The sequence below is a fragment of the Balaenoptera ricei genome, chromosome 14 (genome assembly GCF_028023285.1).
Source record: "Balaenoptera ricei isolate mBalRic1 chromosome 14, mBalRic1.hap2, whole genome shotgun sequence".
In the NCBI taxonomy this organism is placed as follows: Eukaryota; Metazoa; Chordata; class Mammalia; order Artiodactyla; family Balaenopteridae; genus Balaenoptera; species Balaenoptera ricei.
In genome coordinates, this window is record NC_082652.1 from 89842555 (window position 1) to 89986733 (window position 144179).

Below are 144179 nucleotides of genomic sequence, written 5' to 3' on the forward strand. Positions count from 1 at the left end.
GTGGGGCTCGAGAGTCTGCATTTAACAGACTCACTGCTGCTGCTGCTGCTGCTGGTCTACAGAACACACGTTCAGGAGCCAGGGTGCAGGCCTTGCTAATTTCCCTTAAAAATTAATACATGTATATTTTACCACAATAAAAACAATAATAGTACATAATGGATCACATTCAATAACGAGGAAGCCAAAAAAGTGACTAGAAGAAAAACAGAAGACAAAAGAAAAAATAATAATAATAATGAGGAAGCCTTTTGCTTTTTGATACGGACCGAGTTCTGCAATTTACTGTTGAGTGAAAAATATCTTTCCACTGTGATTCCACTTATCTATAGGAATGTGAGAAATAATTCTGGAAGAATATATATATTGAAATGGTAATCACAGGTATGTTTAGCTGGCCATCAATTAAAATTTTCTTTTTATAGATTTCTGATTTATATGTCATTTCATTTTTCTATTAATATATATAAAAGTAATACTATAATTTTAAAATTCCCATTTTGAAAAATTTAAATACATAGAAATGTATTCATAAATACATGTATTTATTCCTAGGCTTAGGCACCTGCTCTTGGCCACCCATATAATCTCCAGATGGATCCCTCTAAACGTAAATCAGATCATGTGTGTTGAAGCCAGGCTGGCCTCCTCGTTCTTATTCAAATGTCAGGCACCCTGCTGCCTCAGGGCCTTTGCACTTGCTATCCCTGATCTTGGGGATGCTTTTCGTGAGAAATTTGCATGGCTCATTCCCTCACTTCTTTCAGGTCTCCACCCAGATGTCTCCGATTCACAGAGGATTTCCTAATCACCTAATTAAAATCACACTCCTCTTCCCTTTAGAGGGCCTGCTTTACTCTTTTCATAATACTTTTCACTGACTGATGTTCCACGCATGTCTCTTTATTTACCCGTTATTTGCACACCTCCCACCAGAATGCAGCTTCCCAAGGGCGGGGACTGCGGCATCCTGGTCAGGGCTGGGTCCCCAGGCCCAGATGGTTCTGGCTCATAGCAAGAGCCCAATGCATAGTTGGGGGATGGATTTTAGGCAACAGTTGTGAAGTGAAGAGGAACACTTTTTCCTTCATTCTTACACTTATGTAACGAGTGGCTCTTGATCTTTGGGGAATAACAGACCCCTTAAGAATTTAAGAAAACTTACTAGTACCCTTCTCAGAAAAACATGCACATGAACAGGACATTTCATGTAATTTCTGGGACTTTAACAACCACTGGAGCTGCTTTTTAAAGTTGAAATCAGCTGCTCCAAACTTCAAGTGCCACTCATTTAAGCCTAATTGCTATTCAGCTGGGCCAGAAGTTACTAGAAAGCTCTTTCCTTTGGTTTTCTCCCACTAACAGATAACTACTGCTGTCACAGGATGGCAGTTGATTATGAGAATGCACATAACACCAACACACATTATAAATGAAAATTTACAATTTGAGCTTGAGATGGGTGAGAATAGGCTAGATTCAGCAGTATAAATTATAGTAGGAGCTCTATCAACCTATCTCCACTGAATCTAGTCACCAGATTGTCTCTTTCCTCATCCTTTGAAATACTTAACCAACGCCCATGACACACTGATACGCTCAACTGAGTCTGCCTTCCTGAGTGCCTGCACATCCCAATTCTAACTAGTTAAATGTAGGTTTATCAGTTGCGTTAGTTCCCAGTCTGCTTATCGTAGCTGTATCTATAATTGCAATTACAATATTTAATTGAATGTAATGGACCTGTTCTCAAAAAAAACACTGGACAAAAGAATGAACATTTGAATGAACTTAAAAAAAACATGATGATGACGTTCCACTTTACCCGACTTTGAGTAATCAACCATCTAACCATACAGTTAAAGGGGCTTCGACTACATTCTAAAAATAGGAAGAGGAGACAAGCGACCCAAAATCAAAAAGGAAAGAAAGGAAATCCTATGAGCATTATGGAATTAATTTTTATAAAGATGTAATGCATCAGAGCTGTTTTGGTTTTCCCCTGGCATGACTCAGCAAACTGAGGAAGAATAGGTCTTCTGTAATCCCTCAGCGGGGGAGAGCTTTAAACAGAAGAGGGGCACAGGTGAAAAGGGCCACACATTGGCTCTGGAGGGAACAGGTTCATGAGAAGAGAAATGAAAGGGTTATGGAATCCAGTTTGAACTTGAAAAATAGAGAACCAACCAAGAAGGGGCATAATGCCCTGGAGAGATGATTCTGAAAAATAACAAGCAATGAAGAGCACTGGAGATAAAGGCAATGGTCAACCCCATGATTTCCCTAAAAGGATCTTGTTCTAATATATGAAAACTTTAGCCAAAAACATTGAGAGATGCTCCTAGTTGTATCTGCTGGGAATTCTCCTACGAGTTAGTCAGTGTTTCAGTGTCTAGGGGTAAATCAGTGACCAAGTTCACACCAAGAGGAAAGAGAAATATGCTTTCTCTAGTTATTGTTGGCCTCAGTGGTAAGTCTTGAATGCTGAAATAATCACTGTGTTCCCAGGAGGAGAGTGTCACTTGGGGCCCCTAAAGCCTACAGGTTTTAGTTAAAAGGAAGGCTTTTAGGGACTGGGCTTACTGCCAAGTAAACTTTACCAGCTTGGAAGAGTCTACAGGCTCAGGTCTGGGGCAGGTTTGCTGAAGTCATGAGATACTGCAGCTCAGCAGAGATAAAGAGTAACTAGCAGAAGTTAATCAGACTCAGCTCCAAGAGCATAGAACTTTCCTGACCTCTGGGTGTGTAACCAGCCTTGCCCTCCTTCCTGTTTGCAACTGATAACCTTCCACCCTCCCTCGCCCGCCCTCCATTTTTGGACAGGCTCCAAGGTCAGGTACTAACCTAGCCTCACCAGCTAACAGGATCCGACATGCTAAGAATATCAGGGGCTTGTCAGATAACGTCTTTCTCCGCCTCTTGCCACTGCTGAGAAACTACTAGAGTCTAAATGCACCTGTACTCCATCCAATATACGAAACTGGGAGCCAGGCTTCTGGCCGCAGTTCTTAAAGCTCAATATCCTTACAGGCTGAGGAACAGTCTGCCAAGTGCCTTCAGCACCACCTTGGACTTGGTGTTATCGCCAAGGCTTTTGGCCAAGAGTGATATCAAAGTGGTGTCTTAGTAAAAATAATCCGATAATGGGAATAAGATATTAGAAATAGAGATGTGAGATGGGAGACCAGCTAAGGGACTTCAGTTTAGTTAGTTATTAGTTTAGTTATTCGGTTAACAAATAGACACCTCCTATGTCCCAGGAACTGGACAAGCCTTAAAAGATACACCATGGAACAGAAATAACAGCATGGACAGATCCAGATGGGAAAAGCCAGGGAGGATTTGCAGCAAAAATTTAGAAGAGCTGAAGGCCTGAACTAAGGCAGTGACACTGGAGGTGCAGAAGGGAGATGGATTTGGGTAGAGAGTAGACAGACCATTAGAGCTATTTCTTATTTTTAATTGCAAAAGTCATACACTTTCATTCAAATAATATATGAGGACAAAATATAAAGTAAAAAAGCAAGAGTCCCTTCTCTAGCTCCACATCCCACATCTTACAGGAGGCCACTTGTAACAGAGTGCTGATTTCAGGAAGTGATGTTGTGGGTGGGTGGGATGTGAGGAACTCCCGCTGCTGGCATGAACTGGGCGGACGCTTCTAAGACAATGAACACGGGAGAAGACCGATTTCTTGGGGGGAGGGGATGTTTACTTTGTGCTGAATTTTTAAAATAACTGCTTTATTGAACTATAGTATAATCCCACACCATACAGGTCGCCCATTTTAAATTATACAGTTCAATGTTTTTTAGTACATTCACGGATATGGGCAACCATCACCATAATCAATTTTAGAACATTTTCATCACCACCAAAAGAAACCCCGTACACATTAGCAGTCACTCCCCATTTCTCCCCAACCCTAGGCAACCACGGCCTATTCTGAGCATTTTATATAAATGGAATCATACGGTATGTGGCCTTTTGGGACTACTTTCGAAACAGAGCGGGACCCTATGGTCCTTGTCCCCCCCACCATGTCCTCAGCCTGCCTTTTGTCTGTGGAAAAACTTTAGCCAAAGAATAAGTTTAATCAGAGAAGTGAGAAAGTGCAGAAACAAAGGAAAACAGTCAAAGGAGACCAAATGATAATAGTTTAGTCATTAAGCATAGTCAAGAACCTTTAGCTCCTCCTTAAGGGCTATAGATAATATTCTGAGCCATATCCTGTGAGCTGTTTTGCAGATACCGAAGCCCCCACCAGGGCGAGGAGGATGACCACATGATGACCAAACTGAAGCCATGACAGAAGCTGCCACAATTCCGAGAACTGGCCTCAAAGAAATGGGGACAAACCCTGGAACTAAAGATTAACCGTACTTAAAACAACCAAGGTGACGCTGATCAGACCACCACATTACTGGTTTCAAGATGACTGTCAGAACAGACTGTGCTGTTCTGCTCCCTCCCTCCCCCTGAAACTCCCCTTTAAAAGCCCCTGTCTCCTGAGCAGCCATCAGGAGTTGGTTCTCCGACAGTGGTCCACCCTCTCCCTGGGCTGCCGGCCTCCGAAATAAAGCAACCTTTCCTTTCCTATCAACACTTGTCTCTCAAGAATTGGCTTTCGAGCCTTGAGCAACCGGACCTGGGTTCGGTAACACTTTCACTTTGCATACGTTTCCAAGATTCATCCATGTTGTAACACGCACGGTACTTTTTGTTCTCAAATAATTCAACATTGCATGAATATAACACATCTTTTATCCATTCATCTGTTGATGAACAAATACTTGGGTTGTTTCCACTTTTTGGCTACTATGAATAATGCTGCTGTGAACATTCATGCACAGGTTTTTGTATCAGTACCTGTTTTCAATTTTCTTGAGCATATCGAATTTTGGGGTCATAGGTAACTCTATGTTTAACTTTTTTTTAATTGAAGTATAGTTGATTAACAATGGTGTGTTAATTTCTGCTGTACAGCAAAGTGATTCAGTTATACATATATATACATTTTAAAAATACTTTTTTCCATTATGGTTTATCATAGGAATGTTTTTTTAAGGAACTGCCATGTTTTCCACAGTGGCTGTACCATTTTACATTCCCACCAGCAATGCACAAGGGTTCCAATCTCTCCACATCTTTGTCAACCCTTGCTATCATCAGATTTTTGTATTATGGCCTTCTCAGTGGGTGTGAAGTGCTATGTCATTGTGGTTTTGACTTTCATTTCCTAATGACTAATGCTGTTGAACATCAATTCATTTACGTGCTCATTGGCTTTGAACATCTTCTTTGGAGAAGTGTATAATCAGATCTTTTGCCAATTTTTCAAATGGGTTATTATTTTTTATAGAGTTGTAAGAGTTCTTCAAAATTTCCTCATTAAATATGATATGCAAATATTTTCTCCCACTCTGTGTGTTGTCTTTTCACTTGCTTGATGGGGTCCTTTAAAACACAGAAGTTGTTAATTCTGAAGAAGTTCAGTTTATCTATTTCTTCTTTTGTAGTTCGTGCTTTTGGTATCATTATCTAAGAAACCATTGCCTACTCCAAAATCGTAAAGAACTATGCCTATGTTTTCTTCCAAGATAATTATGAATCTTTTATTGTTCTTGAACTGGTTAACTGAGAAAACGAATGTGAAAGTAATGCAATTACTTATATATTAAATATTTCCATCTGACAATACTCAATGACTTCTTCCTGAAGAGCTATTGACGTGACAAGCATAATCATAAAGGTGAAATAAATTCAGTTTACCAATAAAATATTAGGACAATGAAACAAGAGTTTTCAAAGTTGTTGAATGTTCACCACAGGATAAATGTTACTTAAAAGTATCAGGTAAATTCTTTCTACCAGAACTTCTAATTGTTCAGTTATTTCTAGAATTCCCCCATGGCTCCAAGAATATTAAAACAAACAGAATTTTCTTATCTAAAAATGACAATATGTCATTTTAATGGTTTCTTAAATTAATTTGGATTGAAGGTGAATTTTTTGCAATTGCACCTTTTGCATCGTTTTTCTGGAGGACCTACGCTGCAGACACAAGCAAATTCGTTTCACTTGCTTCTTTCTTCTTTAAAGGGAATGATGAAGGTGGAGTCAACCCACAGCCCCACCCCTGGAAGTATAACTGTTTCAAGGCCAACCTGAAACCTTGAGTCAACTTCAGCTTGGTCCTTGAGATGCCAAATACCACCAGATGTGGAGAGACCACCCGTGGGATCAGAAAGACCTGCTGCCCACCCACCCTCCTTAAAACAACTAGCCTTTATTTAAGAAATTCTACTTCCAAACTTCACATGGGCTTTGTTTGGTTCATAGTGAATTTCATGACTTATGGGATTCTTTGCGTCACCTGCCTTAGTAGGAAAAAGGAGTGACTAGGTAGAGATACCTGGGCATGAGGCAACAGTAGAGAGAAGCAGGAATACAAGGGTTACCTATTTCTCCATTTTTTAGGACTTTTCCTGACAGGTGCATCATTCCCACCTACAACTGGGGCTTCATTTTCTATCTTGATGGAAATGTTCACATTTGACATTCAAAAAACATATAAGACTGTGATTTAGTTTTACAACTTACATAATGATTTCGTGATCGATGAACTTCTCAAACATCTGTTGATCTTTTACAAAATGTGCCTCCAGATGAACCCTCTGCCCATCCCCCACTCACTACGGGAATCCCTTGTTATCTTTTTCTACTGTTTCCGAGACTGACGCCAAGCTTCCTGCATAAACATCTTCCTCGCCTGTGGCCCCTCCCCCAGCCTGCCCAGCCTTTGTGCAGCTGGACGCAGCAGACATAGAAGTCCAGCCAGATCCCCACCATGATGTCTTCTCTTCCATGCCTGCTCCTCCCAGGAACTTGGTAAGGCTCGCTGAGAGCAGGGACAATATGAAAACTTGTCCTTGCTAAGGCCGACGGCACAGGAGTGGACCCTGATCCCTAAGAGCAATGCTGGACTATCTCAAGTACCAGAGCTCCCCACCCTGATACGGAGCCAAACCAAACTGGGCCTCCAGATAAGGTGACAGTGAACACACACGCAGTCAGAGAAAAGCAGAAAGGAGCCTGGAGGCTGGGTCGACCCAGCCTCACAGAGATTTCTGCACACGGACAGGACATGGCTTTTAACTGTAAATTCGCAATTGTTGTACGATTTGCTTTGTTCAAATTTCACACACCAAGTATCTCATCCAAATTTAAAGCAAGCTCTTCTCTAAGAGATCCAGACGGGGGGCATGCAAACATTCACTGCACGTGTGGGCCAGGGAGAGGAGTGCAAGCTTGGTGGTCATTTCATTCCAAGCTTCAGAGGAACCTGCAGAGCCCCTATCTATGGTGCGGTGGGGTGGGGGAGTGGGAGAGGGCAGATGCAGAAACACTCACCAGGGCACTAATTTCTTGCCTTAATCCCTTTGGTTATACTGTTTATTTCCAGACACACCCTTCATAATGATGCTGAAAACCACGCCCGGAGCAGTGAACCGACTGCTCTCCTATCTTAGAGGAAGAACTGTGGAACTCGACATGGATATCCTTGATACGGTAGCATCAAAAAGCAGAGTGAAGGTCCCACAGTCATTTTTATTTAGCTACTGACCTATCCATGATTACACAGTCATGACAGCACGTTACAGCAGAGCCTGCTGACTCATCTGTCGATGTATCAAAACGCAGAGGGATGTGTTGGGCACTTCAAGTCCATTACAAGAGGCATGATTTTGTTCCAGGCTTATGTTTATTAAAATCTAAACAAAGGATTCCTCTGCAAGGTATTTTCCCATGTGATAGAGACAGCTGCCCCACTGCCCTCCTACATTCGCTCTAACTTCCAGTGACAAAAAAGGCAGAGGGTGATACATGTCATTGATTATAAAAATCTATGCTCTGTAATTTAAACAAATTCCTTTCCAATGTGTTTAGTTATTTCTGAAGAACTCCATGGCTCGTCAGTCGGCTAGCAGGCCAATGGACAATCATCGCTAACTACAAAGTACTTCGAGTCTATAAATTCATCTCTCAAGTTTCGACATTTAAAGAAAAAAGCACTGGGCAGAGAATAATAAACAAAGACGGGATAACTGAATCAATCCACTGAATCAGTCCATACCAGAGTTCTTCATGGCCCATCACCAGAGCTAAATTTATTCAAAAATCAGATTCCAAATGTCCCACAATCTCTTTCAAATGTGTGTTTTTACAAATTAGGGAATCACCATTTCTTTACAGGAGCACGTAAACAGTTTTCACCTCTGAAGGAGGGGTCTGTAAAACCTGAGAACCCGTATAACTGAGAATCTCTTCGGAATGACATGTTTACGCTGAGAGAAGGGACAGTGGTAATGTTCTCTCATGGTTCACAGGCTTTTGTTGATGTTGCTGGTGTTTTCAATCAAAGAAAAGATGGAGTATCTTTTCTAGGTCTTGCAGGCCACTTTCTCTTTTTATCATCTATATGATTGTTCAAGTAGAACAATTATTAGAAATCTTTAAGCTATTATTTCTGGGCCTTCCTTAATTTCCTTGTTAAAAAAAAAACTACATTGGAAACATGCAATACCTGATTATTCAATTAGATGAAGCAGCACAAGAAGAGATCCAAGGACACCCCTACTCACATCAGACAGACAACTTGGATCTGAAAGATTAGCACATTAAATGACTGCCAAATAATCAGATTCCAAACATTAAAGACAATTACATATCAAACAGACAGCCAAACACAGTGGTATGTTTTAAAAGATTGTGCCCACAATAAGCAAATGACATAGTGATGGAACATCAGAACAAAGCTGATGAATAAAAAGGCATACTCTAAAAGTTCAGGACTAGAAAGAACAGTTCTTTTCGGTTTGTTTTGTGTCTAATGTAGGAGGAAAGGAAAACAGGTGTATTCAAATCATTTTCAGGTGAAGGGTTCTGTCAGTTGAAGCAGTTAACGGTGACTTCTTTCTCCCCAGACCAAAGCAGTCTTTTCTTCCATTGGCTTCTGAGAACGTGTTTAGTGTTCCGATGTGTAGAAGTGATACATCAGGGCTACAACCAGTGCTGAGATGGCTGGGATCACCCAATTGGTCCACCAGCTGGAAAGAAACAGCAGTGACGCTTGCATGGTGTTCGAAGGAGGGGACTCGAGACTGTGCTCCTTCTCTTTACCATGGAAGTCACCATGGCATGTTTTTATTACCTCTCTAACCTTTTTGGATGAAAAGGTAACTCTGAATTGCTGAAAGTGCAGTGAGTGCAACACATGTCCTGGTGTACTGGCAACTGGTCTGTCCTTCCAGCCTTATAAGAAAACTAATGTCCTCCCAGTTCCATTTAGATCTGTTTCTATGTACTTATACAAAGAGCTATGAATCACTCCCCCAACAGATGCCACCTAGAACTAGTGACTTATCGAAAAGACATCAACTCTGGGTTATACATCACAAGTTCACGAAAGTGAATATTCCTAGCAGGTTTTATTCTAGTTACACCCATAAGTGAAGAATTGAAAATGGCACTGAACTGAGAACCAGAAGACCAAGGTTCTCATTTCAAGAGAGCCATCAGCAAGCTCTATAGCCAAGGGCAAATCACGTCTCCTGAGCATAAAGTTAAGGAGTTTGAAGCATGGGATTACTACGGTTGCTACTAGCACCACAGCTCAACATTCTGTGATTTTGTTTTGAAAATCTACTCTTTACATGTGTGTAGTAGGTTTAACGTGTTAATAAACAACATGCCCAAATTATTTAACCTGTGGTCCATAGGTGTAAATTCACAAAAATCCCTAATTTACACACTGTTCAGTCCTGATGCATAGAATTTTTGATCTACTATAAATGACAGATGATATCAGGGGCAGGGTTAGGATGATCTTCAATACAGATTTGAACCTATAATTTCTTACAAAACAGAAATTAATGTATAGGTTTTAGAACCTGAATAAAGAGCTGGTAACAGCTACGTATGTATTTTCTGTCAAAGTTTCTACCCTTTAATATTCCTCACATATCAACCCATTCAAAGATCAAGTTCAAAATAAAGATTTAAACTGCAAAAGGATTACAGTGTAATTTGGTAGGTTTTCAGTTTCCATTTAGAAGGAGACTGACATTTCAGGGGAAAGCAAGAAGAAATAAGGAAATACTGCAGGGAATGTACCAGAACACCGACAGCCTGGGGGCAGCAAAATTTGACAGGGCGAAATTAATAAGCAGGACTGTGTAGCTTTGAGCTTGGGTCCACAAAAGATGTATATAATGGCAATTAAACAAGCCAGGATGGTAGAGCTGCCAAAAATGTCATTATGATCTTAAAGTATAATAAAGCAATCTAGTCCCTAGAACAAGTGATTCATGCTACACTTGGATTACTGGGTTCAATTTTAAGACCAACCTAGAAAAGGGACAAGGGAAAACTGAGCCATGCTTAGGGAGATATAATCATGACAATTTAAGAAACTGACCACATATCAAATGAGGAAGGAAATGAGGAATGTCTGCCTGGAGATTAAAAGATTGCCCGGGCCACAGGACTGCCACGGGGGAACAGGAGACTACATTTGTTCTGTTCCTTAAGGTGGATGCAGCTGGAGGGTGAGCTCCGGGGTCGCTCTGAAGTGCCCACGGTCGGAGCTGTCAGACAGTTGCGGACGGAAGGCCCTGGGTGGTCTGGGTGCTAAGTGGAGATGACCCCTGGCCTGTCCACTGAGAGGCACACGGTGGGAGCCGGAGCAACAGCGGCGCCTCGGATGAGGGGACAGGCCCCCAGTCCAACTCTGATTCTAGGAGCCTTCTGACCACAGTAATGCTTTTAAAGAAAACTACCACATACCTGGAATTAGAATCAATAGTAGTAATAAGAGTTTCCTGAAACACAAGAGAAAAAGTAAAGTAAGTTAAAGGGAACATCTAAACATTTATTCAATTGACTAAAACCTGTTTTAAAACAAGATCACAATAGTTTATTCAATTCATTCTTCTTATTCAGTGCATTCTTCAAAAAAAGTTGAAAGGGAAAATTATATCATAAACTTCTCACCTGAATACCTAATTTCACCATTTTTTCAGAAGAAAAAAATTAGATAATTTGAAAGAAAATGTTAAAAATAGGTTACCTAAAATATTCTGCACATCTAAATACTTTAACATAGAAACCGAACACAGGTATCATTTATACATACACAGAACCTATCACTGTCTTTAAGGTTTCATTATCTTTAAGTTTCATTCTTCAAAAGCATGAATGAAATGTTCGATAAAAACATCAGTTACTTCATCAAATCTCATATGAAGTAAAAGTGTACCCAGATTATATAAAAAGACATGCCAACCAAAAAGAAAAAATAAGAAGTATCATTTAAATTATAACAGTCTGGACCACCTTTCCTGGCCTTCTTTAACTCTGTCAAGAAGGCTCTAAAAAGACACTGGAGGCCTCACAGGCTGACTTCACACTGTCACCCACCAAGAAACCTTCAAATGCCACGGTCTTTCACAGCTACAGCCTGTATTACTTTCCAGCACTTTCTGAGAGGGGTCCTTCCTGTCAGTACCATGAAAATGAACTATGGATGGCTCTAGGAAGATGCATACTTCCCCAAACAGTGGGGTAACTAAGGCCTAGTGAAATGTAAGCTTTTTCAGGCTTAAAAACTTGTTAAGAAGCATTCTTTTGAAGCGCCACACCAGCAGAAGTATTAGTGCCTCAAAGAAAGGTAGCCAGAAATAAGGCAGCTTCACAGAGAGTTCTATCTCTGTAGTTTCCCAAAACACAAGATAAAAAACCGTTAGCAAAACAATCAGCGATTTGCAGTGAGGCAGAGCTACACACAGCAAGGCGAGTTAAAGACATTCCCGTGAAAAGGCAGAAACCTTCCAGGAAGAGCAAGCAAAGCAGTTATGAGACCCACCAACCTGGTAACATGGCCTTTAAGATTCCTGACACAGGAGGAGGGAAAAAAATAGTCATTTAAAAGAAAACTTCAGTTATTATCTTTTTAAGCAATATTAAATCTTAGAGACTACAAAAAGTATTCGTAACTACTGCAAGATTAGGTTTCAAATTTCGTATAGATGAATAAAATTAATAAGGATTACTAGAAGTAACTGGACAATGAGAAAATATTATTTAGCTATTAGAGACATATAAAGAAAGACATAATCAGTTCTGAAACAAATGCAACAGTTCATTTAAGGTAAAATGTTATTGTCACACTAGAAAGCTAAGCCTGAAATAGTAAACAGAAGGCAAACACGGATCTGTTATTTTGTTATACTGAGCACATGCATTTCACCAAACATGCTGACAACTCTGCATGGAAACTTGGCTGGCTTGCCTTCCACTACTAGTGCATCGTCACCACCAGCAACAACAATGATCCTCTAAAGAGCTGAACTGTAAAAGATAATATGCATGTTTGATTGCTTATGATCTGTTAGGCTCTTAACCCAGGGATGCTTAAGAGTTAAGGCAAGTTTGAATTACCACTTAGCACTTGGGCCACAGTTGGGTTTTGGTATGTAACTAACAAATTTGTCAGAACAGGGGAAAAAGACTCTGGTCTTTATTACAGGCTGTGCCTTCTGTTCACTCCGTGACCTTGAGGGGTTCAATTTCAAGTAGGAAAAGGTTAATAATGAAATCAGTACATGATAAGCTCTCAATAAAAGCATGCAAAGCCCATCGAGCTTTTGCAAATCAAAGACACCTCATTTATAACTTCATCTCACTTAGCCTATTTCTTCACTGGAAGGCTTTCCTAAAAATACTGCTGATGGAGTGATGCCTTTCATGCAAAGGCTAGAGCCTACAGAGGCATGAGAGACTTGCAACTGCCAAGCCTTAAGTGGGTGCTAGCAGTGGTTCTGCACTGTGTGACCTTGAACAAGGTCAAAGCTTGGAACAAGGTTGAGTTTCATTGCTTTCACCTTCCCTAGAAGGTCCAGGGATTCCCCCATGATATCATGAGAACCAAATCAATTCACTAACAGAGCAATGTTCTGAAAACTGCAACCACAAAAATCTATCAGTAGGTATTGCCACTAATGATATCATCCATGTCAAATTGATAGATATGGATTTCCTTACTTAAAAATGCGTCTCTGTGTCTACAGATATCTTAACTTGGCAACTTCACCTGTTTCCCTTTGGGCAGGTTCAAGCTAATAATCTTTGGTGCAGCTTATTGCACAATTCGAATATTTTCAGCAGGCAAAATTTCAAAAATTCAGACCACGGTGTACATTTATCAGACTGGAGATAGATGGAATGGTTATAAGACACACCCAAAAAGGAACACTCTCTTCTGATAAACGAGAAGCACAGAAAAGATAAATCTAGGAAAGTGGTCATGTATTTTCTTTCACTGTGTTTGCTTCTGGCCTCTAAGAAAAATAGCAAGTTCCTGTCCCATATTCCTCCAGTTCTGCTCTAAAGTCAGCAAAGTCACATATGTTCTAAAGGAAGAGTCTGACTCTCAGAAGTAAAACAGTTATGCAGGAGATCTTAGCTCTAACTGGTGCTTTCTGCTGGTAGGAATCGTGGTTCAGGACATGGTTGGACCTACATTAGTTCCAAGTTCAGGTAACAGGCCTTAGCAAATCCTTGTTTTACTACAGCTGAATGATATGCACCAAGCTTACTAACATACTGAACACCTAATGGGAAAAATTACACTTTTTCCCTGACAGACTTTGGAGAAAAAGCAAAAAACTTCATGTATCACAGAATTTCAACCGTCCAAAAAGGAGCCTCAAAAAAGGTACTAAGTCATCTAGTGAGGTGATCAGTTCAGAGAGAAGGGCTAGTGAACCAGGGCATAAAAGTAGCACTACTAGAATTATTTTCCTTTCTTAAGGAAAAATACATCAAAAAGTTCTTTAATTAGCATTAAATTCAACCAACAAATATTTACCGAACACCTACTATGTCCCAGAGACGTGGAGATGAAGAAGACATAGGTAGTGTCCTTAAAGGTTTAAGTATTAAGACCTCTGCTCAGATTTTAAGTTCTCTGAAAAGAAGGCTTATGTCAAATCTTTCAGATCAGAAGCACAATGCTACTTATAAAAAGTAGCTCTTCAAAAGGTATCTGTTGATAATTATGGTGAAAAAGTTATTTTAAGTATTGAGAGTCTTGTGAAGAGAATACACAAGCTATCCTAATGAAATATACTGACCGGCCTAAACAAACAAAAAATTTTGCTGAGACAACAGGGTACATATTCATCTAACCTAGAAAGACCTATGCTGGCCTCAGGTAAATAAATGCCTTCCAGTTTGACAGGTATGAAATACAGTGCAGATAACTAAAGCCATCGAGATACTGGAGATGGTCACACTTACCGAAGGCTTGGTTATCTTTGACCTGTCATCCTGCAATTAAAAAAAAAAAAGTAAGCTCCATTATGAAAGGAAAAACTACCATTTCCAAAGTAAAAAAAAATTATTATTCAGTAATTAGCATTTTAGGTTCCATCTAGGTTATCAAATACACAGTTTGATCCATCTGACTGCAAAAATTAATAGCAGGTTAAGTGCCTAGCTTTATTTCAATCTGGCATTCCAAAGTTTAAAATAGCATCCATGATAGTCATATTTATATGCTGATCTGTATATATATTTATGAGACCCGGATTCTGATCTGTAATTCAGGGAGCAGCTGAGACCTAATTAGATTCTTCCCTTCTATCCTCTGAAATTCACTTTGAGGTGGGGAGGTGGGGTGGGTGTGTGTGTGTGTGTGTAATTTCTGTGTGTGTAATTTCTGTGTGTGTAATTTGTGTGGTATCCTCAGTGAATTCCTGTAGTCTCCCAATTATAGGGTTATCATCTACTCTCTAAAGGGTGATCACAGGTGAGGCAGAAATGCTGCAGTCACAGCCTGAAATCCCACCTGCTCTACCCTCACAAGCTTTGGAATGGAAAGAATAAGGACAGGATGCAACATTTTAAGGGCAGGCCTTTCCAATTACCATACAACTATTTCGCTTTGGTGACACAGAAGATAAAGATGAAAATATGTGGATGAATAAACCTTCCTGACACATGAAGCTTCCTTTCTCAAAGTACCATCTCCCACCACCAAAAAACCCACGTCCCACTCAATGGAAACTGCTCTAAAACAGATTTCCTACCTTCAGGCATTCCCCAAAGAGCCTACTTCAACCCTTCCTTTATTCACAGTCACTACAAGAAGCATCAATCAGACGCAACAAAACTTTTTGCATGGCTGTTTTTCATATGGTTTCTAGGTGTGCTCACTGGGGTTGAGGCTATTTGCTATGTTTTTTTCTTGTTGGAGCCCGCTTCTAGGAGCACCTTCACCCCTTCAGGTTGGCCACTGGTAACGTGCCCAGAGCTGGGGGAGGAGAAAGGAAGGCACTGGCTCGGAGGAGAGGTCCAGGCTCTCTCTAGAGGTGAGAGGGATCTACCTGTCTGCTCCAGATTCCAAGTTTGCACATCTCCAAGTTTGCAGCTATATTCCGGATAACTTTGGTTGACAGACGAGTGGAGTTATAAATGTACATTTTGAAATGCTGCAGAAGGGCCTAAATTCCTATTACAGCCCTGGGTTTACATAAAAGCCAAAACAAGCCTACATTTTTGCAAAATCAGTCCATGGCTTGCCACCAAAGGTGATGTTCTCAAAGGTCTCAGGTAGAGTGAGAAGGATGAGGACCACGTGTGGGTTTTACAGAAGGCAGAGTTTATTCATTTAACATAGTTGATTTTTTTTAAATTTCTAAATCATTTTTTAGAATTTAAATATCCTCAAACTAATGAAAGTAGAAAGGAGCTTCTTAAGAAAAATATTTTGGTCAAAAAAGAAAAAAAGACAAAATAACACTACTCTGGGTCAATACCCCCACCTTCTAAAATCTGCTGCTCAGGGAAACTTCAGAGTCTGAGATGCACCGTCCCCAGGACATGACCCTGGAGTGAGAGGATTCTAAGTGCTGGTGAAAAGTGCAACCAAGGAAATACAAAGAAATTTCTGGTCAATTTATTTCTAAAGTCAGGAGCAATTGTTTTTTGCTTTTTTCCTTTTTAAATTTTGTAAAATGCAAGTCTACAGATTTGAGTAAGGTCAGCCCACAGCCTTAAAGAGAAACAAGGCCCCCAAAAGGTGCTTACTGGATGCAGCTCCCCAATGATAAACGTTTTGGACAATTCTCGAGCATCCGTAGAGTGTCCGACATCCTCAAAGTTTTCAGTAGCATCACCTCCAGCTTGTTCCCTCAAGACTTCTTCCCCACCGGGGTGCTGTTTGAAGGACAGACAGACAGAAAAATGAGTATGTTTTCCAGGCAAATGAATTAAAAGGAAGTGGCCAGTTTACTTAACCAAATAGGCTACTCCAGAAGTCACAGATGACAATGTAGCAAAATAAATCATTCATAACCTGGGTGAAAACAATTCCTTTGTATTCAGTTTCCTACTTGAAAGTGCAGACAAACTTTCTCCAATAGTAAGACATTTATTTCCCGGTTATTCACATGGCAATAAAACCATTAGGCACACATTTTTCATCCTTTGGGAATGTCCTCTTTGCTTTTCCATAAAGCTCTCAAAATCTCAAAAAGCTTTTCTCAGTCTTTATCCAACCTACATCTTGTACGCATTTCCACACTTATTTAAAAGCCTTCCACTGGGCCACAGAATATTAGAATCCACTTAAACATGGGAAGCCGCCCTGGAGGTACAGGCTGTTGACTGGCTCACTCTGAAAGCCAGCCTGAAGCTTCCTGATGCATCCCCAAGACCGTGGCAATGACAAATGTGGTTTGTTAATTCTCGAACAGTCTGTTTATTCTTAGGCACAGCCTGACAGGCACAGAAGCAACAACGTGGGAGACACAAAACGACTAACTTACGCAGCACCCACAAATTATGCAAATTCACAGATTGTTGTTTCTTCTGTGTGGGTGGCTTCATTCATGAGTTCCTTAACTTTTGGGTCCTGTTAAAGATATGTGACCATAGACAAGTCTCCCAAATGAAATCATTATTTTCCAATTACAGCCTATCTTCAAAGGAAAATTTCAAATGAGGTTAAAAACATAGATTGGCCTTTTGTAAACAATCATAAAATCATACAAGTTTTAAAAATACAGAATTTTGGGACTTCCCTGGTGGCGCAGTGGTTAAGAATCCGCCTGCCAGTGCAGGCGACATGGGTTTGAGCCCTTTTCCAGGAAGATCCCACATGCCGTGGAGTATCTAAGCCCGTGCGCCACAATTACTGAGCCTGCACTCTAGAGCCCATGAGCCACAACTACTGAGCCCACGCGCCACAACTACTGAAGCCTGCGCGCCTAGAGCCCGTGCTCTGCAACAAGAGAAGCCACCGCAATGAGAAGCCCCGCACACCGCAACGAAGAGTAGCCCCCGCTCGCTGCAACTAGAGAAAGCCCACGTGCAGCAACGAAGACCCAAAACAGCCAAAAGTAAGTAAATAAAATAAATTTATTAAAAAATATATATATATAGAATTTTATCTTTAAAGTGCTAAAATGAAGTAAACATTCTACTTCATAGACAGTAACACAATAGTCTTCACCTAAAACAAAAGGACAACTTCTCAACTGAATTTCTCGTCAAGCACAGGAAACAAAAAAGTACGTGTCTACATGTATGTATGCACACATGCATTGCATGTGCAAGTGTGCATGCATTATGCATATGTGTATGCATGTACACATGTAACCATTTATGATTTAGACGCTGCCTAAACCATTTATAAGGCAGTTTTCTAAGGAAAAAAAAGAGAATGAGAGAAACATCTTGGGTTATATTGGTTTGAATGACCACTGTTTAGGAAAAAATATAGAATAAATGAATTGATGCTAAAATACATTTGTTCTACTTTTTTAGATTTTTTTGGATTTTTTTAAACAATTAGTAAGGAAACAAAGCCTAAAAATTGATTTTTGGAAAAAAATAATTCAAGTCTTGAGAAGACAATAAATACGGGACTGGCTTGTTACGTGCAGGGAGAGACAAACAGAGAGAGACACATTGCCAAGGAAATCAAGTCTAAATCATGATGGTGTGGAACTCCACAATTCATCTTGTCACTGTCCTCACTCTTGTGACTAAGTTCATGCTGCCGTTTTAATAAGCACCCATCACATTTGAAGACTAAAAGAAACGCTCTTCCTTACCTGCTGGCGCCCGAAAGTCACAAAGAAAACTGGGAATGCTGGTGTTGGCGCCATCTTGGTTATTCCCAGAGACGGTCTATGTCTCCCATTTCTTTCCAGAAACTCTCAGAGAACATACTACTATCTTTGGGGCAGGTTATAGAATTTGGGGTAGCCCAAAGAAAAGGCAAGGCTTTGAAAAAGGAAAGTGACAGAAGAACAGGCATGCAAAGCAAAATTATCTGAGGATTTTCTAAAAGATTAAGGAAAAGACCAAAATGCCTAGTTACAGGCAGGCAAGATTAGAGGTAACAAAAAAGAGTCTGAGACAAACTCTGGTGAAGTCTGTATCAGAAATCTGTCCTGGTAAAGAGTCGCTCGCTAGGACCTCCATTCATCCCACCGTGTGCAGGCAGTCAGCCGCTGTAGAGCCCAGAGAGAGAGAAAGACAGGAGGGAACGTCAGGGGTGATGGTAGGAGGACCCAGGAAGGACAGAACCGGCAGCAGCCATGGCAAAACAAGCCATTCCCACTGGAATTGTCCTTCTAACAAAAAATATCCCATTTTTCCAGAGGAAGATTCCATTTTCCATGTGCATAATTCCCTGTCTGCTTCTGTGAAATCTCTACTTATTATAAGGTCCCCAAGTACCACCTTGCGCTGATAACATATGAGAATCTCCAGATACAAACTAGGGAACACCAGTAAAATAACTGGAAATAGCTTTCATTTTTTACATCTTTTTGTATATAAGGGTTATTTGCAAGCAAATAAACAGGAAATAGATTTTAAAAGATGAAACACTGGCATAGTCCATAATTCAGAAGACATCAACTGTCACAATCTCTACCCATTCCTAAGAACACTTTCAGAAAGACACGGTAAATTCTTGTGGTATAAAGAGAATGGTGGCTACCAGGTCCTGAAATTACAACTGTCTTTTCTACTGCTCACGGCATAAATGCTTTCAGCGATGCTGGCACAGTGGATCTGTTCTCCTTGAAATGCTTTCTTCAAGTGGCTTCCAGTACAACAGGCTCTCCTAGTTTCCCTTCAACTTTATTTCCTCTCCTGATCTTCTCCGAGTCTCAACCCCAGTGCTCAGTCCTTGGCGCTCTCCCATTCCACCTGTACTAGCTCTCCTGGTGATCTTACCAGGTCTCCGACCCAGAATATGACCTGTTCTCTAGTGAGTGCAGTTCATTAGGCTTCCTTTGAGCTCCAGACTTCTCCCACATGCAACAGCCTACTTACCTGTTCACTCAATGTCTAATGAGCATCCTGAACATAACATAACCAAAACCGAACGTTTTACTTTGCCCCCAGATACACTTCTTCCCAGTCTTTCTATTCTCAGTGAATGTTGCCACCACGCATACAGTTGCTGCAGCCAAACACTAGAAATCAAACTTCATTCCTCTTTCCTTCTCACTCCCATCCATCAGCAAATCCAGCTGGCTATCTTCAAAACATATTCAGAACCCAACCACCTCTCCCCACTTCCAATGCTACCACCTTAGACCAAACCAGCATCTCCTGAATGGACAACCACAACTGACCCCTAACGGGTCTCCTGCTTCTTCTCGATCCTTCCCACGATCGACTGTGCTTCCTCCATCATGCCGTAAGGATTTTCAGATGTCAGCTTAGTCCAGGGTAGCTGGTCATAGTGGAAGCGAGAGAGGTAACAGGTAAAATCGAAAAGCAAAACAGACACACTTCAGTGACAGGTCTTCTGACAGGCCCTCAGACTTGCCAAACTAGTTCCCCATCTCAGAACCCCTACGTTTGCCTCTGTGTGGAATGCTCTTCTCCCAAACCTTGATGAGATTTCATCTGTCCCCTCGTTTATCCCTGCTCACATGTCAGCTTTTCAGAGCCCTTCGCTGAGTTGCCCGTCCAGAAGGGCCTGCCCCGTCCTCACACCACGGTCTCTATCCCCTCCCTGCTCTTTCCTTCACAGCACCTAGTACTCCTGAAGCTCTATTTTGTCAATCGTTTGTAAGATTCATGAGGACAGAGGCCTTTGTCCGTCTTACTCATCCCTGCTGCCCAATACCTAGTTCAATGCCTGGCACATGGCAGATACAAAGAAATATTTGTAAGCAAGTTTGGATAAATAAAGGAGATGTGCACCACTGATTACACATTGGTCTTAGAACTAGTATATACAACTGGTTAAGTGACTGACAACAACTTTCCCATTCCAACTATTCTAGTTCACACCCCTTTCCTTCTCCTGAACTATAATAGTTCTTACCATTCAGAAACCATATAATTTCATATTCAACTGTTGTTTAATTCATTTAATCAAAATATTTATGAATACTATGTGCAAAGCATTGCATGGGACACACAAAAGTACATGAAAAATAGACATGATTTGATCCTGAAAAAGCATACATTTAATTTGAGGTCAAAGAAGAAAAACACAGGGCTTCCCTGGTCGCGCAGTGGTTGAGAATCTGCCTGCCAATGCAGGGGACACGGGTTCGAGCCCTGGTCCGGGAAGATCCCACATGCCGCGGAGCAACTAGGCCCGTGAGCCACAGCTACTGAGCCTGCGCGTCTGGAGCCTGTGCCCCGCAACGGGAGAGGCCACGACAGTGAAAGGCCCGCGCACCGCGATGAAGAGTGGCCCCCGCTTGCCGCAACTAGAGAAAGCCCTCGCACAGAAATGAAGACCCAACACAGCCATAAATAAATAAATAAATAAATAATTTTTTTTTAAAAAAAAAGAAGAAAAACACAGATATAGCCTCATAGTTTTGACTATTCATGTGTGACCCACGGCAGTGATTGCTACCATTCTGTCTTCCAGGTCACTTACCCGTTCTTCTGCCTCAGTTATTCTGCTACTGATTCCTTCTAGTGTATTTTTCATTTCACTTATTGTATTGTTCATCTCTGTTTGTTTGTTAATTCTTCTAGGTCTTTGTTAAACATTTCTTGCATCTTCTCGATTTTTGCCTCCATTCTTTTTCCAAGGTCCTGGATCATCTTCACTATCATTATTCTGCATTCTTTTTCTGGAAGGTTGCCTATCTCCACTTCATTTAGTTGTTTTTCTGGGGTTTTACCTTGTTCCTTCATCTGGGACATAATCCTCTGCCTTTTCATTTTGTCTATCTCTCTGTGATTGTGTCTGCCCTCTGGTGGATGAGGCTATCTAAGAGGCTTGTGCAAGCTTCCTGCAGGGAGGGCCTGGTGGTGGGTAGAGCTGGCTGTTGCTCTGGTGGGCAGAACTCAGTAAAACTTTAATCTGCTTGTCTGCTGATGGGTGGGGCTGGGTTCCCTCCCTGGTGGTTGTTTGGCCAGAGGCGCCCCAGCACTGGAGGCTACAGGCTCTTTGGTGGGACTAATGGTTGACTCCTGGAGGGCTCATGCCAATGAGTACTTCCCAGAACTTCTGCTGCCAGTGTCCTTGTCCCCGCGGTGAGCCACAGCCACCCCCCGCCTCTGCAGGAGACCCTCCAACACCAGCAGGTAGGTCTGGTTCAGTCTACTGTGGGCTCACTGCTCCTTCCCCCTGGGTCCTGGTACACACAAGACTTTGTGTGTGCCCTCCAAGAGTGCAGTCTCTGTTTCCCTCAGTCCTGTCGAAGTCCTGCAATCAAATCCCACCAGCCTTCAAAGTCCGATTCTCTGGGGATTCCTCCTCCCATTGCCAGACCCCCAGGTTGGGAAGCCTGATGTGGGGCTCAGAACCTTCACTCCAGTGGGTGGACTTCTGTGGTACTGTTCTCCAGTTTGTGAGCCGCCCACCCAGCGGTTATGGGATTTGATTTTATCGTGATCGTGCCCCTTGTACCGTTTCATTGTGGCTTCTCCTTTGTCTTTAGATGTGGGGTATCATTTTTGGTGAGTTCCAGTGTTTTCCTGTCAATGACTGTTCAGCAGTTAGTTGTGATTCCGGTGCTCTCGCAAGGAGTGCCAGACATTAGAAATTTGGTTTCCAATAAGATGTGAATTCAGAAATGGCTTGGAATAGTGATGTAAATGATTGCACCAAATACCCTATCTGTATGGAAACAAACAAACAAAAACGTGGTTCCTTCACAAAAGCTGCTTTAGTGAGAGCTCCAGATTTGTGCTTAGAATGTTTTGCAATGATAGAAATGCTCTATATCTAAACTGTCCAATATGGTGGCCACAAGTGGCTACTGAACATTTGAAATGGAGCTGAAAAATAATGTAAATTTTATTTAATTTATTTAAATTTAACTAGCGATTTTTGTCTATTAGCTACCATATTGGAAAGTGTAGCTATTGACAATGCAAACATTTTTCAAGAGATAGAGACAACCTAGGTGAAAACTGAAAAGGCATTTCATTTGCAGTGAAAGACATGAACATTTATTTATTGTGTGTGTGTGAATAAAGGTGAGCTCAGTACATTGAGAAGGGTGCTCCTTTGCATAATGTGATGATGATTAAAGAAGTGGTGGCATCAGCTTTAATCTGAAAAAACACTCAGTGCAGGTGGAGTTCAAGTGTTCCTGGGATTGCTTCCTTCAGGAGAGATACCAAGGTTATCAGGGTTAACCCCACATTTGCAGCACCTCCCATCAGGGACCACATGATAAGCTTCATTCATAACCAAAGTTCCAAGAATCTCACGCGGCCCACTGAAAACTGCGCAGCTCCATGGTGTATCCCCTAGGACATAACAAAACAGTACGTGACCCAAACCTGATATGCAATGCCCTCATGGCCCAGCAATGCTACACCGCACTGTTCAAGAGGCGAAGGCCAGTCCCTAGGAGGATTGCACCTCGTCCTCTAACCCCTGGACATTCTCCACTTCAGGGATAACTAGCACTGAGAGAGAGACCACATACAACATGTAACTTTTTTTCAAATAAAAGTAAGAGTCCAGTTTCCCACATACAGGGGAGAAAGAAAAAAAAAAGAGAATATCAAGAGTAAAAGAGCAGAAGGTGCTTTACCAGACCACAAAAGTACAAATATATAAGGGGTAAGGTACAGAATAAGTGTTACAATCAATGAAGGCAAGGTCTTGGATAACTTTTGTATGTTACGAGGCCAAGAATTCTAAAGTCAACGTAATGAGAGTTATGCCTCACGTCCTTTTTAGAATGAAGCCAAAGAGAAATGCTAAATAAAGCAATAAATGCATTATTAGAGATTCCACAAGATCAAGGATTATTTTATATTATAGGTAAATTCTACTTCATATTTAATAGTACAGTAAATAGCAATAATACATTAAAAATGGATCTAGAAAAGCTGGGAAGATAAAAAAGATAAACTTACATGCCACTCCTGATACAGATGCTTTCAATAAATACTTAATATGAAGGCAATAATCTTAATCAGAAAGAAAATGTTGTGGGTAAAATCAAAATGTTGAATCACTCTAGATTTGAACATGCAGTCTGTAACTACTATTAATTGGGAAACTGATTATCGAGTGAAAATACCTTCCAGGTCCATTCTGCATTCCTACTGTTTGCTTCTATGGCCATTTACAGTTCCTTAGATTCTCTACCCAGAAAATAAAAATGGGTCTATATTATCTCTTTGAAATTGTCTTTGCTAGTTATATTCCTCTTTAATACAAATAATTTCATAAATGAGATACTTTTAGGCTTGATACAGAAAAATATGTTTTACTTATTCTTTGAACTTAACTCCTAGAATTCCTACATTTTAGAGGCTTTGGAAAAACAAGTTATAAAATTTCGAAGTCAAAGGTTAGAAGGTCTTGTTAGTAAGACAGCAAAGCCCTACATTCTTGTAAATAAACCAGGGAAGTGCTTCTCATCAAACTCATGGCTCCAGCCACCAAACTAGTCTTCCCCTCTCTGATCCCTCAGCACATTCTTAACCACCTTATATATTGCTGCTAGAATATTCATCCCCAAATATTGTTTTGACCCTCCCCCTACCCACTTAAACTTTTAGCTGGGAAATGGCTACTTAGAAGATTTTCCCAGCCTCCCTTGCAGCTGGGTATGCCATGTGGTTAAATTCTGCCTAATGTGAGCAGAAGTGTCAGGAGAACCTTCAGAGTGATGTGCACCCTTTGCCCTTTCTCTTCATCCCTTCCTTCATCTTGCTGTCTGGAAGGGGAATGAATGCAGCCTTTGAGAATAACGATGAGGGCCTGACTCTGGGGATAGGTGAGAAGTGAGCCAGAAGGAGAGCCCCAGGGGACTTGATGGAACACAGCTAGCACACCAGACCTGGACTGCAAAGCTCATTTCTTTATGACAGATGAATAAACATCTACCTTGTTCAAGCACAAGGGGGTTCTTCTGAGCTTAATTCTAATTACTACATCAATCACTTTGTCAAAAAAATACCATGTGGCAGGCACTGTACTAAGTCCTGAACATATAAAAGACATAGATAAACATACTCTGTGTCAAGAAACTTAAAACCAAATTAGGACAATGATCTTTATGTACATTAAAAAATTAGAGAAATATTAAGGGATCATCTTAATGGTTGACTGAACAGAGTAGAAGTCTAGAAAGGTAGATGCTTTTAAAAAATAATCTAGGCTGCTTTAGGAGAGTTAGTATTTGGATAAATAGAGTAGATAAAGATGAATAAGCTCAAGAGGAATATGAACACGAATGAAGGCTTACTGGCTGAAATATGCATGGCATACTTGGGGCAAATGAAGAGATAAGTGTGAATAAAGTAAAATATGTGAGGCTGTGTGATGGCTTACTTTACATGTCAACTTGAGGTGACACTTGATTTCTGGGAGGTGTTTCTAGATGAGATTAGCATTTGGATCAGTGGACTCAGCGGAGGAGATGGCCCCGCCCAATGTGGGCGGGCACTATCCAATCCATTCAGAGCTTGAATAGAACAAAAGGTGGAGCAAGGAAGAATTCACCTGTTTTCCTGTATCATTATTTGAGTTGGGATCTCTCATCTCTCCTTCCCCTGCCCTCAGCCTCCCATTGACTCCTCTGGTTCTCAGGCCTTCAGACTCAGACAATCACTCCACCAGCTCTCCTGGGTCACCAGCTTGCAGATGGCAGATTGGGGGACTTCTCACCCTCCATAATTATGGGAGCCAATTCCTTACAATAAATCTCTTCATACATAAATATATATATGAAGTATGTATGAGTATCTCCTATTGGTTCTATTTTTCTGGAGAACCCTAACACAGGCTGGATGGTTAGAAGGACCAAACCATTAGGGCCTTGAGAGCCAGTGTGAAGTGGAAGACAATGAGGGCCACTGTGGGCTCCTGAAGAGCAGAGCGACCATGACAAAATGCCGGATGGACCTGTCATGGTTAGAACAGAGAGGCTCAAAGCCGAGACAGGGAGAGCACCACTGCAGACATGCAGCAATCTGGCCAGCATGAACAGCACAAACCCCTCACTCTCCCTCTACCAGCCCACAGGCACCAGTCTTAATAATAAGCCACTCTCGGCTTCCTGAAAGTCGGCTGTCCTCCACCTCACCTGTGAGCACAGCATCAAAAGCATAAAACTCAACTGGAGATCTTAACTCAGGCACTGTAAATACCCGGTTTCACATGGATAAAAAGGCACCGCTTGATCATTTTTTCATTTGTTTTTGTTTGGGGGAGGCAATGAGAAAAGAGAATCAAGCACATGTCACCTCCCAATTACTATTGATAACCCTTCCCCATATCACTCGACAAAATGTTAAAGCAGACCCCTCAGTAGTCACGTATTTGGCCATAAGCCCCTGCACCTTTGTTGCGGTTTGGTCTCCAGCTGTCTTGGCCTCCACGTCCAGGCAGTACTGTGTTACGGAAGAAGCCCAGGTTTGGAAGCAGAGGAAGCTGAATTCAAGATCCGGCTCTGCCACGTCTTAGCAGAGCAACCCAGGAAGGTAGCAGCTCTTCCTGAGCTTCCATTTCTCCATCATTAGATACCTCTCCCACTTACACTACAGAGATTAAGTGATATAACTAGTACAATACCTGGCATGTAATAGGTGTTCCATCAATATCAATTTCGTTCCCTTTCTTATCCAATACTGCCCATTCAATACTGCCAGAAAGAACCTTGAACAGAACCTCGCACAGTGCCTGGTCCCTGTAAACTGCTGAGGCCAAGTCCAGCACCAAACCCCAAACCCCAAGGGACCCCTTCTTTCCACCCTGCCCTTCATCTTCAAGAGATTTCTGTGGATTAAATCAACTGGCTTGATCCTACTAAGCCACAGACCCAATGACAAGAGTTAATAGAAACAACATACCATAAGGACAAAGAACATTCGCTACATGAAATAATTCTTAAAGGTCATTAGGATGAGAACAGATAAGCAATGCAGCTGTGAGCTGGTAACTATCCTGCAGAGTGCTGTTATAGTGTTCTCTCCTTGAAAAGAAAGAGAAGCAAAATCATTCATGGTTACTTTTAGAGTTGAGACAGTAAATGTTTGGCCCAAAATTTACCATGAAACAAAGATAATTTTGCATTTAGTCAGTGTGCCCTGACCAATATTTTTAATTCTACCATCACTAAACTTATCTCATTAGGTAAAATAAGTGAGTTCATTGGAGACGTAACAACTCTTGGGATCTCTGAAGGGAAGAGTAAGTCCCAGACTGAGAAGTAAGGACCCTGGGGTAGAGGAAGGGGCAGGGACAGGTCTGCCTCCGAGGGACAAGAGCAGGGGACAGCGAGGCCAGGAGAGTTAGAACACACACCGCTTGCCTTGTGACCCAGCTCAGCCCAACGCTCCTCATAAGAACAAGTAAAGCCACCAAAATTGAGGGCCCAGTGGAAGATGGGTTATGATCTAAGAGGGGCTATTCCTCTATCTACGCTAGGATCCATCTTGAGTTGGAATGGCCAAAAGATGAGAGGACAGGACAGGCTACAATTGAGACTGAAAAGGAGGATTGAGGGTGGAACCAGTCCTCCTCAATACCAAATTATTAGGCCTATTTTTCCTTTTATATCTAGTGTTAAGAATAAAAAAATTTGGCTAAAACAGGCAACTGGAGGCAAGGGAGAAATAAAACAAGCTGTCAGGAAATTATCCACGCTGGCCCAATAGCCATTCTGCATCGATTTTCTAATATTTTACACTTGTAAACTTTCGCTTATTCATTCAATAAATAACTATTTATTGAGTCTTTTCTATGTGCCAGCATTGTTCCAGTTGCTGGGATATACCGGGGAATAAAGCAGAAAAAAATTCCTGCATTCACAGAGTCTACATTCCAGTGGAGGGAGACAGATAAGCAGTAAGCATGAGAAATAGGTTACACGGTATGTTAGAAGGTGACATGTGCTATAGGAAAAAGAAAAACCAGAGCAGGGTGGTGGGGTCCAGAATGCAGGGGGCTGAATGCAGATGTCCAGCTGTAAATGGGGGGTCAGGAGAGGCCTCGTTGAGAAAGTGAAGGAGTGAGCATGCTGCTATCTGGGGGATAACCTTCCAGCGCAAAGGGTTATGGTGGAAGGGTTCCTGGCACGTTCTTAGAAGAGCAAGGGCATCAGCACGCATGACGCAGGATGTGCCAGAAGGCGGTGGGACCTTGTAGCTGCCTTACAGGCTTGGCTTTAACCACGAAAGAGAGGGAGCTGATGAACGTGTTTTTTGTTTTAACTCTTTATATTGAAAATAGCTGCAGAGAGGTGCCATGCGCCCATCACTCAGATTCCTTCAATGGGCAACATTTTCCATAACTGTAATGCATCGTCAGAACCAGCAAATATCTTAAATAGGAGCCCCTAGACTGACTTAGAGTTGTTGTGTGCACTTGTGTGTCTGTCTGGTGTATCTTTGGGTCCTGGTCTGTGGCACTTTCCCACATGCAGATTCACAGAACACAGGACCATTCTGTCACCACAAAGGCGGAGGCTCCCCCTCCTGCCCCTTTGCAGTCCCCCTCCCCCACCACCTATCATCTCTTCTTCACTTCTGTGACCTTGTCATTCTAAGAATGTCACAGAAATGGAAGCACACTGTGTGCAATCTTTTGAGACTGTCTTTTTTCACTTAGCGTAATACCCTTGACACCCAGTCAGGTTGCTTTATTCCCTTTTTACTGCTGAGTTGTCTTCCCTCTACGCATGTACCAGTCTAACCAGGGACCCACTGAGGAACATGTGAGTTGTTTCCAGTTCGGGGCTTTACAAATAAAGCTGCCAGCCCAACAGCCACTCTGTATCAATTGTCTGATATTGTTTACACTTACAAACTTTTATTCATTCAATCAACCAATATTGAGTCCTCTCTCTGTGCCAGCATTGTTCTAGTTGCTGGGATTTGCATACAGGCTTTTATGTGGACATAAATTTTCATTTCTCTAGGACAAATGTCAAGGAGTGCTACTGCTGGGTCATATAGTAAGTCTATGTTTAGCTTTTTCAATCAATCAATCAACAGGTAGATTGATTTCCAGAGTGTCTGTACCATTCTGCATTCTCACCAGCAACGCATGACCAATTCAGCATTTCTACATCCTCACTAGAACTTGGGTTACCAGTATTTTTTATTCTAACAAGTATGTTATAGTATCTCACTGTGGTTTTAATTTGCATTTCCTTAGCAGCTAATGATGTTGGACATCTTTTCATGTATTCATTTGCCATTCATATATCTTCTTGGAGGAAATGTCTATTCAAGTATTTTTCCCATTTTCTATTTGGATTATTTGTTTCCTTATTGTTGAGATTAGAAAATTCTTTATATATTCTGGATATAAGTCCCTTGTCAGATATGAGAAAAAGTTTTCTCCTAGTCAATGGCCCTGTCATTTCATTCTATTAACAGGATCTTTTAAAGAACAGCGTTTTTAATTTTTATGAAGTCCAATTTATCCACTTTTTCTTACATGGATCATGCTTTTGCTGTTGTGTCTAAGAACTTTGCCTAATCCTAAGTCTCTTCAAAATTTTAAAATTTTATATTTAGATCTATGATCTACTTGGGGTTAATTTTTATATAAAGTGTGAGGTTTGGGTCAAGATTTATATTTTTGACTACTGTTGTCCAATTGTTCCAGAACCATTTGTTGAAAAGGCTGTCCTTCCTCCATCAAATTGCTTTTGCATCTCTGTCAAAAGTCAGAAGTAAAGTATTTGCATGGGTCTATTTCTGGTTTCTCTACTCTGTTCCATTGATCTACGTATATGTCTCTTTGCCAGGACCACGCTTTCTTGATTACTGCAGCTATATCCGAAGTCTTAAATTGGGTGGTGTCATTAGCCACTGAAGGGTTTAAATAGGAAAGTGATAGAATCTGACATCTTAAAATAGCACTCTACTACCAAAAGTACACAGTCAGGGGTGAGGGCCACCAGGCTGGAGGTGATGGTGCTCAGAGCAGGGAGACGGCGTAGAGGGGGAAAGATTAGTCGGATTCTGACTCCTTTATAAAAGTTGAGCCCACAGAATGTTCTGGGGGATTCAGTGTGGGAGTGAGAGAGAGAGAAGGATCAGACATGACCCCAGGGTTTTCGACCTGAGCAAATGGGTGGAAGTGTCATCACTGAGATAGGGAAGGTGACAGCAAGATGTGTGAGGGAAGGTCAGTTCAGTCTTTAACACGTTGGGTCTGAGAGGCATGTTAGAGATCTGAGTGGAGATGCAAAATGAGTTGCGGATACAAGAATCCTGAGTGTAGGAGAGACATCTTTGTGACCTGGAGATAGAAATCCAGGAGCTGTCAGCACATTTAAAGTCGTGACACTGGATGAGACGGCTGAGGGAAAGTGGAAAACACTGGGCCCCGGGGCCTCCGACACTGCAGGATGAGACAGAACATCCCCCTTTCTGGTAAAAGACGTTGGGGGGGTGACCTGAAGAGGGTGGTGAAAGGAGGGCACACCAGGCAGAAGGGAAACTGCACAAAGGTCTTAAGTCAGAAACGAGCCCGACTTGTTAGGGACACAGAAAGGCGTGGAGGGCAAGGCGACAGTGTTACCAGCTGAGGTGGGAGAGGAAGGAAGGGGCCAGATCACGCAGAGTTTATTACACCAGGAGAGAGATGGCATTTTATTCTAAATGCATTGGGAAGCCATGGAAAGGGACTAAGCAGAGAAATGACAGTCTGTTTCTACAAAATGAAGTTTTTTATGTTCTTCTAGAAATTACATTCTTTAACATAATAACAACATACATTACCTGAACTGAAAACTCATAAATCAACAACCAATGTGATGGAACCACTGAAATCCTGAAGACTATGTCAGGACACGAGCTCTGAAGAGGAAGATAGTCTAACAACTAGAGCCACAAGAAAGGAAGGTGCAGACGGATGACAGTGTGAAGGAAGGAGGGAGAGACCCTTCCCGAGGCCCCCAGGAACCACGTGTAAGTGAGACGGGGAAGTTGGCGGACAAGGAAACACGGTACCACCCACAGCTCAGAGGGCAGGATGGAAATCAGCGAGGGGGTGGGAAGGGGAGGGCAGGGGATTAGCTAAATCCACAGAAGGATTTTCTCAGAGCAGTAACCTCATCAGATTTCCACTCAGAACAAGCCCTTCCAGGCCAGTTATTTAAGAGGCCTTTAGAAAACAACATTTAACCTCTGCCCGCATGCCCAACAATCTCTTTCTTGAATGAAATAATACAGATTCTTAAAATCATCCAGATGTCATCTGTGTTAGGAACAAATGGCATCCTTGAAGACTCCTCCAGAACTTTCTCTACTTAAAAACTCCCCATGGGCAACTGGAATGGCTGTTTTCTCCACCTTCTAGAAGGGAACACAGTAAAACGACAGCAGATGGAAAGAAAAGCACATTTTAGCCCTTTGACCTTCCAAAGGTTTTCTTTTTATTCTTTCACAACTCCCCTCTGCTTTCTCCCTGGTTCCTATGGAGAACCCTGGATATGGGGGTCGGGGGGAATCTCAAAGCAAATAACAGCAGCTGTGTACCAACTGGATGTCTGTTTTCTTTTAAAGCTGTACTAGTTATCTTAGGTCCCCTGCCCTAGTCATAGAGTTAGTGTTTTCCACTTTCCCTAGGCCATCTCATCCAGTGTCACGGCTTTAAATGTGCTCACAGCTCCTGGATTTCTTCAACATATAAATTCTCACATTCACCATTGTGAGATGAGGCTCTGATGCCTATTTACGCAAGATGCCTGAACCACCTTTACCACCAAGGATCCCTTTATATTTTCCTCCTATGGATTTCATATTTGCTGAGTTTTATTTACCAAACTATGTATGTTAAATAATAATAACTTTTCCATTTCACACTCATCAAAGACATACTTGTAACTGCAGTTTTTTAGTAGTATAAGATTCAGGATATTATCAAACTTCCTTGAAAAAAGCAAAGGCATTTGGGATTTTAGCACTAAATATGACAGTCCTACCAACAGTAAAGATGTAGGGTCCTCTGTGTTTTTCAAAATTAAGGACACTGAGTTTCAAGCACCCACACTCTCTTCCTGGCCCCCCAGGGTACTGAGGTCCCCCAGGCTTGGAACCAGTCGTCTCTGCAAAGCAGGCAGCCATGTTCAAGGAAAACAACAAAAAGTAAGTCCCTAAAACAAAACCTGCTATAGAGAATACTGCCTAAGACTCCGAAGGCAAAAGTGAGTCAGAAGCCAACAGCTTTGTAAGGCAGAATGCTGTTAAAGAACATCTAAGATGCAGATACAGAGCATCAGAATCCCAAGATCACCAGAAAAAGTTCTACAGAAACAAGTTTCCATTTTGATCATGTAAAGGAGGAGGACAACTTGACACAAAATATTATTCTTTATAATATTTTTCAGGAAGGTGTCTATTTCACAAATTAAACATGTAAAGACTTGAACTGAAAGCAAGTTAATATTACTGCCATCAATTATGTGATATTTTCTTCTCATATTCCACAGCACTCATAAAACCTGAATAAATGCTACTGCCCAAATCACAGAAAGGGAAAAGCAAACCATTTTTCTCCCTGGCCCCAAATGGCTGCATTTTCATTCAAAGTTCTACAATCATTAACCTTGCTAATAATATAATCAGAAATGACAAGACTCAAATTCACAAACATAAGTTCAAAAACTATAACTCAGAATTGAAAAACAAAACCCACCTACTTCAAAATACGTAGGCAGGGACTTCCCTGGTGGCACAGTGGTTAAGAATCTGCCTACCAATGCAGGGGAAACAGGTTCGATCCCTGGTCCGGGAAGATCCCACATGCCGCAGGGCAACTAAGCCCATGCACCACAATTAGTGAGTCTGCACTCTAGAGCCCATGAGCCACAACTACTGAGCCCACATGCCACAACTACTGAAGCCCGCGCGCCTAGAGCCCGTGCTTCGCAACAAGAGAAGCCACTGCAATGAGAAGCCCGCGCACCGCAACAAAAAGTAGCCCCCGCTCACCGCAACTAGAGAAAGCCCGCGCACAGCAACAAAGACCCAACGCAGCCAAAAATAAATAAATAAATAAATTTTCAAAAAATACGTAGGCAACAAGGCTCATAATCTCATAGATCAGTATCAGATAGTAACTGAACACCTGCTGCTATTGAGATTGCCAGCAATAAGGAGCCAATCTTCCCGCTCAGGTATCTACCCTTCTCTGGAAAACAAAACAGCTTTATAAGGCTATTATTTCAGGAGGTGGAGCTCACTGAACAACTTAGAAACTTCACTGTGTTCTTGAGCAGAGGGTACAATTTTTATAATGCTCTCCTGTTTCACACCTTCACCTAAAATCTCATGTTAGCACTCAGCTGCACATGATGCTACAGAAAGAAAGGCACACCACACGCTGACCTGTACAGGTATGGGAGTCTGCATTTACTGTGAAGACCATACACCTGCCATTGTGTTATATGTTTAACCAGCATTATTCTGTTTCTTATCGTAACCCCTCCAAGTTGGCACTATTGTCATCCTCCCATTTTACGTTAAATAAGGCATATGAGGCATAGAGAGCGTAGGCACAGATTAGGACCCCCTTCCACCCATCACAGTATATACTGTCTCAACATGAATACACACATGCATATACATCTATGATATATATGGAGATGTAGCCTATAATGAAAGTTCACTATTTAGAGGTAGGAAGGCAAAAAACAAAAAACAAACAAAAAACTTCTTTCATATTTGGGTAAGTTAGGGAAAGTAGAATATTCTTTAGTTACCACGCAAAAGCTTCATGAATTTCTGGAGCTTTTAAATGATGGAAGAAAGGGGGCAGGGCAAGGGAGGAGAAACAGATCTTCTGGGCTCCTTTCTCTGTTTCAAAAGAAGGGATGAGATAAATAGCACTGCCCTAATAAAGTAATGGAACAGGAGGAATCTAGGAAGAAGTGAAAATTCTGGCAGAGCGCCCTGCAGGTCTCTGAAGGAGATGTGTGTTGAAGATGCAGGAAGCCACTGGCAGGGAATCCTAGGATGGCTAAGCTGGGGCAGGAAGCCAAAGCCTAGGACACTGCATTAATCAGAGATGGTCACAAAAAGTGAAAACAGATAGTGAAAACAGTAAATAGAACATATGTCCCCTAAAAGTAGAATCAGATGTTCTGGGGAGGCTGGCACCGCCGATGACCAGCTAGAACAGGTTGCGTGAGCCTCCTCCTCGCTGCACACCTTCATCCTTCTGATCGGTCCCATTTCACAATGTCAGCCACTGTCCTGTTCTACCTTAATCCAGACCAGCTCTGGGAGCCGGTCTGTCACCGCTGATGTTAGGCCCTACTCACCAGAGTCGATGCCTGACGCCTCACACGGCCACTCCGGGTCCACTCCCCACCGCTGAACTAGACTCTGGCTGATACAGCACAGCTTTGTGTATAATAATCCCTGCCCATTGCATTGTTTTCTGTGTTATTCCGGCTTCCTCAAACGGAAACTTCTGAGAATAGAACTGATATCTCTTCCTCTCCAGTTCCACAGTCTCCACTATAAGAACTCAGCAGATACAGGATCACTGATCAAAAGGAAGGGCGTGAGTGAGTACCAGAGAGCAGTGGTGTCCCAAACTCAAGTCCAGATAGGCTATTCTGCGGAGTTTCTACCAAGAAGCAATTAAGAAAAGTTTAGTTTATAGGAACTGCTGTAAACTTGTTTTTATGTATCTCACTATAAACAGTAGTTTTGAGTTATCTTGCTATAAGTATTAGTTATCAAATATTAGTGATAAACTCGACTCATCGCATTTTTCTGGAGAGATGTTCTCCCCAAGCTACTTTTAAAGAAAGAGTATTGAAAACTGAGTGAAAAATAAAGGAATTTGCTGTCAGCTAATTCACCCACTGAGCAGCTGGTTTGCATCTCTTCCCGTTTCGCTTAGAAAACCTTGTGCAATTCCTTTTCTGCCTCATAAGAATGAAATGTAAATGGTTTATAGTAAAGCTTAATAATCTTCTCTTCCTTATTTCCTGACAAATGTACCCATAAAAGTTATGCAAAATATATCTTAGGGCAGTGATTCTTGACTAGCAGTGACTTTGTTGTCCCCAAGGGGACATTTGGCAATAGTTGGAGACATTTTTGGTTGTCACAACGAGGGGAGGGGGTGATACTGGCATCTGGATGGGGGGAGACCATGGAGGCCCCCTGTACAACACAATGAATAGAACCCCTCAGAAAAGAAAGAAAAAAGTGGCAAAGCTTCATAACATAAAATATCCTATTACTTTATAAATGCTATTCTTTTTTATAGACACAAATAAAGAAAGCACACAATGGATCTTAAAATCTACAATTACATATACCATGGGAAGGGGGAAGGAACAGTTTTAAGCAGACATCTGATATCAATTAGACCTGATGTTATGATGCAGGATTATTAGTTCAAGAATCTCTAACAGCAAATAAGCTCTGTAGCTCAGCAGAAGGAACAGGACAGATCAGATCTGACTCCCTACTATAAACCACTCTTAACCAGATCAGGACACTATTTTATCTTCTGGCACATCACCTGAGGACAATTTAACAGTAATATATCTTACTAATAACCATCAACTTCAACCTTTAAAAAAATTTTTTTTAAAACATTCTCTACAAAACCAATGTCCTTTGATATAAATTGTGATCCAGCTCAGACCAGGCCTCTATCTTCATTTTCCTCACAAACTATGTAGAAAATTCCCATTACTAAGCATTCCTGTCTATTGTCTGGGGAAATGAAGGAGAGTAAGTGTAAGATTTATGACTGAAACTCCCCCACAGTGATAAAACACAGCCAGAGGCAGCAAAGAAAAACTCCTTAGAATTTATTGCAAAAATTATAATCAACGCAAAGAATCTTATCAAAAGAATGTTTTCCTCAAAGTTAAGCAAAGTTACTTTACAATTCCCAAAGCTGCTTAAGGATGAAGTCGCACTGGCATTTTTCACTTCCCTGTCCCTCTCCCTTGCTTCTCATCAAAGCCACACACATACCCCCATGCTCACTCGCAGGAGTCCAGTACTGTACCTCACCGAAGTCGTCACTGGATACCTTAAATATCACTGGGCGCCTTCTAGGTGAACAGCGGGTGGGTGGGCGTGGATGGTGGGGTGGGCTTGTGAATGCCAGGGGGAGAGCCGGCGCAGACCACACCTGGACCTCCGAACTCAAGGTCCCCTCTCGTGGGGTCCCACAGCTCTCAAGGTGGGTGGTCTCCAACCGGCTCCAATTAGGAATCCACTCCAGGAATAATAAGTGGGACGACCCCTGTCCTAGATGAAGACCCGGTCTATGCACACTCAAGGATAAAAAGGATCTTCAAAAATCCTTCCGTAGTTGCGCTCTCTCGTAGGAAGACAGCTCCAGATGAGATTTTGTTTCCCACGAAGTGCGAAGTGGTGCTCTCCCACATGCCCGCGCAGGGTCTCGGGAGACAGTTTCTGCCCTTCAAGGGCTGCTAAACTGGTTCACCTCGACGCGGCACTGACTTATGCACCTCCAGGTGTGAACACGCGGGCACGCAGCCTCAGGTGTACAAACTTGGGGTCCGCTCCCAGGTGTACAGACTCAGGGGGTGCACACACAAGTATGCAGACGCGGGGAGCCGCTCCCAGGTGTGCAAAGCCGGGTGCGCACGCACTGGTGAACGCACTCAGGTGCGCACATAGAGCCGGGCAGGTCAATCCCACCACGCTGCGAACGACAGGTCTCGACAGGGAACCCCCAAACTCCGGTCGGCATCCTGCCTCCACCAACTCACCTCCTCCAAAAATTTGGTCAAATCGTACACCTTGTAATGCAGGATCAGCCAGGTGCTCTTGCTGTCATTGTGCTTCTGGATCTCTTCCAGGGTATAGTACTTAACGGCTTTGTCGGACTCCTCTGCCATTTCGGAACGCGTCGAGCCTCAGGCCCTAAAAGGAGCAGCGGAGCCGGGCGGAGTTCAGCGGGCGTCTCCGCGAACTCGCCCCGGGACATTCCCCAGGGCCCTGCTCAGCGCCTGGGCACGGAGGCAGGCACTGGGGTGGGGCGGGGGGGGGGGGGGGGTGGGGAAGGCCGAAGCAAGGCCTCCGATGATTGGCCAAAATTCGTGTCACTCAAGGGTCCCGCCCTCGACCGACACTCCACCAACTCCAACGGGCCGCGCCCAGTGCGCGAGTGTTGATTGGCTGCAGAAGGTGCCCTTCACAATCACAGCTGTAGGACCACGCGGAGGACGGGGCTCCTTTTGCGTCTGCGCAGAAGGTGGTGCCGCGGAGATCCAGCGCCAGGACCTGCGCCCTCGGGTGTGGGTGTTCCTGGCGGACTTGGCGAGGTGGCCGGAGAGGGAGGGTCCGACGGGGCGGGCGCAGAGTCCATCTTGTGCAGGGCAGCGACCCCACATCAAAATCGCCGCGATTTCCCAATCAGGTCAGATCACGCAGAGCTGGGCGTTAATTTGTAACAAAGTCGTTCCGCTGCGAGTGTCGGGGTGGATGGACTGTTAGTGTGAGAGGAGATGTAAACGAGCCTCGTGGACGTTAAAAGACGCAGTTACCTCATTTAGCCTCGACAAAACAAGTGTGCTGCCCAGAACAGTGCTCTGTAATTGCCCGACCCATCCCCAGAACTGCCCTATTCTCACAGGATAAACAAACACAGGGAAATTGTTCTATAAAAGCAAAAACGTCCTAATGTGCGTAGGACGTATGTCGCTCTGAAGTTATTTGCTATTGACCCTGACTAGGCGAGTACTTGTATTAGTGCCTCCTGTCTATTCTCAACAGTATATTGTTTAAGGTAAATCCTAAATAACTGATTGCTCTTGGAATAGAGTCTGGAACAGTTACCTCCCCAGCTGGGCACCCATAGGAAGATTTACAAATGTTCTATTTTAAAAAGGCGGGGGAGAGAATTCCAGCATATTAAAAAGTCGTCTGATATTTATTAAGGTCTTTTTCGGCAACGGTATTTAATTCCAAAAAGAACTACACAACAGGTTACACATGTAGGTCATCCTCCCAGAAACTAAGCACAGTTCTTCCACACTAGCTGCTGATGAATGTTAGCTTCCTGTACCCCTGCTTACCTCTTCCATAGGAATGCAAGGCCATGGAAAAGACATTTTCCCAAACATTCCAAATAGTCTTTAGCCTTTTCATATGATGGAATACACTGATTTTCAAATACTGCACTAGCTTTGCATCTCTGAAATAAACCCCACTTGCTTACGATGTATAATTCTTTTTTTTATTTGCTTTTAAAAAAAATTGAAGTATAGTTAATATACAATGTTGTATTAGTTTCTGATGTACAGCAAAGTGATTCAGTTATACATACATATATGTTTTTTCATATTCTTTTCCGTTATAGTGTATTACAAGATATTGAATATAGTTCCCTGTGTTATACAGTAGGACCTTGTTGTTTATCTATTTTATATATAATAGTTTGTATCTGCTAATCCCAAACTCCTAATTTATCCCACCCCCTTTCCCCTTTGGTAACCATAAATTTGTTTTCTATGTCTGTGAGTCTGCTTCTGTTTTGTAAATATGTTCATTTGTATCATATTTTAGAGTCCATGTATAGATATCATATGATATTTATTTTTCTCTGACTTCATTTAGTTGTTAATCTCTAGGTCCATCCATATTGCTGTGTCATAATTTCATTCTATTTTACAGTTGAGTAGTATTCCATTGTACATATATGTGTGTGCATATATATATATACACACACACACATATACGACTTCTTTATTCATTCATCTGTCAATGGACATTTAGGTTGCTTCCATGTCTTGGCTATTGTAAATAGTGCTGCTATGAATATTGATTGGGGTGTATGTCTCTTTTTGAATTAGAGTTTTCTCTGGATATATGCCCAGCAGGACTGCAAGATCATATGGTAACTCTAGTTTTTTTAAGGAACCTCCATACTGTTCTCCATAGTGGCTGCATCAATTTACATTCCCATGGTGTAGGAGGGTTCCATTTTCTCCACACCCTCTCCAGCATTTATTATTTGTAGACTTATTTGTATTGTTTCTGACCTGTGTGAGGTGATAGCTCATTGTAGTTTTGATTTGCATTTCTCTAATAATTAGAAATGTTAAGCATCTTTTCATGTGCTTATTATCCATCTCTATGTTGAAGAAATATCTATTTAGGTCTTCTGCCCATTTTTTGATTGGGTTGTTTGCTTTTTTGTTATTGAGTTGTATGAGCTGTTTGTATACTTTGGAAATTAATCCCTTGCTGGTCACATTGTTTGCGAATATTTTCTCCCATCCTGTGGGTTGTCTTTTCATTTTGTTTATGGTTTCCTTTGCTATGCAAAAGTTTATAAGTTTGATTAGGTCCCATTTGTTTATTTTTGCTTTTATTTCTGTTGCCTTGGGAGACTAACCTAAGAAAACATTGCTACGATTTATGTCAAGAATGTTTTGCCTATGTTCCCTTCTAGGAGTTTTATGATGTCATGGTTTATATTCAAGTCTTTAAGCCATTTTGAGTTCATTTTTGTGTATGGTGTGAGGGAGTATTCTAACTGCATTGCTTTACATGCGGCTGTCCAGCTTTCCCAACACCACCTAATGAAAAGATACGTAATTCTTTTTATGTATTGCTGAATTATATTTTGTTAAGAGATTTTCTGTCTATATTTATGAGAGATATTGGTGTGTAGTTTTCATTTTATGCATTGTATTTGTCTGGCTTGGCTATCAGAGTAATAATACTGGCTTCATAGAATGAGTTGTGAAGAATTCCCTTTTCCTCTGTTTTTCTGGAAAAGTATGTGTAGAATTGGTGTTACTCTTCTTTAAAAGCTTGGTAGAATTCTCCAGTGAAATCATATGGGCTGGCAGATGTATTTTTCAGGAAGTTTTAAACTATGAGTTTAATTTCCATAACAGTTATAAGACTATTCAGATCTGTTTCATACTGGCTGAGTTGTGGTAGTCTGTACTTTTCGAGGAATTGGTCCACTTCATCTCAATTGTCAAATCTGTGTATAGTGTTGTTCATAGTTGTCCCTTATTATCTTTTGATGTCTGCAACGTCTGCAGTGATATCCTCTGTTTAATTCCTGGTAGTAGTAATTTGACCACTCTTCTTGTTGTTATCGTTGTCAGCCTTGCCAGAGGTTTGTCAGTTTTATTGATTTTTTTCAAAGAGCTAGCTTTCTGTCTCTGATTTTCTCTATTGTTTTTCCTTTTTTTTTTTTTTAAATGTCACTGATTTCTGCTCTTTATTGAGTCCTTCTTTCTGCTTGCTTTGGGTTTCTTTTTTTTTTTTCCCTAGTCTCTTGGGGTAAGAGTTTAGATTATTGAATTGAGACTTTTCCTCTTTCCAAATGCATGCATTTAGTGTTATAACTTTCTTAAACGCTTTAAAAATAGTAAACCAGGGACTTCCCTGGTGGTCCAGTGGTAAAGAATCTGCCTTCCAATGCAGGGGATGCAGGTTCAATGCCTGGTCAGGGAACTAAGATCGCACATGCCACAGGGCAACTAAGCCCTTGCGCCACAACTAGGGAGAGAAAAACCCACATGCCACAACTAGAGAGAAGCCCTAGTGCCACAACAAAAGATCCTGCATGCCTCAATGAAGATCCCGCGTGCCGCAACTAAGGGCCAACGCAGCCAAATAAATAAATATTTTTAAAAAAATAGTAAACCAGATTATGTATACTATTTTCCTAACAGTTCCCTGGTCTGCTGAACCTCCCCGTGACTCTGGCAGAGCAATGAGTCTCTTGAGTGCATGGCTACCTCTATAATCCAACGTCAAGACTGTTTCAGATTTCAGTCCCAGTTCCAAATAACTCCATAAGTGGTTAAAACAAAACTTTGGTGCCAGTGACCTGGTCCTATCCCTGGATTAGTAACTTATCAAATGCATGACTATGACTTAATCAGTTAACTCATCTAAGCCACTGCTTATAAAATGCTTAGCACAGGGTCTGGCACATAGAAAGCAATCAATAGATTTTTGCAAGTGCTATTATCAATCAAGACTTCCTTATTCTAAAACACAGGTATAAGGAAACATCCTACGTGGAAGGTGCTCCAAGGTGAAGTAAATTTAGTCAAATTTAGAAACAAACAAACCTGAGAAATTTAAGGAACATAAGAATTTATAAACTCTTCCTGACCTCCCCTCCAGCAAAGAAATTTTAATAAACATTTAGAAAACCAACTCTACTCCTAAAGTTCCTCAGGTAAAATATACTGTAGAAAGCACTCAGTCTTCTAACATAAAGCACAAATAAGCAAACATTATTACACTTTTTATTCCTTTTCTAATTCTTTCTGCCACTAATGCACAAGAAACACTTCATCAGCTCTTTCCTTCCCATTGACAAATCATTATATTTGCCATAACCATAGAGAGCAGGTTCCCCCTTAACAAATGGGCACTCTAAAAAGATGCACTCCAAATCAAATTATCTACATGGACAATTGGTATCAAATCCATGTCTTTTAAATATGTTAGCATAGGTTAACTTTTCCCTTCTAAAAGTATCTGTATCTCTAGTATGTGTACCCTATTTAGTTGATTTCCAAACAATTCCCCATCTATTAGCAATAATATCCAAAATTTTCTAAATTTTTAAAATTTTCATTCATTTTAAATAAAGCATTTATGTCTTGAATTTTTCTTAATCCATGCATATTTATAACACACCAGAATGTCAGTTGATAATCTCTAATCAATTGAATAGCAAAGGCAGAAATGAGCAGAAAACAATAGATATCTGATCACAAAGGCAATACAAAGGTCTTAAGTTCATTGCTGAGGTAGGGCAACTTTCCTCAGTAACTTCAGACAAAAGTTAATTATATGTAGGACATTTTATTGTAAATACGTCTTAGGCACATTTTCCTTGTATGTCCATCTTTAAGTAGGAGCAGGTAAATAAAAAGATTAGATGTTTGATTGTACATGGTTGCAATATTAAACTTCTTTTTAAAAATCTTTTTGTCTCCAGCACAAGTAAACAGAACAAGAGTAAAATGGTATAGATAAGGAAAGTTCCAGATATCCTATTTAACTCTGTAAAGGCTTCAGGGTTCTAGACAGTTCTATGAAATACAGCTGATAGTGTTATCATCATCAGGTCACCCAAGTCAGAAGCTTGGGAATCAGTCAGGTCAGTCTCTCCTCTTTATCCCTACTACCACTGCCCCAGATTTGCCTTTCATGATTACCTGCCTATCTGCTTACAATAACTTCCTAACAGGCTCTTTTGCCTCTAGTCTTGAATTCCTCAGACCCATCTTCCATGAGTAATGGATCCAAAATTAAAATCTGATAATATCACTATTTGCCTAAGACATTCCAGTGTTTCCCAATAACTAAAGTTCAAATTCCTTACCAGAACATCCAAGATCATTCAAAATCTGTCTCTCTCTCTAGCTTCATCCTTTGTCATTTCCCCCTCAAGCCTTATAGCCTAGCAACAGTGAGCTATTTTTAGATCTCCAACACACTGCATTCTTTCCTCATTTCCATACCCTTGCTCAAGCCCTGTCCTTTGCCTCTTACCTTAAGTTTACCTCTTACCTCTTACTCTCCTTACCTCCTTTCTCCTACTTCCTTTATCCTGGCCAAGGACTCAGGATCCTTTTTTACTCAGCTTAGGAGTCAACTGTGGAGGAAGCATGTGCTGACCACACCCTTCCCCTCCAAGCAGCGCCCTCTCTGCTCCTTTATTCCCCCATCGTGGCTATCATGCACTCACTACATCATCGGTCAACATGTCTGTCTTTCTCACTGGACCAAGAGTCCCTAAAGGACAGGAATGGTTAGTCACATCTGTATCTTCAGAGCCTAGCACAGTGCCTGGCACTCAGCACGTGCTCCATAAATGTCTTTGAATGAATAATAGTATAAATGTGATATAGGAGATGGCATGTGAGTACTTGGAAAAATCATAATTACACTATAATCATACTGAGAAATGTGGATTCATTTATCTGACACTAGCAAGAGTATTAGCCAGGTTTTTAACTTTTCCCAGGACACCTACTGAAACGGGGTGGGGGGGGGTGCTGGTAATCATCAGTTAGATCCGTTACACCTGTAACTTGCCGTCACTGATCAAGCTTGCTTTAATTGTTTTTACAAAAACTTGCATGTACTCCAAGTGTCAGCCCAAATAATAAGAGATGTTTGCCCAAGTTGTTTATTAGGAACTTGGAGTCAGCTATGTCCAGTTCAAGCTCCAGACAGTTAAGACTGCTTAAGATGGCGAAAATGTCTCATGTCAGAAGGCCAAAAACTCCTGCCTCAGAACATGCTAATGCCACCATTTTCTGAGCACGTGTCCGAAGAAGACGCCTGTAGCTTAGTTGCACAACGATGATTATCTCACCTTTTTCTTGTCTCTAATTACTTTTCCTCACACTCCCCGTGCTCCTGACACCCCAGCTTTATTCCATAAATATCCCAAGTTCCTTGCCTTTGGGGAAGTGGATTTGAGATTTGTTCTCCCGTCTCCTCACTTGGTGGCCTCAAGAATAAACCCTTTCTCTGCTGCAAACCTCAGGGTCTCAGCGTTTGGCTTGCATGTCAGACAAACAAACCTGGCTCGGTAACACTACAAAAAGTAAAACTGTTTTATTTCTTTCTCAGTCTAGGAAACTGGGGAAAAGAAGCTAAATGCAGCAGCAGCAGCATGAAAATAGTTTAAAATGGATGAGTGTGTGGACCTAACGCCAGTCCAAGGTGTTCAACGCAGCCACATAAGTGTACAAGTAACATGAATGATGGAGAGGGCAGTGGAGTTCTCGAAAGCTGGGAGCCCCATATCAGAAACACAGCTACCTACCCAAATAAAAATACCATCTAGGACCTCTAAGGCTGACGCTAGAAGGAAGTAAAAGTTTCTTCTTTCTAGGTATGCAACTGCATCCCTCCATATCCTTCTTTCCCTGATTCTCTCACTGATTACTGACACCACTCCCCACTGCCTACCACTACGCTACTCTCTTTGACACTCTGGCATAAGTGTGGATAAAGAGCCCTTTCTTTGCTTTCTTACAGCAGAGCCAGAATATTCAAATGAACTTTGCTAAAGGATAACCTAAAAGAATTTTCCACTATGAGAGCCTGACATAGTTCATTCACCTTTAATAAATGAAGCAGGGCTTCCCTGGTGGCACAGTGGTTAAGAATCCACCTGCCAATGCAGGGGACACAGGTTCGAGCCCTGGTCCAGGAAGATCCCACATGCCGGGGAGCAACTAAGCCCGTGCACCACAACTACTGAGCCTGCGCTCTAGAGCCCGCGAGCCACAACTACTGAAGCCCGCACGCCTAGAGCCCATGCTCCGCAACAAGAGAAGCGCCGCAATGAGAAGCCCGCACACCACAACGAAGAGTAACCCCTGCTCGACGCAACTAAAGAAAGCCTGCACGCAACAACGAAGACCCAATGCAGCCATAAATAAATAAATATAATACATAAATAAATTTATTAAAAAAATAAAAAATAAATGAAGCAGTGATGCCAATTCAAAAAGTCTGTCTGATTGTCAAATCTCAAATGACTGTGAGGTGCACACCCAGTGAGGACCCTTTTTAGGGACCCTTCCAAGTCCCAGTCTCCCTCTGTATGTTTGAGGGCAGATGATTATACTCTACCCATAAGTACAATCTTAGACATCCCAGTTCTTCGAATTCCAGGCCAAGGTGCGTGCTGAACCCAGCTGTAACGCCCATCTAGGTCTTGTCATCTTAGTTCCAGTTTCCCGTCTAAAGATCTGACTCTTCCCCAGGTAGTTCTTCTGAGAAATGACCTTCATTTTCATGTGGTACTTGGCTACCCACAAAGTATGGGCTAATCTTTGCATGTCCTAACAGTTTAAACATGATTTAACACAATGCAAGAATCTTAATCTTTATAAAAGATACATACAGGTAACTAGTGGGTGGAATCCTTAAGAGCATTCTTTCCCATCTTGAATGCCTGTGAGTGAGATAAAGGGAAACTTAAGTAACTCATATACTTGGAAAATTGAATAATCTTGCCCACAAGCTTGTCATCAAAATGTATCCTGTGAGGAAAGTTTTTCCCTGGATGAAAATTCTTGCTGGCCCTATAACATTCTGTGGTTTTTTGTTAATTAAAAATTATGATGTAATGTTTTATACATATAAATGGACGTGCATATATATTTTGAAGCATAGTACTATAAATGAACACCAATGAACCCTTCACTTGACTTGGGGACAGTGGGCTCCTCCCATATCCCATTCTTCTGCCTCCCCAAAATCATTATTATCCTGAATTGTGTTCATGATGTCCTTGCCTATTAAAAAAATTAGTTTTGCACATATAGATATATCAACAAACAATTTACTCAGCTTTCCTGGAGAACTATTGAGTTTTATAAAAATAGGATTATACTGTATGTAGTCTTCTGGAACTTTCTTCTCCATTCAAAATTATGTTTTAAAAATTCATCCATATTGAATAGAAGGAAATACAAAACAAAAGAACAAGAATGGTCTTAGCAGCATTCTTCATAATAATTCTAAACTGGAAGCACTCAAATTGTCCTTCAACCTCAGGAAGGATAAGTATATACACACAATGGAATCCTATCCAGCAATGAACATGAATAAAATACTGCTGCCCTCAACAATATGGATGAATCTCATGAATATAATATTTACAAAAGAAGCTATACACAAGAGAGTTTGTGTTGTATGATTCCATTAAGTTTTCAAAGCAAGCATGTATGGTGTTAGCAGCTGGGACAGTAGTTACCTTAGAGGAAGTGGGTAAGTGGCTGGGAGAGGGCATGAGGAGTACTTCCTGGATACAGGTAATGTTCTATCTTTAGATCTGGGTGGTAGGTATATAAGGGTGGTCATTTTCGAAAAAAATTCGAAAAACCGTCTAAGTGTCTACAGTAAGTCCCCTACATACAAACCTTCAAGTTGCGAACTTTCAAAGATGCGAACGTGCATTCACGTGTCCAGTCACGTAAGTTAGTTCACGTGTCTGGCGTACATTGTCACGTGTTGCATCCTCTACAAGTGGTTGTGCTTTTGTGTACTTTACGGTACTGCTGCTGTGCAACACAAGGAGCTTACTAATGAAGACCCGATGGAATTGGAGGCTCAGAGAAAGGACAAAGAGAGACAAGAGGAAGAAGAAGTAACTGAAGAACCGAAGAGATTCACGACACAGGAAATGGCAAGGGGATTTTCTTTATTTGAGGAGGCAATGTTAGTTTTTGAGGCACAGGACCCAAACGCAGAATGGTACACGAAGGTTGCAACAGCCATTCAGAATGCAATCCAGTATTACTGTCATCTATGACGAGAAAAAAAAGAGCTACTACCCAGACATCACTGGATCATTTTCCAAGAGGGTAGACAGAATTAAATCCAGCAAGGAACCAGAACCTATGCCATTAATGTCAGGCCTGAGTGAAACTGCAGCTTGCCCTCCATCTCCTATTGCTGACGATCCTTCAGCTCTACCATCTCCCACCTCCTCTCCCTCCTCCAGTCAGTAACTCTTCTTGCCTGTTCACTCGATGCCAGCCCCTGTATGCCAGCTGTTGTACTATACTACTGTACTTTTTAAGGTACTGTACTGTAAGATTTTAAATGTTTTCTTTATTTTTTGTGTTTGTTTTTTATGTATTATTTGTGTGAAAAGTATTATAAACCTGTTACAGTACAGTACTATATAGCCGATTGTGTTAGTCGGGTACCTAGGCTAACTTTGTTGGACTTACAAACAAATTGGACTTACAAACGTGCTCTTGGAACAGAACTTGTTCGTATGTAGAGGACCTGCTGTACTTATGATATGTTCACGTTTTAATTTTGAAAGTTTTATCCATATTGTTGCATATAAAAGTAGTTCATTATTTTTTTTCTTTGCTGTATAATATCCAATTTTGTAAATATAATTCAATTTATCTATCTGTTCCCTTGTCCCTGAACATTTGGGATTTTGTTTGTTTTTTGCATTTACTTATTTTATTCAACAAACAATGCTGCTACAAACATATTTCTTGGTGCACATATGTAAGAGTCTCTTTAGGGAAAGTGTATATAAGGAATTTCTAAGTCTAAGGGTATGTTAATATTCAACTTCAGAAGATTACATCACATTATTTTCAAATTTACATTCCTACATTCCAACAGTGTATGGAGATCTTATTCTGCATCCTTACTAACCCTTAGAATTTTGCCAATACTATGGTATTTCGTTGTGGTCTTATTTAGATTTAATAATTAATGAGGTTGAATTATCTTTTCATAGGCTTATAAGCCATCCTTTTTCTTCCTTCTGCAAAATAACTGCTCATGACCTTAGTGCTTTTTTCTATGACTGACTGTCTTACTCTAATTGATTCGTGAGAGTTCTTTATATAATCTGGAAACTAATCACTTGTGGGTTACTTTTATGAAAATATCTTCTCCCAACTTGTGGCCTGTCTCTTCACTTTATTTTACTTTTGAAAAACAAAAGTTTTTTAAAAGCTTTTTATTATAGAAAAGTTCAAACACACCACAAAAGTGGAGAAGATAGTAAGATACATAGAAGCACAGATAATAATAGGAACCTTCACTCATTTTCAACAATTATCAAAACATGGCCAATTCTGTTACCTCTTTGTCACCACCCTCATCTCCCATGGGATCATTCTAAAGCAAATCCCAGATATGTCATTTCATCCATAAATACTTCTATACGTCTGTGAAATAAGGATCTTATAAGTATTATCTTTAGATGTTATTTTGCCATCTAGAAAATAATTCCTTAGTACAATTAAATATAGAGTATGCAAATTTCTAACTGTTTCATAAATAGTTTTTATAGTTTATTTAAATCAAGATCCAAATAAAAGCCATACATTTCACCTTTTATGTGAAGAGAACTGGACTATTTAGTACTTCGATGTTTGATGTAAACTGTTTGTCATAGGAGGCTGATTTTACTCACCAACCTTTACTACAATCTCACAGTTGTGGTTATAAGTAACCAAACAATATGTAAGTATTGAGCACTTCGTTACCAAGTTAGGATATCTAAAAGCATTCCTCTTTGCCAAAACTCATTTTTCAAATAAAATAAGTAAATTACTCTAATAGATCAAACATTAAACACAATACAAAACCTCATTCTTTCATAGTATAACTTCTCGAACCTGGTAAGATGTGAGGTTGAAAAGTGGCAAATCTTCTCTTACTTGATAAAAATCTCCTGACATTCCACCCATGAGCTTCCTCCTCCTCGTTTCCCTGAACTTATACAGGAGTCTCCCAGGATTCAGTGTGAGGACTTCTTTCTTTCTACCCTTTCACTCTCTTCCAGATCTGTTCTGGTCTCATGATTTTAAATACCATCTATTACATACAGATCTCTCCCCAGAACTCCTCCTCTTCACTTCTCAAAGTTAACGTGTCCCCAAACTGACCTCCTCTTATTTTCATCCACAAACTTTCTCCTCCCAGTCTTCCCCTTAGGTTAATGGCAACCCCATCCTCCCAAGTCAGTACAAAGACCCTGCAGCTATGCTTAACTCTCAGACTCCACATCAATCCATATCCACAGCCTATTAGATCTAACTTCAAAGGATCTTCACAGTGCAATCCCATCTCATCACCTCCACTGCCTCTGCCCTGATCCCAGCCGCATCTTCCCTCTCCTGGACCACTGCCATTGCCTCCTAGCTGCTCTCCTTTCTGTCCCTCTGTTCCCTTCAGGCCATTCTCAGCACAGCGCCTGGGTGCACCCGTTACAAAACACACGGCTTATCAAGCCTAACACTGTCTGACCCGCTTTAACCTCCTGGCCTCGCGTCCCTACCTCTCCTTCCAGCTCCACTGCAGCCAGCTGGTCACCCTCCCGCCTGCCTCAGGCGTTCTGCTTGTACTCGTGAGTCCCTCCCTTACAACGTCCTCCCCCCACCTCCCCCGACCTCCGTGTGGCCGCCCACTCCCATCTCCTTTCTGTCCTACATGTCACCTTCTCCATGAGGCCTCGTGACCTCCGAAAGGGCCTCTCCCGGCACTCCATCTCCCTGTCCCAGCGCACCTATCACCATCTTCCAGACCGACATTTTGCACACTTATCGTATTAATCTATCCCCCAACCCTCAAGAAAAATGTAAGGTCCAGGAGGACAGGGAGTGCTCTTAGTTCAATGCTCCATCAGTGACTCCTAGAAAAGCTCCGGGCACACAGCAGGCGCTTAATAAATACCTAGGAACTAGCCCTTGCACCGGGCTTCCGCTCCACGCCACGCTGCAGGACGCCCCACTCAGGAAGTTCCACCGCCAGACTTTCAGCGGATCCAAGGGCCGCCCTGCGCATGAGGCCGGACAGCCCGTCAGTGCAGCAAGCGCGGGGCTCGGCACCTGTGGCTCCCCACCGGCCATACCGCGCGGATGCATCCTACCTCTCTCTGGAAGACAGCAAGGGCCTCGAGACGGGCCACACCGGGGCCAACGCCGGCTCTTCTCTTGGGGAACCACGGGCTCCGGCAGAACAGCGCAGGCCGCCAAAAGCTTTGGCGGGAAAAACTGGGGCGCGCGGGGCATTCTGGGAGCGCTCGGGGGTACGCTTGGGGTCGCGGGGCGCGCGGGGCATTCTGGGGGTTCTCGGGGTAGGCTGGGAGCGCTGGCTGGGGGATGGTGAGGAAACCGCTGAGAGCGCGGGGCATGCTGGGAGCGGTACCTCAGAGCCGCCGGGAAGACGCTGAGGAGCGCGGGCCCGCGGCGCGGGAGACTGAGGTGAGGAGGCTATGACCCGGGAGACCAGCTTCTTGTCTGAGCCAGAGACTGAGAGGGCGAGCGGGGGAGGTCGCTGCAGGCCGGGCCGCCTCACCGCGAGGCTCGTGCGTTCGCGTCAGGGGGCGACGGCTCTGAGGGCGTGGCTTTGACAGGACGCGCGTGCTGAAGAGCTAGTTCTAGCTTGTGAAAAGGAAAAAGGAAAGGAACAAAGAGTCATTCTTTCACGAAGGCCCACAGGTTCCAATAGTAGGGCACCTTATTTAATCGGTAACTTAAAGAACCGCCATGCTGTGCGTTAAGAAGACGGGGCCCGGCGGTGCGGGGGGGGAGACTGGCCTGTTGACCTTGGAAGCCATCGGTGGGGCAGCAGGAATCCGACCTGCAGGCAGGCTGTTTCCCACCGAGGGCCCCAACAGAGGGAGAAACTGCAGCTCCAGAGGGGCTGAAAGTTGCTTAGACCGCACAGCCTGGGCGTTCACAGCAAGTTTGGGTCTCCTGGGGTTTTTGAGTCATCACATGGAGAATCTTCTAGGTACCTGTTACTTACTGGTAACACTTCACCAAGGCAGAAATGGGGTCAGAATTTTATTTTGGAGTCAGCAAGTTTTCCATTTGTCAGCTTGGACGTGAAAGATGCTAGTCTCTGATCAGTATGTTAATTAACAGTTCATCCGTATACGTTATACGTAGTATATCCGAGTTCCAGGCCTTAACATTACAGTTCGTATACAATCTAGGGAAAGAAAACAAACTTTTAATTTGTAAGTTTTGCCAATTATGAACTGAAAAAAAAAATTGTTTTAATGTAGTTCTAAATAGTAAAATTAAATAAATTCTCACCTATTCCTGAACAGGGCAGTGTTGTTTACATACAATTTTCCGAGCACTCTTGGAAGATTGACAAGAGATGGGCAGGACCACTCACAGGAATTTCTTGGTGACTTTGCTGGAAGATATTTAAAGGAAAAGCGAGGCAGAAAGTAATTTTAGTGGGAAATGTGTTTTAGAAATGGAAGTAACAAATCCCTAACTTTCGCCCATGTCTTTGACCTATTTCCATTAAAATATGCACGGTTGTACCTCTGGGCCCAAGCCATAATCAGTTCTTTGTTTTATATTTTACTTTATTTATTATTGATGCCCTTTACTAAAACGCTTCAGAGGAAGTGAATTTTAGCAGAACTGTGAAGTAGATTGTGTTGGTCTTGGAACTTTGTACTTCATTTTTATTTTATTTTATTTATTTATATTTTTGGCTGCGTTGGGTCTGCGTTGCTGCGCGCGGGCTTTCTCTATTTGCGGCGAGCAGGGGCTCCTCTTTGTTGCGGTGCGCGGGCTTCTCACTGCGGTGGCTTCTCTTGTTGCGGAGCACGAGCTCTAGGCGTGAGGGCTTCAGTAGCTGTGGCACGCGGGCTCAGTAGTTGTGGCTCGTGGGCTCTAGAGTGCAGGCTCAGGAGTTGTGGCGCACGGGCTTAGTTGCTCTGCGGCATGTGGGATCTTCCGGGACCAGGGCTCGAACCCGTGTCCCCTGCATTGGCAGGCGGATTCTTAACCACTGCGCCACCAGGGAAGCCCTGTACTTCATTTTTTTAAAAAAATTTCACAACAGTGAGCATTTACATAGGAGAGAAAGTAGAAAAGCAGAGAGAAGGAAGGACTGTTTCTATTTTTAATATCAGAAATCATCTTGATTAGGTATTTAACACCTTGTGTGACTTTGTTTGTGTTAATCATTTCCAAGAGTACTTCCACTTTTAAAAGAACCTAAGTGATCTTTAATGATGAAAATTTCAAGCGCTGTGGTGCTTGAGTGAGAAAGATGTGTGGGGAGCAGAAGGGCATTGCCACTATTCCTCCAGTGGCACCACAGAGGCATTTGGTTACTGAGATCAGACCTAAGGCTGGTCACACTCCAGGTTCCAGGACTGATATGTTACTACTTTTCTTCTTAAAGAGAGAAAATATGTAGGTGTTTAAAGGTTTGAAGTACTAGAATACCAGTTACCTTCCCTGGATGTATTTGTGTGCCCTAGAGAAATTGAGCTTAAATTATATGCTTTACTTTTACATTGCAGTTTTCCTTTCTGTCGTACATCAGATAGACTCCAAAGGTATGCCCTGTGAATTATCAACTCTAAAATGTGTCCCACGTAGAAGTTTGAAAGCCAGATAATTAGTGGAAAAGGAAACTAGATAAAAATTTAAAGATCTCAGTAAACATTTTCTTTCGTGTAAAATAATGAAAATATATTCTTGAACTTTGAAGTGCTTTATAGAGATAACCTGAAACAGCAGAAGACTTTGCTATACATTTTGATTTTTTAAAAATTATTCTTGTCATAGGAAAGATTTCATTTTCCTGAAAACAAAATGAAACTTAAGAATAGCCAGAAACTTTAGAAGGAATTTGTTAAATAAAAACAATATAGTAGAAAAGCATCTAGTACCCAGAACAGAGTAGGCATTTAATACACATTGCTGGGAGTTTTTTGTATTATTTGTACTCAAATTATTCTATTTGTTGTATAGAACTGCAGGTTTAAAATTCTAGCTTATATTTTTGGGGTGACAAAAGTGTTCTAAAATGTATCGTGATGGTTGCAACTCTGTGCATATAATAAAAACCATTTAATTGTACACTTTAAATAGGTGAATTGTCTGTTATATGAATTACATCCTTATAAAACTTGTACCTACCCCCAAATTCTAGATTATCATTAGAAAACCTCAAAAGTAAAATGTGAATGATATTTAACTGCTGATGTTTGCTAACTTGTTTTTATCATCTTATACTAACACAATATCAAATATTCTGTAATGGATTGGTATTGAAACCCTATTGGTAAAATAGTTTGCTACCCTTTTATTGTTGTTTATTTTTAAAGGCCTGCTTACTGAGACATTCAGTCAACAAGAAAGTATGAATGACTCTAGGCAGCAGTCACTGTTCTTCATCACACTTCCAGATTTACACAGACTCTGTGCTGTCAGGATAATATTGAGTAATGGAGTGGCAGATACTGAGATGAGGAGCACCCAGGTGAAGATATGCAGGTAAAAAAACACATCGTATAACTAAGACTTCATAAACTTTTTGAGACCTTTAAGAGCTGTTTTAGTAGTATCTCCTTTAAAGCAAAATACTCATTTACTTAATCTGTTTATATAATTTTGAAATAAAGGAATTCAGTTTTGTTCTAATCAGGTATATTGAATTACATTTAGGGGAGGACTTGAAATACTTGAGATAGACTATCTCACTGTTGAGTTTTTATATTTGCGGCTTCTTGTGTGATATTTTAATTTAAATATTTTATAGACATTGATGAATTAAATCAGGCTCCCAAAACATAGAGATAGTAATTAATAAATATATATGAAGTACCTGCTGTTTATGAAGCACTTTAGGAGATACTGTAAACATTTTAGAATAATATAATTTTTAAATTTTCAGGTTGATATAAGAGTATTTCTGAAGAGTATTTCTCCAAGAACTATCTTGAAATATCTGACCCAAGATAGTCTTTGAAAAACAGCTTAGTTGAAGCCTAAAGTATAACACTGTGATTACTGAGGACCCACCATGTATTAGTCCCTTAAATTGTTTGAGACATTCAAAAAAGAACTCTTAGAATACGTAACAATATTATATCCGTAACTGAATTTCTTGGAGAGGAACAAACACGTATAAGATTGCTAGGGGCCGGAAATAAGACACTCTTGGGGTGTCCTCCATTTTGCTCTTATTTATAACACTTTTCTTCTGCCCACTGTATATTTTCCCACTCAAGTGCAGCCAGGAGTCTGTACCCTTCCTGCTAAGGTACAATTTGATACCCATTGAGCATTCACTTGTGACCCCTTTGGGAAACAAATAAGTAGAAAACCTTACGAGAGATTTTTTGCTGTTCACCCTCATATGGGTCATGCCCATAGAGAGGGGTGTTTTGACTCATCATTCCAATCACTGACAAAGAGGCTGGAACCGAGAGAGCAGAGCCGTGGTTGTGTCAGACAAAGGCAGGCCTTGCAAAAGCACGTACCTGCTGCACCACAGTTCCAACAAAGACGAGGCCACCAGAAACAGATTGACCCATCTCACTTTTTGATGTAATCCCACACACACACACTCCTGGTTTTTAAAATTTGTTTCCTTGATGATTAATAATTTTGAGAATTTTTACATTTCCACCTCTATTCCCTTTTATGTTTTTCCCATTTTTTTCCAACAAAATTATTGATGGTAACTTGAATTGTAATGATTGTTGTTGTAAGTTCATTTGGCTTTTGAATACTGAAATAAAACCGCTACCCACTTCATTCTGGCTTGGAAAAAAATTCCTTTTTGAAGAAAAAGAATCTAGTCAATAGTTCTCACACTAAAGTAGTTGATAACTTCGCTGGTGGGTGAATCCTTAGACTCTTTCCTCCAGTGCTTCTGACCACTACTTTAAAAATTTTAAAAAAGGAAAATGGGAGAAACAGGAATTAAAAGAGCTGGATTCTTCACAGTGGTTAGACTTTTTCAAGTCTATACTCAAGATAGAATTGAAGTTTTAAAAGAGAAATTTTGGGGACTTCCCTGGTGGTCCAGTGGGTAAGACTCTGCGCTCCCAATGCAGGGGGCCTGGGTTCGATCCCGGGTGGGGGAACTAGATCCTGCATGCATGCCACAACTAAGAGTTTGCATGCTGCAACTAAGAGTCCGCATGCCGCAACGAAGGTCCCACGTGCCGCAATGAAGGTGCCACGTGCTGCAACTAAGACCTGGCGCAGCCAAAATAAATAAATAAAATTAAAGAGAAATTTTGGTTCACAGATGAAAGGAGTTAGGAAACAGATGCATGGACAAGTTTTCATATTAATATACCTAAAACTTTATAATTCTCTTAATTCAAATCTTGCCTGATTGCTTACAATGTTCAAGGTAACATGCTAAGCGTGGGGAGAGATACAGAAATCTATAATACAGTCCTTGGCTAGAAGAAACTTAAGCTTTTGATTGGAACTAAGCAATTTTTAAATGTTCTGGTAAAGTAAAAACAGAGAGTGGGCAGTCCACTTTAAAATTAATACATTTCATCTCCACAGGCAATTGCTGTTTTTGCACCAAGATATCCTGACATCACCTGTACCTGAAATATTTACCCAAATTTGGGTGGTGATGGCGGTTAGTATTTTAACATTTTATAATGTATTATTACTAATTATTGGGAGCAATGTTGATAAACATTAATTCAGGTATTAATTATAGCTCAAATTGAACATGATTTATGAAGACAAATTACGTTGTGTTGTAGGTTGATCAAACCATTAACAGACTTTAACTTTGATATACCTGATGTTTAAGATCCATTTTTGTGGCTCTAAATTAATATTTAGTTTTCCCTGTCATTAATGTTAAGATAAAGATTATCAATGAATAAAATACGTTACAGCATAATTTTTAAGATAGCACAGACTTAATCCTTTTCTTATATTTTATTCTTTAGAATTACATTTAATATAAAAGAAGTTTCTTGTTCCAGCAAATCTCCAATTGTTTTTAAAGAACTTAGGTCAATAGGTTTTTTTTTTCTTTTGAATATTTGTATTTTATTTTATTTATTTTTTTATACAGCAGGTTCTTATTAGTTATCCATTTTATACATATTAGTGTATATATGTCAATCCCAATCTCCCAATTCATCATACCACCACCTGCTCAATAGTTTTTTTTAATTTGGAAATTTCATTAAAATTTTTTCTTAGTAAAATTAGAACAAGAAATATATTTTCCAGTGCTGTATATAACTGGGAATGATAAATGAAGTACCAAGAATCTTTATAAAAATTATATTATCCTGAGATTTTTGTCAAAAATCTTTCTGAAAAATCCTCTTTTTCTGAGATTTTAATTCCCCAGAATCCAGTGAAATCAATATTTAATAACAGTGCTGATAGACCATTCAAAATCTTCTTCAGGTCTTTTATTTCTCTTCTAGGTTTTATGGTTGTATGTCCATCTTTTATCTTTTCATCTTTAATATAGCTTTTAAGAAAGACAAGCTGTTGGTGAACAAGTAGACAGTAAAGTCTCTTATTTGTGTTCTTTTCTACCTGAAAAATTTATGAAACGAGGACATTGTTTTAGTAAATTCTAGTATCCTAATCTTAGCAAGAATAGTAAGAGGAAAATTGCCATCTAAAAATATGTTTTACTTTCTTACAAAGATATTAGATGCTGTAAAAATTTTTACAAAAATATTTAAAATAGAAAATGGGATTATTATACATACTATTTTGAAACTTACCTTTTATTTCCCCTTTAACAGCCTGGGTATTGTTCTGTGTCAGTACATATATTTTACTCATTTTTAAGGATGTGAAATATTTCATTGTATGGGTATATAATAATTTAATTATTACCTTCTAATGCTCATCTGAGTTTCTAGTCTTGTGCTATTATAAACAATGCTTCAGAAAGTGGAAATTATATCATTTTTATTTATCTGGTAGTTTCTGTGGGTTAAAGTCTTAGATGTTGGATTGTAGTACATTTTAAACTATAATCTACATGCTGCTAAATTGTGCTCTGAAAAGCTTGTACTAGATTACATTTAATAAATAGTGTATGAGGGAACCTATATTTCCACATCCTCACAAACACTGAATATTAGCAGTCTTTGCATATCTGCCAATTTGTTAGGTTAAAAATATCAATAATATCTTCTTTTAATTTCTGTTTCATTGGTTAGTTGGAACACCTTGGCCTTTTGAACTTTCTCTTGATCTTCTACTTGTGTCCATTTTCCTTATTCATGTCTAAGAAATTATTGTTTATTAAGAAAGGTATTAAATATTTATTATACGAAATTTATTGGCCTTTTCATTTATATGGTTTCTGGATTCAGGTCACTCCCAGAAAGGCTTTCCTCACTTTGGAATGTACCCACAGATTCTATTTCAGGAAGAGAATGATTATTACCTACTTCTTTCTCCTGGGCATAGAAACTGTTAGGATGATGGCCCTCTGCTTTGCTCTGCTCTATAATGTTTAAATTCTTTATGTAGTGCATTATTTAATAATATATTTATGTTAAGTCCTTCTTATCAATGTGAATTTTTTTAATAGATACCATTTTATAAAGCTGGAAAACTTAATGCCTATATTGAAAAATATGGAGCTAAGGTAAGTTTTTAAAAGGATAATAATTCCAGATGTTGTTTATATTGATTTTGTATTCAACTTCTTTTGTCAGTAAACAAAAATTAGATTATCTTTCTCATAAGTTATTGCTATGCATGTGAAAGAACCCAACATTTTTTTTCCCAGAACAATTATTTTATGCCCATTTAGTAGAGAAAGAGGGGAAGAGTCTTAATTTTGTTGGGTACTTTCTTGCAGGCATTTTATGTGGCATAATTTCACTTATCATCTGTATCTTCCAAGAAGTGAATACCCCCATTTTTACAGATGAAGAAAATGAAACCCAGAGAGGTGAAAATATTGTCCACAATCATATAGCTAATAAGTAGGGGAACAAAACAGTATAGATTGTATTTTCCGTGGTGGTGAGTATCTGGATCTTAGCAAGAAAAAAAATGAATACGTGGAGTTGAGCACCTGTCATGTCTCAGTTACTCAGGCTGTGGAGACTTTGCTGGAGCTCCCTTCATGTCTCTGCATTGATCTCTGAGGCACTGTATCCTTGGTTATTCTAGCAGTCCATCCAGGCATCACTGCTGGCCTCTGTTCCTAAACCTAGTGAGGTTCGGGTTAATGAGGTTTTTAGTCATCTCCAAGATGAGATGCTTTCTTTAAGTTCTAGGAGGATGATAAGATCTCAATAATACCCGGAGAGTCTTTGCAGTTCCCTGCGAAATGTTTGAATAACCTGAAAGCTGGTTTTAGCCATCATTTACAATCTGTGGGAAGGCAGTATTCTTTCCCACCCTTGTGGAGCCTTCGTGATTATGCTCAATTTTTCTTTATATAGATATTTTCTACATGATAATAATCACAGCAAATATTTATTGCACATCTATAATATACTGAGCACTTTACTTGTTTCTGGAGATAAAGCTGTGAACCAGATAAACTTCCTGCCTTCAGGAATCTTAAAGTAGGAAATAATTCCCTCCTTTTTACTTATTGGGTGACAGTTATCTTTGGCTCGCTCACTTTTCTACATGCTAGCAAAGGCAATGGCAGTGTTTTCTTCTGGGCTACATTTGTAAGGACGTTTGTATAGCAAACAGCCCTGAGAAGTTACCTCATATGCGTGTGCTATTCCATATGCAACTGAATACTCAAGGAGGGACTCCGCTGATCTCAGAGTTTTCTCTCTATGCAGCTCTCTTCTCTCAATACTTAACCCCCAAACTCTAGCTCCTTTGGCCTCCCTGGACTCTCAGTTCTGTCTGCTCAACCCACAGAGCCCACTGCCTCTTCCAGGATTCCTCCTCCCTGCATTGCAGCCTGGAAACCCTCTTTAATCAATATGCTGGGGGTACTCATGGGTTTCCCATCTGATCATTAAAAATTCTGTACAAGTAGAGATACTCTGCTGGTTGCATGTGTGCCCATGTAAATATTTAATTGTTTTCTGATATTGAACTAGAGTGAAACATAATGAGAAATATTACAATATAGTTCTGGACTTGTTTCCTTTGTGTACAGCAAAATACAAAGTAAAGTTTAAGGTCCTAGCACCGGAGCTCCAAAAATTTAGGCTTATTGAGCCAGGATAAGCAGGTAGAATTTGCCCATTATAGTCATAGTTTCAAAGTGAATATATTTTAACACTTCTTTAACTTTAGAACCAGGTAGGATTAGCTGTAGTGATGACTATAACATATCCAAGATAGCCCAGTTTGTTAGGTGGTGATCTAAACACACAGACATTTTTCTCTGAGTTTATAGGGACATAACAATTGCTGTGAACTTGCCCATATTTTGTGCTTTAATATTTTAGGTGGAGGCTCCACAACGAGTAATTCCTGTAATTCTTCAAAACTGCCTTTCATATTCACTCACAGCTAGACTTGCTCCAGCCTGGAATAAAACTGGCCATCTCTTGGTGCAAGGTGACTTTATCTCTTTCAGTCATTGGGGCTTTCTGAACTAGCTTACTGCTATTATGTACATGTGTTTTTAATTTTAAGGTATGTTATTTTTAGGGAATGGTTCTTAAAGCATAGCCCCAACCAAGCATTCTCAAGCAAGCCCACATCAACATAAGTGTCATGTCCTTACTTCGGGATTATATCCAGAGGGCTCCTAGTGTTTCTTTGAAAAAAATGTTTTTATTATAGAATACTTGACATTTAAAGAAGAATAAATATAAGTTATGGAGCATTATAATAAAATGAACACAAATTACCAGTATTGTTGGACCCAAAAGTCTGTTCGAATTTTGTGTTGAGATCTAACTGTTTTCTAAATATTTTATACCAGGAATAAATATTTGAGGGAAGAACTGGGTATTTCTGTCCTTTTAATTGAAGAGATACTTTTTGAGTGATTATATTTTTTCTCTGAATTGTCATTAGATATTCATATAAAACCTCATTTTATTTATTTTTAAAATTTTATTTATTTATTCATTTATTTATTTTGGCTGTGTTGGGTCTTCATTGCTCCACGGGCTTTCTCTAGTTGCGGTGAGCGGGGGCTACTCTTCGTTGCAGTGCGCTGGCTTCTCACTGAGGTGGCTTCTCTTGTTGTGGAGCACGGGCTGTAGGCACACGGGTTTCAGTAGTTGTGGCACGCAGGCTCAGTAGTTGTGGCTCACGGGCTCTAGAGCGCAGGCTCAGCAGTTGTGGCACATGGACTTAGTTGCTCCACGGCATGTGGGATCTTCCCAGACCAGGGCTCGAACCCGTGTCCCCTGCATTGGCAGGCTGATTCTTAACCACTGCACCACCAGGGAAGTCCCTAAAACTGTATTTTAAAGCATTTTCCATAGCTTTGATAATTTTACATAAAAAGGTTATATTAAGCATGATTTATAAGTTTTAATAATATGGCATATCCTATGAATTTTTTAAGGAAGAGAATTTCTTTCTCAGATGGGAAAGCAAAGTGCTGTTGGTAAGTAAAAATGCATAAGTTAATAGTTAAAACATTAATATAATAACAGTTGTTTAAAGAATGGTACAGATGGTTAGGTTGTTAAAATCTTGATGATTAGGTTATATCAGAATTTAATCATATATTGTTATAATCACAGTTTTACTCAGGAAATCACCTCTGGTTCAAAATATACATTCTACTTACATAAGAAAAAAAATTCTCTTAATTGGAATAAAAGCTATATTTTTAATTTCTCTACTTAAAGAAAACTGTGACCCAAAAGGGGTTTAATTCTGCAGGCATTTATAAAGTATAGTTTCCAGAGCTATATCATAAGAATTCTTTAGTACTGTTGTAAGTAAGAACTTTATTTCTTTTGAGTACATGATTCTTCTTCTTCTTAAAAAAAAAATATTGTCTAAAGAGACACAGATGATCTAAAATACACAGTTTACAATATGGTTTAATCTAATTCTTTCATTGATGTGCATGGTTGTACTGCAGGTAGACATGTTCCTAAATAGTAGTCCAGAGATAGCAGATAGGGGGAAATCCTGAGCCAAGTAGACATTATTGTCAATCATGGTAGCTTTTACCACCATTTGGCCATAGCCTTAAATCTCGGACTAGCACCTACAATCCACAGAGTATTTGCTCTGAGTTGACTTTCAAGCTGAAGCCTATTTGCCCTCCTTGCTCTGGTTTTATGTTTACGTTGGACAGTGGCAGTCACTGTGCTTTAGCTCTGGATGAACGGGTTCATTACCTAAATTTAATTCCATCCCCAAACACTGTCAGGAGACTACAGCTGTCGGAGGTTAAAGATAACAGCTTAGGAGAGCAAAATTCCTCACTCGTGTTAGAATTTTTTCTTCTAGTTTTACTGAATGTAATATTCTATGGCAAAACTGACAAATTGTAGATGTATAACACTACCAGTACACCAGAAGCCCCCTCATGCTTTATTCCAGGTACCACGATCTGACTTGTATAAGTAATTTTAATCACAAGAAAGCAAGATAGAAGCCTTGGGGCTCTGAAAGATCTGGAATACATCTGCCAGTATATTTGAGGACATTTGTTAGTAAGACTAGTGAAGTCAAAATCATGGCCTGGTACCTCTTCTAATTTAAGAAGAGCCTTCATCTTTCACATATAATATATGTCAGACTTCTAAAAAGTATTTGTTGAGTTTTCCTCTCAATTATGGGATGTCTCATTTTTCTTTTTGTAACCCTACCTTACACATACATACCCACATATGCTTTTGTCTTCTTTTAGATGTCTCATCTATAGACCATCAAATATTATATGGTGATTATATGAATTTTACCATGTGTGAAAAAAATCCGTTCTTAACTGAGTTTCCAACTTGAATAAATTGAGTTAAATTAATTTCTTTTGTTACTAAAATACTTAATTTGATAAGCTGGAGTAATAATTCCAGAAAGTTCACAGTTAATAATTTTATTTTCAGTATTAGACATCAATGTAACAGAAACTCAAGTTTGTCTAAGCATAGAAGCTTACACAATCAGACTGCCACCACCTCAGGTACCACATATTTTGATTTCTATAATTAACCTTACTATACTTACTATATAATTAATATATTCATTATTATTACTGATATGCTAGGAGGTTTTGATTTTTAACAAGAAGAGTGATAAGAAAGTTTTTATTATCAAAATCCATATTATTAAATGCTTGCTATATTGATATTGTCCTAAATCTGTTTACCAAAGAAAACACGACTCTGTCAGTTTAACACAGATCGAATTATATTACTCCCTTGCTCAAAAATCTTTTTAGGTGGCATTCAAGACTCCACAACCCTGCCCTGCCTCGGCACCCACTTCGTGCCTCTTCTTTCATCTCCAAATATTAAAAATGCTATTTCAGCTCATACTAAATGTAATAACCCCCCACTGGCTTTTTATAGCTTTTTTTTTTCCATCTATTTTTTACACATAACAGTTTTTTCCTTCTTAGTGGAAGGATATGTCTTTTATTTTGCTAATTCTCGTAGCACCCAGCATAGAATCTTCCACATTAATGGTAACTCAGTAAATGGTATTTTCCTTCTTCTATGACAGTGGTTCTCAACAGAGAAGGGTGGAGGGCAAAATTAGTGATTTTGTTCCCCGTGAGACATTTGTAATGTCTGGAGAAAATTTGGTTATCACAAAGTGGGAGGGGTGTGTTGCTACTGGCATTTAGTGGATAGAGGCCAGGATGCTGCTAAACATTCTACAGTACACAGGACAGCAACCCCACTCCCATCCCCACAAAGAGTTTTCCAGCCCAAGCTGTCAGTAGTGTCCAGATTGAGAAACCCCACTCAGAGCACAGATGACTCTTCCTTTGCTTAGAGTGCCCCTCTGATTGGCTATACAGTATGCTTATTCTTTAAGGGCCAGCTCAAATGCTACTTTATTCATTTCTCTATAATTTTTTGATTACCTGTTATGTTGAGGCAATAGACAAGTCAAAAATGAATAGGATCTACTTTCTGGCCCTCAAGAGTTATGTAAGCCAGTAGGAAAGCTGACCTGAATATAAATAATTGGAATTGTTACTGAGTCAAAGCTCATACTGCCCGCTGCACGACAGTCCAGTAAATTGAAAGATGAGGCGTTGGGGCAAGGAGTAGTCACTTGCCAGCAGACCGAGGCTGTGGTGGGCTAGTGTCCCAGAGACCCATCTTACCCGAGTTAGAGTTCAGGCTTCTTTTATACTAAAAAGGGAGGGCTGTGGCTAGTTGTTGCAAACTTCTCGGTGCCCGAATCCTTTGTTCTTGCAGCTGTCCATGTAGGTCAGGTCACGATGTTCCTGTAAACCTCCAACAGGACAAATGTTATTCTCTGTTCCACAACTTTTTATCTCTATATGAACGAAAAGTGTTATACCTTTAAAGGTCAAACCTGGGAGGCAGAGCCTTGAGAGTGGGCCATCGTGTATATTTCAGGTTTGTTCTCTGTTACAGAATGGGCGGCATAACGTGAATATCTGGTACTGATGAGGAACGTTCCCAAGGCTCCAAACCCACTGTGATCTCTCACCCTCTTTTAAACCTTCACACTACTCTTCACCATGCTCACATACTTATTTGTATTTTTATTTATCTATTTACTTTAATATTTATTTATTTATTTGGCTGTGCCAAGTCTTAGTTGCGGCACGGGGGATCTTTGTTGGGGCATGCGGAATGTTTAGTTGCGGCATGCAAACTCTTAGTTGCGGCATGTAGGATCTTGTTCCCTGACCAGGGATCGAACCCGGGCCCCCTGCATTGGGAGCACGGAGTCTTAGCCACTGGACCACCAGGGAGGTCCCCCTCTTTGTATTTTTAGAGTTATACTCATTTCTGTATCTCCAACTTGCCTTATAATAAGCTTCTTAGGGACCAATATTGTGTCTTACTGCCCTTTGAATTTTCTACAGATGATACTTCTGTTTTATATATCTGAGATTTGAACCAATTAGAGAATGACAAAGAAGAGTATGACATATAGAGATCAGAACACCACCTTTATTACTAGGATGAGAATATAATTTATCATCCAAAATGAACACTTTTGAGAGTGAAAGGGACACTAGCTAACCTAATGGGATACTGGCCCAATGTGTATGAACTGGGATATGTTAAAAATTAAAATCAGATCAATCAAAATTGTATTTATTAAGAGTTTATTGTGCATAAAACTATAGTTTGTGAACTGAGAGTCTTCAAACCAGTAGTGGAATGAAGCTCAGAGGTGTGTTGTTATAGGACAGCTTATATAGCAAAAATGTGGAAGTTGTTTAATCTTTATAATGACTGGTTATAGCAGTGGGGTTTCCAAATGACAGGGGATTGGTTAAAAGTTATTGTAGCATACCACTTTGGAAAACAGTGTGGTTCATTTATGATTTTTGGAGACATTTACAAGAAATAATCTAAGTTAAATTTTGCTTGTGTTGCAGAATAAGCTAAATTAGGCTTTGCCTTTGTAGCTTGACTGGTATTGTCTGCCTAATGAATTTTCAAGTTTGGTCTCCATTTTAATTATTTTAACAGATATATGGTCACACTGTTTATTACTGAAAAAGAAAAACAGCTACTGGAGAATGTGACCTGTCTGAACCCTAGAATTAGGTAGATTGACCCACCAACTTATGGCAGTAACAGAAACCCACAGATTCACTTGGGAGATCAGGCACCATTCCCAGTATGACTGAGAGAATACAGAACACCACTCTTTGCCAGCAGGCCAGCTCCCAAGAGGACGAGGTAGGAGTTGTCCCAGTTTTACCAACCAGATAAGCCATCCCATCTGCCCTGGGAGGAGTGAATGAAGGAGGAGAGTGACATCATGAATATGTGTTAGTAGACCGTTCTCGACATGGAAGCAAACACCAGAAATGGGGGCGATACGCTCCTCTCTTCTGTTCAACATTTACACTCAACAGATGCTTGTTCAGTTTATTTAAATTGATTCCCTAAATTATAATTGCTCATCAGTTCCTCTAAATCTCACTTTACTTATACTTTTGATATGTCATTTTTCACCTCCAGACTGCTATAAAAATTAGTTTCATACATGTCTGTGTTCCTACTAAGTTGTAATTTCTCTGAGAGTCTGGGTCCTGCCTTATTTACCTTTGTTCCCAATATACTAAAAGATAATTGGATTGAATTTTCATTTTATCAAAATCTAGTATTGGTTATAGGTCCGGAGCGGGGAATAAAGGTGAGGAGGAGGATATTTACCATCTCTCTCCTTTCCAGTTCATCTTCTACACTTTCATTCTCCTTATTAAAAATCTACCATGGCTTCTATTATCAATAAGATGAAATCTCAACTCTTTAGTATAATATACCAGTTGACCCAAATTTACCTTATGCATAACCTCATCTCCCCCATCATTGCTCTCCAAGTAGCCAAACTACTAATTGTTTCTCAAAGATAACATGGTCTTTCATACTTACACGTGTTTGTTCATACTGTTCTCCAAGCTTGTCGTGTCCATTCTCTGGCTCATCTTCCCACTCGTCTTTCAAGGCTTATTTCAGATATAACCCCTCTGTGAAGACTTACACAACTCCCAAGACTCATCTCTCTCTGTGCTCCCCTGGCCGTGTGTATCACATATTCTTGTCCACGTAACTATCTCATTAAACTTAGAAGTCTTAGAAGGAAGGGCCTGTGTCTTAATTGATTTTTCTATCATCAGAGCCTACCATAGTACCTGTCACTCCAGTAAATATTTGTGGAATGAGTGGAAGGTTGAGTGGAGTGGAAGACTAATTTATATGTTGAACTAAGTGACATTTGTTTCTATATCCTATTTAACTCCTGTGGGCTACAAATTGTAGTAGTTTTCTAAATTCTGATCTTTGATCCTATCTAGGCAAATTTTAAGACAGTTTATCATAATTCATTATGAGAAATGGGATTTTAGCCTTTATCTTTAGGGTTTAAATGGATTCAAGAAGTATTTGAAACAATAATTTACTCATTTATTGAATTTTAGACTATTTTAAACTTTAAAATAATGCATTCCTGACAGTTAAGTGTTTAAAAAGAAATGTATATGCGTAAACTGCCGTTTTACTGGTTGATGCTTTGAGATTATAATTGAATCCACAGTTACATGAGGAATATATTCCAGAATAGCATTATGTAATCTTAAGCTATTTGCCTTGATCATTTAATTATATGGAAAATTTGGGAAATGGGCACCTGGAAACAAATTTGTATTTATTCCATAGACAACTATTTATTGGTTGTCATTATGTATACGTGCACGGTGCTGATGGAAGACATCTTTTCCTTCCAGAAGTTTTTATCTTGGTCAGAAGAAAAGGCATGCACACACAACTTACCAGGAGAAAGAAACATTTCCTCAGCACCGGTTAAATTCACACACCGAAAAAATTCATTGTAGGCTTAGAACTACATTAAAGTCCCCAGTTCTGCACTTATTAGCAGTGCCTCTTTGGGCATGTTACTAAATTGCCCTGGATCTCTTATAAATTGAAGGTAATGATATTTACCTCATACAATGTTAGGAGGTTAATGGGATAAAGTACATTAAGTGTACATAGTAGAGGTTCAAAAAGGATGGCTATTGTTATTACTTTATAAGTAAATTGAGACACAGAGTTTAAGTAACTTGCTGTAGGTCATAAAGGTAAATAGATTCAGGATTTAGATTTTGTCCTTCCACTCTCTTCTTTCTACTACACTACATCATACTTCCTTTACCTAGCCTTGGGTTCCTTGGCTCAAATTTTTATATCCCAAAGAGCCTTACAGAAGTACATACCTAATAAGTATTGAGTAAAAAACACAACAATTGAATAGCAGTTTTTTGGCAATAGAGTATCAAAATAATTGTTATAGGAACTATGTTTCTTTAGGAGTTCAGAGAAAAAGGAGATGTCTGAGGGAATTCATGTTTGAAACCTTTGGAACTTTGACAAAGTTTTCCTCTCTTCTTGAATCAGCTCCTTTTTTGATTTCTCTGAAACTGTTTTGGTTTTTTTTTCCCCAGAATCTCCTCCATTCATTCATGGCTCATCTTTCTCTTATCACAGTGTAAATGTTGCTTATCACACTGTAAATGGAACCCTTGGGTTCCATTTTCAGCCCTCTTTTCTTCTCCTTCACAGGCTCACCCATTCCAGTGGTGAACCTATACAATGATACCTCCCAGACATCCTTGTATAATTTCAGCTTGTCTGTCCTTTCTCTGATACTTTCACATGAATATACTAATGGTACTCAGACCCAGTTGTGTCTGAAACTGAATTATTTACTTGTCACCCTCCCCAGCCCCAACTCTGCTCCTCCTTTGAATTTACTCTTTTGGTCACTGGCATCAACAGCCAGTAAGTTACCCAGCCAGAGGCTTCAGGGTCATCTTTGGTTCTTGCTTGCTATATCCAATCGCTCTTTAATAGTCTACCTTTGTCTCTGAAATCTCTTCCTCTCTGTCTTCATTTCCAGTGCTCTAATTTAGACTTCCTTTCCTTTGCTTGAACTATTAAAATGGTCTCCATTTTGGCCTTCCTGTTTCCAGCATTTTTCCTTCTTGTTCTCTAAATTTTCCTCACAGTGTCAACAGAGTTCTCTTTCTAAAACAGAGGTCCCCAACGTAAATATCTCTAGTATCTCAGTGTTGCCTAGGGAAGATAAAGTCCAAATTCTTTAAGTTGGCATTATAAGGAGGAAGTGATATTTATTGAGTACCTTCTTATGTGGGTTTGCTCACATAAGGACACTAATATTTGTTAAGTAAATAAATGCAAAGAGTTAATAAATGATAGGTAAATCAGAGTCTGTTGGGGTGTATAGTGAAGAGGTGAGTGGTTTGCTGGTCTTCAGAAAACTCTAAGTTGAGAAAGACCAATATAAACATAGTGCTCGTATCATGGAGATCCTGCAGCAATTGCCTTGAGTCCCTGAATAGTTTAGAAAATACTCAGAAGGATATAAACTCAAGCTGTGTAAATAGATGTATGTGAGAACTCATAAACTGCAAACATTAGGAACTGATACCCACCTTCTCTGAATTCGATTTCAGGTTCTGTTTTTCCTTAAATAATTTATTGATCCACCTGCAGCAAGTCTTTTCTAACAGTAATAGCCATTCCTGCACTGACCATCTTTTTCTTAACACACAGCTTAGGCAACTAATCTCTTAAGCACAGAATATCACAGCACAAGATTTATTTCCAGTGTACAGCACAATAGGTATCTTTTCATTCTTGGTGTCCTTTCAACATGACCAGCGCTTATCATCTTCCTCTTCCTACATCCATGGTTTTTTGCTCTGTCCTGCTCCCCATTTCCATTAATCTAATAAATGCAATGGAAATTTAGAGAAGGGTAAGTCACTGAATGTGGAGGAGAAGGGTCTAGATTTAGGCCCGTAAGGTTTGTATTGGTAGAACTCAGGTAAATCAGAGCGGGGGCAATGCTTTAAGCCAGTGCATTGTTAAAATGCTTATGACTTGTCCAGGCAATAAAAAGTTGGCCAGGTTAGCTGGAGTTCATTGAAAAGCAGTAGGCAATAAAGTTAGAATGTTGTTTCCCAAAAGATGGATGATAAGGGCAAACGATTGTGAACCGTTCTCTCTAATCTTAATACAGTGTCCTCTCACCCATTAATACTTATTTTCCACCTCACTTGAGGTCTCTCTAATCTCTGGCTCACTGTAAGAAAATGCCCCACACTTCCCACGGTGAGAAAACTGTAAGTGGCAAGTTGTTGGCTGTCTACAGGCTTAAATACCCTACAGACAGGGCACCTGAGGACCAGAGAAAAAAGCATTCCAAGACATGGAAAAGGGATACAAAAGGAGAGTGGGAGTACTGGCTCTGTCCTCTCCCCTCCAAAAGACCAGATAGAGGTATAACTCCCTAACAAATCCTCCAGTTAAAAAAAGTTTTTTAATTTAGTTAAGATGCTATTCTGACAAAATGTAAATACCTTCCTCTGGACAGAGATGCAACTTCTTATAAATTAACATAATTAAACTGAAAACCAGTTCAAATAAGTACAAAATAGGAGTTTGGGTTTGGAAGATAAGAGGGAAAGCATGAAATATTTGATATACTGTATAGAGGAGAAACAGGGTGAGCTGAAACACTGAGTACATTATGTAAAGTGGTTATGTATGATTCAGTGTAATAGCCTTTGAAACTATATAATGCATAACTGACTCTGTAATAAATCTGTGTTGTTTAATGTTTCTTTTTGTTTGCCAAATTCTTTTGAGGACTTATGCATTAAAATCTTATTTCTATTAAAAGCTAAGAGAATTTGATATTTCTCAAAGTATTATAAAGGATTTTGAAACTAACAAGAATGCTGTTATTGCGGGACATTCGATTTTGAGCAACTGGTGCTATGTTTTGCCAAGGTGAGATTTCAATTTGTAATATCTAGGGTGGGTTCAAGATAGTAGTTGTCTCTTATTTTGCTTCAACATTGATATGTGCAAAAGTATAAACCATTTTTGTGAATTTTTGAAACTGAATTATCACTTTAAAAAGGTATTGAAACAATATTGTCATACAGAAGCCATCAAATTACTAAAATAATTTTGTTATACATCTACATTTTTATTTTTTTGCTGAACATATATCCAACAAAGCACCTTTACTGAGAATACATAATATATTGAATATATAAAGTACTCTTATAATTCAACAATATATAATTCATTTAAAAAATAATTAAAGATTTAAACAAGTAATTCACCAAAAAGATATATGGGTGGCAAGTAAGCACATTAAAAGATGCTCAACATCATTAGCAGTCATTAGGAAAATGCAAATCAAAACCACAATAAGATACTGCTACACACCTACTAGTATAGCCAAAACTAAAAAGCCTGATATAATATTGATGAGAATGTGGAGGAACTGGAGAACTTAAACATGATTGGGAGGAATGTAAAATGGTACAGCCACTTTGGAAAACAGTTTGGCAGTGTCTTTAAAAAGTTAAACATATACCTACCATTGCAGTTCAGCCATTCTACTCCTAGGGGTTTACCCAAGAGAAAGGAAAGCATATGTCCATACACAGATTGACATGTATACACTGATGTGTATAAAATTGATGACTAATAAGAACCTGCTGTATAAAAAAATAAATAAAAATTAAATTAAAATTTATCTAAAAAAAAAAAAAGACACAAATGTTCACAGCAGCTTTATTTGTAATAGCCAAAAACTGGAAACAACCAAATGCCCATTAAAAAGTGAATAGGTAAACAAACTGTGGTATATCCACACAATGGAATATTATTTGGCAATAAAAAGGAATGAAATATTGATACCACAACAACATGACTGAAGAATCCAGACCAAAAAATAGTACGTATTATTCCATTTATATAAAACTCTAGAAAATGCAAACTAAGGAAGAATTGGAGGGATTACAAGGACAGTTTGGAGGGCGATGAGTATGCCTGCGATTTTGATTGTGGTGATGGTTTCATGGTGCACACATAGGTCGAAATGTACCAAGTCGTACAGTTTAAATATACATAGTTTATTGAGAGTCAGTCATACCTCAATAAAACCGTAACCAAAAAACTACCTTATTTCAACTCGTTTTTTTGAGATTATGAAATGTTCTAAAATTGACTGTGGTGGGAGGGAGTTCCCTTGTGGCCTAGTGGTTAGGAATCCAGGCTTTCACTGCTTCGGCCCAGATTCAATCCGTGTTCAGGGAACTGAGATTCTGCAAGCCACATGGCACGGCCAAAAAATTTTAAAATAAACAAAAATAAAGTTGACTGTGGTGATGGTTGCACATATCTGGGAATATACTAAAAACCACTGAATTTTATACTTTAAATGGGTGAATTAATTGTATGGTATGTGAGTTAACATCTCAATTAAACTGCTTAAAAATATCTATCTATTGGGAATTCCTTGGTGGTCCAGTGGTGAGGACTCTGCTCTTCCACTGCAGGGGGCACGGGTTTGATCCCTGGTCAGGGAACTAAGATGCCACATGCCACTGGGTGTGGCCAAAAAAATAAAATATCTATCTCCTTTTTTTTTTTTTTTTTTTTTTAATTTTTATTTATTTATTTATTTATTTGTGGCTGTGTTGGGTCTTCGTTTCTGTGCGAGGGCTTTCTCTAGTTGTGGCAAGCGGGGGCCACTCTTCATCGCGGTGCGCGGGCCTCTCACTATCGCGGCCTCTCTTGTTGCGGAGCACAGGCTCCAGATGCGCAAGCTCAGTAATTGTGGCTCACGGGCCCAGCTGCTCCGCGGCATGTGGGATCCTCCCAGACCAGGGCTCGAACCCGTGTCCCCTGCATTGGCAGGCAGATTCTCAACCACTGCGCCACCAGGGAAGCCCTTTTTTTTTTAAATTTACATAAGAGTTTAACAAACTTTTTTTTACCTGGAGGAGATACTATAGGCAAGTACATGATTAAAAGTGGGAATGTACATATAGCCTAGAAAATGACAATAACAAGTAGAAACAAGAACTCAAATAGCTCCCCACTCTGGTTCAGCAAACAGCTTGAAAAACCTCAAACTGCCATGAAGGGAGAGCATCATTTTACTGTGTACACGTAGTACCTGGGACTATGCTGATAAGCCAAAAATGCTACTCTATTTGGTAAACTCTGCTAAACAGACCACGTAAACACAGTACACTTTAGAGAGAGAATCTTAAAGTGCACGACTCTAAAGGCCTCTGATATACATTTACATTTTTGTTAGACCTAGTTTTAAAAGAGTAAAATTTCTAGGTATCTCATTACGAAATTACAACTATTATAATAATATCAATAGAATCTTATAAACTTGTACATATAATTAATGATTCATTATCATTTGATATGAGCCGTTTTAAGTTTATACTGTTTTCAGGGGAAAAAATGACTTGTTATTAACATAAATATGACTATTGGCATGAAATTTTAACCTGATTAGGCAAAAGAACTTTCAAGCAGCATATGCACAATGCCTTGATCATTGAAGCCAAGAAGAGGTAGGTAGGGAACACAGATTTGACTGATTGATTCAGCTCTTAACAGACTTTTCCCTAAAGTCTAACAATTACCAGGCATACCTCTGTGTGGCAACACTGTATTAGTCATTAGTTTGTGCTTATAACTGGCTTATTGTTTGCATCAGTTCAACTTAGTTTTTTCTAACAATTCTAGTTCTTAAGAATTTAGTACAATGTTAATTTAGAACTGGGAGCAAATGAGTAGCTTATTACTTATGTGTTGATAGTTGCTAAAATTTTTGAATGCTTTCCAAATTGCATAGTTAAACTGTATCTAAGCATTGGCTGATAATACTTCACCACCTCTATCTTTTATAGTATGAAAATGGGACAAATAATAAGTATTCTTCACACCATACCCCCTGACTGTCCTTTTCACTCATATGAAGATTTCCAGATGCACTGGGATGACCTGGTAAGGAATAGAAACATATATTACATTAGTAGCTACTTGACTTTACTTCTTGTAATTTAACCTTAAGTTTAGCTTTCTCAAGAGAATTTCAACTTTGTTCTTAATTTTTAGTATAGCTATAAGCTTCCAGAAAATTGTGGAACTACTAAAATATACTGCAACATCTACTTCAAAATGATAGGAAGAAGGATCTTCACATATCCTTTACAGATGCTCTCTGCCCACCTTATGATCCAGGCTTACTCCTGCCCTGCTGTCATCATTTTCAACCTTCTCTGAGTTCAAATGAAGCTACTTTCCCTCTACTTCTTTTTATCTGAATAAGTGTTTTTTGTTTTCCTTAGAATTTTGCTATTTTTATTTGAGGATGAGCTTAATAAAAATATTTTTTCCCCTTAAACACTACTGCAACAATTTAGACGGCAGAAGAAACTTTAGAGTAGATAGGAAAAATGTTTACATGATTCCTTGTAGAAAGTAAGAAAATAATTGCAGGCTTCTCCTTAGCCAAGGGCTCCCTCCTGTGGCATGCTGGATATTACTGAAAGGGTAGAGTTAAAAGAACTAGTCATTTAATGAAATTTTCTTTTCAGAGTAATTTTACGGTCAAAGTTTAGAGGATTTGAGTTGCACTTAATGCACCCCATTGATACAAGAAAATATTTTTCTTAATGTTATTTTTAAAAATCTACGTACAAAAAGAGCACAAGCGCTCAGGTGAAACTCTTCCATCTTAATTCGTACTTATTTCACCATCTCTGTCTCTTTGTATTCTGACCAGCTGGAGTTTCCAAATGGAAGAGGGAGGAGCCTAGTGTTCTCTTTCTGTATTCTACATTTCCTAACCCAAATCTTAATATAAAGTTGAGGTTGACAGCTATCAATTTTTCCCCTTCATTAGATGCTAAGACATTATTCCAAGTCTTCAGAATATTTTTCATCTGAAAAAGTAGCTGCTTTTCTCAGAGAACTGCTTTCAGAGCTTGAATACAATCTAGACATGTTGTTTCTCTGTACTGAATTTTTACTGCTCTTAGAGATGCAACCTGTTTATTGTTTACTGTAAACACTTATTTTTATAATCCATAAAGGTCATAGTATCTTTTTTATAAATCATTTTTTTATAAATCTTAGTTTGCCAGTCTGTGTAGAAAGCCATATAGTAAGGGTACTGTGAGTTGTCTTTATTGTGAGTGTTAAAATTTAAGCAATTAAGATTCCTGTGAGAAAACGTTCTCTATAGCTTTGGATAATAAGGAATAAGCAATATATAAAATAGTTAGGATTTAGTTGTGTGCCTTTTTAGCAGTTACTATTTTAAGACCTTTTTACTTCCATTACAAAATGCTGTCTTCTATCTACAAAAAATGTCCCACTGTTCTTTAACAATGTTCAGATACCCTCTCAGTTGCATCAGAAGTCAGCCCATACAGTTCTTTCCAAGGGTAGATATGGAAAGTGTGTTGAAAAGTTTTGTTTCAGATTTAAAATCTAAACTGCCCCATATATGTGGATTTCCCATAAAGATGACAACTAAACCGTGCTACTACACACAAGAACTAACTAAACTGTATCTGCAGGTAAGAGATTTCATATCCTACCAAGTTCTCTAAGACATGCTATGCACCTTTTGCCTTCAGTGATGGACTACCTACCCACTGTGCTATAAGTCTTTTCTTTCAGTTCAATGTTTCCCTAATACTATTTGTCATTGTTGTACTTAACCATTTGTTATTGTCATTCTTATTATTATTGTATTTAACTTGGTATTATGGTAGTAGTTGTTTACTGTTCTGTTTCTTCTAATTTAACATGACTTCCTAGAGGGCAAAGAGCATATTCATCTTCTTATTCCAAGTTCCTGTTACTTAATAGGTGTTCATTAAATGTTTTTTCAAAGAATAAATGAATAAATGATCATATAGGATAGTTTGGAAACATTTGCCTCATACAAATCCAAGTTTTCTTTGAAATTCTGCCACTTCGTTTGCGTCTGATTGATTGAAAAAGCCTTTGAATAATTCCATTTATAGAAATTGAATTAACTTGGTAGCATTTTCATTGTAAGATGATATGCTAAGTGAAATCTTATTTATGAAAAAAAGGAATAAGTAGGAATTAAGCAATATTGATGAAGAAAATATGATGGCCTATCTTCACACTCAATAAAAGAAGATTTCTTTGTCAAAAGGAAACAAAATTAAAAGGGAAGTTTTTGAAGAACAAGTGGAAATTCAATTTAAATTTTTCAACAATGATCTTTCTTTTAAATGACAAATATGTGTGTTTTCATCAAAAGGAAAGATGGAGGTTTGAATAATTTGAACAGTTCGAAATGTAATATGAATTATTTCAATATTTCTGTGTCTTCTGAGTCTCCTTTCTTGACTTATAATGCTAGCATCTTGTTTTGTCATAGCTTCCACTGCTCCAGTGATTTAGGCTTTCATGTGGTGTTGACTTGCTATGGCTCAAACACTATGCCTCATGGCATTTTTGCAGCTTTTGCTGCCGTACTACTTGCTTCATTCTCTTTATAATCCTCAAGTAAAATTCACCAGAGCCAGTATTTGATAGACCCCTTTTATCTTTTCTAGCCGGGTCACACATCTGTCACTAGCCACTAGCCTGTGGATCTGGTATCCTTGGGTTAGGGGCTAACACCTCATATAAATGCTATAAAAACATAACAGCCAAAATATCAGGTGCTATAGGCAAGGCCATTTCCTTAGAAGGGAGTGTGGGTGGACAGATACCAATTGACATCTTTATGATCTTTATGAATCTTAAAATTTTTCCCTGACATAACATTTTAAAAGGTTTAGTTGTTGGCCAAGTCCAAATCTGAGGAATTTAGAAGATATGTCATTACATCATGCATTTTTATTGAATATATTTATTGAATACCTTATATTTCCAGCCTACATCTGTTTTGAAAGTGGTGAGTCCAGACAATATATTTGTGAAAATTTGCTTCTTAAATGTAAAATAACACTTATTTGGAAATTCTGGTCTTTATAGTGCTGCTGACAATTGGTACATTGACAATAAGAATTTCTCCTCAGTTTTATTGAGTGCCTTCTCTGTGCCTTCTCACTTAATCATCAAAATAGACTCTTGGGGTAAAAAATTGTTTTCTCAGTTTTGCAGAAGAAGAAACTTGAAGCTCACAGCATTCAAGTAATTTAGCCAAAACCACACAGTTAAATACATTGCAGAATTAAAACTGAAACCCAAAGAATGGATTCTTAGTTCTAAAATTGGAAAAAGTTTAGATTTGTGGTTAAGAGCCAGGCTCTAGAGACAGGCTGCCTAGGTTTGAACTCCTTACTACTTGTATAATCTTGGGCAAGTTATTTGATCTCCGTGTGCCTCAGTTTCTCCAGTTGTAAAATGGGGCATAGTAGTAGTGGTAGTAATAGCACTTGTCACAAATTGGGCTCTCTAGGAGGCCTACTCTGAAATGGAGTCCAGTGCGTGTGATGCTTATTGAGAAGTGCCCTTGGAATCAACACCTACAGACAGCAGGGAAGGAAGAAGAATGGGTAAAGGGAGAAGTTAAAAGCAAAGCAGGTGCCATATAGCCATGGCCAACCTTCTGAGGAGCACAGTGGCTAAAACGGCCCATCACAGTGGTTCTGCATTGGCCAAAATAGCCAGGCCTTTATACCTCTTCCATCTGTCGTTGGATTTGGGCCACCTGGAGACAGGCAGGTTCTAGGGTGAGATGGGTCTCCATAACTGAGGCAGTCTCTGCAGGGGCTGACTGCCAAAGGTGGTTTGCTGACAGTACCCCAGCAGCGGGGGAGCAGCCCTTTCTTGAAGGGGATCTGGGCAGCACATCACCATTTCCTTCCCAGTACTTCATAGGGTTTTTTGTGTTTTGTTTTTGGATTAGATAATCCTATTCGGAACAGTTCCTTGTACTTGAGCTCTCAGTAAATGTTAGTTCCTATTATTGCTACAACCTTGTTAGCTCTAAGATTCATGAAGTACTAAAAAGAATAAATTTTAAAAATGAAAAATAAATTGATCAAACTACTTGATAAAGCTCAACTGACTTAAAAAAGTAAATTAGCAGGAGTGCTTAGCCAAACTAGCTTTTTTTTTTAACTTACAGGAATTCTCCAAGATACATAAAAGAAATTACTATAGTGTAACGAACTCCTGTATGCCTATCATCTAGCTCTTCCTTGACGGATTTTTGGGGTGGGGGTAAACTGTAGTCTTTTAAAACAAATCCAAGATATGCTGTTATTTTAATCTGTAAAGACTTTAGTATGTATCTTTTTCTGATAAGAGCTTTTTAAAAATATTATGTAACAATAATTCATTAATATCACCTAATACCAGTTCATACTACAATTCCCTGTTTATCTCAAAGATTTATTTTAGAGGTTTCGTTTAAGTCAGAATCCAAGCAAGGTCCACATAATTTGGTTGTTCTATCTCTTAGATCTCTTTTATTGAATAACATTCCAAATTCCCCTCCCTTTTTTTTATGCCAGTTATTTGCTGGGAAAACTGGATCATATACCTGGAAAATGTCCCATATTTTGCATTTGAATGATGGCTTCCTTATCGTGTCATGTCTTTTAAACTTAACACATTCTTCCAAGCCCTATATTTCCTACAAACCTGTACTTAAATCCTAAGCTTAACTGAATCGTGGTTGGACTTTAATCAAGAAACACTCAGGTGGTGCAAGACACAGAACCAAATTTTAATAGAAAAAAACACATTTGATCCATCATTTTGATCAGTCCTCAAGCTTCATTTAATAATTTCCTTAATTCTGGGCCTCCATTAGATATCCATTCATATCTAAATATAAATTAAAGCTTTTGGTTTCCCTATAATTTTATGTTAATGTACAGTTATATAAATTGTATGTAAAGTTCTAGAAATTAAAAGTCAACTAAGCCACACTGACACCTGGCAGAATAATGGTAATAATGTGGTAGAGTGTATGTTTTTTTTTTAGGTTATGACTTCACAAAGCTTTGGTTTGTTGACAATTTAAGTATTTTAAGTTCTGTGAATTACTTATGAGCTCATCTGCTGTTTACACTGGCCCTTTTTGTAGTCTTTTTAAAATTTTTGAATGTAAACCTAGAAGAGGTTTCCCCCTTTGGGCTGTTTACTATATTTTAGAAATTGAAAGAATGAGTAAATAATACATTGACAAGCTAGGGAGCAAAACAAGCTCCTGGAAATTATTTCCACCAGATATATATTCCTGAGAGACAGATGAAGATGAAACTGGGTGTGAATATAAGCGTTTCAGATACATATTCTAGATAAGTTTTATATCAAAATACAGGTAATCTATTCTTATATGAATCTGCCTAGAATGAGTTTTTCTTTTGCTATCTCAAGTAGTAGGTATATTGTTTAACAGTTATTATGGTTTATGAAAACCAAGGGTCTAAAAATGTTCTTTGATTTTCTATAATTGATTTCAACTTAGTTCTTGACCTGTTTTTTCATCAAATGGAAAAAATTCAATCTAGACATTTTAAGATGATTCAGCCGCTTCTGACAAAACATCTTTTTGAGGTAGAATTTCATTCAAATTTAAGAATCATTCTCCCCGTGATAGCATCTACGTACGGGGGAAAGCCTACATAGGGTGAGGGCATTTGGTGTGTTTGCCTCAAATGGTCCACATCAGGAGAATGAATGCCCTAAGCTCTGTTTCCAGACACCTGCAAAGCTGGTGAGTGGACACTGGGGCTTCTGCTAACATTGCAACTGAAAAACCAAAGGCATTCATAAGTAAACTTTTCAGCAGAAACTACAGAAGTATGGCTTTACCTCACTTCTTTCTTCCAAATATTGTATGAGTGCATCTGACTGGTTGATCCTAAATCACATCCTGAACCCTAGCTGCAAAGGAGAAAATGTTCATTTTAGATTTCCAGGCTCCAGAAGGAATGCTAGAAGGAGGGTGGAATGGGTATTGAACACCAGTCCACTGTATCCGTCACATCCATCACACAGTCACAGCTGAGTAGTGGAGGGGAGAGGGCAGGCATTAACTTCTTGACTTGCATTAGTCTGATGTTGCTGGTCTCATATGGTATCTTGACAAAGATGGTATACAAGGTGTTCTTCTAGCTCCTTTGTACAGATGGTCTTCAGAAGAACAGCTGTACCCCCTCTTGAATTTCTCTAGAGCTACATGTCAAACCCTGTTATGGGTAGAATTGTGCACCCCTCCCCCCCAAAAAAAATTGACATGTTGAAGTCCTAACCAGCAGTACCTCAGGATGTGGCCTTGTTTGAAATAGGGCTGTTACAGAAATGATTAGATACTGGCATATGTGGGCCCCTAATCCAATGTGACTGGTGTTCTTATATAAAGGGGAAATTTGGACACAGACTCATTTGCAGGGAGAATGCCATGTGAATATGAAATGGCCATCTCCAAGTCAAGGGAAGAAGCCTAGAGCATATCCTTTTCTCATGGCCCCAATTCTGCCAGCACCTTTTTTATTTTGGACTTCTCACCTCCAGAACTTTGAGGCAATACATTTCTGTTGTTTAAGCCACCCAGTTTGTGGTGGCTTTGTTATAGCAGCCCTATCAAACAATACAAACCCCTTCTTGATGCGTGCTTTTTCACTCAGCCTAGCAATCTACTGGCATTATAAACCATTCCTCAGTTAGCTTCTGCATCACTTCACTCAGGGTCATGAAAGCAGGCTGGGTCCTCTTCTGTGCCCTCTGCAAATTATGAGGAAGTAAAGAGAGGTGTCCTCTTGCCTTACTGACATGGATAAGACTCAGGCTTGAGAAATCTGCAGACAAAAGTGAACGCAGTCACCTACTTTGAGCATCACCCAAACCTTACCCAGGACTTTATTGGGGACTTCCCACTTCTCCCACGAATAGCCATGGTGGGAGAAGGAGCATTGTTCTCTGTGGTGATTTGTATTATGTCAACTTGAGTACGCTGTAGGTATGTGTCCTTGAATTCCTTCCTACATCGTTCTGGCTTAGGGTGGCACGTGATTGGGAAGGTGGAGGCGAAGCGAGAGCTACGTTCACACAGAGAAAGTCTGTGTGAGGCCAGTATTGCAGCTCAGCCTCATTGGGATAAGCCATGGCAGCTTGTTGATATGGAGCAGAAGTTGGGCCATAGCTCCATCTGCCCTGACCACATCTCCTCCTTCAGCTCTCTAAATCCTGTGTCGGGTTTGTATGCATCTCCATTGCCAAGTGCACCAGCCCTTTTGTAGGTCACCTGTACTATGATGTCCGAGGCTTGAAGTTGGTAAGAGACCAACTGCTCTCTGACATCTACTCCATTTTTCAAGGTGGCCACAAGGTCACCCAGCCACATGCCCTTCTGACCAGTGACAACTCTTCTATTGCAGTATGGGGTCTATGTTCCCTCCCTTTGGGTCTGGGCAGGCCTGTGATAGAAGTGATGCTACATGACTTCCAAGACTAGGTCATTAAAAGAAAAACAGTTTCTACCTGTCTCTTGGGACAGTTGCTTTGCCACGTGTGAGGGATCCCAGTCTACATGAAGAGGCTACCTGTAGGTACTCCAGCTGACAACCAGTGTCGATCATCATACATGTGAGTGAGGAAGTGATTCCAGCCCCAGAGTCATCTAACCACAACTGCCTGAGAGACTCTTAGCTAAACCATGTCAAATCCCAGAATCAAAAAATAAATAAAATTTTTTTTTAAATCCCAGAATCATTAAAGATAAAACATAATTATTTTTATTTAAAGCCACTAAGTTTTGGTGTGATTTGCCTAATAAGTAACTGGATCACTCACTTTTCCTCTGCCTGTTCACAACTCTTATCTCCTAAAATTCTGTCCTACTGTCCTCCCAACTATATTCAACAACTGAATCTCCAGTAAGGGAGAGAAAAACCAATTGTTCTGGTTTGAATATTGTTCCAGATTGTTTTTTTAAATTTTATTTCACGTTGTGAATCTATGTGTTTTTTATGTCAGAGGGTGAGAAAAGAACTCTGTGTTGAGTGTTTCAGATTATTGTCACATGTCTCTCTTTTACAGACACTAAGACTTAATAGGTATGTATTTTAAAAGACTATAAGCACTTCCCAGCAACAGATGAATAGATAAACAAAATGTGGTATATACATACATGGACTATTATTCAGCCATAAAAATGAATGAAATTCTGACACGTGCTACAACATGGATGAACCTTGAAAAGCTAAATGAAATAAGCCAGACACAAAAAGACAAATATTGTGATTCCACTTACATGGACTACATAGAGTGGGCAAATTCATAGAGACAGAAAGGAGAATGGTGGTGACCAGAGCTGTGAGGAGAAGGAAACGAGTTATTGCTTAAAGACTATGAAGTTCCTGTTTGGGATAAAGATAAAGTTTTGGAAATAGTGGTGATGATTACAGAACAGAAGTACAGTGGGGAATGTACTTAATGCCACTGAATTGTATGCTTAAAAATGGATAAAATGGTATATTTCATGCTTTATATTTTTTTACAATTTTTTAAGAAGACTCTGAACACTTGTTTCTCTTTGATGTATCTGACAAGTCAGTTTGACGAGTACTTGCTGAATTGCTTCCAGGTACCAGGCACTCTAGTAGGCAATGAGACTGCAAAATGATTAAGACACAGTCACTGCCCTAAACTCAAAATCCTACTTGTTCTGAAAGGCGTAGTGTAGATGCAACCACCTCCTCCATTAATTTAATTTCTTGAGTAAGTGTTTTGTTAGTAACTGTGTGAAAGATTTAAGAATGTGAAGGATGTAAGAATAAGTAACTCATAGTTCCTACCCTCAAAGAATCTAGTATCTACTTAGGGAGACTGAACATGCACACTAAAAGATAAGAGCATTACCTTGTCCTATTTTTTTGGTGACAAATAAATAGTAACTGATAGAAGATCCTTGGGAAGTTGAGAGGGAAAAAATGGAGAGAAGAGGGAAAGACATTCTGAGAGAGACAGCAGAACGAGCACGTTTGGAGGACGATGGTAGCAGCTAAGGGTATAGTTTTTATAGTTGATTTATATACAATTTAGAATATAACTTCATCTTAAAATATTATCTTGAAAGGATGGTATCTAAAGAAGGATACAAATCATAAGAAATATACACATGTCCTCACTAAGGCTCATTTGTTTTTTGTTTTTCTTTACCTGTTCTATGTATTGTAGTGTTACTTTTTATCCATATTTTGATGATATCTTATATCTTATTTCTTTTCCATTAAGGACATTATTACATTTTCTAAATTTCCTAATCTTTATCCTTTCAGGAAAAGAAAGTCAAGCCGCCTAATCTAACCACTAAACAAAAATTCAGGTCCTCTCTGGCTAGGGCCCCTTCCACAAGACCTGCCCAGGCTCAAAGTATTCCACTTCATTCAGTAGCCACGGACCACAAGGTGGAGCTTTCGGTCAGCCAGCCGAAGCCCTGTGTGTCCTCAACTCTGCACCTCCAGCCAGAATCTGTTCAGAGCAGAAAGAAATCCCTTCCTGACGAGGCAGCACAAGTACATCTGAAAGTACCAAAGCTCAACAGAGGAAATAAGCAAGTTCAAGACACAGATTTTAGCTCCCAACATAATATTGCCCCTAAATTCATACCAGTTTTCAAAAATCGACAATTACAGATGAACAAAAATATCTTTGAACCTGACAACCTGAAAAGAAAACATGTTACAGAATCTAAGTTGCTTTCACTTAAAACTAGTGTGATCCAGGATGATAAACTGAATTTAGATCCAGCTATTAAAAAAAGATTTAATCGCAGCATTCAAATGAAGACTTCTAGATCTCTGCAAGAAAAAAACACTGAGTCCTTTGAAAATATGACAGAAAATCCCCCTTCTAGTGGAAAATTATCAGTCATGAGTTTAAGTAAAAGTAAACAGCTATCTAATAGTTCAGTATTTCGGATGTCAAATAACAAGTTAGGGGTAATAAAAAGTGCTGTTGACTTCCAAGTGGATGAAAAAGAAAATTTGACAAGCAAATACATAACACAAATTTTAGGGAAAGCCCACGAGTCACTAAAAGTGAAAAGACCACCACACATTTTTGAATCAGACACAGAAACGGAAGATTCCCAACTGCTGCAGCAACAATCAGTTGATCAAACTAAAGAAACTGATGTAAGTGACCACCGATTAATAGTAAGCAGAACAGCCCACAAGTCTAAAAGGAAATTATGTCAGGACTCTTCAGAAACTTCAAAGAAGCCTCACTCCAGTACTATCCATTATGGACAATCCAGTTCTTCTAAGAACCAGGTAAAAAACCTAAAAACAGTTTTAATCTGGGGATATTGACCATGTGATAGGCCTTTAAAACCCCTCAATAAAGATTTAAATGATTTGCCCAAGATCATCTAGAAACACATTAAGAAACAGAATATCTAACACAACTGCAAGTATATACAGTTAATTTATAACAAAATGTGATTCTTTAATCTGGTTACAGATACATAACTTGGACAAATCAACACCTAAGAAATCTCTCATCATTCCTAAAGCTTAGGACATGGATGTGAAAGAAGGAAATATCCACCAGGTAACTTAGGTGATATCTTCTGATTGATTGATTGATTGATTATTATTTGGCTGTGTTGGGTCTTTGTTGCTGCGTGCAAGCTTTCTCTACTTGCGGTGAGCGGGGGCTACTCTTCGTTGCAGTGTGCGGGCTTCTCATTGCGGTGGCTTCTCTTATTGCGGAGCACGGGCTCTAGGCGAGCAGGCTCAATAGTTGTGGCTTGCGGGCTTAGTTGCTCCACCACATGTAGGATCTTCCCAGACAAGGGATCAAACCCTTGTCCCCTGCATTGGCAGGTGTATTCTTAAACACTGTGCCACCAAGGACGTCCCTGATTTATTTTTTATTACATTAACAAAATAGGAATTACCAAGTTTAGGGATCCCCTATCTCACGTACCAGAGGAGCTACTTTTAATTCCTTGAAGCCTTAAAATCAACAAGGAAATAGTAAATGGTGGGGACAGTACAATCCTTGACTAAGGACTGTACACAGCAACTGTAACGTGTTGTAAAGGCCCCTAAAGAAGGATGAGGTAGAGAGAGGTCCCATCACTGGCTCCCACCCACTCTGTTCTGGGGTCTTTGCAGACTAAGAACAAGGCACGGCGCAGACTGCCTAAAGATACAAGATTTCATAGCCATTAGAACACCTACCTTTTGGACTCTTACCCAAGATAATTAACCTTAAATAATGTTTCAGAAGTTAATCATTAAGTTCAAGTTTACTCCAAAAAATTTTGCAGTGCTCACTAAAGTTAAACTTGAGATTTAGCTGATAAGACTGAGTCCACAGCACTGAAATCACAAAACCACGCATCTGGAAATTGCATTTTATTCTGTTCTGCCATCTGTTTAATCTAACAAACGTATTACTGAAATACCCACAAATACTTTTTTGCATAGAACTGTTGGAATATTTTCAATTCGAATTTATTATGAACAAACTACAAAGCATTTTCTTATTTTATTTTCCAAATGCTATTTATTTCTATAATTAATAGAGTTTTCAGCCTGATTTGAATTACCAAAAGATACTTAAATCTATTTTCATATATTTTATAATGTTAAGTTTCATGTAGTTTTTGATGGCTTACTATATGCAGTCAGTAGGTGGTTGAGGAAAAAAATGTATGTGCTAGAATGCCTTAAAATTTTTATTTTCATTTTTAAAAATAAATGAAATCTACTCTAGATTTCATATTGTTTTAGAAGTATAGCACTTTCCCACTTTGAATTACTTAAGACCTAACACAGTTTTTAACACAATTAAAACATCTGTCCATCAGCTAGAAAGAATAACATAATGAGAAAAATCATAGGATATCATAATAGAAAAGAATTTCCCCCAAATATAAATTAATATATACCCCTCTAAAATTGTTAAATAATACAAAACAGTTTCAAGAAAAAAGTAAAAAAACAAAAACAAAAAACCACGTGCAATTCCTCTTTGCAGAGATAACCACTCTGAACAGTGGACGGACACACACACACACTCCTGTGAACATGGAATCGGGCTCCATACGCTGCTGTGGAAACTCTTTTATCACTCAACAGGTTTTTTCGTGGTTAGATAGTGTTCCATTGCAATGTGGATATCCTACATTTAACTGTCCCTACTGATTGACATTTAAGTTGTTCACAACCTTTCACTATAACAACGTCATATAATTAGTCTAGTACAGATCTTTGCAAAATGCCAGTTATATAGTAGTTGTGTTAGTTGGAAATATCTTTATTTTGCCTTTTTATTATTGAAATGTATTTGAATTAATTATTTTTACTGTTGAAATTTTCAAACCACACAACATGCATAGTATAAAAAACCTCTCAGTACCTATCACCCTGCTTCAACAATTATTAATATTTTACCACTCTGTTTCATCTATTTCTCACAGATACACTTTTTTTCCTATACTATTTTAAAGCAAATTCAATATGTCGTATAGTTTTATCCATAAATACTTTAGTGTGTATCTCTTACAGATAAGGTATAGCATATTTTTAAAGAAAAAAAAGAATGTGTATATATGCATTAAATTTTGGGGGTCTACCATATCTTCATTGATTCACTAACTTTCATTTTAGTGTAAATATGCAAACTAACAGGAAGCCCTCAATAAAAATAAAATCTATTTCACAGAAGAACTAGAGCCTTCAATCATATAATCAAAATATTGGAGGGAGATTTATTTGTTCAGCCTTATTTATTAAGCCAATGCTATGTGCCAGGTAATAGGTTATACACTGGGTTACTGAAATAAGACTGCAATCAGCCATGTGGTCTATTCTCCAGCAAACCCATTCTGGGTGCCTGGCAAAGACATAGGAGTATAAGTGTATTGAAACAAATGTCAACAATGATATTTGGTCCATATTACAAATAAATTATCAAATATATAAAAAGAGGGAAACAGAAATGGAGCTTCTCTCCTAACTAGTATTATTCTGGCTTTCAAACATTTTAGATATTTGATTTGCAAAATGTGATATAATTGTTGTGGTAAGATATTTAAAGAAACCAAAATCCTCATAAATATTCCACTGAAATAATCCTTCATTAAAAAAGAGCCAGCAGAGAGTCAAGTATAAGTTGAACTTAGGTTTTTTTAGTGTGACTTACTGCTTTTGCTACTTCACTAAACGACTGCAATTAAAGGCAAAAATGAATACAAACGTTACTTCAAAATTGTAAATATAATTCTTGTTCTTGAAATTGTGCCCTATTAATTTACTGTATACCTTTACTGAAAAAGTTTCTATTTTCCAGAATTATCTCTGTTTTATAATTATTTTACCATTTGCATAAGGAACTACATCTGGTTTAAAGCCTATTTTGAGTGTGCCTTTGTCATTCTGAAACTAGTATGATAGATAACTAGTAGACTGCAGTAAAAAACAGTATGTCACTTTGTTTGTGAGGGCGTGGTGAAAATATTTGTTTATGAAGGTGCTGTTAATAAGGATATATATTTGGTCACTTGGTCAGTCGACCATAGCCTGCACTCATTCTTTTTTTTCTTTTTTTTTTTTTTTTTTTTATTAGAAGTACAAATATGCTTCTTTATTTTTTTTTTTTATAACTACCCTAACCCTAACGCGTACCCTAACCCTAACCCCTACCCTAACCCTAACACGTACCCTAATCCTAACCCGTACCCTAAACCGAGCCCTAACCCTAACCCTAACCCTAACCCTAACCCATACCATATGCCGTACCCGAACACCTCCCCGAACCCGTACCCTAAGCCGTACCCTAAGTCTAACCCTAAGCCTAACCCTAACCCTAGGCTACCCTTGACTGCTTCTGCCTCCAAAAGATTTCCTAAGCACTAGTGTTTTAAGGAACAGCTTAAAAAGAGAATCCTAATGTGATTTCTTTATAATGGGTGTGTTCCTTATCTTATCCTAGTGTCTAAACTCTTCTCCATGGCTCGACCCCCAAATAATATTCCTTTACGTGCTAAGGGGTATCTAGAGAGTGGGATAGGTTTAATAACTACCCTAAGCCTAACGCGTACCCTAACCCTAACCCCTACCCTAACCCTAACACGTACCCTAATCCTAACCCGTACCCTAAACCGAGCCCTAACTCTAACACTAACCCTAACCCTAACCCTAACCCATACCCTACGCCAGACCCGAACCCCTCCCCGAACCCGTACCCTAAGCCGTACCCTAACCCTAACCCTAAGCCTAACCCTAACCCTAGGCTACCCTTGACTGCTTCTGCCTCCAATAGATTTCCTAAGCACTAGTGTTTTGTTTTTTTTTTTTTTTCACACACACACACACTGTATTTTATTTTTACAAGAGATAAATCGACTGACACCAAGCATTGTACATGGATGACCACAACAAAAGCAACAATGATTGCAATTACCAAACATGAAACACACTCATACTATGTCATAGTATTGACATTCAGTCCAGTAATCCTCCACTGTAACAGCTCCTTTACTTTGCAGTGAAAATTGATTTGTATATTCTTTGCCTCTGAGTCCTTGTGGAATTTTTTTTTTTTTTTAAATTCAGACAGAAAGTCACAAAAATTATACTCATCCTCATCAGTTCACTCAGTCCCATGTAATTAATTTTTTTTTTTCATCTTGATCTTTTGTTAGCACTTTTATGAGTTCATCAGTTTTTCATTAGAGTTCTGAAAATGCTTATTCATTCAGTTCAGCAGTACAGTCCTTTACCAGAAACCTGTACTTGTCAGAGTCTTTTCCATGTATTTCTTGAAGATGAAACCCTTTTATAGGAACATATTTGCAAAATCATCAGAGTACACCCAGAACTGTCTGTAAATGACAAAAGACTTAAAAATGACCACGGTTAAAGATTTGATGACAGTTCATAATAATGCAGTTGACAAGAAAATTAGTTATTTCTGAGATATACATTTTAAAGTAATAAATAGGATTATTACTTATAACATTATACCAGAACATATAAGATTTTTAGAAATTTCATGTAATGTCTGAAACATTTATATTAACATATTTCCATACATATTTCCATACAAGTACAAATATAAGATTTTTAGAAATTTCATGTAATGTCTGAAACATTTATATTAACATATTTCCATACATATTTCCATACAAATACAAATATGATTTTTAGAAATTTCATGTAATGTCTGAAACATTTATATTAACATATTTCCATACATATTTCCATACAAATACAAATATAAGATTTTTAGAAATTTCATGTAATGTCTGAAACATTTATATTAACATGTTTCCATACAAATAACCCAATGAAAGTTTAGTATTAGTTGTTTTGTTTGTTTTTTTATACTGCAGGTTCTTATTAGGCATCAGTTTTATACACATCAGTGTATACATGTCAATCCCAATCGCCCAATTCAGCACACCACCATCCCCACCCCACCGCAGTTTTCCCCCCTTGGTGTCCATATGTCCATTCTCTACATCTGTGTCTCAACTTCTGCCCTGCAAACTGGCTCATCTGTACCATTTTTCTAGGTTCCGCATACATGCATTAATATACGATATTTGTTTTTCTCTTTCTGACTTACTTCACTCTGTATGACAGTCTCTAGATCCATCCACGTCTCAACAAATGACTCAATTTCGTTCCTTTTTATGGCTGAGTAATATTCCATTGTATATATGTACCACATCTTCTTTATCCATTTGTCTGTTGATGGGCATTTAGGTTGCTTCCATGACCTGGCTATTGTAAATAGTGCTGCAATGAACATTCGGGTGCATGTGTCTTTTTGAATTATGGTTTTCTCTGGGTATATGCCCAGTAGTGGGATTGCTGGGTCATATGGTAATTCTATTTTTAGTTTTTTAAGGAACCTCCATATTGTTCTCCATAGTGGCTGTATCAATTTACATTCCCACCAACAGTGCAAGAGGGTTCCCTTTTCACCACACCCTCTCCAGCATTTGTTGTTTGTAGATTTTCTGATGATGCCCATTCTAACAGGAGTGAGGTGATACCTCATTGTAGTTTTGATTTGCATTTCTCTAATAATTAGTGATGTTGAGCATCTTTTCATGTGCTTCGTGGCCGTCTGTATGTCTTCTTTGGAGAAATGTCTATTTAGGTCTTCTGCCCATTTTTGGATTGGGGTGTTTGTTTCTTTGATATTGAGCTGAATGAGCTGTTTATATATTTTGGAGATTAATCCTTTGTCCGTTGATTCATTTGCAAATATTTTCTCCCATTCTGAGGGTTGTCTTTTCGTCTTGTTTATGGTTTCCTTTGCTGTGCAAAAGCTTTGAAGTTTCATTAGGTCCCACTTGTTTATTTTTGTTTTTATTTCCATTACTCTAGGAGGTGGATCAAAAAAGATCTTGCTGTGATTTATGTCAAAGAGTGTTCTTCCTATGTTTTCCTCTAAGAGTTTTATAGTGTCCAGTCTTATATTTAGGTCTCTAATCCATTTTGAGTTTATTTTTGTGTATGGTGTTAGGGAGTATTCTAATTTCATTCTTTTACATGTAGCTGTCCAGTTTTCCCAGCACCACTTATTGAAGAGACTGTCTTTTCTCCATTGTATATCTTTGCCTCCTTTGTCATAGATTAGTTGACCATAGGTGCGTGGGTTTATCTCTGGGCTTTCTATCTTGTTCCATTGATCTATGTTTCTGTTTTTGTGCCAGTACCATATTGTCTTGATTACTGTAGCTTTGTAGTATAGTCTGAAGTCAGGGAGTCTGATTCCTCCAGCTCCATTTTTTTGCCTCAAGACTGCTTTGCCTATTCGGGGTCTTTTGTGTCTCCATACAAATTTTAAGATGATTTGTTCTAGCTCCGTAAAAAATGCCATTGGTAATTTGATAGGGATTGCATTGAATCTGTAGATTGCTTTGGGTAGTATACTCATTTTCACAATGTTGATTCTTCCAATCCAAGAACATGGTATATCTCTCCATCTGTTGGTATCATCTTTAATTTCTTTCATCAGTGTCTTATAGTTTTCTGCATACAGGTCTTTTGTCTCCCTAGGTAGGTTTATTCCTAGGTATTTTTTTCTTTTTGTTGCAATGGTAAATGGGAGTGTTTCCATAATTTCTCTTTCAGATTTTTCATCATTAGTGTATAGGAATGCAAGAGATTTCTGTGCATTAATTTTGTATCCTGCAACTTTACCATATTCATTAATTAGCTCTAGCAGTTTTCTGGTGGCAGTTTTAGGATTCTCTATGTATAGTATCATGTCATCCGCAAACAGTGACAGTTTTACTTCTTCTTTTCCAATTTGTATTCCTTTTATTTCTTTTTCTTCTCTGATTGCCGTGGCTAGGACTTCCAAAACTATGTTGAATAATAGTGGTGAGAGTGGACATCCTTGTCTCGTTCCTGATCTTAGAGGAAATGCTTTCAGTTTTTCACCATTGAGAATGATGTTTGCTGTGGGTTTGTCATATATGGCCTTTATTATGTTGAGGTAGGTTCCCTCTATGCCCACTTTCTGGAGAGTTTTTATCAGAAATGGGTGTTGAATTTTGTCAAAAGCTTTTTCTGCATCTATTGAGATGATCATATGGTTTTTATTCTTCAATTTGTTAATATGGTGTATCACATTGATTGATTTGCGTATATTGAAGAATCCTTGCATCCCTGGGATAAATCCCACTTGATCGTGGTGTATGATCCTTTTAATGTGTTGTTGGATTCTGTTTGCTAGTATTTTGTTGAGGATTTTTGCATCTATATTCATCAGTGATATTGGTCTGTAATTTTCTTTTTTTGTAGTGTCTTTGTCTGGTTTTGGTATCAGGGTGATGGTGGCCTCATAGAATGAGTTTGGGAGTGTTCCTTCCTCTGCAATTTTTTGGAAGAGTTTGAGAAGGATGGGTGTTAGCTCTTCTCTAAATGTTTGATAGAATTCACCTGTGAAGCCATCTGGTCCTGGACTTTTGTTTGTTGGAAGATTTTTAATCACAGTTTCAATTTCATTACTTGTGATTGGTCTGTTCATATTTTCTATTTCTTCCTGGTTCAGTCTTGGAAGGTTATACCTTTCTAAGAATTTGTCCATTTCTTCCAGGTTGTCCATTTTATTGGCATAAAGTTGCTTGTAGTAGTCTCTTAGGATGCTTTGTATTTCTGCAGTGTCTGTTGTAACTTCTCCTTTTTCATTTCTGATTTTATTGATTTGAGTCCTCTCCCTCTTTTTCTTGATGAGTCTGGCTAATGGTTTATCAATTTTGTTTATCTTCTCAAAGAACCAACTTTTAGTTTTATTGATCTTTGCTATTGTTTTCTTTGTTTCTATTTCATTTATTTCTGCTCTGATCTTTATGATTTCTTTCCTTCTGCTAACTTTGGGTTTTGTTTGTTCTTCTTTCTCTAGTTTCTTTAAGTGTAAGGTTAGATTGTTTACTTGAGCTTTTTCTTGTTTCTTTAGGTAGGCTTGTATAGCTATAAACTTCCCTCTTAGAACTGCTTTTGCTGCATCCCATAGGTTTTGGGTCGTCGTGTTTTCATTGTCATTTGTCTCTAGGTATTTTTTGATTTCCTCTTTGATTTCTTCAGTGATCTCTTGGTTATTTAGTAACGTATTGTTTAGCCTCCATGTGTTTGTCCTTTTTACGTTTTTTTCCCTGTAATTCATTTCTAATCTCATAGCGTTGTGGTCAGAAAAGATGCTTGATATGATTTCAATTTTCTTAAATTTACTGAGGCTTGATTTGTGACCCAAGATGTGATCTATCTTGGAGAATGTTCCGTGCGCACTTGAGAAGAACGTGTAATCTGCTGTTTTTGGATGGAATGTCCGATATATATCAATTAAATCTATCTGGTCTATTGTGTCATTTAAAGCTTCTGTTTCCTTATTTATTTTCATTTTGGATGATCTGTCCATTGGTGTAAGTGAGGTGTTAAAGTCCCCCACTATTATTGTGTTACTGTCGATTTCCTCTTTTAGAGCTGTTAGCAGTTGCCTTATGTATTGAGGTGCTCCTATGTTGGGTGCATATATATTTATAATTGTTATATCTTCTTCTTGGATTGATCCCTGGATCATTATGTAGTGTCCTTCCTTGTCTCTTGTAACATTCTTTAATTTAAAGTCTATTTTATCTGATATGAGTATAGCTACTCCAGCTTTCTTTTGATTTCCATTTGCATGGAATATCTTTTTCCATCCCATCACTTTCAGTCTGTATGTGTCCCTAGGTCTAAAGTGGGTCTCTTGTAGACAGCATATATATGGGTCTTGTTTTTGTATCCATTCAGCCAGTCTATGTCTTTTGGTTGGGGCATTTAATCCATTCACGTTTAAGGTAATTATCGATATGTATGTTCCTATGACCATTTTCTTAATTGTTTTGTGTTTGTTTTTGTAGGTCCTTTTCTTCTCTTGTGTTTCCCACTTAGAGAAGTTCCTTTAGCATTTGTTGTAGAGCTGGTTTGGTGGTGCTGAATTCTCTTAGCTTTTGCTTGTCTGTAAAGCTTTTGATTTCTCCATCAAATCTAAATGAGATCCTTGCCGGGTAGAGTAATCTTGGTTGTAGGTTCTTCCCTTTCATCACTTTAAGTATATCATGCCACTCCCTTCTGGCTTGCAGAGTTTCTGCTGAGAAATCAGCTGTTAACCTTATGGGAGTTCCCTTGTATGTTATTTGTCGTTTTTCCCTTGCTGCTTTCAATAATTTTTCTTTGTCTTTAATTTTTGCCACTTTGATTACTATGTGTCTCGGCGTGTTTCTCCTTGGGTTTATCCTGTATGGGACTCTCTGCGCTTCCTGGACTTGGGTGGCTATTTCCTTTCCCATGTTAGGGAAGTTTTCGACTATAATCTCTTCAAATATTTTCTCTGGTCCTTTCTCTCTCTCTTCTCCTTCTGGGACCCCTATAATGCGAATGTTGTTGCGTTTAATGTTATCCCAGAGGTCTCTTAGGCTGTCTTCATTTCTTTTCATTCTTTTTTCTTTAGTCTGTTCCGCAGCAGTGAATTCCATCATTCTGTCTTCCAGGTCACTTATCCGTTCTTCTGCCTCAGTTATTCTGCTATTGATTCCTTCTAGTGTAGTTTTCATTTCAGTTATTGTATTGGTCATCTCTGTTTGTTTGTTCTTTAATTCTTCTAGGTCTTTGTTAATCATTTCTTGCATCTTCTCAATCTTTGCCTCCATTCTTATTCCAAGGTCCTGGATCATCTTCACTATCATTATTCTGAATTCTTTTTCTGGAAGGTTGCCTATCTCCACTTCATTTAGTTGTTTTTCTGGGGTTTTTTCTTGTTCCTTCATCTGGTACATAGCCCTCTGCCTTTTCATCTTCTCTATCTTTCTGTAACTGTGGTTTTTGGTCCACAGGCTGCAGGATTATAGTTTTTCTTGCTTCTGTTGTCTGCCCTCTGGTGGTTGAGGCTATCTAAGAGGCTTGATGGGAGGCTCTGGTGGTGGGTAGAGCTGACTGTTGCTGTGGCGGTCAGAGCTCAGTAAAACCTTAATCCACTTGACTGTTGATGGGTGGGGCTGGGTTCCCTCCCTGTTGCTGTGGCGGTCAGAGCTCAGTAAAACCTTAATCCACTTGACTGTTGATGGGTGGGGCTGGGTTCCCTCCCTGTTGGCTGTTTTGCCTGAGGCAACCCAACACTGGAGCCTACCCGTGCTCTTTGGTGGGGTTAATGGCAGACTCTGGGAGGGCTCACGCCAAGGAGAACTTCCCAGAACCTCTGCTGCCAGTGTCCTTATCCCCACGGTGAAACAGAGCCACCACTCGCCTCTGCAGGAGACCCCCCAACACCAGCAGGTAGGTCTGGTTCAGTCTCCCCCAGGCTCACTGCTCCTTCCCCTGGGTCCTGATGCACACATTACTTTGTGTGTGCCCTCCAAGAGTGGGGTCTCTGTTTCCCCCAGACCCGTCAAAGTCCTGCAATCCAATTCCCACTAGGCTTCAAAGTCTGATTCTCTAGGAATTCCTCCTCCCGTTGCCTGACCCCCAGGTTGGGAAGCCTGACGTGGGGCTCAGAACCTTTACTCCAGTGGGTGGACTTCTGTGGTATAAGTGTTCGCCAGTCTGTGAGTCACCCACCCAGCAGTTACGGGGTTTGATTTTACTCTGCTTGCGCCCCTCCTACCGTCTCACTGTGGCTTCTCCTCTGTCCTTGGACGTGGGGTATCCTCCTTGGTGAAGTCCAGGGTCTTCCTGTCAATGATGGTCCAGCAGTCAGTTGTGATTCTGGTGCTCTCGCAAGAGGGAGTGACAGCACGTCCTTCTACTCCGCCATCTTGGTTAATCTCGCCTGCACTCATTCTTGAAACCAGTCTTCCTCCTGCTCTGTGTAGCTTTAGGCTGCCTTCCTGCTACTGTCCAGTTATCATGTCTCAGGTAATAAAAACTTATTTTACTGTTAGACTTAGCAAAATAATTTAAAAAGATAAATCCAATGCTTAAGTAGAGTGTAGTATCTTCCAATTCTTTATATAAATAATCTTGATAGCCCCTCCTCCACTCCATTAGTGTCTAAAACTTAGAATTTTTAGGAAAGCACTTCTTTAGATAAATATTAACTTATATGGCAAAGTCTGCTTATGTTAGAATCAGTCTATTTTCTGATATAAAGTAGGTTTATTTTTCATCTTACAATATTTATCCTAATGAAAATTTACCAAAAAATATGTATACACATATAACATACAAAGACATATACATATATGTGTGTGTGTGTGTGTATATATATATATATATATATAATTTACTGCAAAGATAAATTAATTGATTGATTATTTACTACTCCATGTTCAGAGACGAGAGTCCAGACCAAACTGTTGTGCTCAAATTCACTGGAAGATTTTGGTTTATTTTAAAGAAGATTTTGGTTCCTTGTTTTAATTTATATGCATTGTGGAATACCCCTTACCCTGCCCCCAAATCATTCTTCACATTCCAATTGTATGTCAGTTTTAGAACCATTACAATTTTAAAACCATAAACAAATGATTTTCTTTGCCTATGTATATAGATCAGCCATTGCATTTAAAAATCGAGTATGCTGAAATTAATGCTAAAAATCACCTTCATAGAAATGTAAAAAAGCTTTTTTTGTACCTTTCGTATTTTAAATTTCACAGTATTTGTTGCTTACTATGTTACTATTTATTTTTATTTATATTTTATTAGATATTACTATAATTACTATACATTATTATATATTATTTATATTTTATTTGTTGCTTACATAGCAAATAAGTAAAAAATACGGGTTAGTCAATGATTAGCTTTTATCTGACTAACCAGTTCACTAACCAGTTCTTGCTCTCTTTTTCAAATTGCTCATCATCTGCTGTTATGCTGGAACTGACAATGTATTGGGTATTTATTGATACTTAAGAATGGTCAGTATTGATAAATGCTTAAAGATGTCATGGTCATTATCTATTGATGCTTAAAATATTTATGCTGTATCCTACATAGTGTCATAGTATCTTATTTTTAATTAAAAAAACTATTTCAAATAGATGTATTCTTCTATGTCAGAGTGACTATATAGGAATGAAAAGGCTTAGATAAATTACAAATTCTTTTACCTCTGTGGTTCCATTTCTTCACATGCATTTGCTGCTGGACCCACATAAACTATTTTAGGTTCTCACCACTTTACAGAACCTTTATTCTCAAAGTCTTTCGTTCTTTCATACAACAGACATTTATTTAGTATTTGGCATGTGCCAAGAGCTATTGTAGATGCTTGGGATATATCAGCGAACACTGGCAGGGAGAGACAGACAATAAACATAACAAATAAATTATATAATGTATTAGAAAGTGACAAGTGTAGGAAAAAAGAAAAATAGAGCAAAGTAAGAGACATGGTTTAGGTAGGCTTCCTTGAGCAAAGACATGCAGGAGGAGAGGGAGTTAGCCACATAGATATCTGAAGGATGAGCTCTCCAGGTGTAAGGAACAGCCTATATGTTCAGGGAGACATCAGGGAGCCCAGAGTGGCTAGAGTTAAATGGGCTGGAGAGAAGAAGCCAGGAGATATGACCTGATCAAGAACACATACTTTTACCCTAAGTGAAATGGAGTTGGGACCAGAGGGGTGACACATCTGACTTAGATTTCAGCAGCATCATTCTGACTGCTGTGTTTAGACTAGACTGGGGTAGAGGAGAGTTCAGGAGAAGAAACAGGGAGACCTGCTGAGAGGCTGTTTCAGGAATCCAGGCAAAGATGAAAGTGGCTGGTAGCAGAGGAGGAGATGAGAAGTGGCTGACTCTGGTTATGTTGTGAAGGCTGAGGTCCACAGGATTAGGAATGTGAGGGAAAGAGGTGCTGAGAAGGGCTCCAGGGCTTTTGGCTTGATCACTTGGGAGGATGGAACTGTTATCAACTGAGATGAAAAGGAGCAGGCTTTGGAGTAAGAGGAGGACTGGGGATTGACCATTTCACAGTATGGAGGTCATTGATGACTCTGACAAACAATTTCTGTGTCATGATGGAGGTGAAAGCCTGACTGGGTGAGAGTAAGAGAGAAGGGCGGCACAGGGGGGGATTGGAAATCATGAGTGTAGACTGCTCACTTGAGAATAGTCACCGGTGGACTTTTCTAACTCATTTTCATTTACTCCTTAACAATATTATCCTGTGGTTACCCCTTTCTTGAAACACTGTTCTCCCATGGCCTCTGTAATCTTACATCTCTGGACACAATTTTTCTGTTTCCTTTACTCACTGGCATTGAATACCCCAGAGACCTTGAAGGATAAACAGTGGTTATGCCTGACACATTTGGGACACGGGAGGAACAGTAAGAAGGACATTCCAAAGAGAAGAACTAAAACAAACAAAGGCCCGATGAGGTTACATGTGTTTAAGGAACAGTGAATACTGATTCTGGTGTGGTCAGCATATGCTTCATACAGGGACCAGAATGAGTGTAGACTGGGCCACGGTGGTCAAGGAGAGTTTTAGGCATGTAGAAATCATCTGGAGACTATTCCAGAAACCTAATCCAAGGAGCGGAGAATGGAGAATAAGACAGTACTAACAGACCTAGAAATGGCTGGTCAGGGAAACTGGCTGTGGATGGCACATGCTGGCGAGGTAGGCTCAGAGATGAAGCTGCATTTTCAAACTTGACTAATGCAAGAAGATCATTCCCCTTTAAAAATACAGAAATGAAGGAGTGGTAGGGAAGACGTAACATGAAGATGACTGATTCCGTCCATCATAAACTGGGTTGGACTGAATCAGTAGACAACTAGATTAAAATTCAGAACATGGTATCGTCTGGGGAGTCCACATAGAAATGTTAGTTGAAGGCATGTGTGAGCGTGTAAGCAGCTAAGAGAAGAACACAAATGACAATTTTGAGGACAGGATATCGACACATAAGGAATGGGGGAGTGGGAGAAGGTGCAGAGAAAAGCAGTCGGGATAAGGTCAGAAAGCAGAGGTGTGGAGTCCCAGAGCCAAGGAAAAGGAGGGTGTGTGGTGGCAACATTGGTGTCAGTAAAAGCCCAGAAGAAGGAGGCCTGAGAGGCAGAAGGCTTCGGTCTCAGAGGTCCCTAGTGGCTGCTGCGGTTCAAAGGTGAAGCACAGAGCATGGTCAGGTGTGCAGGAAGCAAGTGCTGGAGTGTTCTGTGAGAAGTTCGGCTGTGAAGGGAGGACGGTCATTGGAAGAGATGGCAAGATCAAAGGAACATTTGTGATCTGAAACAAAAGTACAAACACTTCAAAATAACCAGAAAAAAAAAAAGAAACGCTGAGAATATAACAAATGAATAGGATTTTTCACTTTTAAGCTTTTCATCTATGATTTGTAAAATTTCTGAAAACTGCTACCACTAAATATTAACAGAAAACTCATAAACAGTTGATCATCTTAGTTTATGAGCTTGTGTTTTTAAGAATGCTCATGATTGATTTTTTTTAATATTACATGTATCTTTCATATGTTTTCTGCCAGTGAAACTTTTCCTAGTTTCTATAAAAAATAAAATGCATTAATGTTTTATTGTATTCCACAGAGATTATCCTTGCTACTTTATATTTATTAAATTTCTGAATTTAAATATTCAAGGAATGCTTTACTGTTAACATTCAAAGATGAAAGAAATTATGTATAGTATGCAAGTAATGTTTTAATATTTTGTTCCACTAGCTTTTTTCCAGAGGATCAATAGGAATTATTTACATTTGGTAGCCTACATTCCTGTATAAAAAGCAGAAATCTGCAGTCATATTCAAGGAGAAATCTGGCAAAACATAATGGGCTCTGTGGTTTATTATATATATACTTATCTGATCATTAAAATAGTTTTGGAATAAAATATTTAAATCTCTGAAGAACATGAGTTAAGCTGCTTTAAAATAAAATCCTGGGTCTGCATGTAGAGGGAACATATGTGAGTATAATCATTTAGCTAAGATGTATGACATAATGGAATTTTATAAACATGCTGTTTCAACCATTATAAGGTTTTATTGCTAAGAGTAAAGATTTTATATAAATTGTCTTTTTCAAATTCATTTCTAGCCCTGCTCCTTACCAATACTGCCATACTGAAAAAAAGGAAATAAATATGGGACTTTAATGAAGCAAAGACAGCCTCACTACCCTCATTTCCCTTTGGTTCTCAACTTGGTAAATGCTTGTTTTAGTCTGAGTCAGAATTTGAAAACTAGCTTCCTTTCTGGAGTTCCTGTTTTTGATAATGGCAAGCTAGGTTATTCAAACTAACCCTGTCATGGAAAGCAACTAATAATGCTGGATGAATTTTTTAGAGTTCATGAAAACATCCAAGAACCACAATGACATAAGGAATTACAGTCTAAACACTAAGAAAAAACCAGAAAGGTAAACAGAGTATTCAAAAGCACTTTTGCTTATAAGATATACGATAATCCAGAGCTGAAACTACGCTGTTTTGATGCCGCTGAGGAGTGAGGGGAACAGAAATGTACAAGTCCAGAGCCTGCAAAGACGCAAAGCCTAACTGGAGGTGTCCGCCACACCCTGCAGCACACACGCTTTGCCGGGGTCCCGAAGCCCGCGCCCGTGGCAAAGGTAAGCCGCCAGTAACCAGCTCCGTTCTCTTCACCGCCGGCAGGCCCCCGGGTGCTCCGCCTTAGCGGGAGAGGGGTAGGCAGAAAAACATCCCTGTAAAGGGGCCCCCAGTGGACTTCTGCCCGAATTTATATCACCCAGGTGATCCAGGAAACCTCGAACCAAGAATTTAGTTTAAAATAATACCAGAAATATAAAATTATCAGAAATACCAACACCTTTAGGGAGAAAACTAAACTTTATTGAATTATATTAAAGAATATCCAAGTAAATGGAGAACTGTCATGTTCATAGATTGGAACTCAATAATGGAAAGACTGAATGCGATTTTGTTCCAAATTTCAACATGTTTGTTTTAAAACTTGATAAGCTTATTGTAAAATTGATACGGGAATGCAAAGGCAAGAATAAACAAAGGCTCATAGAGAAAAACAAGAAGGGAGAACTCGCTCTCCAGATAGCAAGATTTATACAGAGCTGTAATAATTAAAACAAAATGGGGGACCTCCCTGGTGGCGCAGTGGTTAAGAATCCGCCTGCGAATGCAGGGGTCACGGGTTCGAGCCCTGGTCCGGGAAGATCCCACATGTGGCGGAGCAACTGAGCCCGTGTGCCACAGCTACTGAGCCTGTGCTCTAGAGCCCACACTCTAGAGCGCGCAAGCCACAACTACTGAGCCCTGCACCCCTAGAGCCCGTGCTCCACAACAAGAGAAGCCACCGCAATGAGTAGCTCGCACACCGCAACGAAAGCAGCCCCCGCTCACTGCAACTAGAGAAAGCCCGTGCGCAGCAATGAAGATCCAACACAGCAAAACATTAATTAATTTTTGAAAAAATAGCCAATATGGTATTGGTATGCAGAGTAACAAACCACTGGAACAGAGTCCAGAAATGGGCCGATACATATACGATTTCATACTGTCACTGTTTATAATAGCTTGAACACAATCTAAGTGGCCATTATGAATCTTAAAAACATAAAGAAGCAAGACGTGAATGAGCTTCCATTCATGCGTAGTCCAAAAACAGGACAGATTGAACCATCCTGTTTAAGGATGCATATGTAAGTGTTAAAATTATAAACAAAGGCAAGACATTGTTTAAAAATCCAGTATAGTAGTGCCTCATGAGGGAGGGAAGGAATTATGACTGGGGCAGGTAGATGATAGGGATGGGAGGGAGGTTCTTCTGGAACAGTGGTAGTATTCATTTTACTTCTTGTCCTGGGTGCTAGTTATATAAGCATTGACTTTATAATTATTCATTAAACTGTACCTGTATGTTTATGCACTTTTCAATGTGTGGGTTATATTTCATGCGGTGTGTGTGTGTTTTATTTTGAGAAAAATAATACCAAAAAAAACCACAAAAAAACCCTCACACAGTGTAGAAGCCTGAAGGGTCTTACCTTTGGGGCTGTAAGGTAGTAAAATGGGGCTGTAGTTCATAACAATTGCATTCTGACAGTTCTCTGAAGGATGGTGGACGCCCAGGGCTCTCAGAATGTAACAATGGGTTGAAAGCAGAATGAGGGGCTTTATGGGGGGTTGTGGGGATGTGCAGTGAGGGCAAAGGGCAACAGAATGCAGCATGAATTGTGGGGTCACAAGGTTGTTTAGTCCTATGAGGCTCACCTTTTCCTGCCTAGAACGATGTGGGGTTAGGATATTTCTTCATGCTTTTCCATCCAACAATTCAATTTCTAGAGGTTTATGCTGACAGAATCACTGGATAAGAAATCAACTATGTATATACATGGTTGCTAACATTGTTTTAGATGGTAAAAAAATTGGAAACACTACAGATACCCATCAAAACAGTATTGTGTCCTTATGATGGATCCCTACACACTATTAAAAACTATGCCCATGATAAGTGGAAATGCAAGTTGCAAAACTGTATGTGATATGAACTGGTTTTTACTTTGTTAAGTGTGTATAGTCATAGAAAATGGAGAAATACATGCTTAACTATTAAAAATAGTTTTCTTTGGAGAAAGGGTGAAATACAGGTGATTTTTGCTTTCTATTTTATACATGTCTGAATTGTTTGAATTTTTAAATAGGTGTTTTATAATGAAAAGATTTTTATTTTGGAATAAAAAATGTTTTATTGTCATTGAATGCAGTATAAGTGATGCTGCCACCTGTAAAAAGGATTTCATGGAACTAGTTTTCGTTAGACCTGCTAGGATGCAGCAGTTCACTTAGCATTTTCTTCCTTGGAGGTGCTTAATGAGTTTGTTTTTGGATGGTAACAGACTGCAGTTAGAAGACTTGTAACATACACTGAACACTCTTTGTGTATCAGGCAACAGTCTAAATGCTTTACAGTAATAATTCATTTTCCTTCACAATAGTCCTTTAAGGTACACACTGCTCTTGAGTCTTACAAGCACTTGCACGCTCATTTGCCCGAGGTACAAACCTTTCTTCAACTAGTCATTCTCAGTCTTTTCTCTCCTTCACTGCTCCCATGTAAACTCACCCCCTTTAGGAACATTTCTCATTTCACTCAGTGCATATCAAGGTGGAGGGTGAGGGTTTAGAGGTGATGCATGGAGCTTATAAGTTTGAAAAAGCCCTTCAAGGTCCAAGGTGTATAGGAGGGGAGCTCCTTCCCCCTTCTCCTCTGTTTCCCTTGAAAATCACTCTTAATTGGTTTGGGCCAGCACCCAGAAGTCTTCCCAGTTTACTGCTCTGAGAACTATTTGAGAAGCCAGTGTAAATAGTTATCAGCAGAAAGGCTAGTCTCCTCAGAGGTCACGATCAAGGCTTCCAGAGTCCAGCTGGTGTTAAGAGATTTCCCTGCTGACCTTACCCAGCCCATGCAATTGCTTTGTAGATGCTGAAGCCATAGGACTGCAGAGCCATCGATGCCCACCCGAGCCCATGCGCTCTACCACCTCAGAAGATCCCCACGTTCATAGAGCCTGCTTTGGCACCCCTATAAAAGGTAGTTAATGATTATCACCTAGGCTTTTATGGCATATCTATAAAACAAAGAACTTTTATATGTTATAAAATTGAGCAAGCTCTGTTTCCTAGAGCAATAAATACAGCCTGCCTTTTCTAAGAACTAGTTTTAGTACTTTGTAAACTAAAGAAAGGCACGATATATGTGGGGCTGCTGAGATGAAACGAAGTATTTTTAGTCATATTTTTCTTTAACCAGATTTACTGCATTTCATTACCTTGCTGCCTACTATTGCTCTGCGGTTCCTAAGGAAATAACTAGATGAAATTGAGAATAAAAACAACATAAAGTAGCATATTCAATACCCCAGGTTGCATATACCCAATCGGGTTGCACAGTGATTAAATTCAGCTTTAGTTAACCTGATTTCAAATGCAGTTCAATTCTGGGGGCTATAAGAAACAGAATGCTCGCTCTACATTATCACAGAATACTTATATTGAAACATACGGTATTGAGTTTCCCTTCCATATAGGAACATTAACACACAACAGCTGGTTATTCTTTGAGAGATCACTGAGTATTGTATTTGCACTGTCAATGCGATGAAGATTTTATTTGGCCAAGGAGAGCATTAGCCCAACATTTCTAGCTGCTCCCCTCTCTACACATGCATACGACCTGTGGCATCTCCGCCCTGCTCTGTGCTCTAGGAAGGGGTATGGAGATCCATCTGGATGTTGGGGACCATGACGTTTCTAACAGGCAGCTCTATTTAGACTTAGTCTCCCAAGACTTTTCAACTTTGGATGTATTATCTCGTTTGAAAAGAGGCCCCAAAGCATAGAGCATCTGCGTAACTCAGAAGGAAGAATTTTCAGACATTCAAAGTTGATTATATAACAAGGCTGTGTAATTTCTTCCTGGGAAGAGGAGAGTAGGATTTCTAAATCAAATTGGGTCACTTTTGCCTGGACTGGCTTTAATTAACTGGTAATTCTTCTGGAGAATATGGAGATAGACCAGAGGTCCTCTCAAGGTTCCTTCAAATCTGCCTGCTCTTTGCTGAATGACAGAACATAAGATCAGAAAGAGATCTTGGTCCAGTTCCTTCACGTGACAGTGGGGGAACCAAGATACAAGGTGTAAATGTAGTTCACATTATTATTATAATTATGAGGAAAAAATAATTATGTTGCTTTCTAGTCCCATCTTGCTCTTAAAAAAAAAACCAAAACAGAACTTCTCATTGTGAAAAATACCATAGATTCAAAAGACCTTATAAAGTATATATGTGCAATTCAGTACCTCAGAAGCTTCCCAAGTGCCTCTTCCCGATCTCATTCACTTCCTGCTCCCAGAGAAGTAACTATGCTCTTGAATGGTTTGTTAATCATTCTCATGCTTTTCTTTCATTCAACATTGTTTTGAGGTTCAACTACGTCAATGCTCTAGTGTTTGCTTATTCATTTTTTTTTTCTATATACTATCTCACTGTTTGAACGTACCATCATTTATCCATTCTACTGTTGATGAACTTTGGATTGTTTCCAGTTGGCATTTTTGTTTGTTTGTTTTGATTTGTTTTGTGTGTGATTTGCATATGTACAAGTTTCTCAACTCTGGAGTTGATATATGAAGGGAGAGCCAATCATTGGAAAAGTGACGTTTGAGCTGAGTCCTGGAAGGAGGCAGTCATGTGAAGATGAGCAGAAGAATGTTCCAAGGAGAAGGAACAACATGCAAAGGTTCTAGGGTGAGAAGTCTTGGAATGCTAGAGGGAGAGCAAGAAGGCCCAAGTGACTAGAGCATTAGGAACCCGTGGGAGAGTGGTAAGAGGTGACATCTAAAAGGTAGCAGAAGCCAGATAATTTAGATATCGTGTCAAGGAAGATGCAATGGGAAGCTGGTAATGAGGCCTCTTTGGGTGATGTGTGGAGAACAGGTTATAATAGGGACAAGACATAAGGCCTGGAGAGCAATGAAGAGGCTGCTGAGGTCATCCTGGCAAGGCATGGTGAAGGCTTAGATAAGAAAAGAGGTATTGGAGATGGAGAGACTTGACTGAACTAAGAAATATTTTGGAGATAGGTGGGTTGGATACGAAGGGTGAGAAAAAGAGAGCAATGTAGCTGGAATCCAACATTTTTACCTTGAAAAACAAGGTGACTAGTCATAGGAGTTACTGAGACACAGAGGGCTAGGAGAAGGACAGAGGTATTTTGGAGAGATGGAGAATATATATGTTTTTGTTTTGGCAATGTTAGGTTTGAGATACCCAATAGACATCCAGGGGGAGTAGCCGGTAGGCAGTTAGATCTATGAATCTGTAGAAAGGTCTGGCCTGGAAAGGTAAGTTTGGAGTCATCAGCATATCCCTGGGATAGAGTAGGATTGCCCAGATGAGGGGAAGAAGGGAAGAGGGCCAAGATATAGCCCTGAGGTACCCCCAACAGTTTTTGGACAAACTGAGGGAGGAGAGCCAGCAAAGGATGGGGAAGCAGGAAGAAAGCCATAAAGGTATTATGGAAGCCAAGAGATGAGACTGTTTCTGGAAGGAATGTTGCCAAAGGTCAGATAAGATGAGGACAGAGAAATGGACAGACAGACAAAGACAGACGGTGTCCTTGGAAAAAGCTTTTTTACCTGAGTGGAGGGATGATACCTGACCAGAGTGGGTGTAAGTGAACATGAGGTAAGGAAGTGGAGAGTGTGACCAAGATCGAATATGGGGACTACATCAATGAAGGGAAGGAAAAAAGAGGTGGGAGCTGGAGAGTGGTATCAGGTGGGAGGGGGGCTTTTGTTTGTTGAAGATGGAAGATGTTAGAGAACGTTTGCATGCTAATGGTAAGAATTCTCTAGAGAGAGAGAGATGCTGATGGCAGGGTGGCTATAGCAGGAGGGAGCCCTTAAGAAAGTCACAGAGGATCCAAACACAAGAGGAGGAGCAAACCTGTGATTCGAGCAGAGGTGCTCATGAAGATTTATATTGAGTATGCTCTTTATGGAGTAATTTTTAACAGAAAAAACTGGGAAACAACCTACATGCTCAACAATAGGAGACTCCTTCTTAAAAGTTACAGCATAGAGGGGAGGAGTCAAATGACGGTGTGGGAAGAGATGGAGTTAGCGTCTCCCCACAACTAGAGCACCTGCCGGCCACTGGTAGGGGACTCTGACCCCCAAGGAGACGGGAGGAACCCCAAAGTGAACCGGTAGGATGTAGGGGGACCAAGGGGGGAGGAGAAGTGGAGGCCAGACAAGATCATCGCCCCTGAGGCCAGGGAGATCAGGAGAGGCAGGTGGGAGGGACTCTCTGGGAAGAGCAGGAGAGGAGCAGAGGGCGATTGCCCTGCCAACTGGGGCCCAGGGAACATGCTGACCTCCCAGGCCGGACCCCTGCAATCCAAAGCCCCCTCCAGGCCGTCTGTGTCCTGTGGGCATAGGAGGGAGGCTGGGGAGATCAGGAGAGGCAGGCGAGAGGGGCCCTCCCAGACCAGAGGAGCAGGAGAGGAGAGGAGGGCGTTTGCCCTGCCCACCGGAGCCCAGGAAGCCTGCTAGGCTCCCAGGTGAGGTCTCCTGCCCTTTGAGACCAGGGGTGGGGGGCACGCCTGGGCCCCTTCTGTTCCTTGAGCCTAAGCCCCACCCCCCACAGTCCCCAGGGCCTTTTCCAGCCCTGTGGGTCCTGAGCATTGGCCCCGCCCACCATCCAAACCCCACCCTTGCTTAGGTCCCACACTGCACAGCCAAGGCCTTCCCACCCCCCTTTTCTTTTTCCTTTCCCTCCTCTTTTTTACTATTGTGGTACTAAGGTACCTTCCAGTTGTTGATTCATCTCTATTTTTATTTTTACATTCTTTCTAACATATCTGTTTCCTGGTCTAATTTTATTTTTTACTTTGTTATTTTGGGTTTTTTTTTGCTACCCCACGTAGCTTGTGGGATGCTGATTTGCAAGCCCAGGGTTGGGGGGAAGCTTCTGCAGTGGGAGCTCCAAGTCTGAACCACTGGACTAACAGAGAACCTCAGACCCCAGGGAATATTCCTCAGAGTGAGGTCTCGTAGAGTTCCTCATCTCAGTGCCAAGACCCAGCTCTACACAATAGCCTACAAACTTCACTGTTGGAAGCCTCAGGCCAAACAACCAGTAAAACAAGAACACAATCCCACTCATTAAAAAACAAAACAAAAACAAAAACAAAAATATATGTCACAGATGAAGGAGCAAGGTAAAAACCTACAAGACCAAATAAATGAAGAGGAAGTAGGCAATCTACCTGCAAAAGAATTCAGAGTAATCATAGTAAACATGATCCAGAATCTCAGAAATAGAATGGAAACACAGATTGAGGAAATACAAGAAAAGTTTAACAAAGATCTAGAAGAACCAAAGAACAAACAAACAGAGATGAACAACACAATAACTGAAATGAAAAATACACTAGAAGGAATCAATAACAGAATAATGGAAGCAGAAGAACGAATAAGTGAGCTGGAAGACAAAATGGTGGAAATAACTGCTGAGGAGCAGAATAAAGAAAAAAGAATGAAAAGAATTGAAAACAATCTCAGAGACCTCTGGGACCACACTAAACGCTTCAACATTCAAATTACAGGGGTACCAGAAGAAGAAGAGAAAAAGAAAGGGTCTGAGAAAATATCTGAAGAGATTATAGTGGAAAACTTCCTTAACATGGGAAAGGAAATAGTCACCCAAGTCCAGGAAGCACAGAGAGTCCCATACAGGATAAACCCTAGGAAAAACACACCAAGACATATATTAATCAAACTAACAAAAATTAAATTCAAAGAAAAAATATTAAAAGCAGCAAGGGAAAAACAAAAAATAACATACAAAGGAATCTCCATAAGGTTATCAGCTGATTTTTCAGTGGAAACTCTGCAGGCCAGAAGAGAGTGGCAGGATATACTTAAAGTGATGAAAGAGAAAAATCTACAACCAAGATTACTCTATCCAGCAAGGATCTCATTCAGATTCGATGGAGAAGTCAAAGCTTTTCAGACAAAAGCTAAGAGAATTCAGCACCACCAAACAAGCTTTACAACAAACGCTAAAGAAACTTCTCTAAGCCTAAACACAAAAGAAGAAAAAGACCCACAAAAACAAACCCAAAACAAGTAAGAAAATGGTAATAGGGACATACATATCGATAATAACCTTGAATGTAAATGGATTAAATGCCCCAACCAAAAGACACAGACTGGCTGAATGGATACAAAAACAAGACCCATCCATATATATGCTGTCTACAAGAGACCCGCTTCAGACCTAGGGACACATACAGACTGAAAGTGGAGGGATGGAAAAAGATATTCCATGCAAATGGAAATCAAAAGAAAGCTGGAGTAGCAATACTCATACCAGATAAAATAGACTTTAAAATAAAGACTGTTACAAGCGATAAGGAGGGACACTACGTAATGATCAAAGGATCAATCCAAGAAGAAGATAAAACAATTATGAATGTTTATGCACCCAACATAGGAGCACCTCAATACATAAGGCAAATACTAACAACCATGAAAGGAGAAATCCACAGTAACAGAGTAATAGTAGGGGACTTTTAACACCCCACTTTCACCAACAGACAGATCATCCAAACAGAAAATAAATAAGGAAACACATGCTTTAAATGACACAATAGACCAGATAGCTCTAATAGATATTTATGGAACATTCCATCCAAAAGTGGCAGAATACACTTTCTTCTCAAGTGCACATGGAACATTCTCCAGGATAGATCACATCTTGGGTCACAAATCAAGCCTTGGAAAATTTAAGAAAATTGAAATCATAACAAGCATCTTTTATGACCACAACGCTATGAGATTGGAAATCAATTACAGGAAGAAAACTGTAAAAAACACAAATACATGGAGGCTAAACAGTGTGCTACTAAATAACCAAGAAATCACTGAAGAAATCAAAAAAGAAATTTAAAAATATAGAAACAAATGACAACAAAAACACGATGACCCAAAACCTATGGGACACAGCAAAAGCAGTTCTAAGAGGGAAGTTTATAGCAATTCAATCTCACCTCAAGAAACAAGAAAAATCTCAAATAAATAATCTAACCCTACACTTAAAACAACTAGAGAACGAAGAACAAAGAAAACCCAAAGTCAGTGGAAGGAAAGAAATCATAAAGATCAGAGCAGAAATAAATGAAATAGAAACGAAGAAAACAATAGCAAAGATCAATAAAACTAAAAGCTAGTTCTTTGAGAAGATAAACAAAATTGACAAACCCTTAACCAGACTCATCAAGAAAAAAAGGGAGAGGATGCAAATCAATAAACTTAGAAATGAAAAAGGAGAAATCACAACTGACACTGCAGAAATACAAAGGATTATAAGAGACTACTACAAACAACTATATGCCAATAAAATGGACAACCACGAAGAAATGGACAAATTCTTGGAAGGGTACAGTTTTCCAAGACTGAACCAGGAAGAATTAGAAAATATAAACAGACCTATCACAAGTAATGAAATTGAAACTGTAATTAAAAATCTTCCAACAAACAAAAGTCCAGGACCAGATGGCTTCATAGGCGAATTCTACCAAACATTTAGAAAAGAGCTAACACTGATCCTTCTCAAACTCTTCCAAAAAATTTCAGAGAGAGAAACACTCCCAAATTCATTCTACAAAGCCACCATCACCCTGATACCAAAACCAGAAAAAGATATCACAAAAAAAAGAAAATTATACACCAATATCACTGATGAACATAGATGCAAAAATCCTGAACAAAATACTAGCAAATAGAATCCAACAGCACATTAAAAGGATCATACACCATGATCAAGTGGGATTTATACCAGGGATGCAAGGATTCTTCAATATGCACAAATCAGTCAATGTGATACACCACATTAACAAATTAAGGAATAAAAACCATATGATCATCTCAATAGATGCAGAAAAAGCTTTTGACAAAATTCAACACCCATTTATGATAAAAACTCTCCAGAAAATGGGCATAGAGGGAACCTACCTCAACATAATAAAGGCCATATATGACAAACCCACAGCAAGCATCATACTCAATGGTGAAAAACTGAAAGCATTTCCACTAGGGTCAGGAACAAGACAAGGATGTCCACTCTTGCCACTCTTATTCAACATAGTTTTGGAAGTCCTAGCCACAGCAGTCAGAGAAGAAAAAGAAATAAAAGGAATACAAATTGGAAAAGAAGTAAAACTGTCACTATTTGCTGATGACATGATACTATATATAGAAAATCCTAAAGACACCACCAGAAAACTACTAGAACTAATCAATGAATTTGGTAAGGTTGCAGGATACAATATTAATGCACAGAAATCTCTGGCATTCCTATACACCAACAACGAAAAATCAGAAAGAGATATTAAGGAAACACTCCCATTTACCACTGCAGCAAACAGAATAAAATACCTAGGAATAAACCTGCCTAAGGAGGGCTTAAGACTTGTACTCAGAAAACTATAAAACACTGATGAAAGAAATCAAAGATGACATAAACAGATGGAGAAATATATCATGTTCTTGGATTGGAAGAATCAATATTGTGAAAATGACTATACTACCCAAAGCAACCTACAGATTCAATGCAATCCCTATCAAACTACCAATGGCATTCTTCACAGAATTAGAACAAAAAATCTTACAATTTGTATGGAAACACAAAAGACTGAATAGCCAAAGCAATCTTGAGAAAGAAAAACGGAGTTGGAGGAATCAGGCTCCCCAACTTCAGACTGTACCACACAGCTACAGTAATCAAGACAGTATGGTACTGGCACAAAAACAGAAATATAGATCAATGGTACAGGATAGAATGCCCAGAGATAAAACACACACACATTTGGGCACCTAATTAATGACAAAGGAGGCAAGAACATACAATGGAGAAAAGACAGCCTCTTCAATAAGTGGTGCAGGGAAAACTGGACAGCTACATGTAAAAGAATGAAATTAGAACACTCCCTAACACCATACACAAAAATAAACTCCAAATGGATTACAGATTTAAATGTAAGGCCAGACACTACAAAACTCTTAGAGGAAAACATAGGCAGAACACTCTATGACATAAATCACAGCAAGACCTTTTTTGACCCACCTCCTAGAGTAACAGAAATAATAACAAAAATAAACAAATGGGACTAAATTAAACTTCAAAGCTTTTGCACAGCAAAGGAAACCATAAACAAGACCAAAAGACAACCCTCAGAATGGGAGAAAATATTTGCAAATGAAACAACAGACCAAGGATTAATCTCCAAAATATACAAACAGTTCATGGAGCTCAATATCAAAAAAACAAACAATCCAGTTTAAAAATGGGCAGAAGACCTAAATAGACATTTCACCAAGGAAGACATACAGATGGCCAAGAAGCACATGAAAAGATGCTCAACATCACTAATTATTAGAGAAATGCAAATCAAAACTACAATGAGGTGTCACCTCACGCTGGTCAGAATGGCCATTTTAAAAAAAGCTAGAAACAATAAATGCTGGAAAGGGTGTGGTGAAAAGGGAACCCTCCTACACTGTTGGTGGGAATGTAAATTGATACAACCACTATGGAAAACAGTATGGAGGTTCCTTATAAAACTAAAAATAGAACTACCGTATGACCCAGCAATCCCACCGCTGGGTATATACCCTGAGAAAAACATAATTCAAAAAGAAACATGCACCACAATGTTCACTGAAGCACTATTTACAATAGCCAGGACATAGAACCAACCTAGATGTCCATCAACAGATGAATGGATGAAGAAGATGTGGCACATATATACAATGGAATATTACTCAGCCATAAAAAGAAACAAAATTGAATTATTTGTAGTGAGGTGGATGGATCTAGAGTCTGTCATACAGAATGAAGTAAGTCAGAAAGAGAAAAACAAATACCATATGCTAACGCATATATATGGAATCTAAAAAAAAAAAAAAATGGTACTGATGAACCTAGTTGCAGGGCAGGAATAAAGAGGTAGATATAAAGAATGGACTTGATGACATGGGGTGGAAGGGCAAAGCTGGGGCAAAGTGAGAGTAGCATCAACATATATACACTACCAAATGGAAAATCGTTAGCTAGTGGGAAGCAGCAGCATAGCACAGGGAGATCAGCTCGGTGCTTTGTGATGACCTAGAGGGGTGGGATATGGAGGATGGGAGGGAGGCTCAAGAGGGAGGGGATATGGGGACATGTGTATGCATATGGCTGATTCGCTTTGTTGTGCAACAGAAACTAACAAGGTATTGTGAAGCAATTATACTCCAATAAAGATCTATTTTTTAAAAGTTACAGCATATCCACCAAATGCAAGGTTGTAAAAATCACTTTGGGGGGTCCTATTTTATATAGACAAACATAATATACAAAAACATACACTCGAATTTTAAAAAGGAAAATACACATCTGTGTTACATGTACAAAAACTTCTGAAAGGTAATGCATTAGAACATTACCAGTGGTTACTTTGTGTATTGTTTGGGGGTGATCCCTTTATTTACATACATTTTTAAATGTCCAAATTGTCCATAATAAACATGAATTGTTAGGGAAAAGACAATTCTTGTTATTTTAAAAAATAGATGGAGCTTTCTCAACCATAAAAAGAACTAAATAATGCCATTTGCAGCAATACTGATGGACCTAGAGACTGTCATACTGAGTGAAGTAAGTCAGAGAAAGGCAAATATATGATATCGCTTATATGTGGAATCTAAAAAAAGGGTACAAATGAACGTAGCTACAAAACAGAAATAGAGTTACAGGTGTAGAAAACAAACATGGTTACTGGGGGGAAGGGGAGGAGGATAAATTGGAAGATTGGGATTGACATATACACATTACTATATATAAAATAGACAACTAATGAGGACCTACTGTATAGCACAGGGAACTCTACTGAGTACTCTGTAATGGCCTATGTGGGAGGGGAATCTGAAAAGGAGTGGATATTTGTGTGTGTGTATAGCTGATTCACTTTGCTGTACACCTGAAACTAACAGAACATTGTAAATCAACTATACTCCAATAAAAATTTTTTAAAAAATAGATGGAGCAAGACAGAATTTTTTCTTTTGACTAGACAGCCATTTCCTTTTGCTTTATATATACAAATATTTCACGAGTGATGCTGTTAAAATTTAGGGTAATCCCACTTGGTTTTCCTTTTTTATTCTTATCTCATCTGTTTCATCTTCTTCATGACATTAGGCATGTTTCACTCAGACATGTGCCAGGTTATTGCTTCTGCTTTTTCTAGGGCACTGGGCAATCACCCAGATCCTTTCAAATAGTCTTACCAGAGAGGCATGACAGGAACACCGCCAGAGAACTTTACACAGTACCTTTCATGACAGGAAGATGATGAAATAGGAGGGCCCTGGAGCCTTATAGGGAATCCCAATAATTCATTTAATTGAGAAATTGCAGTTTCAAGTAGTTGAAGCCACAAGAGCAGATCAGCTTCCTCAATGGTGAGTGTTTAAGTAACTACTGGAGCCACGGTAAGTATATGCTTCCCAGGAACCACATGGATCCCCAGATAGAATTCAGCGCCATTGTTAAGCTGGAACAGCAAGTGGATGCTGGGAAACAACCAATGTTGACCACAAGCTGTAATCCCAAAACCCTGACCTCATCGACCTCTAACCAAAAACTTAGAGGTCATATTTCCACTAAAATAGGATTTCATTCATTTGTCAAATATTTAGATAGCACCTACTATGTGTCAGGAACTGTGCTATGGGCAAGATATATGATACCAGATGTAAAAGACCCAGTCAATCCTCCCCCAATACAGCAGGGAAGAGAGGCAATTAAACTGGTTGTGAAGAGATGTTAAATGCTACCACAAAGGAGGTACAATGAGCTATTATGGAAGCTATCTATAGCAGCAGCAAGGCTTCCAGAAAGAAGTTTAAGGTAGGATATTTCTGTGGGTGGGAATTCATAGCATGCCCTGGAGGTAAAAGAGTGGTCTAGGTGTGTGTGAGAAGACCCAGAGGAAGACATGATAACTCTAAGGAACAAAAGGAGGTCAGTGAGGCTGGAAGGAGGCAAGGAGGAAGGAGTAGTGAGAGATGCAGCTGGACAGAAGGAATGGGAGATTTGGGGTTAGAGGAAGGCAAGACTGGATACAGGGAGCTCTGTTAGGAGGCTGTGGTAGCATGATGGAGAGAAGTAAACTGATTCAGAAATATTTACGAAATAGAACTGACAGGACTTAGTGATTAAGAAACATAGTGGAAGCTTAGAACACTAATATTAGATCTTTCTCTTTTCTAATATAAGCATTTTTAGTGCTGTAAATGTCCCTCAAAGCACTGCTTTAGCTGCATCTCATAATTTTGACATGTGTTTTCATCTTGATTTATTTTAAAATGCTTTTAGATTTCTATTTAGAAGTTTGTTTAATTTTCAAATATTTATGACTTTTCCAGATGTTTTTCTATTATTGCTTTCTACTAATTCTACTGTGGTCATTTATTTTTAATTTACTGAGACTTGTTTTATAGACCCGTGTATGGTGTATGTACTGGCCTCCCCAAGTCCAGTTGATTCTTTTCCCTTTTTGTCTGGCTTTACCTTGTCATTCTGACTTTTCCTTCTTCTTTCTCTTTTTCTTTTTCAATGGTCTCTCCTCCAGTGCAGAGATGTGAAGAGAAGGTCAGGCCTGCATGGATTTCCTACAGTCTGGGGATCTTTTCTCAACACTGCCTTTGAGGAACAATGCACCAACTTCATAAAAGTAAGCAAAAAAAAACTGGCATGTTGTAGTGTAAATCCATATCTGGGGGAAAGAAAATTACTCTAAAGAATCACAATCTGCAGAAATGTGACTCTGACCACAATAATTACAACCTTTATATTATTATGCAGAGGAGTTTAGCTCTTTGGAGCCAGAGCCACATGGTTTCAAATATCTCCTTCCCAGAAGAGGGTCTTTCTCCATTGGGGTGGTTTCCCAGAAGAAAAAAAGATGTTCAGCCTCAAAGGCAAATTCAACCTCTTATTTCTTACGAGGCAGGAAATTGATGCTTTTTTCTATTTTCTCTCTTCATTCATCTCTCTTTGTGTACCTGGTCTCACCCAGAGTCATTGTGTTTTATTACTGTTGTTCAGAGAGGAAGAGAATCATGTATTGAGCTGGGAATTATAGAATCTGCCTAGCTTTCCATAAGTAGTTAGGATATAAAAATAACCTCCAAATTCAGGTGGGTACCTATTGATATCTAATGCCAGCTCCTAACCCCTCTACCTTCTCCCTTTTTCTAATTGTAATAGTGTCTGGAAAGTTCAACTAAGAACTTGTTCAACTTAGTTCTTACAGTATTGTCATTCTAGTAAGTTTTAAGACACTGGTCACTTCTCTTGTTACAGAAGATGGAATCCCCTTAGTTGGATCATAGATATCCTTGGGAAATGCTGTGCAGGTCTCTGCCTTGCGAACTAACAATCAAAGGAGCAGTTGATAAAAATAGGTGAGAAAGTCTGGTGTAGGTAGTTTGAATTCCTGTGAGTCCTTAAAGTCACAAATTCTGGGGAATTTAGTGGTATTTAAAGGGAAGAAAACAAGGATAAATTTTTTCTGTCATTCAGAATTTTGTACTTTGAAAGAGGAAGTGGACTAGAGAAAGGGCTGTGAAGTGGGTTAAGAAGTCACGTGGTAGCCTGCATCAACTTTAAATAGAACAGTTTAAGGGCACTTTTTATTCTCTTTTGACAGTTGTTTCTTCTTGGGCTACTTAAAACCATGTCTACCCGCACTCCTTAACTGGAAATCGTCAGCCACATCCATCCCACATCTGAGATCACGTTGTGCCTCTGTCGACACGCTGAGAAGTTCTACTCTAGCAATCACCCTCACATTATATTTTATTTCTCCACCAGGCTCCAGTTGTGAGTTCCACAAGTCCTTACTTAACCACAGCCCAATGAGAGAAGATGTCATACATTTCTCTAGTCGCTGTAATGAATATTGGAAACCTCCACATCCCACAGGCTGCCAAGCCAGGGCAACAACTCAGCTTCTCTCCAGATGAGTATCTGTCACTGTCCTTAGACTTCTGACCTAGCTCATATAACATCACTCAGCAGTTATCAGCTGCTAAAAGTCACCATGGCCCCTGCCCCAATCACAGAGGACTTTTACTCAAGTTTTCCAAAATAAGATTGTTTTCTAAATGTCACTGTCAACCATGGTCACAGTTCAGAATTGTTCATTTTAGTCTGGATTTGTACCTTAAAAATTTCTACTAGCTTTCTGTTGAGCAATTCGTATCTGTATCTCTTCTCCAGGTGGATTTGGCACAAGTTAGATGTTGTAGGAGCTGGATCGTTTATGCTAAGACGATTATATAGAAGAAATCCAGAAAACAGTATGTTTTTAAGAAAGCAGTGGTGGAAATTGCTGGTTAGGAATTGGGATCCAGCAAGGCATGCTAGTGAGTCTGCTGCCTCAGTCCCTGACAATAAAGAGTTATCCACCCAAATGCTAGTAGTGCTGAGGTCAAGAGACCATGAGCTGGGGAAACTAAGGTGTATTTTCTGACCATTATCGCCCAGGGGCTACAGCGTTGCAAGAGTTACCTTTTCTCTAATCCAGAGTTAAAGAAAAATGGGCACTACTCTACAGGATGTATTTACATGGGGAAAAATAACTTTGACACACAGCATACCTAATTAAAGTAACAAGTGGCACACACAATAAGTATTCTAGGAGTTTAGAGGGCAAAGATTCTTCCTGGGATCTGCCTTCTGTCTGGGATAGTTAGAGACGACTTCTCTGTGACCTTGAGGCTTGAGGAGAACCTTGGGAAATGGGTAGGAGAGGCGAAAGAAGCACACTTGCAAGCATGACGTTGGAAAATTACAGATATGTTTGCGGGTAGAGAGTAGACCAGATTGGCTAGAGTGGGGTTGGTAGGAGTGAAGGTCATAGTGGGGTTGGGGTCCAATTAGGGATGTTAAAGGGGCTTTGGTGTTTATTCATAAGGATTATATGATCATTAATGAGCATTCGGTAAATTTTTTAAATAAGTTGTAAAGAGAAGAAGGAAGGCATACATTTCAAACTCCCCTCCCCCATGGTGTGTAGCTTCTAATAGTTTTTTTTTACACATTTTCTGCTTTCCCTCTAACCATAGAAAAGGGACATTATCATGCTGCAAGTAAGAGGTGGCAGTGTAGAAAAAAATAAAACAGATAGAGTCAACAATGGGAGCCAACAGCAGGGGACCCTACATCCCCAGTATCCTATATTCATTCCTTCAACAAATACTCATTGAGGGCCTACTGTGTACAAGGTCCTTTGAATATTAGTTCATTATGGAGTCATAATCCTAGGTGAGAATTAACCTGAAATGTAATCCAGGGCCTTAACAAAGGCCCTCAATAATCTTGAGTACAGATAAACCTGTGACTTGAGTGAGCTCCAAAAGCCACCACCAGAGATGACAAAGATGAAGACAACAAGTTGAAGTCTGGTGTTTTCCTGCCCGTAGCTGGCAGGAAAACACTATCTACTGGCCGTTTGTGACAAGGGCTTAGAGGTGTGATAGGATCAACAAGCTATGGATGGAGTCGTCCCGCTTCCTACATACACTACCTTCGTTGTGCCGTCTGTGTCCTGTAGTAATATCTTTCCTGTTAATTGGAATTACAAATAAGATGTTAGATATAAAGATGTAGGCACGCACAAGGCAATGCCAGTAAAATATTAATCAACGACCAAATACAAAGAGGTTGGGAACGCGTTCAAATTCTGGGCTCAGAGAATCATAAAATGCACCAGCCCTTGGGCCTGCCTGGGACCATTTTGAACACTTGGGCTGAGCTGAGCTGGCCTGGAAAGTGCCACAGAGCCAGTGGGGCTACAGGCGTGCCTTGGAGAATGCAATGGGTTTTGATAAACAATAATGCAGATGCAATAGAAAATTCTGAAACTGGAAAATCCAAACGTGTTTAGGGACTTGGTTGGATTCACACACAACTTTTCGGAGCACAACACATCTATTGTGTGAATTGAGGTGCGTTTATACTGTACAACTCCATCTCAGGTGGCAGAGAGGCTGGATAGCACCTCGAATAAATGCACAAAACTCAATCTGTATGGACCTACTGTGGGTCCAGACAGACGAGGCCTCAAAATGCCTTTCAATTGCTACTGGTTATTTGTATCAGCCTGCATAAGGGTTGTTAAAGGACTGGTGCAGTCTTCATAACAGTGGTTCCCCAAACCAGTGCCTTTGGTCTTCTTTTGTCAAATTGAGTTTGGGAATCCCCAACAGACAGAATCACTGACTCTGATGTTCAGTCTGAGGATGCCAGTTTGGGGTTGGAGCTTGTAGCACAGAGTTTGGGGAGCACAACTATTTCTCAGCCAGCGACACAATCGAGTTGACACAGCTGAGCTCTCTAACGAGGGGCACCTGTTTAACGTAATGGGGGTACACGTGGAAGCTGCCTTCCCCAATGGCAGCAAGACTAAGACTTTCAAATTCTGTTCCCAAGCAGAGCGCAGGCCTGCCATTCAGACAAATGATGCTTACTGTTCCTTCCTTCCCTCTATTGTGACAGAGTCTGAAACCTGGAAAGAAATGACAGACCTATGATTTTCACAATTTCTTAGGATTTAATTGGTGTCAAAGTCTGTTCCTGTAGTAAAATAGGCTGTTTTCAAGAAGTATTTGCTGAGCTTCTTGTAAGGAAACTTAGTTCGTCCTCCCTTCATTTATCATCTGACACCCACCAACAAATTCTTTCCCCTTATTTTTCACCTTCCTACTCTGATCCCCCAACCCCGGCAATTCCTCTTTGACTTTCCCTAGACAGTGAGGAGAAGGAGTGAATCCTAGTGCAGCCAGCACACCTTCTGTTAGAAAGCTGGAGATAGCCAGGCCCCAGGGCTGCAGGCAGCTGCACTTCTGGGCTAAGTCCAAGGAACATTTCTGCATAAAATTACCCAGAATCCAGACCAGGGCCCCAGACTGTCAGCGTGGGAGCCCAGAGCACTGAGGGGCAGAGAGCAGCGGCAAAGCCAATGTCAGAGAGGACCTGCTTCCTCCCTGTGGGCAGTGGTCCTCTGAGAGCACAGACAGTGTGCTTCTAATGATTGCATGTCTCAGCTATCCTTTTAATTAGGTGTGAAGATTACAAATGGCAGAAGGTTTAGCATTTGGGCTTTGATTATTCTGATTTGCCAAATAAAACCACCAGAGAATTATCTAAGGGAAAAAATGCCTACATTAGAACAAGTTAAGCCGCCCAGCACTGTTTCTATAAATATTTGTTGAGTGCATATGTGTTTTGTGTAAAATACTATATAAGCCATATAATGCATTACAGCGAGTTTAGAAAATAAATGGAAAAAAATTAGTCATAATCTCACCACCATAACACAGCTATTATGGTTTTTGTCGTTTTTCTTTTACTTTTTATGTACATTTTGTTTCTTTCTCATCATCATGCTGTTTGGTTTTTTTTCCAGCTTAACTTTATACTGTGATCAGGGTCCTATGTCCTATCGATCTATCTATCTATCTATCTATCTATCTATCTATCTATCTGTCTATCCATCATCTCCTGTAGGTTCTGTTTCTCTGGAGAACCCTTCTGGGCACAGAGATCCTCATCTTTCTTCCTCCATGGTGCTCTCAGAACTCTAACACCAAGCCTAAGTCCTCCAGGCAAGAGACTGAAAAATACTTTTCTAGGGAATGTAACCAGCTCAAGAGGAAAATCCTAAAACACAAATACTGGTGTCACAGGTTCCCAAGTTACAAAGCTCAGCAAATCTCCCCACAGGGAGCCCTAGATCCACAAAGCCCACCCAAATCCTCCGAGCTACCGATCAGCTTCTTAGTCCCTGATCCTTAAATGTGAGGATCACCAGACATCTGCCTCTCTGACATAAAAGATGGAGAGCAACAGACAGGAGACAACCACATGGAGGAAACAGAGATTCTGGGGGAAGAAGAAAACTTCTTCTTCACAAATACTATCATTAGCATTCTCAGAGAGGTAAGGGAAAATATTTCACTATCAACAAGATACTGTTTTTCAGAAAAGGAAAACTCAGAGAACAACAATAAAAGAACTCAGATATTAAAATATTATAGCAAAATGGAAAACTCAGTAGAAGAATTAGAAGGTAAAAGTGAGGAAATATCCAGAAAATAGAGCAAAAAGAAAAATATGGAAAATCAGAGAGAAAAGATAGTAAAATGGAGAATAAGTTCAGGAGGTCTAATATCTAAAAAAGAAATATCTCTATATATTATAAGACATCTATAAGAAAGGAACACATCAAAGAAGTAATTCAAGAAAATTTCCTAGAAGTAAAGGACATGAGTTTCCTGACTAGAAAAGTCCACTGAGTACTTAACACAGCGGATGAAATTTCCCATCGTTGTGAAATTTCAGAACATTGGAGGCAAAGAAAACATCCGACAAGCATCCAGAAAGAAAAAATAGGTGACATACAAATGACGAGGAATCAGGAAAGCTCCGTAACTCAACAGCAGAAGTGAAAAGACAATGGAGTCCAATTCTCCAGCATTCTGGAAGAAAAATAAATTTCCAACTTAGAAGTCTGTGTCCAGTCAAACCATCAACCATGTGTCAGAGAGATCAAAGACATTTCAGGCATGCAAGGTCTAAAATAAATTAACTCCTGTGCTCCCCTTCTCAGAAAGCTACTGGGCCTTACAAGCTGAAAATGGGAGGGGACCTCCGAGGGCTTGGGAAAACATTTATCCCAGTATTCCCAATACTATTTCCCCCACACCCTGTCATGTGGTGTGGGTGGTCTTATCTTGGAGGGGGCTGAAATTGGGAGAAAGTTTCCTTGTGAGTAATATAAACTTTGGTCAAAAATGTACACCTTTCAGATTGGCTCATGGCCAACAGGCCAGGACTGCTGAAAGAGGACCAGCATCTCTGAGAAGATATTATCATCATCTCCTTGTATGGAAAAGGAGGCAGGATAGCATTGCCAGCAAGCTGGAGAGCCAATATTTGAAAACAGGTCTGTCTGACTCTTTCCACCGTTCTATGCTGCTTCTTTACCTTGAAATTTTTAAAGGCCCCTGTGATGGTTAATTTTATGTGTCAATTTGACTACATCACAGGGTGCCCAGAAGTTTAGCTAAACATTATTTCGGGGGCTGCCTGTGAGCATGAGATTGGCATTTCAGTAGGTGGACTCAATAGAACAGATTGCCCTTCCCAAAGCAGGTGGGCGTCTCCCAATTTACTGAGGACCTGAATAGTACAAAAGGCAGAGGAAGGGCAAATTCTTTCTCCGTCTGCCTGACTGGTTGAGCTGGGACATCTCGTCTCATCTTCTCCCACCCATGGGTTGGGGCTTATACCATCCAATCTCCTGGTTCTCAGGACTTTGGATTCAGACTGGAACCACAGCACTGGCTTCTGTGGATCTGCAACTGGCAGAAGGCAGATCATAGGGCTACTCAGCCTCCATAATTACGTGAGCCAATTCCTCATAATAAATCTCCATATGTGTGTGTGTGTGTGTATAATAGGATAAATATATATTTCATATATATATATATATATGCATATATCCTATGAGTTCTGTTTCTCTGGAGAATGCTGACTAATATAGCACCTTTCTTCAAAAGAGTTCTGAGTTCTTTCATGAATGTTCTACATTTATATATTTCTACCCTATCCTGTAATAGGAACTGTGAACCTGTCCAAAGCATCCCGGTTTACAGGGAGGTGAGGCCGAATACAGGTAAGCTGCTGCCCAGGGTTGTGGGATGCCTCTGCTCCCTCTCACAGGGCCCGCTTCTCTGCATAGCTGGCACACATCAGGCTCTCCCTGCCGCGCCCCGAGCAAGGGCATTCCTAACCCAAGTTGAGAGCATTGCACTTTCCTCTTTACGTGGAGCTTAAGATCAGAGGTTACTAGTCCTCATACTTCGGAAATTCAAATACACATTCATCACTTGTGAAATACTTTTAATTGGGTCTCACAATCACATAAAGAGCAGGAAAACGGCCAGACCAAGGAGAGGGGCCAGCAGAGCCGGGGACATAAATGTCAGGGCTCTCCCAATCATTAACATTTCTTAAGTGTCCACAAAGAACAGCTGTTTTTGTTTTGTTTTTCCCCTTGAACTTGGGCATGGCCATCCCAAAGGCGCCAAGCTAAAATAAGGGGAGAAAACAGGACTGGGCATATTGATGAAACACCCACATTTTATGGACTTTTTTACAGGGTACAGTTCTTACTCGATTTAATTCACCTTGAAACTTTACCATCGTGTGCTTTCAGGCTATTACTCCTCATGCATGACTGAGACCCAGAAGACAGCAGACAGCGCTCGGGTTTTCTGTGCGCTGGGACCGGCCAGGAGGACTGTGCAGTGGGGCAGCGGGAGCTCCGAGCAGCCCCTCCCCTCGCTCCATCCACAGCCTGTGCTCTCACCCGCTCGCCTCGGGCTTCGTGCCCCTCTCTGCGCAGTCCCACACACTTGGCCTCACTGCGCTTCCTCCTCTCCCACCCCCGCCTCACCCTTCGGCTTGGACATGGAGACTTGTCCGCCCAGGCGTCCTCCTCACCACCATCCCTTGGTTCCAGACAGGCCGCGGCAGGTGAGGCCCTCCAGTCCTGCCAAGTGCTTCTTTCTGTGCCGCACCCAGGTTTGCCAGCGCTCTCAGGGCAAAGAGTTCCATGCTGACTGTCAGCGTTCTGTCCCCTAACCTAGAAGTCAGCTTGCCTTCCTGAACTTAACACAGGTGACAGACCCAGCTCAGGGAGGCCAGGGTCATGCATCCAGAATATTGATTTGGGCATCTCGTTGTGTGACAAGCTCTGGGGACACAGTGAAATGAGGCTCATGAGGATCCTCCCATCAGAGCCTATGGCCTGGCAGCCCCTGATCTATGCACAGGTGGCATCACCCCCAGGGTAGGTGGGCACCTTGTACCTGGTGGGTCACCAGGGAGTAGAGTCATGGATGATACAGCTGAGCCCAGAAAGATCAGTCCACTCCTCAGTGTCCAGAGGGGGAAGCCGGAGCCTGGAGGTCAACATCGCAAGCTGGGATTTGCCCAAGACCCCTCAGAGAGGCACCAGGAAAGCAAGGACTAGGAAGCAGACCCCCCAGCCATGGGCCCAGCGTCCTCCCACCCCACCATCCTGCTCAGGCACACAGTTAAATGCCAGGAGCACCGTGCATTCGCTTCTAGGCCAGCTGCGGCTCATCAGGCCCATGCCAGGAAGAAGGAGGGATGGATCCCAACAACATCAGAAACAGAGGAAAGAGAAGTGTTTCAGGACTGTAACACATAATGTTTTCTTATTTCTTAGACTTGCAAATGTTTGCCCAGCCCCAGATCTCTGGGCACATTCTCAAGAAACACTGCTACTTACATCTATTATAAGAGCTCGCAGGGAGAGCGTGGTTGAGTACTTAGGGTTCCAGTTTATGTATTATGGTCTCATGTTTCCCAACTTGAAATACCACAGTTAATGTATCAACATTAAAAATGCAGTACTCTAAAAAGAAGAAAACAAACAAAAAAAACGCAGCACTCAAGGTATTTACTAATGTTTAGTTTAATCTTACATATCTCTGGCACCTGGAGAAATTAGGAGCCTGGGGAAAAGAGTGACTAGCAACCACTCAAGTCTTAGAGGGCCCTGCAATTGCAAAAAGCATTTTTAAATGCTTTTTAAAATATGCGGACTTCCCTGGTGGCACAGTGGTTAAGAATCCGCCTGCCAATGCAGGGGACACGAGTTCGAGCCCTGGTCCGGGAAGATCCCACATGCCGCAGAGCAACTAAGCCCATGTGCCACAACTACTGAGCCTGCGCTCTAGAGCCCGCGAGCCACAACTACTGAGCCCATGCACCACAACTACTGGGCCCACGTACCACAACTACTGAAGCCCGTGTGCCTAGAGCCCATGCTCCACAACAAGAGAAGCCACCGCAATGAGAAGCCCGCGCACCGCAACGAAGAGTAGCCCCCGCTCGCCACAACTCGAGAAAGCCCGCGCGCAGCAACGAAGACCCAACGCAGCCAAAAATAAGTAAATAAATGTTTAAAAAATGCATTTCTCAGCACCTCTCCCATGAGAAGGTAGCTCTGCTCCAGAAAAGTTAAACTGGGTAATTTCCACAAAGTATTGTACAGGTGAGGGAGATTAGAACTCTCCAGATTTACAGTCCAGGTTCACCTCCTTGTGTAAAATTTAGGGGGGCACTTGCTCAGCACAAAGCTGAGTATAAACCCAGAATCAAGGGGTCACCCTCTGCAACTCTCCACCCCATTAGCAATAGAAGAAGGAAACCCCTCACCCTGGTAGACTTTCGTATGCAGAATGTGCAGATCACTTGTATTATTTTTCTCTGACACAGTAAATCCTAACTTCCTCATACTTTTTCATGTCATTCTATAACATTAAAATAATTTAGAGGGCCATAGTCTTTCAAATGACACAAATATCCTTGCAGGAGCTGTGGCTCTCTCTCTTCAGCTGTACAATCAAAATAGCTGTGGGACTGAGTGTACCCTGGCGGTCCCAGAAGGAGCACAGCAGAAGTGTAAGTGTTTTTCAATGTCCCTTATTTTAAAAGGGGGAGGTAATGCCTAACATAAAAGGAATGCATTGCTAATTGTGGAATTCCATGTATCTGCAGGGGTTGGGGAGGCTGGAAGAGGGATCCTGTCCTTGAACATCTTAACTCAGACAGTGCAAGCTGGCCCTGAAGATGACAACGGCTCCTATGGACTAGACTCCTTGACTGTACTAGAGGAGGATGGTTCTCAAATGTGTCAGTCTGGGCTGGGACCCGCATTTCTTACACGTTCCCAGGTGATGCTGCTCTGAGAACCACTGGGCTGCGAGCACCTTTCTCAGGTAATCTCATGTGCTTGTAAAAGCATCTAAATCTGCCTTCTCTCTTTACTCACTGTGTTGACAAGCGTCGGATTTGAACCATGATGTGTGCTGCAATGCCCACCTGCTGTATTGTGATTTACAGCAAAAATGTATATTTGGCCATTCGGATGAGAAACAGTATGAGAAATATATATTTGGTCATTCATCCACAGTTCCTGGCTCACAGGTCCCAAAACCCTTGGAATTCCCTGAGCGATAAGGGCAATGAGATAATATTCGGTCTCTTGTCCTCAGTTCCTGAACACACTTCAGGGAAGGTGACTTCTGGATCCCACGCAGGCGTGGAGGCTGGTTGCAATGTGAACCTTGTGATTAGAGAATGGAACTTTCAGTCCCACCCCCTGATTTCCTGGGAGGGGAGGGGGCTGGAGGTTGAATCAATCGCCAGTGGCCAGTGATGTAACCAGTCGTGCCTGTGTAATTAACCCAAGAGGACGGGACGGGGTTCGGAGAGCACGGGGTTGGTGAACACGTGGAGATCCGGGGAGAGTGGCGCCTGGAGTGGGCATGGGAGCTCCACAGCCCTTCCCAGTACCTTCCCCACTGTATCTTTTCATCTGGCGGTTGATTCTTATCCTTTAATATCCTTTTGTAATAAATCGATCTAGTGAAAAAAACAGGTTTCCCAAGTTCTGTGAGCCATTCTAGCAAATTAATTGAACCTGAGGAGGGGCTCGTGGGGACCTCTGATTTATGGCCAGCCGGTCAGAAGCACAGGTAACAACCTGGACTTGGGATTGGCGTCTGAAGTGGAGGGCGGCCTTATGGAACGCAGACCTTAGCCTGTGGAATTTGATTCTCTCTCCTGGTAGATGGCGCCAGAATTGAGTTGAATTCGTCAGCTGGAGTCCAAGAATTGCATGTTGGTGTGAGGGGAGCCTGCACACGTGTGCTGGAATCGGGTCTGGGAACCCAAAAGGCATCCCACCCCCATATTTTCTGTATTTAAAGTGATTTAGGCCAAATAATTTAAGGGGGAAAAAAGCTTTTAAGGTGAAAAACAGAGACTATGAACTGCTTTGGGTTTTGTCTTTAAAGAAAATTCCTGGGCTCCGGAACTGTCACCTTTAAGATGGAATCATGTCCATCTATTCCTGTTGAGAATCTCGAGCTCCCCAAGCAACGTGTTCTTTTTCTGCTTCCTAATCTTAAAATTCACACTTCCTAGACAACTGCTGAGCTTATCTTGTCTTTCCAGCCACTGAATTATATAAGGGCTGTTACTGATTTTTTTTTAAAGGAAGAGCAGAGAAATATTGAAGAGCCCCGTCTAGTAGAGGAAAAAGTTAGCAGATACAGAAATGACTTGAAGTTCTAGCACAGTTCTGTGCTTCAGAAAGCCAGTTCCAGGCTGGCCCATTTGCCACACAGTGACCCCCTGACTCTACCCACAGCTGCGTTTGGGGAACAGAGTCAGAAGAAACATCGTCCCACAGTTAGTGGTCCTTCTCCTCCCTTTCCGCTGGTAAGTTCTGGAAGTTTCTCATGCAATCAAAATACATGAAAATGAGGTGGAAGTTGATAATAGAGAAATGAAGATAAAAAACAAAGAAGGTGGAGGGAGGGCCATGGGCCCTCCGAAGACAGCGCAGCCATCATTCTGTGGAGGAAAATCAATGTTCAAGAGAAGCCATTTATCAGACTCAGTCATTTTACACTTACCAGCCATCCAGCCATTGGAGGTAGTGCTTCCTGCGCTGGACTTGGGGGTGAGAAGGGTGGAAACTAGAAGGACCAACACAGGCCTTACCTTCAGGGTCTCACAGTACACGGGGAGGGGCCAGAATGATGGCCCCACTAATACGCACCGACCTAATTCCCAGAAACTCTGAATATGTCACCTTATGCGGCATAAAGTACTTTGCAGACATGATTAAGTTAAGGGTCTTGAGAGACCGGGGCGTTATCTTGGAATATTCGTGTGGGTCCATTGTAATCACAAGGGCCCTTCTAAGGGAAAGAGGGAGGCAGGGGAGTCAGAGAAGGAGATGTGAGGATGGAGCAGAGGTGAGAAAGAGAGAGATTTGAAGATGGCATGTTTCTGGCTTTGAGGATGAGGAAGGAGCTGTGAGCCAAGGAATGAGGTGACCTCCAGAGTCTGGAAAGAGCAAGGATCCCGAGAGAAAGGAACACGATCCCACCGACACCTTGGTTTAGCCCATAGGACCCATTTCAGACTTCTCCAGAACCCTAAGATAATTAATATGTGTTGTTTCACAGGTAAAGTTGGTGGTAATTTGCTACGGTGGCAATAGGAAACTGATACAGAGGGACAGGGAATTAGAGAGAAAACGTCAAGCAGCCTGAGGCCCACACTCCCAGCCCAGATTGGGGCGCCAGCCTGAGTCCTGCACCCCCAGCCCTGATCAGGGCCTGGGCACGGTAATCGGTTCCCACCTGGGGACTGGGGGGTGGGCACTGACCTGGGTTTCCATTTGTAGTGGAAGCAGCCCTGCCCAAGGGTTCTCTTCACCCACAAAACATGTAGTTGGCCCCTTCACCTCCATTGTTGATGAAAAATCTTTAGAGACTTAAAAGGCCTTATGCTAATCTGGGTAGATTAGAAAGTGTGGAAACTCCAGTGCAGTATTTTTCAGACCTCTCCCGAGCACCCCATGGAAACGGGGTCTGAGAAATAGCTCCTCCAGGGGAGAACCCACTTAGAATTCTCCATCAGCCCAGGAAAGCAGACTGCACAGCACCCGTGAGGAGGGAGCTGGCTTAGGGACAGAAAGATTTATTAGCAAGGGACACTCTCCAATAGTACTATGAATACTACATGTGGACAAGCCCTATATTAAGCGTTCGGGTTAGAAGAAATTGATGTAAAGCCATTCACTGAATGAGCCAAAAATAATTGCCCAAGAGGCTTGGGATAAAAGCCAAGAAAAGCACAGAGCAAAGCCCACAGAAATACATGAAGCCCTGACATACATTTGCTTCAAAATTTGTAGCTCACCAAACAATTGGAGTTGGTCCTCCCTGTCCTGCTCCCTGTTTAGGAGGAGACCAAAAGGAGGAAACACATGGCCCCCCAAGCGCAGGTCAAGAGGAGTGAAGAACTCCCGGTGGCTCTGAGCATAACCTTGGTTCAGCCAGTTTCTTTTTGTGGCAAAGAGATCAGACTTATTTGCTCTGGAGGCTGCAATAGGAAGTGTGGCGACAGGAAAGTGGACCAGGAGTTACTGAACTCTACCCATCATTCGTTCCCCAAGCTGCCAAACACCGTGCTGGCCAATGGGGACACACAGATGCAGGTGGCAGTTCTGTGCATTCCACACCCTACCATGTGATATAGGGGGTGGGAGTGGAGTGGCTGGAAAGGTGTAAGCCATGAATTATGATCTAAAATGTGGAAGAATGACATGCAGCCCCAGAGGAACATACCTGGTGAGCAATTGGTGGTCTTGTCTTGCTCAGCAGACAGCCGGGCCAGAGTGTGCAGGTTGACAAAAGTTTGAGGGAGAGTGGGAGAAAAGAATGGTTGGCTAAGCTTAAGAGGAGATATGAGAGAGATAAGAGGAGATAAGGGATGGGAGAGAAAAAGTAGGAATGAAACAGCTGCTGTAGGGAAAAAGAATCTTGGAGAAAGAATTTTTTTTTTAATTAATTAATTTATTTATTTTTGGCTGCGTTGGGTCTTCGTTGCTGTGCGTGGGCTTTCTCTAGTTGTGGCGAGTGGTCTTCTCATTGTGATGGCTTCTCTTGTTGCAGAGAACAGGCTCTAGGCTCGTGGGGTTCAGTCGTTTTGGCACGTGGGCTCAGTAGTTGTGGCTCACGGCCTCTAGGGCGCAGGCTCAGTAGTTGTGGCGCACGGGGCTTAGTTGCTCCGCAGCATGTGGGATCTTCCCGGGCCAGGACTTGAACCCGTGTCCCCTGCATTGGCAGGTGGATTCCTAACCACTGCGCCACCAGGAAAGTCCCGAGAAAGAACGTTTTAAAGAGGATTTTAGGAATTCATGTGATTTGCGATATAATATCCCTCTCCAGCATAAGTAAAATCAACATTACTCATCCATGCTGCTGGAGTTTGTGAGGGAATTTTGGGGTGCAAAGATATGCAAGTGTATCACTTAACATTAAATTTAGGCTGCATATAACAGGAAAATCCAAGACCTTTCTAACTTGGGACCAAATGTCATCAGCAAGCTCCTGCTCAGAGCCCAGCACTATCCATGCAAAGCCCAGGCCCCTGACAAGACCACATGCAGGTGCTCAGGGCTACATTCATACCAGGGCCTGACTCATGAGGGAAGGCGCCGTCTTGGAAGTGGGCCTTCCTGCCTGTTCCTGCTGTTTTGAGTTTGGCTTTCTAAACTCTAACCCACAGAATCTGTGAGCATAAAAAAAGTTTGATTTTTATACTACCACAGCAGTAGCAACCATGAGGGAAAATAAACATATTTACCGTATGTCTTTGAATATATGTAGATCTTTGAATACATGTAGATCTTTGTAGGTCTCTGCACTTACTTAAGTCTCATTTATGTCCTTTCTTAAAATTATGTCTTTTCTTCATAAAGGGTGTACACATCTTTTATTAGATTTATCACTAAAGACTTTTGTTGTTGCTTTTGCTATAATAAATAACATCTCTACCAAGTACATTTTCTAACCATTGTTTGCTTCTAGCAAAAAGACTAAATTTCATATTAATTATATTTAACTCTTAATTGATTGATATATTTTATTCTTTAATGCATTTGAGTTTTCTAAATAATAAATTCTTTCCAGTTTTTTACATATGCAATCATGCAATCTAAAAATACTGACATTTTTATTTCTTCTAATTTTTATAATTTTTATTCCTTTTTCTTGTAATGTTGCATTGGCTCACGCCTGCATTTAGTACAGTGGATTTATTTCTGCCATGCCATTTTGTTTTCTGTCTGCCTTCCTTTTCATTTGGCTCCTTACTTCACCATTTCTATTTTCTATTGGATTTATCAAATTTTCTTTAGTTCCCCTCCTTTTTTTCTCCCGATCGGGAAGTTACAGTTTGTATTTCTAATCTATTTTAACATGCATTCTTAAAAAGCAATTTCTTTTAAACGCTTTAAATGTTAACCCTCGATCTATATGCCCCTCTGGGCAGGCTCAACACCCTGGAATAGTCTTCCTGGCTCACTCTGAATCAAGTTGCTCTGAAGGACAAGGCATCAGGAATAGCTTCAGCCTTTTCCAGTCTAGGAGATTCTGGTTTCTGGAGCTCTTTCCAAGCAGTAATGCTAGGGAAGACAAGACGATGGGGGAGATGTTGTATATTGATTTATTATCTAATGCTGATTCCACTCAAATCATTGATCAGCAGTACCTGGCGATTGCCTCTCCCTTTCCTACTTAATGGTCACAGTATTTTCAGAAAAGTGGTTAGCAGAGATTGGCCTCTGACGAGTTGCCACTAGACTCCCAGTTTCAAATGGCTTCTACCAAAAAGTCCATGATACATCCCCCAATCTTTCACTAAAATACTGGGGAGTGTAAACAGCAAGGTTGCCATTCTCCTTAGCTAAACTAAACAAACACAACTCACATTCTCCTAGAGTTGCATCCAGGTGGTCAGAATCCATTTCAATATTTATTATATATTCCAGGAGACTGGAATTCCAATTTAATAATAGGACAACAGCTTGACTTTTCTCCCCCCAAGGTCTGGCTGACTTGAATTTCCTAATTTAACTCCTTTAAATTTTAGTAGCTAAGCTAAATTCCTTTCTCTCCCTTTGCACAGTAGGTTTCTCCACCAATTAAATCTTCTGCAATTAATTCTTCCCACTCAGACTTAAATTTAGTTAAAATTTCTATCATTTTCTGGAACAAAACCACTCCCTCAGAATGTCTTCATTCCCAAGTCCTTTCCATTTCCACATTATTTTTTGTCAGTTATTTTAGTTCCACCTTGTTTTTAAGTTTCTCAAAATTCATCATTTTTAACAAATTGGGTCTTGCATTGCCCATTGTATTTTAGGGGTTCCACTTTCTTCTCATTACCCCTTAGTAATTCTCTCAGAGAGGGTTTGGCCTGGCAAATGTCTTAGACTGAAAATGTTATTTTACCCTCATTCTTGAATGATAAGGTAGCTGAATATAGAGTTCTAGGCTGACAATTATTTTCTCTCAACATTATTTACTGGCATTTATTATTACTGATCGAAAGTCTGTTTTTAGTCCAATTGTCATTCCTTTGTAAGGGATGTGTGACTTTTCTCTGAAGGTTGTTTATCTTTAATATACCATAGTTTGTGTATGATGAGTCTAATGTGGAGTTGTTTTTATTTTTCCTGTTCAGGACATTGTGTGCTTCTTCAACTTGAAGACTTAGGTCTTTCTTAAATTCTAAAAATCCTCAGTCTTTATTTCTTCAAATAGTTTTTCTTCCCTGTTCTCTGCATTTCTTTCTTCTGAAGGAAACCTTGTGGGATCCTTCCTTTCTGAGCCAGTTGATATATTCTGTAGATGTGTTGAAAGTTTTCATTCTGTCTTTCATGTTGTTTAACGTCTCATATCTTCATTCTCTTTAACTCTCTGTGCTGTAAGGTGACTTCTTCAGATCTATTTTCCAATTCATTAATGATCTCTTCAGTGACATCTGCCTTGTTATTTTGCCCACTATTGAGTTTTCATTATAATAACTGTATTTCTTATTCCTAGAGTTTCTACTCATTCCTTTCTAAATCTTCCTGCACTTGTTTCATTGCCTCCCCTCCCTTTTGAGATTTCAAGCACATTTATGATGATGTCTCTTCCAGATGGCTCTGTCATTGGTGCTTCCTGGAAGGTTCTTTATCCCAGTTGCTACATCTGATTACTCTCAAGTGGTAGTTTGTTTCTTCACATGATGTGTACTGTTTGGCTGTGAAATCAGCTTCAGTATGAGCTGTCTCCACATGCAGCCCTGCACCTGCCCTGGGATGTGGGAACATCCCTTGGGGCTCCCTGGGTTTCATCGTTTCTGGACCAGATTCACATGTTAATTTCTCAGCTGAGGGTTTCTGCACCTCATAGGTGGTGTGATTCAGACTCTACAACTGCAAGTAGCCCAGAACTCTGCTGACTCTTTTTGCACCCATGACCCAGAGTGAGTGGTGTGTTTCTGAGCTGCGTCCTCAGTCAGATGAACAGAAGTTTCTTACCCCTGCTCACCCCTAACCTTCAAGGTGATTAGCTCCCTACTGTAGGGTCCTTCCCTGGCTCCCCAGTGAATGTCAAATCCCAGCTCTGTGCCAAGAGTGGAAGAAGGGCACCTGTATCTCCTCTCCTTCCTTCTTGCAGGTGGAATCAGAGGTCCGAGAGCCTCACAGCCCATTAAGTTTCCATCCTGGTTCTCAGCTATGGCTTTGAGTTCCCTTCTTTCTGGCACTGGGGAATTTTCAGGCTGGATCTGAGTTTCCAAATGTGTTGTTGTTTTATCAAGCATTTTTGTGTGTTTTTGGAGCGGGGCCATCATGGAGTGTGGGGTGTCTCCCATATCAGCTCCATTCACCATGTGTGTGTTGACCAGAAGTCTGAGATCAGGGGGCAGAATTGGAATTTTCAGTTAATAAAATAACCAAGTCCAGCTTGATACGAAAATCCAAGGATGCTGTCCTAGTGCCAGCAGTTCACTCTTTAAGCCTGAAAACTGCTCTGCTCCCCTGGGCTGTGAGGAAGGGGCAGTCTGTGCATCTCCCTTGAGTTCCCGGGTCCAACGCTCCGTGCCCAGCCTACGTGCTCAGACAGCAGCAGCTGCTGTCTGCTTATGCTTCACAGATGTCTCCTCTATTGCTCCTAACTTTCTGAAGTCGGTGTGTTTTTAACCCCCACTTAAAAATGCAGAGACTGGGACCCAGTGAGATTAAATCACTTGCCCAAGGTCATTCAGCCAGAAAACAGCAAAGCTGGAAATTCTATCTGAGGCTTGTCTGAGCCCCAAGTCCATGTTTTTGACCTCTACTGCTCTCTGGAATCTTCCAGATGTTTGCTGAACAAATGAGTGTAGAAGAGGAAGGGGACCTACTCTGCAGAGCCTCAGTGATAAAATGAGGTTAATGGGCAGAAGCTAAATGGAAACTTATTTCGATTCACATTAGAAATTTTTATACCAGTTAACACATCCAAATGGACCTCCTTGGATGATAATGAGCTCCTGGTCATTAGAAGAGCTCAGATACTGACTGGATAACCTGCAGAGATATTGCCAAAGGGAATTCCAGCAATCAGCTGAACTGAGTGATTAGACTGGAAGGTTTTAGGTCCTCTGCAATCCTTGGATTCTGGGACTCTGGGACTCTAGCGAAAGCTGTTTTCACATCTATTCAGAGACGGCCATTCACTGCACTATAATGCCTCTTTGATCTAACTGATGACCCAAATAGCTTTAAGCAGCTCTCAGCAGGTGGCCCAGCCACTGTGCAGGGTATCCAGTTCAGGGAGCTGCAGACACTGGGAGTGTTTTCTCTCTACCGTGGGCACGGCCTGGCAGCCCCACAGTGTCAGGCTAAAGGAGATCTTTGGCTGGTAGGGCCCCAGCCTGTCGCCACGTGACGGTCCACGACCTCACCAGGGAGCAGAGGGGAGTAGAACTGAGAAGGAGAAAAAGAAGAAAAGAGAGAAGGGGTTAGGGAGGGAGAGAGAGCCTCTTGAAAGTGTTTCCCAGCAACTGATTTTGATTACCTTCCACCTTCACCCCTGCGGAAGGAAGCTCACTTTGCTTGTGCTGACTCAGGGGCTCAGGTGACAGTATTGATGCCCAGTTAGTCCCCAGTCCAACGAGAGAGATTAGCTCCCTGCTCTGGGGTCCACAAGGCAGGACGTGCCTGTCATGCAGGTTGAGGGGGCGAAGCCCCGAGCGAGCGTGACTGTCCAGCAGACTTGTTTATGAGCAGGGTTGCTAGATCCAGCTCCGGCACTTCTCTCAGCCGCACACACAGCTCAGTGCCCTGTGTCTGAGCCCCGCGGGACAGGGCCTTAGTGGGAGCAGTTATGGTTCCTCCGCCGTGTCCTCTCATGCTGGCTCAGCCGCAATGCGGCTCCATGTGGCGCCTTCACCGTCGGCCTCCAGGGGCCCTGGCCTCCATCCCTCCCCTCCCCCCAGGGTCGTTGACCTTGGGAATTCAAGAGGAGGGCCATAAATGTTGCCATGGCTCTTGTCTTAGGAAGGCTCTCCTTCCTGAAACGTGCACATGGACTGACATTCCAGAATTAACATTTTAAAGAGGATATTGCTATGGTCTGAATGTTTGTGTCCCCCCAGAATTCACAGGTTGAAACCTAACCTTTAAGGTGATGGTATGAGGAGGTGGGGGCTTTGGGAGGTGATAGGTCATGAGGGTGGAGCCCTCATGGATGAGATTAGCATCCTTATAAAGAGACTCCAGTGAGCTCCCTTGCCCCTTCCACCTTGTGAGGACACAGTGAGAAGACAGCTGTCTAAGGACCAGGAGGTGGTCCTCACCAGACACCGAATCTGCCTGGATCTTGGACTTCCTGCCTCCAGAACTGAGCAGTAAATGTCTGTTGTGTATAAGCCCCCCACCCCAGTCCGTCGCATCTGTTCCCTGTAGCAGCCTGAATGGATGCAGACAGCTACAAAGTGCTGACGAATTTATCCTGATCAGTGCTCATCTTCAGATCCGGGGTTTACTCTAGAGGACTGCCTACAGCTACTTAAAGAGCGAACATTTCCTGCTGCTCACAGAGCCTAAGACCTCTGCACTGAAAATCGGCTTTTCCATGTCATCCTGATCCAAGCGCTGGGACAGACCAGGAAGGAAGAACCCTAGAGAGAAGTAGACCCACACAGTTCCAAAGATGGAGATTCCCATTATCCTGCAGGGCTCCCTGCCCTGGGGGCCTGCTGGGTTTGTCCCTTGCAAAATACACTTTTATTTCTTTCAGGTATATGTGGTCTTGTGAACCACTCACGAACCACTTAGGAGTGAATCCCTGTGTTTTTGTGGGTGAGACTCATTTGTAATCCGATAAGCTCTCCAGGCAGCAGCTAAAGGGCTGGTATTGACCAAACTCCTTAATGATGCAGGTGGGCCCCATTCGGTTTCTCAGTTGGCTCCTAATGGCCCTGTAGCATTGTTCCTCTTGACCCTGCAGCCTGGCCTCGGCTTTTCCCTGACTTCTGTCGTTTGACTTGGACGAGAGCCAGGCCCCAGGGCCTCTCTCCGATGTTGTTGGTGTCCAGCCACAGGGCCACTTTCTGGCTAAAACCTCCAGAGCACCGAGCCAGGACATGGAAGGCCCCAGATCAAGTAATTGCACACGGAGGCACGAGTCCCCTGGCTACTTTAGCCCAGGAGCCACAGCCCCTCAAGCAACTCTGCAGGCCAGACCTGAACCAGGGCAACAGGCGGGAGTGGCAGCTAGAGAAGGGGCCCCGGAGCCCCGCCCCCCAGCTTCAGAGCCAGTGTCAATGGGGGCGTATCCCCCACCATGGCTGCATCGCTCGGTTTGTGTAACAGTCCTTGCGTTACCGTGTTGTGTGAAGAGAGCCGTCCATACAGCTGAGAGACAAGTTAGAGGGGCCATTCCTAAGTAGGAAAACTGAGTCTTGGGACGGGAACAGCTGTCCATGGAGTGCTCTGGTTTGGAAAACACTGTCACAGTCGTTTCAGCACCACCCCTGTGCCAGGCACTGTGTAGCGCTGGGGAGCAGACAGCCACTCGCTCAGGCCCTGGCAGCTTGGCAGGCATTGTGCCCAGTGCCCTTCAGAGGTCACAGCATCCGATCCCAGACCAGGAAACTGAGGCACACATCCACGAGTGGTGACATGCACACTTCAGCACTCTACCTTATTGCCTGCAGACCCCTATGAAGTTTGGGGGCACTGGATTCTACCTTATAAAACAAAAACAAACCAACCAACAAAAACAGAGCTCAAAAAGAGGCAGTGTTCATTCAAGGTGTTGGACCGCACTCTGCAGAACTGCAAGCCTTGTAGTTGCCCAGCCTTGAGACCGAAGAAAGAGCCGGGAGACAACGACAGAGACGTCAATGGCTTAGTGGTCAGGGGACCTAACACACCCAAAACAAAGGGTCCTGGAGCGACGCCCCACCACGTACGGTAGACAGCAGGCAGGACATGGCAGCAATCTTCGCTACTCAGGGAGGAGGCTACAGTGTACAGAGGAATTGATGTCAGGTGGGCTCATCAGTTACCAGGGAAACCAGCAGCTGGGGCACGTCCCACACAGCCCCGCAGGTTAATGACCATCAGGGCAGATGTTTCCCTAAACTAGCCGGTTGGAGCCATTCTGGCCTGAGGATTAGAACAGTCACTAGCTGGGGCAGGGGACAAGCGGTTCCTGTGAGTAGTGTCGGTGAGGCAGGGAGTGGTCGGGCAGGGGATGTACAGAGAGCAAGAGAACAGCCATCTCGAGTGGCCTGACCCCCGGGCCAACAGCAGTCTGGGTGCGGGTCTTCAGTGCCCTAGGCAGCTCCCTGCGGCCATCAGACCAGCACGCAGCCCTAACCCAGGCCGCTCCCGGGGTGGGTACGCAGGAACCAGGGCCAGTCCCCACGAATCATCCCGCATCCTCCTTAAGGACACAGACTTGAGAGGGTTCTTTGAGAGACTCCACCCCGCTCCCCAGGGGCCCTGCTGACGATAACCTAGCCGGGTTCTCCTCCTGGCTTTGTGCTGGTCCCACAGCACGTGTGCCCTTTGGGACACTCTCTAGAGAAGAACACATTCCCACACACTCAGGGTCGGGGGCACGGGCGCTCACGTCTAAGGCAGTTCCAAGCATTAGCAGCTCGAAGGAGCTTTTCATCTTAAATGACTTTATTTGGTGTCAAAGACAAAAACATTATTATTCAAGTATTTCTTTAAGGAAAAGAATGTCTCTTTTTAAAATACAGTTATTTAAGTTCCGTGACCTTCTATTCATAGTCTTGAGGCACTTTTTAAAAATACTTCCTTCCCTCCAACCTCATCAGAAAGACTTGTGGACAGGCTCCTGATGATTTGTAACCTGCTGGTCTCCATTTCAATATTTGCAGCTGCGACACTTAGCAACTCCCCCCTTCATTTGCATTAGTGAACTCTTGCTTCACAGAAGAATAAAGTTTCTCAGAGCAGCGTGGTTTTAGGTTAAAAGGACAAAAGAAAAAAAGTGAAAATTGAGTATCTCCTTTTGGGAACTTGATAGCTCAGCCCAGAAACAATCTTCGGAACAGGTTGAAGCAATGATGATATAATAACTACCATGTGAACCAAGACGTGCATGCCGTCCTTTCCCGCGGGCCTCACTGTCACACGCGCACGACCGTCCTTTCCCGCGGGCCTCACTGTCACACGTGGAGGCGAGCAGAGCAGGACCCTCAGGCGCATCCCCGCAGAAGCTGGGGGGCCTTTGTCCCTGGGGCTTTCCTGCCCTTCTCCTCCCACTCCCACCCCTGAGCTTTGCTTTCTAGCCCGGGAGTCCGGAGTCCACTAAACTCCCGGGGAAGCCAGCATCCTCTGCCTTTGTTTGCACCGCCCAGGCCTCCTCTCAGCTCTACAGCTCTCCTTCTCATCAAACAAAAGGCTCATCACTCTCTGCAGGTGGTTTGGCTTACATTTAGGACGTCAGTGAATTTGCTAAATGCCTGCATTTGGTCCTTCACTCAGACCAGTGTTGGGGTGTGCTGACTAGTGACCACCCCCCCCCCAGAGGCCCACATCCTAATTCCTGGAACCTGCGAACGCTTCCTGATGTGACAAAAGGCAGAGGTGATCAAATTAAGGACCTTGCAATGGAGAGCTTATCCTGGATTACCTGGTGGCCCTAAGTAATCATAAGTGTCCTTAAAAGAGGGAGGCAGGAGGAGATCAGACTATGGCAGAGAGGGAGGCGAGGTGATAAGGGGAGGGATGCGGCCACAAGCCGAGGGGAATCGGCAGCCACCAGAAGCTGGAGGAGGTGAGGAAAGGGCTTCTCCCTGGGGGCTCAGGAGGAGCCAGCCCTGCCGACACCTTGACTCCAGCCCAGGGAAACTGATTTTGGACTTCTGGCCTCCAGAACTTAAGGGAATAAACGTTTGTTGTTTTAAGCCGCTAGATTCGTGGAAATTTGTTACAGCAGCTGCAGGAAACAAATGCAGGTGTATGATATGATAGTTTATGCTCCTGGAAATGCAGTATTTGCTTCTATAGAGGCGTGTCCTTGCAGTGGGGGATTCATCTGCAGGTGGTGGAGTGGTCGGCAGAAGGAAGGGCATATTTGTGAGGGGCGTCCTTCACCGAGCAGACCCTGCCTCAGCTCACTAGCATAAGGCTGGCCCCCAGCCTCCCCAAAGGACTGCACCAAGATCACTTTGAACAGGCCAGCGCCAGCCAGTTTTTAAAGACGTCCCACTTGATTGTTTTTCTGTACCAACATTTGGCAAACCAACCCAGCTGATCATCAGAATCACACGGGGAAGCTTTTGTAAAAGGTCGGGGGGAGGATTCCCGAATCGCTGCCAGAGATTCTGGTTTAGAAGGTGTGGGATGTAGCCTGTATCTTTGCTGTCTTGGAGGGTCTTCACGCTCAGCCAGCTTGGGGAAACATTGCTGTGCGTGCACCAATATTCCTTCTTCTGAGAGCATCGCCTCACTCTATTTTCATAGCTAACTGCGCATCTACTGCTTTCCCAGATCAGATAATACCTAAGAAACCGTTTAGTCACGCTGCACACCCCGCACTTCTAGCACTCAGGAAATGCGTGTTCAGTCGCACCCTCCAGAGACTGGATTGCCTCCTGAGGCAGGATTTCACCACCAGTTCCAGAGGCTGGTAATGGGCGCGGCATGGAAACCCTTCAGGGAACCCTCAGCTAAGTTCCCTATTCTCTAGTTTGTCTGGCTCATTCATCCAAGGTGTTTATTGAGCACCTGTTACGTGCCAGGAACTCGGAATATGAAAGTGAATTAACACATACAAATCCCCGCCCTTTAATCCACATTGGGGCATCCCATCCTCTCACCCACCAATCTGAAAGGCCCCCTAAAGGGGTTGACCACTGTGTCTGATTTCTCCTTTCAAGGATGAGGAAACCCAATCCATCCTTTTATTCTTTGACCATCTTCCGGTCCAGCCCTGACTGCAATCCACCCATCAACCTTATGGCTCTTTCCTGCATCCCCCTCCAGGTTCCCCTTCTTCCTTCGTGAATAGGTGGAGCACAGAGGATTTTTAGGGCAGTGAAACTACTCTGTATGATACTGTGATAGTGGATACGTGTCCTTGTACATTTGTCAACACCCGTAAAGTGAACCCTAATATAAACCGTGGACTTTGGTTGTAATGATGAGTGGATGCTGGTTCATCAATTATAACAAAAGCACCACTCTGGTTGGGGGGCTGTTGATAGTGGCAGGGTCTGTGCTTTTGTGGGACAGGGGGTATATGGGAACTCTCTGTACTTTCTGCTCAGTTTTACTGTAAACCTAAAACTGCTCCAAGAAATAAAGTCTTTTCTTTTTCTGGATGGCATGGCTTGGTGTAGAGCTAGTGTGACTCAATTCAACGCAGACTAGCTCCAGCAGCTCATACTAACCCATGTTATCCCAGCTGGCACTTGGACTTTTTCTAGAGGCAATGCAGATTTTAAAGCCGAAAAATGATGAGATTAGTGGGTTTTAGGAAGATGGTTGAATGGGGATTAGTTGAGCTAGCAAGGAATCCGGGGACCCATCAGGACTGTGTGGCAGGCCTCCTCCTGCCTCAATGCTCCCAAATCGTTTACCTTAGAAACATGCGGACCAGCAGAATTCCTTCACGGGCCCAAGGAAAACTCCAATCTACTTTCTCTTATCCCTGAATTTTGCCATAATGGATTCTAGGAATCCTTCTTTTGAGAGAAGAGGAAGCACCTTACCAGTGCTGGGTCATGAACAGAGATGACTTCCACCCATGAGTTAGTGAACCCAAGTTCAGGAAGCCTTCAGGGTAGAGCTGGCATGCATGCAAAGCACCCATGTAAGACTGGTAGATACTGGGCCACCCCCTTCGGAGTGAGGGATAAACTCCAGTCCTGTTACGTTAGGCATCCAGAAAGGGTCTCATACGACTGTTGGTCTTTCTCTACGGCATGCTCCTCTTTTCCTGCTCAAATGTCTGTCTCCACCATTTTTCATTTACTTTTTTAGTTTTTCTTTTCCCAACCAATTTCTTTGTTTAGGTCTCGCTGAGTCTTATTTTATTGATTCCCATTTATTTCTTCCAAGGAATCAGAAAGCTTAATGTCAATTTCAATTTCCAAACCTGGGAGCAATTGAGAAAAGTGCTTTCTTCAGATCAATACTTCCTCCTGACTTGACATTGAGCTATTCATGATTACTTGGTGTATGATTTCACTGGGAAAAAAATAGGAGCCAATAAAACTGCAATCAATGGATATAAAACTAGCTGGTTTTCCCTGAGATAGGTTTTATGGAGAGGCCACAAATGCTCAAAAGAAGCAGAAAGATACTCTAGTTCACTGCACTCCCATTATCCATTAAGCTTGTTATCACCTCCAGAAATTAGGTCCATTTGGCAAGAGTCCCTTCATGACTTGTTCTGCCAGCTGTGTGTGGACATCTCTTCTCCTCCCTGTGATGTCAAATGGACGACTTTGCCGGCCATGTCAGCAATTTACTCAGCAATTATAAGTTATTTACAGTCACTAATTGACTTGTTGGGGTCCTTTCTTATTGGACCAAAAAGGTTTCGATTGTTTCCACTCTAGGTGTGAAGTTCAATTATTCCTCCAGGGGCGCCCCCGGGTCCTTCTGCAGCTGCTTCTCCGTGAGCACCCCTCCCCCCTCAGCTTTCTCCCCAGAACTCCCTTCCTGGACTTGGGGACACCACATGCTCCTCTCCCAGGCAAAGCAGAGGGAGATGCTGACCTGCCCCCCTGCCTCTGCCCAGCCCCCACTCTGCACACCACCTCCTGAGTCTCCTGAAGGGTTTAGAACAACAACTAAAGGGAATTGCACGGTGGAAGAAGGAGGTTTTTTGGTTTTTTTTTTTTTTTTTTGCTGCTTTGGGTCTTTGTTGCTACACTTTCTCTAGTTGCGGCGAGCGGGGGCTACTCTTGGTTGCGGTGCACAGGCTTCTCCTTGCGGTGGCTTCTCTTGTTGCAGACCATGGGCTCTAGGCACGCGGGCTCAGTAGTTGTGGCGCACGGGCTTAGTTGCTCCGTGGCATGTGGGATCTTCCCGGACCAGGGCTCGAACCCGTGTCCCCTGCATTGGCAGACAGATTCTTAACTACTGCGCCACCAGGGAAGTCCCAAAGAAGGAGATTTTTAACAGTACAAGATGGCATCACGTCCATAGGTCCAAGAGGAAGAGCACCCAAAACAGGCTAAGTCCTTCACAGGCTCACCCCTTCTCTAGGCCACAAAGCTGCCCTGGGCACAGAACCCGTCTTCGACCCAGGGGTGCCTGTCCCCTTCCTAGAGTTTGCCTTCAGAATATGCCCTGAGGGTGTTACCGATGGAAGAACAGGCTACGCTGGCGTGGGCTCCCTCAATGGCCCCCTCAGGTCTCTTCATCCTTTCCTTCCAAACATCAAGCTGGTACCAACTGGTACAACATACGGACACACACACATGTACACCCATGCGCACGCACTAAAACACGTGCACACCCGCTCCCAAATTCAACCTCAGTGAGGAGTAACGGAGTCAAATCCAAACAGAGGAATGCAAACATTTTCCTAAGAACCCCACAGCTTTCAAGGTCGTGATGCCATCAGAGGGGTGGGTGCGTTGCTGCATCTTGTCTTAGTGTGTTTGCTCACCCCCCCACCCCCCCCAGCACGTATTCAGGTTATGCTTCCTTGGGCTGGAGAAATGAGCCCATTTCTTACAAAGGCATAGGGGGCTGGGCCATCCTCTCCAGCTGGGGAAGAGGGGAGGGAAGTGGGAAATTGAAAGGGAGTGTGATTTGTTCTTTCACTTATACACGGAGGGTTTGCATTTTAAAAGGAAACTTCCAAGATGGGGAGAGGGGTCAGGGAGGGCCTCGCTCCTGTTCCCCTGGCTCTTCTCACCTCTCCTCTCAGGAACACTGAGTGCTCTGCAAGCACGTTGGCTGAAAGACTCCACCAGTGCGTTCATGAGGACTTGGCACCCAGCTGTGGAAGGTTTCCAATTCCCGTGCTGATCTGTCATTTCTACTTTCAGTGTCTCTGTGGATTTTATTTCCCAAAAATAGTACCATTCATTTCATATTTTCTTTTCTTCTGTACAAGCTATTTTTTAAGGAAAGACTTAAATATATCTATCTTAAATATAGTACATAGATAGATAGATATAGATACATGATGGATGGATCCATGCATCGACGGATAGCTAAGATAATAACTTCTGTCTCCTAGTCTAACACATTCCAGCCATTTCCTTAGAGCAGGCGCCTAAACCTTCTGGCTGTTCATTAGTTGAAAGTGGGCCTCCCGTTTTAATCTTCAGGCTCAGCTGAAGAGGAGCTTTAGCGAAGCTGGAGAGGAGATGGCTGCGTTGACAACTTCATCAGGGATCTCAGGCCTACATGTTCCCAGGAAAACCCACATTAGAACTTATTATGAGCCCACGTGGGCCCGGGGAATCAGCGGCGCGAGCAGTTGTCTTTGGAGGCCCTTGCCGATGGGCCTGAAGATCAGCTGCCCCGCTGGCCTCGCCACCCGCCCTGCCGTGAACTTTCCGAGTCATCGTACGGCGCTTCCTGTCCTCCCGTGAGCCCCTCCCATAACGGTCCCCCTGTGGGGAGGTTCCAGTCCCTGGAAGCTTTGGAGAACAGAGCCGCAAAGATGGATCCAAGAACAAAGGTGTGGCCAAGACGCAGATGTGCTGGTGCTCATTTCCAGCAGGCGCCTGCACCCCAGCTGATGCTGGACCCAGACAGATGCGCTTAGTCACCCCTCTCCTCTGTCCGAAAAGTGTTTCAGGGATCACTGTGGTACAACCTTCGGACCCCTCTCCTCTGTCCGAAAAGTGTGTCAGAGATCACTGTGGTACAGCCTTCGGGTTTGAAAGGGAATATATTTTCTCAAGAATCCTTAAGCAGAAAAATCAAAAACCAAACCAAAGCAAAATAAGGTATCAAAGTCCCCAAATATACTTCTGGTGAATTACCTTCAAAGTTTTACAAACCTGCTTTCTTCGTCTGCCATGTCTGGTTTTTTCTCCCTGTATCTTGAAAATTTTAAGAAAAGACTTCACAACGCCAATGTCCTTGATCAATTATGTTGTAGCAGCAATCAGAAACTTGCCGCATCTTTGTGGAGAGAGAGGGATTTGAAAGGCGCGTCTTTTATCTCTACTTATATTTAGGTATATAGTCTACTTGTCCCCCCCAAATAAAATAGGTTAATTACTTCAGAAAACTGCAAAACAACAAAAAGGCAATATCAGAAGTAAAGTCAAATTCCATCCAGTCAACATAGTTCAGTAAATAGTGCCTTGAATTTGAAAGCATTTCAAGAATGAACAGTACATTCAAATAATGCAGTTTTCTCTCAAACTACGAGCATAGCCTATCATAGACGCTGTGTTTATGTAGGATCGTATTCATAAATATAAATTCTAAGTTTCAGAAAATATGAAACCAAGCCCCTTCCATGAAAAGAAATATCCATGTACCCCTTATGTTATTCAATAGGTAGCACATATTTTGAGTGTAAGAGCAGAGTTGCTTTGCTTCCCAACTCACAGAACAGTTCTGTACTAAGGATCCGAGCAAAAATAACCTTGATTTTTATAGACTTGTATTTTTTTCTAAGGCCTTGGCCCATAATATTATTAAATTTAACAGTTTAAAATAAGTTTCCCTGGGAAACTTTGAAAACTGACTCTTGGAAAACTTTGAAAACCTTGACTTTTAAAATATGTATTTGTTATTAATTTTTAATTACCAAAAATGATTATTACCAAAAAATCAGAAATAATGCAGAAGGATATAATTTAAGAAGTGGATATCTATCCTTCCCACCCTCTCTCAGAGATAATCACAATCAGTAGTTTTGTGTGTATACTTTTAGAGTTCTAAATACATATATTTGTATATACATATATTCTCAAATATTTGTATATACACACATGCACACAGAGATGCTTTTTATTCTTTAAGAAAAATTGAAATGTATGCTAAGAGATTAGATCTTAATTGTTCCTGCCACAAAAAAGAAATGGTAATTATGTAACATAATAGAATTGTTAGCTAACACGATGGTGGTAATCATAATATAATATATATTATATGTTGAATCATATATATTATATTATCAACATGTTGTATACCTTAAACTTACACAATGTTATATGCCAACTATATTTCAACTTTAAAAAAATGAAAAAAAAAATTGGATTGTAATATACCAACTGTTCTGCAGCTGGCTGTTGTCATGTCAGGATCTATCAAGGCCATCTCTCCTGGGTGGTGGAGGGCAGGCAGGGCGGGGGCGGTGAGCCCCCCAGGCTGTACCCCAGAGGGAACAGAGCAGTGGGGTCACCAGAGGCGCGTGCTGCAGACGCTGGCCTGAGGACGCGCTTTACAGAGGCTGCTGGAAGTGCTCATGCCCCAGTCTAGCCCGGGTCCTACTGTCCCCACCGCCTGCTCCCAGATGCCAGCGGAACCAAGCAAACAAGGGGCACACCCCTGCCCTCAGCAAACTGGGTTGTGAATACCCCCAATGACCCAGATGACTCTACTTTTAAAGTTACGCATTGTTATGCTATTAAAGAAGAGAATTCGGCCATTTTCCCTCCAAGAGGCTGCATAAATTACTTTATTATGGAAAGCAGAGCACTGTAATTTGTTTTCCAGGCTACAGCCTTTCTTGGTGGAGTTGCTGCATTAGCTTCACGCCCCTGTCTTCTGGAGTGTTCGCAGCTGTCATCACTCAGGCCAGCCACGCTTCAGGTCTTTACAAATAGCTTTGCCTCTTTGCCCTTTCACCGCTGTCTGTGGTAGCTAAAGCCTCCTGTTCTAAATGATTGGGATGCCCTCACTAATAAGTAGGAGGGAATCGATGGTTCTTTCAAAGAAGGCATCTCCTCTAGAATTGGACAGAACTCCACCTGCACTGGGCACCCCCTCCCCCATTTCTCTCAGACTCTTCCAAACAGAGCCCAGGAGTGGGGGGCCCGTCATGTTGGGAGAGGGGCCTCATCGTGTACCCTGTGTTCCCCACAGCACAGCTGCCCCTGGCCATGGTCCTACTCCCACTGTCCATCTGTCAATATCTTCCAAAACCCACTTGGAGTGATGGTGCTTCTCCGCCCCAGCAGGACAAACTGGCACACCCGCCTCAATACACCACTTGGGGAGATCCCATCCTAACCCTGGAACCTTATGCTACAGCTCTGGGCTACGTGCTTCGTCCTACACTCTGAGCTCCCGTGACCACAGTCCCATCTTAATGACCTGGTACCTGGATCACGACGCCTAATTGTGTCCTGTCCTCAGTGCTCTCCATCCCAGACAGAGGGGCAGGGCCGGAGGCAACTGAAGACGCAGTGGTGAGAGGGGCCGTGATGGGCAGAAGCAGCAAGAGAACGTCCCAGCCTTCAGAGAGAACAGGTTGGCCCCTAGAAGCCCAGCTTCCATGGGAGAGGACTCAGAACCAAAATCACATGGTACAATCGCTACAGTTACCCATACCACCTGATTTTCTTCCTGCCAACTGAGCCTGGGAAGGCAAGCATCGCACACGGTAGAGCTCTCAGTCCTTGATCATGGGCCTGTCATTCCTTTGTTTTCTGATGAGAAGGTTGAACCCCATCATCTCAGGAGCAGCATCTGGCAATGATTGCTGATCAGTCTGAAAGCCTTGGAGCCGGAGCGCCCAGGGCCCAGGCATCAACCCCATCGTGTACAAGCTGCGTGAATTCAGGCAAGTTACTGGCCTTTCTACACCCTGGGCTGCAACTCTGGGTTATGTGCACGTTAGTCATCCGTCCCCGTTAGAATCGAGATGATTAAATGACACAACACGTGTGGGGAGTTTACTTAATGCCTGACCCATAGTTAGTGCTGAAACAATGTCAGGCACTGTTGCCACTATGACATTTTCTTCCCATCTAAGAACCTATGGTGCTGTGACTGAGCGCAGAGACCTTGGTGGATGCAAACGGGATAAAAGGGACATGATTTTGCAAGGTGCCGCCTGGTCCTGCTAAGCAGGCCGGCCTGAGGGAGCCTGCGTCCTGCAGACACCGACCTCCTCCGTGCAGGGCCACTCTGGGGTCTTCACTCTTTGCCCGCCCCGTCCTTCCAAGCCTGGTGGTCGGTCCAAGCCTGCATCCTAGACCTCCCAGGAGTTTGGGTTCAGCAACGGTGCTCCAAGAGCCCTGTGCACCCTAAACGTCCTGGAGATGCAGAGAGATTCTGCTGGTACCCCTGCAAGAGCGGACCCCGAGAGAAGCGTTTACTCGCGGTCAGCTCAGAGGCCCCTGGAGTCCTCTGAAGTACTGGAATCGTGGCCACCACTGGCCCCACGCATGACGCGTAGGTGGAGTTTGATGAAGCGTTTGATCTCTGTCCAGTGGAGGCCAAGGTCAAAAGACTGAGGGTTTTCTGCCTTGGACAGAATTCGGATTTGACCTCACATGTTGTTTTCTCATCTCTAATACGAGCTCGTTCCAGCCTCAGTGTTGAGATGGGAATTAAATAAGCCCATGTTCGCAGAGCACCCACACGGCGCGGGACCCTGCTCTACGGTGGGTGACAGGGAGGGTCACAGGAGCCACTGCTGGGTGCAGAGTCCCCACCAAGCCAGGGTCCACACTGCCTCGGCCCAGCAGCCCCAGAGCAGGCACGAGTCTCAACTCGCAGACGGAAACGGTCATACAGCATTGTCAGCGTGCATAATGCTACTGAACTGTACACCTGAAAATGGTAAATTTTATGTTATGTATATTTACCACAAGAACAAGACCCACGGAGTGCATCGATTTTACTTGTCAAGTGCGAGCTACACGTCCCTGCCTGCTCTTTGCCTCTTTC

The 144179-nt window shown here is 41.1% G+C and overlaps 2 protein-coding genes and 1 long non-coding RNA gene across 5 annotated transcripts; 2 read left to right on the forward strand and 1 right to left on the reverse strand.

Moving 5' to 3' along the window:
- Positions 1 to 7746: 7746 nt before the first annotated feature.
- On the reverse strand, positions 7747 to 36531 carry LOC132347847 (cytochrome b5). 2 transcript variants are annotated; one of them, XM_059894734.1, is made up of 5 exons: positions 36267 to 36531; positions 16153 to 16281; positions 14362 to 14391; positions 10849 to 10883; positions 7747 to 9110 (listed from the first exon to the last, which is right to left on the reverse strand). In XM_059894734.1, exons 1-5 carry the CDS (start codon positions 36393 to 36395, stop codon positions 9029 to 9031), a joined length of 405 nt encoding a protein of 134 aa, XP_059750717.1. In that variant the 5' UTR covers positions 36396 to 36531; the 3' UTR covers positions 7747 to 9028. The 2 variants fall into 2 exon arrangements, with proteins under 2 accessions (XP_059750717.1, XP_059750719.1); XM_059894736.1 differs by lacking the exon at positions 10849 to 10883.
- A 217-nt stretch (positions 36532 to 36748) lies between these two features.
- On the forward strand, positions 36749 to 44017 carry LOC132347848 (uncharacterized). Of its 2 annotated transcripts, none has more exons than XR_009497303.1 (3): positions 36749 to 36916; positions 43129 to 43393; positions 43540 to 44017. It is a non-coding gene; the product is annotated as an uncharacterized LOC132347848 (long non-coding RNA). The 2 variants fall into 2 exon arrangements; XR_009497304.1 differs by having other exon boundaries at positions 43543 to 44017.
- Positions 44018 to 52179: 8162 nt separating this feature from the next.
- C14H18orf63 (chromosome 14 C18orf63 homolog) lies at positions 52180 to 96869 on the forward strand. The gene is made up of 13 exons (XM_059895424.1): positions 52180 to 52313; positions 54351 to 54429; positions 56374 to 56430; positions 58217 to 58328; positions 59293 to 59334; positions 60794 to 60870; positions 68121 to 68230; positions 71173 to 71269; positions 71381 to 71466; positions 72666 to 72849; positions 80554 to 81549; positions 81740 to 81829; positions 96797 to 96869. The coding sequence occupies exons 1-12, from the start codon at positions 52180 to 52182 to the stop codon at positions 81794 to 81796; spliced, it is 2031 nt and encodes a 676-aa protein (XP_059751407.1). The 3' UTR covers positions 81797 to 81829; positions 96797 to 96869.
- The last annotated feature ends 47310 nt before the right edge of the window (positions 96870 to 144179 follow it).

Coding starts and splice junctions, on each gene's coding strand:
- LOC132347847 (XM_059894736.1), bottom strand. CDS start 36,395: ATGGCAGAGGAGTCCGACAAAGCCGTTAAGTACTATACCCTGGAAGAG. Junction 16,282..36,266: donor TGACCAAATTTTTGGAGGAG/GTGAGTTGGTGG, acceptor TCCTTCAAACAG/CACCCCGGTGGGGAAGAAGT. Junction 9,111..14,361: donor CAAAGATAACCAAGCCTTCG/GTAAGTGTGACC, acceptor GTTTCTTTCCAG/CTGGTGGACCAATTGGGTGA.
- C14H18orf63 (XM_059895424.1), top strand. CDS start 52,180: ATGAATGACTCTAGGCAGCAGTCACTGTTCTTCATCACACTTCCAGAT. Junction 58,329..59,292: donor TGGCCATCTCTTGGTGCAAG/GTGACTTTATCT, acceptor GAATTTTTTAAG/GAAGAGAATTTCTTTCTCAG. Junction 60,871..68,120: donor TCAGACTGCCACCACCTCAG/GTACCACATATT, acceptor TTCTATTAAAAG/CTAAGAGAATTTGATATTTC.